Source organism: Herpailurus yagouaroundi, unplaced genomic scaffold (assembly GCF_014898765.1).
Source record: "Herpailurus yagouaroundi ecotype Mexico unplaced genomic scaffold, PumYag 210, whole genome shotgun sequence".
In the NCBI taxonomy this organism is placed as follows: domain Eukaryota; kingdom Metazoa; phylum Chordata; class Mammalia; order Carnivora; family Felidae; genus Herpailurus; species Herpailurus yagouaroundi.
This window is the reverse complement of record NW_024412441.1, coordinates 26,255,712-26,399,890: the sequence shown is the minus strand read 5'-3', so window position 1 is coordinate 26,399,890 and position 144,179 is coordinate 26,255,712.

Genomic DNA, 144,179 nt, shown 5'->3' with positions numbered 1-144,179 from the left:
TTATGATTAAAATGACTTTTTTCTAAAGCACCTTGGCTGTTATACTTTAAAAATATTTCGGGGGCTCCTGGGTGGCTGAGTCAGTTGAGCATATTACTCTTGATTTTGGCTCAGGTCATGATCTCAGTCATGGAATCAAACCCTGCATTGGGCTCTGTGCTGAGCATGGATCCTGCTTAAGATTCTCCCACTCTCTCTTTCTATCTCTCTCCCCCGCCCCCCCCCCCACCAAAAAAAAGTCTGATGACATGACTGGCATTATTCCTTTATTATTCAGATGATTATTCATGAGTATGTTTGAAATGCAGCATGAAGAGTATACAAACAGGAGTGGCTCTGATGAAGCTAAATAGAAATTTTGACCTTCTTTGGAATTCACATACTTTCACATTGCATTTCAGTATGATGTTTCCCGTCTCCAGCAGGATTGTCTTTGCGGAAAAACCAATCTGGAGATAGACTTCTAATGTCAAGACATTTTCTTGCAACTTCTTCTTTATAGCTTATCACCAATTTTTAAATCTCCCACAGCCTGAGAATACCCCATGTATGCGGTTGCATTTCACAATAGGATCTACTAATTACAGATAGTTCTAGTTCCCCACCCCCTCAGGCAGATAATAATAGTCCCAGCATGTTAGAAAGGTTTTATACTTCAGTAAGATTAGTGAGAAAAAGAACATTTTTAAGCATCACAATGAGTTTTTATGTACATAAAAACAAAAAGCTCTTAACCGGGAAAAGCCTCCACAAAATTCAGAATATGATTTAAATTTACCATTAAGACGTGGGGTGCGAATTGTGCTTCCTGGTAGCATTAATTTTTAAAATCATACATCTTTTCCCCCTTGTCTCTGCTCCAGATGCGAAGTGTGTCTGACAGAGATACAGCACATCACAATAAATGCAACAGCAAAAATGCTCAAGATTGTCGCTTAACTCCTGACTCTGAATAGCAGGATGCACAGGCAGCCATTGCAGTAATGTGCAAGAAACTGTGGGCTATCCATTTTGAGTCAGCTGGAGAATTTTAAAAAACGTAATACAAAGTGCTAGATTGCAAGGGGGAAAATGTATAACTGCTACTTATTTTATCCCAGGAAGTAGCCACCATCAGATTTTGAAACCAGAAGATCTTTTAAAGGAATTAGCATATGGAAAGCAAGACAGAGGATCCTTCAGGTTGTTTGCAAGTCCTGAGCACCCTGTAAGTTGTTAAATTGATGGCATTCTGGGAAAAAAGCCATTTAGCATCAGGATGTCACATACACAGTTGTGGGGACAAACACTGGGAGAGACACAAACCAGACTGAGTGTAGTCTGTAGATGGAAATTGTCCTGAGGAAGAACAAGGTGTTGATAAAATAAGAAAAGAGTGAGCACAGTGACAGAGATGAAGAGTGAAATATTTAAAGGACAGCGTGTTGACAAAAGGAATGGTAGGAACGACGAAAACGGTGCCCATAATGATCTCAAATCATTAGGGCAAGGCAGTGGAATGGCCAAGGAGGCCAAAATGAAAGGGTACGACTGAGATCATACAGAACCCAACCATTTTGCAGAAAACAATGCCCAATGGAGGCCAATAACCTGAGCCCCCATTTTTCAATGACTGCCCTCCTCTTGTGAGTTGAGTTAACGGACAGAATTAAGGCTCCGACCTCCTTTATGTTTTCATCAAGGGGAAAAACCTTCAAAACTGTATCGCTAAGAATCCAACTTCCTATGATCAAAGGAAACAAAGAACCAGCTTTGTTGTACCAACCATCAAAGTGATACCTACGAGCTGAAAATGACCAAAGAACAATTACCACAATTTAGTGGGCTCCACTACGGAGTTAAGAATATGTCTTCGCGCCCATTTCGAATCCTCTTATTCAGTGGTTCAGAGTCCAGGCTAACAAGCCAGTCTGAGCTGCTCTGCAGCTCCAAGTAAATTACATTTGGTACATTTTAGCATAAATTGTAAACTCATTTCAAAGTTAATGAAATGTAACAGGGTGGCAATCGCAGGTTTGAAGATATATAGATTTGAATTATGTGGAGTCTGCCCTCTCTGGATTTGTTGTTTCTTAAAGTTACAGTTCCTTTTGACTTTTAAAAAAGCTCTTGCGGGGCGCCTGGGTGGCGCAGTCGGTTAAGCGTCCGACTTCAGCCAGGTCACGATCTCGCGGTCCGTGAGTTCGAGCCCCGCATCAGGCTCTGGGCTGATGGCTCAGAGCCTGGAGCCTGTTTCCGATTCTGTGTCTCCCTCTCTCTCTGCCCCTCGCCCGTTCATGCTCTGTCTCTCTCTGTCCCAAAAATAAATAAACGTTGAAAAAAAAAAAAAACAAAAACAAACTCTTGCAAGCAGCCTAAGGAAATACAGCTACCTCACTGTACTTTGTAGAAATACAATCTTAGTCTGAGGAAGGGCCAGCCCTACCTTATTTCTGACCTCTCCATTTGCTTCCCTTTCTACTTTGTTTTGCAAGAATTGTATAAATATGAAGCACAAAGCTAGTTTGTTAGAGGGTAGGAAAATACCAAAGTGTAATCCTTAATCTGTGAAGACAGCTCAGGGAATTCACTGTAAATATGGTTCATCCAGAATGGCTCTGCATCTTCTCTAAATTAATTGAACAAAGAATCAACACATCACCTATTTATTTATTTATTTATTTATTTATTTACCTTCATGATCAACCTGAATCACAAGATGACTTTCCAATCATTCATTTTGCTAAACCCATGAACTGTATTTCTTGAGACCAACGTCTTCATATGTGATGACAATTTGAGAAGTTTGTACTTAGGGTAATTCATTTTACACCATCTTAGATGTAACCTGTTTTCATTAAAGAAAATCTGTTGCAACTGTTCTCAAAATTTTTGTTGCTAACTTTGGTCAGAAGAGCTCACAGCTCTAAAGCCCTGTGAACTGACCGGACATTCTCCAGGGAGCAAAGGATAGCGGGTGTACTTTGCCATAGGGTGAAGACACATTTACCTCCTTTTCAGTGTCTGAGATCTCCCCCTAACCCTTAGGATTTGGTCTGTTCTCAATGGCTGTCAATGAAGCACTGGAAGACTCAGAGAGATCTAGAAAATATATTAAGCACTTTCAACCTTCGCATCATCTACTTGTTATACTCTAACTGTGGCAAATGCAGCCACTATCTCAATATAACTCACCTCACAAAAATATTATCAATATCCCATTGCTTAATTTTGCTGGCAACACTTCTGTCCTGAAAATTTTTTTTAGAAAATATGTGCATCCTTTTTGTCATTAATTTCAGTTGTTTTAGGATTTTTTCCACCCCTCAAAAAAATCCTGAAAAAGCTATATTGAAATTTTTAAGTAATTTTCTTTCAACGTAGTAGCTATTTCCAAAAAAAGATGCTGTTCCTTATCTAGTCATGTCATGCAATTTCTTTTATGCAGCATTTGCCATATGAAGCATCACACAATTTCCCCAAAACACAGGTGTAAATGAAAGATGATGACTCATCACCTGAGTTGAAAATGGCATCCTCCTCCTATAGATGTGAAAAAGCAACAAAAAAAGCAGAGGTGAAAGAGGGCGAGAGGAATAAGGGAGAGAAAACGCCAATAGAAGAGAGAATTGCAGATTCCTGTAAACACCAGACTCCCGTTCACTTCCTTTACTGTCACCACTGCCATGTTCACTTCTGACACACGGAGCACCCCACCCGCAAGGTGTGTCCCATTGTTCAACTCAGTTCTGATGGCATCTGCCTGGAGAGCGTCAGATCCCACAGGTCAGGGGTTCAGTCCCAGACTGCTCCCCACATATACCTCAGATGTCAAGAGCAAGTCCCAAGTTGTCACCCATACTTCTGACTGACTGGTTAGAAACTGAGGTTCCCATGACCCCCTCATTGGGTTCAATTATTTCTTAGAATGGCTCATAAAACTCGGGGAAACACTTACTTACATTACCAGTTTATTATGAAAGACGTAATAAAGGGTATAAATGAACAGCCACATGAAAATGCACATAGGGTGAGGTCCAGAAAAGTCCCCAATGTAAGAGCTTCTGTCCCAGTGGAATTGGGGTATGTCACCTTCTTGGTATGTTGATGTGTCCACTAACCCGCAAACTCTCTGAACCCCTACTATTGGGATTTTTTACGGAGGCCTCATCACACAGGTATGATAAACTATTAATTCCTCTTCCAGCCCCTCTCCCTCACCTGAAGAATGGGGAGTGAGGCTGAAAACCCAAAGCTTGTAATCTCAGCTTGTTCTTTTTAGTGACCAGCCCTCATCCAAGAGCCCACAAAGAGCCACATCCTTAAAACAAAAGGTGATCCTATTATCCAGGAAATTTAAAGAGATTTAGGATCTCCATGTTAATAACTAGAGGTCAGAGAAGAAATACTGGAACAAAAGATGCTCCTAGTGCTCTTATTATTTAGGAAATTATAAGGGTCTAGAGACTTGGTGCCAGGAACCAAGGCCAGAGACCAAGATATATTTTTGGATTACCTTACAGTACCTTAGAAATGAATTCTAGGATTTGAATTGCTGCAGAAGACAAATATCTCTGTACCTGACTGCTGCCTCTACCTGGAACTTCTACAAGCCCTAACTCTCAGGACCTTCTCTTCTGTTACCCAAACAGAGCAGCTCCAATGCCAGTGCTAAAAGAGGCACTAGCAGAGTTTACAGGAATGGAGGCAATGGGACCCAGCTGGGGGATGACGTGCCCTGCGGCCTCAGCAAGTGAGGTCTTGCGGCAACAAAGCTCCTCGACTACCCTGAATTTACCCCAAATGATTGATGTCTGCAAAGTCTTCTCAAACATTTCTGAGAGGTTCAAGATCATCTCTTGCTAACGAACTAGTTATTCATGGTTGATGAGGCATTATTTTTATGTTGCCCTTCACTAAATTAGATGGTTATCTCACCCAGGAAAAAATGACATCTATTCTCCTGAGATGATTTCATTTTTACTTATTGATCAAAAGTCCTTCTCTCTGATAGCCGATCTCAGATGAGTAGCGACTAGAAAGGTTAGTCTACCCCAAGGGACTGGTAAGGGATAGGATGGGTATGAAATTTGTGAGCAGAGATGAACCAGCCAGGAAGTTAGTATAGACATTGGTTTAGGAGTCATGCATTTATTTTTTTTTCATGTTTCTTTATTTTTGAGAGAGATAGAGACAGAGTGCAAGTCGGGGAGGGGCAGAGAGAGGGAGACACAGAATCTGAAGCAGACTCCAGGCTCTGAGCTGTCAGCACAGAGCCCAATGCAGGGCTTGAACTCACAAGCAGTGAGATCATGACCTGAGCCAAAGTCAGATCCTTAACCGAACCACCCTTAGGAATCATGCATTTAAGTCAAAACAGAGAGATGAGCAGAGCAGAGAGGAGTTTCCCAGTAGAGAATTCTGTCCAAGGCCAGGGAATCAAGAATCTTGGCTATGCCTTTGGAAACTCCAGGATAGTGGTACCAGCATGGGTAAGAGGGATAGGGAATTGGGAATAGGGTCCAGAGATGAACTAACAGGAATCATGGACAGCCTGTATCATTTTCTATGTCTGTGCAAAAACTTACTACAAACATAGAGGCTTAAAGGAACATCCATTTATACCTCAGAGTTCCTATAGATCAGAAATGTCAATTCAGTTTAGTTGGATCCTCTGCCCAGGGTCTCAAGAGGCTGAAACAAACAAAAACCTTATTTGGACAAGCTGCCTTTCTTTTTGGAGGTCTTGATTTTCTTTCAAGATCATGTGGCTGTTGATGAAATCCAGTCCCTTATAGTAGTAGGCCCCTGCTTTCTTGTTGGCCACCAGCAGGGAGCCATGCTCAGGGTCTTAGAGGCCACCCACAGTTTCCTGCCCCATGACTCTCTCCACAAAATAGCAGTTTGTTCCTTCAAGGCCAACAGGACATTATCCGCTGCAGCTTGGAATCTCTCTGACTTTTGTGGTTCCCCTGAAGGCACATGGGTGGCTCAGCTGGTTAAACATCCGACCTTGATTTTGGCTCAGGTCATGATCTCATAGTTCTGGGTTCAAGCTCCGCACTGACAGCACGGAGCCTGCTTGGGATTTTCTGTCTCCCTCTCTCTCTGTCCCTCTCCCCTGCTCATGCTCTCTCTCTCTCTCAAAATAAATAAATAAACTTTTAAAAAATAAAATAAAACTATTCAGGCCCACCCACATGACAGGAGAGAGGATTGCACAAAGCATGCATACCAGGGGTGGAGTCTTAGAGAGAATCTTAGAATCCTGCCCACCACAGAGCTTTAAAGAAATGAGTGAGTGGATGATAAGTCAATGAATGAGCATGCAGGGCAAGGGAGAAAGATTGAGAAGCAGACAGATGATGAGAAGATAGAAAAGAAGGCATCCAAACAAGTAGGAAGGGCTGGGGACCAGAATAGAAAAACCTTGTGAACAGAGCAAGAGATACCTACAGAGCAGACACATTGAGCCACCTCCTGATCTCCAGGAGCAAGGGTTACAACTACTGACCAGGCCTAGAGGGCCCTGTGCTGTGCCTGGGACCTGTGGAAAGAAAGGAAGCCATGGGTACCCATCAGCTGAAAGCAGAAGGGCAAGGTTGATGAACACTCTGTGCCAGGTCCTGTTCAATATGTTCTCACTTATATTGCCTCACTGGGCGCTTCCCACATCACTGTAACATACTTTCCCTATACTACAGATAAGTAAGTTAAGGCTCAGAGAGGCTCAGAGAGAGATGCAAGTTTGAATACACACAGCAGAGCCCATGTTCTGCCCTGCACTCCCATGCCTGTGCCATATTCTCCTTTTCAGGGGAAGAATTCTTGCCAAGCACCAGCATCAACTTTCATGATATGAAATATGTAATCATCAGAACTAGATATAAAAAGTCTAAGGTATCTGTCTTTCATAAAGCAATAAATACAGAACTAATTTGCAAATTCTATATAGTCAACCGATAGAATTAAACTCTCCGTTTAAAAAAAAAAATCTAAGTTTTTTTTTAATGAATCGAAAGTTGATTCCAATAGAAGAAAGACACATTATGTGTTTTCTATTTCATATGTGTCAACTTGATTGCTTTGCTTTGATCACAAAATGGATTGTCATTCAAGTAATTAAAAGTTTTTTTCTCACTTTATAATAAAGTCATTTTTTGATCTCTGATGTTTGACCTTTCAGTCCATGTTATGGAGCTATTTGATTCAATACCAGAATTTTTTAAAACGCAGAAAGCAACAGGGATGCCTGGGTGGCCCAGTCAGTTAAGCGTCTGACTTTGGCTCAGGTCATGATCTCATGGTTGGTGAGTTCAAGCACCACTTGGGGCTTTCTGCTGTCAGCTCAGAGCCTCCTTCAGATCTGGATTCTCTGTCCCACCCCCTTTGCTCTGCCCCTCCCCTGCTTGTATTCTCTCTCTCTCTCTCTCTCTCTCTCTCTCTCTCTCTCTCTCTCAAAAATCAATAAACATTAAAAAAAAGAGGCAACAAAAAGACTATTCATAGAAATATGATTTCATCACTTATTACAAAACTGCTGCTAATGTGCTGTTGTTAGTGGGTGTGGTGAACTAACTCATGCGCTTCATAGAGCTTAGGTCCTTGGAAACACAAAGCAAAATTCACCTTTAGCCAAAATTACTCTTTAAAATGATCTCTTTAGATTTAGTGCACCTAGATGCTCATCCTACAAGAGGCTACTGGGTCCTGAGACCAAATTAAAGGACCCTAGGCCCCCATCTCTGCCTAATGCTCACTAAGAAGCTTATTATATGGAATGGAAGAATGAGTCTCCTCTATTATTTAAATGTTATTTTCCCTCCCTTTTTCCATTTCCTTCCTTCCTCCTTTCCTTCCTCCATCCCCCTTCTCTTCTTCATTCTCTCCCTCCCTTCCTTCCCTCCCTCCTCCCTCCCTCCCTCCCTCCTTCCCTGCCTCCCTCCCTTCCTTCCCTTCTCCCTTCCTTCCTTCCTTCCTTCCTTCCTTCCTTCCTTCCTTCCTTCTCCAGTCCTGCCTCCCTCTCTTCTTTTCTTTTTAAAAGCATTTACATGTGAAAGAATATCTTTAATTATTTTAAGACAATATATAGGAATGAGGGATCATGATCTATGAAAACTTACTCTCAAATGGTCCAGACAAAATAAAAATTGAAATGTGTTTAGACATAGAAAGGAGAGATATAAGGGAAAATGCTAACAGCATGTGAATCTAGGAAATTAATATATGCGAGTTCTTTGTAATATTCTTGCAAGTTTCCTATAAGTTGTAATTTTCCATATAAAATGTTTAATTGAATGTTAAAACTACTAAAATTCTTTTTGGTAAAATGTTGGAGCAATATTATTCAGAAAAACAAGGGCCTTTATCAGAATGTTTCTTGTTTCTTCCATCCTGACCACTTCCCCCTAGTGCTGGTGCAAATCAAAGTATATTATTTCTTTACAACTCAGATAAATTGTAAATAAATTACACTTTTACTTGCAATTTACCGGGGTGGCAAAAAATAACTAAGGGAAAGTTGGTTTTTTTTTGTTGTTGGGTTTTGTTTTTTTTTTTTTTTTTTTGGTTTTTTGTTTTTTTGTACATGGTTCTCTAAGGTCATCCAATTGCCAGCAAGCATGGGGAAAAAAGAAACAAAGAGAAGATGGGTTGTTGGCATGGTACAATGCACTGTTACTACCCCATGTCTTCAAACTTCCATTAACATCTACTATCATGTAATACACAATGCCTCCTTGTAATGTGTTTCCATTAGACCTTGTTGCTTTTCTTGTTTTGCAACATTTGAAGCTCTGAACGTTCTCTTAAACAACGTACAAACTGAGCATACCTATTTTCTCTTCCTGAACACCATCCCCCACCCAATTTCTGTTACTATCATCCCCATTCTCACTGGCTCACCAACTGGAACTTTCCGAGGCATCTGTGATTTATCCTAAAACCAATGTGTGTAGGTTTGGTCCCATTTTTCAGGGCCTCTCCGGTAACCAATAATGCACCACCCTGCAGACAAAGAAAAGGCATCCCTTGCCCAGGGGCAGTTTGGAGAGCAAAAAGCAAGCTGGTTCTAGCCCCCACTGTCCCTCAGCTGAGCACCGTGGTTGCGGGCATGGGGTGGGCAGCCTCAGTCCCAGACAAAGGTCGTCTTGTCGTGTCTCAGTCACCAGGCTGTGAATCTCCCAACTACACTCTTTTCCCACATCACAGCCTGTCAGCCTATCCACTCCTGCTAGGTGTTCCTTGTAAAGCACACCTATGTCAAATAACATAAGCACTGAACCACCTCCAGCTTCCCTTGGCTGCTACCAAGTCCTCACCCTGCCCATTCAACTTATACTCAAGACTTTGACTACAGCAAACATCTCCAGTCTAAGGCTTTCTTTTTTTGTTAATATTTATTTATTTATTTTGAAAGAGAGAGAGAGAGAGAGAGAGCAGGGGAGGGGCAGAGAGAGAGAGGGAGACAGAGAATCCTGCATGGGGCTCGAACTCACAAACCTCAGTGATATCATGACCTGAGCCAAAATTAAGAGTTCTATGCTTAACTGACCAAGCCACCACTCACCTCCAAACAGCTCCAGTTTCAATTACCACCATACATCCACATATTCCCAGTGCTTTATGAACTGCCCCCCTGGCATGAATTGGGTTTCCCTCCTCAACTTCATGGTCAAAATCTTAGCTATGCTTCAAAACCCTTCTGACTTACCACTTTATCCATCATTTGTGTATTTAATTTCCCTGACTTTTTTCTACCATGGCATTGAGGTTGTACTTCTGTTATCATATTACCTCCTGATAACTTAATTGTAGCAATCATTCTGTTTTCCTTCTGGAAGAGTTATCAACTGGCCCCCAATACCAGTGTGATTATACTCTGAGCTCAGGGACTGCTATGATTATTATTTCTTTAATCATTAAAGTTTTTTTTTTAAGTTGTGGTAAAACACATAAGATAATCTTTAGTGTCTTAACCATTTAAAATATAGAGTGTAATAGTGTTAAGTATATTCATATTGTTGTGCTGCAAATCTCTAGAACAATTTCATCTTGTAAAATTGAAATTCTGTACCAATTACACGGTAACTTTCCATTGCCCCTCCGTAGCCCCTACTAACCACCATTTTAACTTCTGTTTCTACAAATCTGACTACTTTGCATAGCTCATATAAGTGGATCGTACATTAATTGTCAATTTCGACTGGCTTATTTCACTTAGCGTAATACTTCCAAGGTTCATCATACTGTAGCATGTGTCAGAATAACCTTTCTAAGGCTAAAAGTCAGTTGTATGTATATATCATATTTTGCTTGTCCATTGATAGACACATGGGTCGCTTCATGTTTTAGCTACTGTGAGTAGCACTGCTATGACCATGGATGCACAATATCTCTTTTTGAAAATCTGCCCTCAATTCCTTTAGGTATAGTGGAATTGAAAGATCATGTGAATCCATTTTTAATTTTTTGAGAAATTGTTTTCCACAGTGGCTATACAGTTTTGCATTCCCACCAACAGTTGTTATTTTCTGGTCTTTTTTTCTTTTTACAGTAGACATACTAATGGATGTGAGGTGATACCATATTTTGGTTCTAATTTGCATTTCTCTAATGATTAGTAATGTTGAGAAATTTTTTTCATATGCTCATCGGCCACTTGTATATCATAATTGGGGTAATGTATATTCAAGCCACTTATCTTTCCCTTTCAGATTAACTGAGATATAGGTGACACATAGTACTGTATATATATATATATATATATATATATATATATATATATATTTTTTTTTTTTTATTTCTTTATTTATGTTTATTTATTTATTTATTTTGAGAAAGAGAGAAAGCTCAATTGGTGAGGGGCATAGAGATAGGGAGAGAAAGAATCTCAAGCAGACTCTGCTCTCAGGCACCCCTAGCACTGTATGCATTTAAAGTGTGTGGTATAATGACTTGACAGACATATATTGTGAAATTAATACCACAATACATTTAATTAACATCCATTATCTCATTGAGGGGGAAAAAAGAAAATAAAAATCGTATTTTTATCCTCATGATAAGGTCTTTTAGGATCTACTCTGTTAGCAACTTTGAAATATACCATACAGCAGTGTTAAGTATAGTTATCATGTTGTAAATTATATTGCCAGTATTTATTTATCTCATAACTGGAAGTTTGTGCCTTTGACCACCTCATCCAATTCCTCCATGCCCCCACCCCCAGCCTCAGGTAATAGTAGGTCTGATCCCTTTTTCTGTGATGTGTTTTTAAAAATGTATTCCACATGAGGGCGACTGGGTAGCTCAGTTGGTTGAGTGTCCAACTCTTGATTTCGGCTCAGGTCATGATCCCAAGGTTGTGGAATTAAGCCCTACTTCGGATCCCGTGCTGAGCATGGAGCCTGCTTAAGATTCAGTCTCTCTCTCTCTCTCTGTCTCTCTCTCTGTCTCTCTCTCTCTCTCTCTCTCTCTTTTCCTCCCCTGTCCCTCTCTCCCACTCTCACTCTCTCTAAAATAAATAATGATAATAAATAATAAATATATTCCACAGGAAAGTGAAATTATACAACATTTATCTTTTTCTGTCTGACTTATTTAGCATAATACCCTAACGTTCCATTCATGTTTTCACCAATAACAGGTTTTCCTTATTTGTATAGGTAAATCGTATTCCATTGTATGTATACACCACAATTTCTTTATCTATTCATCTGTTAATGAACACTTAGGTTGTTTCCATGTTTTGGCTATTGTAAACAATAGAGCAATGAACATGAGGGTTGAGATATCTCTTTTACATAGTGATTTTATTTCCTTTGGACATATACCCAGAGGTGGAATTGCTGAATCATACCTATTTTTTATTTTTGAGGAACCTCCATACTGTTTTCCACAGACATATAGACTATTCTTCAAGGAATTTTATAAGTTTTGGGCCTTATATTTAATTCTTTAATCCATTTTGAGTTAATTTTTGTATATAGAGTAAAATAAGAGTCTAACTTCCCTCTTTGGAATATAGATATCATTTTGTGTATTGAAGAGGCTATCTTTTCCCCATTGAGTGGTTTTGACATTCTTGTCTAAGATCACTTGACTATAGACTCTCTAGTGTATTCCATTGGTCTATATCTGTTTTTATGCCAGAACTATATCATCTTGATGACTATCAATTTGTGATATATTTTGAAAACAAGTGTGAGATCTTTAACTTTGTTCTTTTTTTTCAAGATTGTTCTGGTTATTTGGGGTTCCTTATAATTCCATTTGAATTTTAGGATGGATTTTTCTATTTCTACAAAAACATCATTGGGGTTATAGTAAATGCAGATTGCATTGAATCTGTAGATCACTTCAGGTAGTATTGACATCTTAACAATATTATTTTTTCATATATTAAGGTGTCTTCCTTAATTTCTTTCAGCAGTGTTTTGTAGTTTTCAGTGTACAACTCTTGCACCTCCTTGGCAGTCTTTATTTTTAAGTACTTGATTCTTTCTGATGCTATCATAAATGGAATTGTGTTCTTAGTTTCCTTTTCAGAATGTTTATTGTTAACACATAGAAACGCAAGTGATTTTTCCATGTTGTTTTCGTATCCTACAACTTTGCTGAATTCATTCATTAATTTTTATTGCTTTTTTTGTGGAAATGTCAGGGTTTTCTAAATATAAGGTCATGTCATCTACAAATAGATACTTTTATTTTGTTCTTTATGATTTGGATGAGTTTTATTTATTTTTCCCGCTGTTAGTTTTGGCTAGGACCTCCAGTACTGTGCCGAATAGAAGCGGTGATAGTGACTTTGTTATCCTTATCTGAGAGGAAGTACTTTTAGCCTTTAATCATTCAGTATGAAGTTAGCTGTGGGCTTTTCATAAAGGGTCTTTATATTGTTGAGGTAGTTTCCTTTTGTTCCTAGTTTGTTGGGTGTTTTTATAATTAAAGGGTGTTAAATTGTATCATATACTTTCTCTGCATCTGTTGAAATAAGCATATGGTTCTGTCCTTAATTCTGAATCATCCTCACATTGCAGAAATAAATCCTTCCTGGCCATGGTGAATGATCCTTTTAAGGTGCTGTTGAATTTTCATTGTTAGTTTGTGGCATCAATTGTAAGTCCCCTTTCTGATTTTCCTTTCTGATTTTAGTTGAGTCCTTCTTTTCCTTCATTAATCTAAATAAGGTTTTGTCAATTTTGTTGACCTTTTAAAAAATTGACTCCCTTTCATTGATTTTTCTCTCTTCTCTATTTTGTTTATCTCTGCTGTAATCTTTATTATTTCTTTTCTTTTAGCTTTGGGATTCTTTTGTTCTTTTTTCTAGTTCTCTGAAATGTAAAATTTTGTTGTTGATTTTAAATCTTTTTTTTTCTTTTTAATGAAAGTATTTATCATTATAAAATTCCCTCCTACTACTCCTTTCACTGCATCTCATAAGTTGTTTTATGTTGTGTTTTTATTTTCATTTGTCATAAAGGAATTCATAGTTTCCTTTGTGTTTCTCTGAGTCTTTGGTTGTTTATGAGTGTGGAGTTTAATTTCCATGTATTTGCGGATTTCCCAGTTTTCCTTCTGCTACTGATTTCTAGTTTCATTCCAGTGTGATCAGAAAGACACTTTATATATTTCTAATCTTTTTTAATTAGTTAAGTCTTATTTTGTCATCTTATGTGTAGTGTATCTTGCAGATATGCTTCACATGTGCTTAAGAATGTTTATTCTGGAGGTGCCTGGGTGGTGCAGTCGGTTAAGCGTCCGACTTCAGCCAGGTCACGATCTCGCGGTCCGTGAGTTTGAGCCCCGCATCAGGCTCTGGGCTGATGGCTCAGAGCCTGGAGCCTGTTTCTGATTCTGTGTCTCCCTCTCTCTCTGCCCCTCCCCCGTTCATGCTCTGTCTCTCTCTGTCCCAAAAATAAATAAATGTTGAAAAAAAAAATTAAAAAAGAATGTTTATTCTGTTGTTCTTGGATGGAATGTTCTGTAGATGTCTGCTATGTCCAGTTGGTCTATAGTGTAGTTCAAGTCCTCTATTTTCTTATTGATCTTCTGTCTGATTGTTCTATCCATTATTGAGAGCTGAGTATTAAAGTCTCTATTATTATGCTGTTATATTTCTCTCTCAATCCCATCAATGTTTGCTTAATATATTTAAAATTTCTGATGTTTGGTGCATAAATATTCTACCAAGTGAACTTGTATTTCCAGGCATAATGTATCAGGTTTTTCTTAACTAAACCAGCCATAGATAGAAAAACTAGATTAATTAGACAAAAAAGAAGAAAGAAAATGAAAAAGAAATCTGTAGAACATAAGGAATTTGTATAATGACTGAAATTAACTGAAAAAAAGAAATCTGTAGAACATAAGGAATTTGTATAATGACTGAAAAGACAAGTATTTGTGCTGCTTTTCTCTCTGGATTATTTGCCAATTCTGAAAGGAATCCTTGAGAAGCTGAGCAGCTAAGCAGAGTTTCAAGCTAAAGGTACAAAAAAATGAAAACATAAAGTGCCAAACAGGAAGTACCATTTCAATACTCCAGACTTACAGTTGGAACAATGAAAGGCTATGTTAGGGAGTAAAGTGAACCAGAAATAAATCTTCTGGGGGCCAAAGCCCAACCCATTCACCTCAGGCCTTAATTAGATAAAAATAATTTAGGATTTCTAGATTTATAGCCTAAAAGCCCATTGGGAGCTAAAGTAAAAACTCTCTTAAAGAAACATGATTATTCAGAAGCTCAAATTGCCTCTAGAATTTTTATAAACAAGGTCTGGCATTCAATAAAAAATAAAAAGACTTAGAAATAACAAAAAAACAAGATGACAGAAATTAGGAGAAAAGGCAGACAATAAAAGATTTCACAAAAATTTAGATAATAAGATTTTCAGAGTAGAGCATAAAATGACTATAGTGAATATGTTCAAGGAATTAAAAAAAATAAGAATATTTGGATGCATAATTGAGACTATAAAAAAGGATCAAGTGAAATTCTAGAACTAAAGAAATACAACAATTAAAATCCTTAAATTAAGAATACATTGGATGAGGTTAAATGCAGATGAGACACACCTCAAGGATGAAGTTCTAATACTTAGAGTTGGGATTCCAGAAGGAAAAGAAGGAATGAATGCACCACAGCGATATTTAAACATTTAACAACTGGGAATCTTCCAAAACTGATATCACTGTATCTACAAATAAGTTCAGAATGTTCTACTAAATCCAAAGCAAGATAAATATACGCACAAAAACAATAACAACAAAAAAAAATAACTATACCTGGGCATATCCTAGTTAAACTGCTAAAAAACAAAGGCAAATAGAAAAATGTAAAAGCATCCAATTAGAAACAAAAAAGAATAAGAGTGATAAGCAACTTTTCAACAGAAAGCCAGGAAACCAAAAGACAGTAAAATATCTTCAAACTGCTGGAAAAAAAAAATATCAGCAACCTAGAGTGAAAACATCTCTTGAAATTGAAAATGGAATAAGAACATTTTGCTCAGAAAAACAAAAAAGTAAGATAATTTATCACCAGCAGACCTGCACTAATGGATATATTAATGGTGAAATTCAGACAGAAGGAAAATGTTCCCAGATGGCAGCTCAGAGATGCAATAAAAAGTGACAGAAAGGGTAAATGTATGTAAAAATATCTGTATGCATGCTAGGAAATACAATAATAATGTGTGGCATTTAAATTATAAAAGAATGAAGAACAGAGACTAACAAGTTGGTGGAGAAGGGTAAGTGTGATTAAGTTTATTAAGGTCTTCGTATTATTCAAAATATTCTAAAAATATATGTGGAAATCCTTAGGGTAATCACCAAAAAATAACAAATATGTATATAACTAAAAAAGCAATAGAGCTAGAAGAAAAATACATAATGATGAAATATGCTTAAATAATCCAAAAGAAGGCGAAGGTTGATAGCCATAATATTGAACAGATGGGGCAAATAAAAATTGGGTAGAAAAAAAAGAAGGTCTAAAACCAAATATGTGTCATTTTTTTAAATTTAAACAAAGTAGACAAAAAGATGAGAAATGTACGTTTGCTTATGCTGTTAGGTAAGATGAAAAAGGTCATGGCAGTCTAACAGACCTGGTGAGAACAACTGATTCCAATATAAAATCAGATTACTTTGAAAGTTGTTTGCACAAGAACTAGAGGAACACAGGTTCCAAAGAGCAACTTTCAAAGGTGAGTCAAGGAGCTTTGGCTTCCCTTTGGCTGCACATACTGGTTCTGGGCAGGGCTGGGTCTGTAGACCCAGCATCTTGATTTGGCCTAACAGAGGAAAAGAGGAATTATCTGAAGAGTGGAGATTTCCCAGTGCTGGGGAGACAAAGACCCTCCACGGGCAAGAGTCTGTGAGAAAAACCTAGAGTAGAAAACCCTGGAGGAAAATGGTGAATTGACAGTGACAGGTTGTGGCTTCCTTTGCTTTATGGGGGCCTTGGATGGCAACAGTAATGACTGAAAGGGGCACAGAAGGACTGCCGGAGTGCTGGTTATATTTTATTTCTTCATCCAAGACGTGGTAACACCGATGTGTTCTATCTACGACAATTTAGGAAGCTATATGCTTTTGACTTAATGAATTAATTAATTTTTAATATTTTTATTATTTTTTAATTCCGCTATAGCTAACATACAGTGTTATATTAGCTTTGGGTGTACAATATAGTGATTCGGCACTCAGATACAACACCCAGTTCTTGTCACCACAAATGCACTCCTTAATCCGCCCCCCCCTTCACCCCCTCCGGCTCCACCCCTCCCTAAGCAGCTTGTTCTCCATAGTTAAGAATTTGATTTCTGGTTTGTCTCTCTCTCTTTTTCCTTTACTTGTTTCTTAAATTCCACATATGAGTGAAATAATATGAAATTTATCTTTCTCTGACTTATTTTGTTTAGCATTGTACTCTCTAGGTCCATACATGTTGCAAATGGCAAGATTTCATTCTTTGCAACGACTGAACAATGTTCCATTGTGTGTATATGCCACATCTTCTTTATCCATTCATCTACGGATGAACATGGACTGCTTCCATAATTTGGTTATTGTAAATAACGTTGCAATAAACATAGGGGTGCATGTATCCATTTGAATTTGTCTATTTATATTCTTTGGGTAAATAACCCAGTAGTGCGATTACTGAATCATAGGGTAATTCTATTTTTAACTTTTTGAAAAAGTTTTATTGGGGCACCTGGGTGGCTAAGTCGGTTAAGCATCTGACTTCAGCTCAGGTCATGATCTCCCGGGTTGTGAGTTTAAGCCCCACTTCAAGGCTCCGTGCTGACAGCTCAGAACTTGGAGCCTGTTTCTGATTCTGTGTCTCCCTCTCTCTCTGGCCCTCCCCTGCTCATGATCTGTCTCACTCTCTCTCAAAAACAAATAAACATTAAAAAAAATTTTTTTAAGTTTTATTATTAGGGCGCTTGGGTGGCTCAGTTGGTTAAGCATCTGACGTCGGCTCAGGTCATGATCTCACAGTTTGTGAGTTTGAGCCTCGTTTTGGGCTCCATGCTGACAGCTCAGAGACTGGAGCCTGCTTCAGATTCTGTGTCTCCTCTCTCTGCCTCTCCTCTACTCGCACTCTGTCTCTCTTTCTCTCTCTCAAAATAAACATTAAATTTTTTTAACTCATTTTTTTTAATGTTTATTTACTTGAGGGGGGAGGGCAGAGAGAGAGGGAGACATGGAATCCCAAGCAGTCTCCACACTGTCAGTGCCAAGCCCAACACAGGGTTCAATCTCACCAACCGTGAGATCATAACCTGAGCCAAAATTAAGAATTATTTTTTTAATGTTTATTGATTTTTGAGAGAGAGAAAGAGAGCAGAAGCAGGGGAAGGGCAGAGAGGGGGGGCAGGGGATCCAAAGCAGGCTCTGTGCTGACAGCATAGAGGCAACACAGGGCTTGAAATCACAAACCCATGAGATCATGACCAGAGCTGAAGTTGGACACTTAACCCACTGAACCACCCAGGTGTCCCAAGAGTTGTTTTTAACTTTTTGAGGAACCGCCATACTCTCTTCCACAGTGGCTACACCAGTTTGCATTCCCACCAACAGAGCAAGAGGGTTCCTTTTTCTCCACATCCTTGCCAACACTTATTTTTTTTTTTTTTTGATTTTAGCCATTCTGACAAGTGTGAAGTGATATCTCACTGTAGTTTTGATTTGCATTTCCCTGATGATGAGTGATGTTAAGTATCTTTCATGTGTCAGTTGGCCATCTGGATAGCTTCTTTGGAAAAATGTCTCTTATGTCTTCTGCCCATTTTTAATTGGATTATTTGTTTTTTGGGTGTTGAGTTGTGTAAGTTTTTTACATATTTTAGATACTAAGGCTTTATTGAATATGTTACTTGTAAATATCTTCTCCCACTCAGTAGGGTGTCTTTTAGTTTTGTTGCTTTTTCCTTCATTGTGCAGAAGACTTTTATTCTGATGTAGTCCTAATAGTTTATTTTTATACGAAGCTATACATTTTTGTTGAAAACACCTTTCTTATATGCAAGTTATCCTTAAATAAAAATATTAAGGAAAATACATGGATTGTCAGACTGGCCAGTTTTTAAAATTTAGAAAACACAACCATATGCTACTTAAAAATATTAGGATATGAAAAGGTAAAAAGTGAAATGGAGGAAAAGGAAAGAAAGTTGGTGTGGCTATAATTAACTCAAAACAAAGCAAATTACTAGAGTAACAAGTGTTACCAGAGAAAAACAGAGAAATTTTATAATGATAAAATTATTGAATCACTAGAAAGACAAAAACATTCTAAATGTATAGGTACTTAATTATGTAGCCTCAAGATATAGTTAGCAAATATTTACAGAATTAAAAGAAATAGACAAATACAATTATAATGGGAAATTTTAATACCCACCTCTTAACAGAACAAGCACAGAAAAAAAATCAATAAGTACTTAAAAGATTTGAAGTGTACCATTAACCAACTTGACCTTAACATTCCTATTGTAGTTCACTTACATAAAAGAGTGCACAAAGCTACTGCATGATACACATTGTTTCTCTTGCACACAAAACATTTACTGAAACTGACCACACACTGTGTCATAAAGCAAGCTTCATCAAATTTTGAAAGATTGTATCATACAAAGCACAACATCTGATCATAGTGAAAATAAATATGATTAACAAAGAGAAATTATTACAAACTTGTCAAGAAAATTCCCATGCTTTGCAAAATAAAACAGCAGTTTTAAATAACCCACAGGTAAAACAATCAGAGTGGAAACTGGAAAATATTTTGAAGTGGATTATAATAATAATAACATGTCAAAATTTTATGGATGTAGCTAAAGCTGTATTTTGAGAGAAATATTTGAATGCAAATGCATATATTGGAAAAAGAAAAGCCATCAATGACCTGACTTGCATCCCAAGAAGCTGGCCAAGAAAACAAAAAACAAAAAAAACAAAAAACAAAAAATGAAGATACCATACAAACAAAGGTACCATATATATATTAAAGCCAAAGATATAAGGAAGAAAATGATAAAGATGAGATAATGTAACTGAAGAGAAAAAACAAATGTGTAATCATAAAAGGAAAGGCAAAAATCAATTATTTATGAAGCCAAATAAAATTGAGAAGCTACTGGTAAGACTGATCAAGTATAAATGAAAGAATGCAAAATTACCAATATCAGGAATAAAAAGGGAGATAGTCTATGAGCCTTAAAATATATAATAAAATGAAATTTTGAAACTTTCTTACTCTTAATTTAGTGAAATTTTAAATAAAATAAACAAAGTCCTATATTAGCACAATATATCAAGATGAAAGATGAATAATGTTGTATCTATTAAAGAAACTGAATCTATAATTTAAGGGATTCCTACAAGTGAAACTATAAACCTTGTTGGTTTCATTGATGATTTGTACCAAATGCTTTAGAGAGATATCATACAAGCCTTAACTAATTTCATTAGAAAATAGAACCACAGGCTCATTTATCAACTTATTATGAGTGCAGCATATCCTTGGCACCTATCTCTGAAAAGGACTGTTTTCAGAGTCATGTGGCTGTTAAGAAAGTAATGGGAAAAAAAAAAAAAAAAAAAAAAAAAAACAAGAGTGAGAGAGAAAGGAACAAAGGAACACACTCTGAACTGTAGAGAACAAACTGATGGTTACCAGAGGAGAGGTGGTTGGGGGGAAGGGGATATTGGTGATCGGGCTGACAGAATGCACTTGATGTGATGAGCATTGGGTGATGTATGAAAGTGTTGAATTACTATATTGTACACTTGGAACTGATAAAACACTGCATGTTAACTAGATAGAATTAAAAAAACAATTAAAAAAAAGGAATGTTTAAATCCAGGTGAACTCTTCCAAACCATATAAAAATGTCCTAAGGAAATTTTTTTAATTTTTTTTTAATGTTTATTCATTTTTGAGAGACAGAGAGAACAGAGCGTGAACTGGGGAGGGGCAGAGACAGAGAGGGAGACAGAATCCAAACAAAGCAGACTCCAGGCTCTGAGCTGTCAGCACACAGCCCAGTGCGGGGCTTGAACTCATGAACGGTGAGATCATGACCTGAGCCGAAGTCGGATGCTTAACCGACTGAACCACCCAGGCTCCTCAGGTCCTAAGGAAAATATTAACAAACTGAATATATTATAATATAAAACTATAAATCATCACAACCAATAAAAATGCATTCCTCCATTACAAGGTTAGAAATCAATAAACAAAATTCACCATTCACAAACTATATATATATATACATACATACATATATATATGTATATATATATTCATTGAAATGATGCAGAAAAACTATTTTGATAAAGGGTATTTTCTTAATTTAATAAAAGGTATATACAAAAACCTTGCAGTGAACATTATACTTAGTGGTAACCTACTATAAATATTTCCCCTTAAGCCAAAGAATAAAATAAGATTGTTTGACATCATAGCATCTCTACAACATTGCACTGGTGGCCATAGTCATTGCGATAAGACCCCACCCCCGCCAAAAAAAAAAAAAAAAAAAAAAAAGGAAAGAAAAAAATGACACTCATATGGCAAATATATAACTGTAATTTCTTTACAGAACAAAAGTTTGCCTATGTATAGTAATTCCAAAAGAATTCATAGGTAATCTACCAGAATTAACATATTAATTAAACAAGAGTTCTGGGTACAAGATCGATATACAAATAGTAACTGTATTTTAATAAACTATAAAATATTTTTTTTCTCTACAGAAAAAAACTCTAAAGCATTATTTTTTAAATGTTTATTTAATTTTGAGAGAGAGATCAGGAGCGGGAAAGGTGCAGAGAGAGAGGGGGGACAGAGGATCGGAAGCAGGCTCCACAGAGCCTGCGCAGAGCCCAACACAGGGCTCGAACTCACAACTGAAGTCTGACATTCAACACACTGAACCACCCAGGCACCCCATATTTTTAAAGAACTAAATAAACAGAACAATAAGCTATGTTGAAAAACTAGATATGCTAAAAGTATCGATTCTCCCCAAGTTAACCTATAGACTCATGCCATTTTAATCATAATATCATCAATTATATATATTTTTTACTAGCAAATCCTAAAATTCACATGGAAATAAAAAAGCCAAGAATTATCCCAGTTCGCTTGTGCCATCTTTTTTCTTGCACCAACCTTAACTCATTTACCCTGTTATTCTACAATTAGATTTCTGAATATGAAAACAACAGATATGTATATATTTATACCCAGAAGATAAGTAGAAGAATTTTCATTGGCACATTACTTATAGTACTTAAAAATGGAAAGAGCACAACAGATTTGCTGAGGGTTGGTATATTCCTACAATAGGGTACCACCCAACAATTAAAATGAACAGACGGTTGCCACATGCAATAGTGTGGATGAATCACACAAATATAATGTTAAGTAAATGAGGCGATTTACAAAGAATATATAATGCATGATTCCACTTTTTAAAAAGTTCAAAACCAGGGGTAACTAACCTATGGAGTAAAACATCAAGAGAGTGGTTATTTTTGGAGAAGCTGGGTAAGTAGGAATCAGGACAGTGTATCAGGTATATCAGCCTCTGGCATCCTGGTTATTTTATTTCTTGATGTAGGTGTGGTTATGTGAATGTGTTCACTTACAGATAATCTACCAAGCATGTTTTCCTCTAAAAAAAGTATTTATAACATAAAGTAAATAAAATCCAGTGGGTTTTGTTATTGTTGTTTTAATAGAGTTAGATATTCTGAACTTTAGTTCCTCATGATAAACAGTTTAAACTTAGATTGGTGACTTGGTCCTAAATTGCTATTCTGTAAGATCACTATGAGAGTTTGGCTTATTTTCGGGAGTAGACTCAAGGACTAATTTGAAGTAGTAAGTAATTTGAGTATACAGGGAAATAAATGCAGATGCGAACGTAGAATATATACATAATGGGATGATTCTGGGGGAATGGGGTAGCAAATGAAGATCATGGTCTACTGTCATTAGAAACACTAAAACCAGTTGCTGTTCTAGTCTAAGGAAAGGAAAGATATGGAGAGGCAGCATGGTTCAAAGCGTGGGTTCTAAAGCAGGCATACCTAGATTCAAGTCCAAGTATTGGATAGGTACATTCTGTGTGTTATTATGCATTTAAATAAAATAAATACACGTGCAAGTGTCTAATTTTTTAAAACTGTTGAATTTTTTAAAAATAAGTAAGTAGAAATAAATTAGCTAAAATGATCTCATCTCATTTCTATTTACCCTTAATTAAGATTAGCTGATATAATTAGTTGGATCATGCCCAAATTTCTGTGTTCCATATTTCATGCAACTGAAGTTTTCAACTGAAAGGGAATCTTAAAGCATACTCTCTATTCTAAAAGCCCAGCAGGAGAAATAAAGCTCCTGTAATTAATGTAAGTAAAGTGGTTATTAATAATATGCCCAAAACTCATTATGCAATCAAAAATGAAATTTGCTTCAATTGTCTATCAGCTTTGTCATTTCATGCTTGAACAGTATTAGAAAGGAATCTCTCTAGTTACCTGCCATATCAAGATTAATGGATAATACAACAGAAACTTCCTTCTCATGAAAGTTTTCACAATTTACTCATCATTCTTAACTCTACATCAACAAATTAACCTTTCCTGCCAATCCAGGAAATTAAAGTCAGAGATTTTGGAGGGAAAAAAAAAAAAGGGTGTTTTGTAGTCATTGGCCACTTGTAATACTGCAGTAAGGTAGTTCCAATGAGTAAGCTCATAAGTCTATGTATAAGTTTGCCAGATAAAATACAAGACACCCAGTTAAATTTATTTTTCAAATAAACAATATTTTTCTTGTTTTGGTAAAAGTATGTCCTTAATATTGCATGGATCCAACTTATACTAAAAAAATATTTATTGATTATCTAAAATTCAAATTTAACTGAGTGTTCTACAGTTTTATTTGCTATTTCTGGCGACCTTACCTAGGTAATAATCATAAGCACAACTCAAATTACAGTCACAAAATTCTAGTCTAATGCTGTCCAACCAAAGAAAAAAAAAGAAGTCATGTCATTTGATAGCTTAAGTATTATACAAACTACTTATTGCCTCCAAGCGTAGATTTTACTCACAGGCTGAATTATCTAAGAAGCAAAAATTTTAATTGACTTATTTCAAACAAAAGTGTGTTTTTAATTGACTTATTTCAAACTAAAAGTCTGCCGACCACTGCCAATTCTTCAGTAGTTTGTTACTGCCAGCTGGTTTCATACTGAGATAAGGCCAGTATGTAAATCAAGTGCATCGTTAGGAACCTCTTTACTTATCTGACACTTTTTTGGTAGTGAGGTCTTTTTGATGAAGTAGTGTGTTGATTGCAGTTCTGAGCCAGGACCCTTATCTACACATTAACTGAGATCAAAGACTTTAAGGATGGGATGCTATTGTGGTAGACATGCTTACTTAGAGAAACCCAAAGGTAAATTTTCTTTGTAGACAATTCTTCTTTGGTGTGAGTTGTATATTTTCTATTCTTGGATTCAATACATACTTCATAGGCAAGATACTTCTTTAACAATCGACATTTGAAAACATATTCAACTCTGGTATAGATCATGACAATATTATACTATGGATCATAAGTAACACAAGGTAGAACAGAAGAATGCCAATCGGCAAAGTCATTGTGTAGATTCCTGTACTATTGTTAAAACAACAATATGCATCATTAAATGAAACCCTGTGACAATCTTTTATAATGTAAACATGTCAATAAGGTAAAAAAAAATATTATTCTAAAAACTAGCTTTTATTGAGCACTTATCACATATCAAGGATTGTTCAAAGTGCTTTATTCAGTTAATTCATTAAATATTCTGTCAGAAACGCAGGTTTCCTGTGCTCACATACAGTCAAAAACTCAGGCATACCATTTCTTAGTAAGAAAGCTTAAATATGACATTAAATTTAGGAGAATTCAGTTCAAATAAAACTGATAGTAAGAACGCAAACATGACTTTAGTTAATGAATTTGCTAGTGGTGATTCTCTGTTTTGTTCCCTAACTCTCATTTAGTTCTGACATTGACACAAAGAATAGTCTAAATAGGATAAATGCAAAGGAAGTAAAGGAGTTACCCAGTTACATAAATTTTATTTCATTACCAATGTTTATTTATGAGTAGTGTTATTTGAATTGTGAAAGGGTTATACCATGCTGTTTTTAGGAGATCGAGTGATGGCAGAAATGAAGTACAGCAAAATCCCTCAGAGAAGAGGGATTCATTTGACATTGTAGATAAAGATGATGCATCTGAGTGGCCACAGTTTGGAAAGAAGAGGCAACTGAATTCTCAGGTCACAGTTCTCTGGGTTAGGACTGAGGTTAAGTGTGCACATGGTCAGGGCACAGATGTGGGCTGGAAAAGCAGCCAACATGGGAACAGACTGGCTGGTCCAAGGAAGACAGTTGGAAAACTATGAAGAAAAACTTGCACTAACAGAGAAAGAGGGCTTCAACTCCGCCCAAGAAGGATCTAGAGATAAAGAATAAAATGATAAAAAGGAAAGGTCCTAAATCTTACGGTCCCAAAGATTCACAAAATGAAAGACTATCTGAAATCAACAAACCAATGATTCAAAAATACTTCTTTAAAGATATATTTGGCGGAGGGGAGATGGGTGGTTCAGTCGGTTAAGCATCTGAGTCTTGATTTCAGCTCAGTTCATGATCTCCTTGTGTCATGAGTTTGAGGCTGCATTGGGCTCTGTGTACTCACCATGTGGAGCCTACTTGGGATTCTCCCTTCCTACTTCTCTGTCTGCCCCTCCGCTGCTCATGTTCTCTACATCTCTCTCAAAATAAATTTAAAAACTTGAAAAACAAGTCATATTTGGAACAAAATGAACAAAAATGGAGTTGTCCCATTGTTACAAGCCGTCTGACTGATGTCCAAAGAAAACTTGGATCTTAACTATTTTGTAGCTAGCTTCAATGTTGAGGAAAATGACTTAGAGATCAAAAGGAATGAAACAGTCACTCATAAGGGAGAATAGAAGTATAAGCTACAGGGAAAAGTTACGTGTGCATGGTTGTGTACGTGTATGTGTGCATGTGTCTGATTGTACCCAGTCACACTGAACAGATTGAGGTCTATGCCAAAAATGAATTATATGCCCATCACTGAGGAAATTGTGAGTGAAATCTCCAAGTGTCTACTGATGATCCCTAGTGGAGGGCAAAGAATGGGAAAGACACAGAATAGCTGCTGATGGAGAGATGTGGCTTTGCCTTTGAAGGATGAGAGAGCTGTGGGCATAAACTATAAGTTAACTTTTGTCCAGGACATTTCATGAGTATATAGAAAAGGAAAGAATATCACTTAGATCCAGAGCAAGACATGCTATATTAACTTTATTTCATTTTATCGGTATTTTTAAGCAGGTAGGTTGTACACACACTTTGGGCATTATACATTTCTAGTTCGGCATTTAATATGAAATGATCTCTTATGCCATTTTAAGAAGAAATTGAGATAACACAAGCTGAATGACAGCATAGGGTAAATGACAGTTGGCTTTGCAACCATAAAAATGATTAAGGACTGATATCAATCTGGAAAGAAGCTTCTATAGAAAAAGACTGAAGGGTTTGGATTAAAATTTAGAGAAATTATCATTGCATTCCTGGTCTTTTTTAAAGCTCGACAAGATAGCAAATGCTTTGGCTGATTGGATCAGGGCTCCCAGGATAAAATGAGAGCAAAATTTGACAAGTTGAAATTTAATAGAGAAAAGATGACAGGACTTGCACTTGGGTCCCAAAAATAACTCTAGAAATGGAAGATGGGACAAATATTGCTTTGTGGCAGCACACGAAAACAAAAGTTGTGTTTACTGGTGAGGTGTTGCCAAAAAAGATAATGAGCTCATGGGCTACATTAATTAAAATATAACACCTCATCAACAGATACCATAATCCTGCACATGATTAGATAGCTCTCACAGAAAGTTCAGGGAAGTGGTTGGTGCCCAGCCATAAGAAGAAATCGAGCTGGTGCAGGGACTAATAAACAAGGAGCTAGCATGATTCACAATCTAGCTGCCTGAAGATAAATTAAAGGTGAGAGGATGTTGCTATGACATCACCAGTGCCCTGTTCAGTCCTCTTTATCTGGCTAAGGAATCACAGATGCCTCCAATTCTTCTTCTGAGAATGCACTTGTCCAAATGGGAGACCCTCTCCTGGAGAGTCACTTACTACCACACAGCGCCACCATATCACAACCCAAGGGGCAAGCTTTCTGCCCACCACCAACTGACACAGAGGAGCAAAGTCCAAACCCTTTCCCTCGATGTGGGGCTGGCATTGTGGTATCATTCATTTGTACTCCAAAACTGTCCCGGTATCTAGGTTGACTCATCCTTGAGTCCTAGACATGGTGCATTCTGTCAGTCAGTTGAGGTACACATGTAACACAAATAATATAAAGAAAGCAAAGAAAAGAATAGACTGCTAGGAAAAATGATGGTACCCCAAAATAGCTTGCCATCCAGCAACCTCAGTTAAAGTTAGTCCTTTCCCGTATTGCGAATGTGCAAGGTAGTGAATTCAGGGCCAGTCCAGACACGGGTGATGCTCAACATTCTTTCCTGTACCTAATGTGCAGCTTAGAAAATATGGCCATTGAAGTTTGTAATAACATAGAGAATAATATATATACTTTAAAGTTTACTTATACTGAGAGAGAGAGCAAACGTGTGGGAGGGGAAGAGAGAGAAAATCCCAAGCAGGCTCTGCACTGTCAGCACAGAGCCCTAAATGGAGCTCAAACTCATGAACTCTCATGATATCATGACCTAAGCTGAAATCAAGAGTTGAGTGCCTAACCAACAAAGCCACCAGACTCCCTGAAAATAATATCTTTTTAAATTAAGATTTATTTTTATATATTAGAAATTTATTGTTTCATGGTGTCATCAAATTTTCCCTCTTTCAGCCATATACTGATGTTAATATTTGGCATTTTTCCAACAACAACAAAAAAGGGTTTGCTGAGCTCATATATACATATATATGCACCTATGTACATATATAAACACATGTACATAAAGGAAATAAAATTTCTTTAAACAATATTTACTCTTACCATGTGAGTACTGACATTTCCTATTTTAATCTATTATTTGGTTAAATAACCCATCAAACTCATTTTATAGCTAATAAAAGCCTGAGACCACGACGTGCAACATTCGATTAAAGGGTCCCGATGTTCTCTCAAATCCCAAGCCCACTTATTTTTTTTAGTGTTTATTCATTTTTGACACACACAGAGAGAGAGACAGAGTGTGAACGGGGGAAGGGCAGAGAGAGAGGGAGACACAGATCAGAAGCGGGCTCCAGGCTCTGAGCTGTCAGCACAGAGCCCGATGCGGGACTCAAGCTCACCAGCCATGAGATCATGACCTGAGCCGAAGCAGGATGCTTAACCGACTGAGCCACCCAGGCACCCTTGAGTGGTAGAGTTTTAAATGTGAGTTTCTTTAAGTTATAAGTACACAATAGGGGAGGTGCCTGGGTGGGTCAGTCGGTTAAGCAACCGACTTTGGCTCAGGTCATGATCTCGTGGTTCGCGAGTTCTAGCCCCACATCAGGCTCTGTGCTGACAGCTTAGGGCCTAGAGACTACTTCAGAATCTGTGTCTCCCTCTCTCTGCCCCTCCTCTACTTGTGCTCTGCCTCTCTCTCTCTCACAAATAAATGAGAACAAATAAATTAAAAAATTTAAAACTCTACTGCTCAGTGAAAATTTCTGAAGGTACCAGAGAGCCCAGCTCCTTGAATACTTGGTAAAACAAAACATTTGTGCAGTTTGACTGTCAGCTGAGCCCCCAGATTCCTGGGAAATCTAGACTTCATGAAATTTGATCACTTGTTCACCCCTAAATCACCTGTTCCAAGTCCTAAAAAAATCCTAATCCTCCCGTTCAGGTTTTGGAAATTCCTATCCTGCTTTTGCAAACTGCTGCTTGCTTTCTTAAAAGAGCCTAGGTTTTCTATATATTGTATTGCCCCCAATTATCCATTTCCTCAAAGCATGCCTAAGAATGCAATTAATATTTTTCGAGAGGTTCTGAAAAGGCATTACTCATAGAAATGTAGTGTTGTCATCAAAGGTGACACGATCTGCCCCTATGTCAGGAGTGGCACTGGTTACCACCACTCTCAGCCTCTCTCTGTCTTTCTAGCTTCTTGGCCCTTGGCTTCCCCCTTTCTGGTCCTTGGGCCTCTCTTCCTCCAAATTCTCAAACTCAAGATATCTTTTAAAAACAACATGAGAGGATTCTTATGATAAATCAAATTTTTTACTATAAGAAAGGCAATTGATTTTATACTTGCTAAGCACAAACATCATTTGAAAGTGGAAATGACAGGAGGTATAAGGATTATCAAAGACATAATAAAAAGATGATACTAGGTCATGCGATAAAGCTTAAAAAGAGAAAATTCTATAAAGTGCTTCATCTAGAGCAGTGTTTTTCGAACTTCAGGTCATGAAACCGATGGCAGTGTTAATGGATTAGAATTTATGTTTAAAATGGTCTGATTTATATTTCAGAATGCACTAACAGAATTTCTAATGCCTTCGATATAGGTTTTGAGAGAAATCTAGGAGTAAAAGGTGATTATGAGCATTTTGTCTGAACATTCTTTACAACCAGTAATAACTTAGCATGAACAATTAGCATCTTCACCATCAAAAAAAATGTAGTCAATTATTAATCTGGTTCCTCCTTCACATCAAAAAAGGTGTTTGTATATTTCTCCTGGACAGAGCAGGAGAAAAAGTCTATGAATGCTACTCACTTATGAATTTTTACCTTTTACCATTACCTGTCTCTGTGTTATTACTCCCTTTTCTAGATGCTTCTCTGTAAAAAAATTAACTTGCAAAAATTTCATAAAGCAAAACCATTTTCTGAAAATATGTTGGAGGCCACTCTACCTCTGTCTGGACTCTCAGAAATTCTCAGCCTACTCATTCAGTGGTCTAGTGCTGAGTGATTCATTTGTTCATTGAAAATGGATATTAAACATATATTTACATATGCAACTACAATATACAGACTAATGTTTCTTCAATTATCATTTATCTGAGTGTCCTTTGGAGTGACATAGGTGGCTATAGTCTTAGTCAAATATTACAATTTTTCCTCAAACAGTTTTGGAATTTTCCATGGGAACAGCCTTAAGATAAAGCCTCTGAGTCACATGAGAAAAATGGCATAATTATTTTTAGCCAAGCTTGATTTTGGAGTAAAAGAATATTTTCATTCATATATCCAAAAAACATTTTTGAACACCTACAGTCTGCCAGGCACTACTCTAAGTATTAGGAACTCTGCAGTAAAATAGTTTCTGCTTGAAATGTCTTTGACCTGTGTCCAAATTTTAAATCAAACCTCAAAGAACAGATTTGCCAGCAGAAAGAACTTTCAGAAAAATGTGCTGAAGACTTAAACCCAGGTCTCCCAGAGGTGATTCTAAACTGTGTCGAAGCGTGACACATCCCTGGAATGAGCAGCGAGCCCACTTAGACAACTGGTCTGCACGATTATCTATCTTAGAGCCATGACTACAAACAAGGGCTGTAGGATTTACTAAAAAGTTGAACCTCCTGCATTTGCCTTCCATATTTCCCTCTTTTCTGTCTGACTGCCTCCATGATCTTTCAAAACTCCTATCACGTCCCACCTCATCTGTCCTTGCACTGTCCATATAACAAATATTCACTGCTCTAGTTGTGCTCCCTCTCAGCACAAGGGATGCAAACTGAAAAGAACAATTGTCTCTGGACATTTCTCTCTGTTTATTTTGGGTCAGTGGTGATACACAGACAAACACAGGAAGATAGGTGCTGAGATAGAGGACCTGAAAGGTTCTATGGGAGAGCAAGGGAGGAAAGTTAGCTAGACCAGGATAAGTGTGCATTCAAAGAAAGCTTGGTCCAAGCAGAGAGAACTGGTCAGTATCTAATGGGTTTGCCAAATGACTGATGCTTGGGAGAAGAAAGGTCTTATTAGAGAATCACAGGACAGAGAGAGTATTGGAACACCGAGAAGCTTATGACTGGTTCACATAGGTGTCTCCTTCAAAGAGAGTACGCTCCCCTAGGAAATAGACTGCCTGATTCAGTTTTTCTATCTCTGGGGCATGGTCCAGTGCCTAGCACACTGGGTCTAGTTGGTGCAAACTGAACACTTGTGGGAATGAGGAAGTACTGCTGTGCTTAAAGAGATAAATGAATATATCTGGGCAAATTAAAAAAAAAATAATTGAAGTGCCACTCTTAGATAATGATAAGAAGTCTCCTTTTCCGTGTTGGACCATCTTTGTTGTTTGTTTTGTTTTGATAATCAACCGTGCCAGCCAGCAAATTCTATGTATTGGAGTTAGTACATTTCTGATATACAAATCTCATGTACCACACAGGATTATGTTCTGTGGGCTTGCATCAGGGCAATGTGAAGGAGGCAGAACCCTGGAGACATGAGGATATTGGCTGTTTCAAAGTACGAAATGAAGAGAATTGCCCAATTTGGAATAATGAAGCTAGTTGCTATGTTAGTAACTACAAATGAATGGGTTTCCTTCCTTATTTTTTATTTACTTGTTTATTTATTTTTAAAATGAACTATAATTAACATACAATATTGTATTAGTTTCAGGTGTACAACTTAATGATTCAACAATTCTATACATTACTCACTGCTTATCAGATAAGTGTAGACACCATCTGTCACCAAACAACATTATTACAATCTTATTGGCAATACCCCCTGTGCTGTCCTTTTCATCCCATGCATCATTTGTTGTATTACTGGAAGTTTGTACCTCTTAATCACCTTTATCTATTTCACCCTTCTCCCACCCACCTCCTCTGTGGCAACCTTCAGTTTGGTCTCTGTATTTGAGTCTGTTTGTTTCTTTGTTCATTTGTTTGCTTTTTTAGATCCCACACATAAGTGAAATCATATGGCATTTGCCTTTCTCTGACTTTTTTCACTTAACATTGTACCCTCCAGATCTATTCATGTCATCACAAATGTCAAGATCTCATCCTTGTGTAAGGCTGAGTAATATTTCATTGTGTATATATACCTCCTCTTTTTTACCCATTCATCTATCAATGGACACAAGACATGGGTTGCTCCCATATCTTGGCTACTGTAAATAATGCTGCAACAAATATATGGGTGCATATATCTTTTGGAATTAGTGTTTTTATTTAAGGGGTATAGTAAATACCCAGTAGTGGAATTACTGGATCGTAGGGTATTTCTATTTTTAATTTTTTGAGAAAATTCCCTACTGTCTTCGACAATGGCAGTACCAATGTACATACAGTCAACAGTGCTTGAAGGCTAGTTTCCTTCATTGGAAGGAATGAGTCAGATATAAGTGTGGCATAACATAAACATTTCCCAACCAAGAAAGTGGCTGTTGCAATAATATTTCCAGAGAGGAAGGTTAGTACTGAATATGTGATGAGCTTTTTCAGAAAAAATAAGTAAATAAAAAGTTTTTATCACCAGATAAAAGCTTTTATCACCAGTCTGCAATGCACAGACTGACTCAGATGAGGGATAAATATCAGACAAGCCTGAGATGAGGCATGTTCTAACAAAAACAACATCAGAGGTTCTTCAAAAATGTCAATATTGTAAAGAAAAAAGAAAGGCTGAGGGAGAAGTCCATATTAAAGAGACTAAAGACACATGACAACCGAGATAAGGAAGGGGAGAGAATGTTCTGAAGGTCACTATTGGGTCAATGGGCAAAATTGGAATATGAACAACAGATTAGATGAAAATGGTGTATCAGTGTTTACTGTATGGAATTTACTGAGGTTGTTAACTGTATTATAGTTACACAAGAGAATATTTCTATTTGCAGAAACTACCTGCAGAAATATTTAGATGTGAATGGCCATTATATAACTTGCACTTAGATGGCTCTTACAACGTTCTGTGAGTCTCTGTGCAAGTATTCCTACATAAGTATATGCACACGCATGCAGAGAAAGACAGAATGATAAAGCAACTAGAATAAAATATTAACAAAAGGTAAACCTGAGTAAAATGTGTCATGGTGTTGCTTATATTATTTTATAACTTTTCTGTGAGATTATTTCTTTTTTTAAATTTTTTTAATATTTTGTTTATTTTTGAGAGAGAGAGAGAGAGAGAGACAAAGTACGATTGGGGGAGAGACAGAGAGAGAAAGAGAGAGGGAAACACAGAATCTGAAGCAGGCTCCAGGCTCTGAGCTGTTAGCACAGAGCCTGATGTGGGGCTTGAACACACAGACAGCAAGATCAAGACCTGAGCTGAAGTTGGACGCTTAACCAACTAAGCCACCCAGGCACCCCTCTGTGAAATTCTTTCTTTTTTTTTTTTTAATTAAAAAAATTTTTTTTCAATGTTTTTTACTTATTTTTGGGACAGAGAGAGACAGAGCATGAACGGGGGAGGGGCAGAGAGAGAGGGAGACACAGAATCGGAAACAGGCTCCAGGCTCCGAGCCATCAGCCCAGAGCCTGACGCGGGGCTCGAACTCACGGACCGCGAGATCGTGACCTGGCTGAAGTCGGACGCTTAACCGACTGCGCCACCCAGGCGCCCCAAATTATTTCTAAATAAAATATTAAAAATAAAACAAAATAGTAACAGGTTTAAATGCATGTATTCATTCCTCCCTTTTCTCCCTCACTCCCTTCTTTCTACATGGAGAGAGAAAGCTTGTGGAAAGCTTCCCAGGACCCACAGAATGGCGAGAAGCAGCACTGGCTTGGGAAAGAAAGACAGTGCATCCTCCACATTCTCCCTGCCAGCTCCCCCCAAGCTGGAGTCCCACAATCTTCCTTCCCACTGCCACTGGCACCTGCACTTTCTAGAAGACCCATACTCAAGAAGCCCCATTCTTACCATATGAGCACATTTGGTGCCATAAGTACACTTAGACAGCAACAATGTGTATACTCCAGAAATGCTTCTTCAGTGAGGGATAGGTACCAGGACCCAGGCCTGGCTCTGCCTTTTGTTGACCATGGTCTTGAGCTCAATAGAACCCTGAGTCTCAGATGCTTGGCGGGCAGCATGGGAAAAGGGATAGCACCCATGCAGAGGCTGCTGTGAATGTAAATCACGTATTGTCTGTAAACATACTGCCTGTTTACATCCAGTCATGTGGTTGATTGACTTGTCTGTCTTCTGTTCTAGGCCATGAGTGCAGGAACAAGTGCCTCCAGCCTGGCCAAATTGTTTGGAGTGTGCAAGGAGGTTGCAAACAGTGATGGGTTCTGAAAAGGGAGAAGGAGAAAAATGCTCCCAGAGAAACCAATCCCAGAGACAATATCTTAGGGACCTAGAAAGGGGATTGGATAGAGACATTCTCACTCTCTCCAAGACCATTTTTGTCAGTAGATGGTCTGTCATTATCCCAGCATATGTAGTCAAACTCTGGAACATTTGCAGATTTAACAGCCAAATCTTGGGATTGGCTGGTGTTTGTAAATTTGCCAAATCAAAAATTTCATTCTAGAGGCTGGTGTGCTGGGATGACAGTGAACATCCCAACTTCTTCCCTTGCATTGTTTTTCACCCATTAAGGATGTCTACATAGGGTTTTACAGGAGAAACCAGGAAATTTTGCTTTACCCTGGAAAATTTATTAATATAATTCAGCACATCAATTAGGTATAAAGAAAAACATTGTATAGCCATCTGTGAAGTCTTTGTCAAAAAAGGCTTTGACAAAACTCAGTAGACACTCTTGATTTAAGAGAGTTTATTCAGCAAAACAAATTAAATATAGCTATCTTATCCCCAAAGTCAGCACATTGTTAAAAGGGAAACACTAGGGGCGCCTGGGTGGCGCAGTCGGTTAAGCGCCCGACTTCAGCCAGGTCACGATCTCGCGGCCCGCGAGTTCGAGCCCCGCGTCGGGCTCTGGGCTGATGGCTCGGAGCCTGGAGCCTGTTTCCGATTCTGTGTCTCCCTCTCTCTCTGCCCCTCCCCCGTTCATGCTCTGTCTCTCTCTGTCCCAAAAATAAATAAACGTTGAAAAAAAAAAATTAAAAAAAAAAAAAAAAGGGAAACACTAGAAGCCTTACCACTAAAGTCAGAATGAAGACACAGATGCTGTGTGTGTCACAGGCTAACCTATCCTGGAATGAAATTCATAGACGATAATCTTCCTCCACATAAAAGTTCAAAAGAAAATGTGCATCAGTATTATGTCCACACTGTGATAAAATTTTACATTTAAAAAATTGTTTTTATTTCAGACACAAATGCATATTCACTATTCTATTTGAAGACAAATGAAAGACTCATAGGTATACACCAAATTATAATAAATTGTAATGGTGAGAATACAAATACTGAACTAAATATTGTCAATAATTTTCTTTACATTTGACATTTTGACCAAAGGGATAAATAAGCATACTTGTGTCCACATAGGTATAAGTCTATATGACCATTGCAATTACGACAGGAAAAGGTGGTGAAGGTCAGTGTCATTGGAGATATGATGTTCCAAAATGATAAATAACTCAAGGAAATTCCAAACAACACCAAGTACAACTTGAATTGACAGTTGCTCTCTTTGAAAATCCAAAGTATATTAAAAGTGCAAAAAATTTTTAAGTATGTATCTTAAACAGAGTTAGGTTCAGATCCTTGTAAGTAGGTTTTCATCTATTTGACTGTCTAGGGACAATTGGCATTCATGCTTTGGGGGCTTGGAAGAATGTTTATCATGTAATATTCAGGAAGTTTTGTGTCTCTGGCACTCCACCACACAAAAAATGCCAATCACACTTCAAAATTATTGTGACAGTTCAAAACACCTTGACATAGTTTCCAAAATAGGCTCTGGGGAAGCATTCTATAAACCACTACTCCGTTATGGGCTGGCTTTGTGGACCAGGGACCAGCGAAGACTCCCACACTCAGAAGAGCCTCACACTTGAGTTTAATGCTTTAATGGTCACCATCTTGAAATTTTTTTTTGAGAGAGGTATGAGCAGAGAGACAGGGAGAGACAGAATCTCAAGCAGGCTCCACACCCAGCACAGAGCCTGACACAGGGTTTGGTCTATGACCGTGAGATCATGACCAGAGCCAAAATCAAGAGTCTGACAACTGACTTAGCCACTAGGCACCCCTTGAAATTCTTAATAATGTTATCTTTGAATTTGTGTTTTGTAAGTGAAGTTTGTTGAAACAATGGAGCGTGTGCTAAGAGTTTGGAGCCTTGGGGAAGTTTTATTTACTATAGCCTTGTAGTATAGATTGAAATCAGAGGGCATGATACCTTCAACTTTGTTCTTTCTCAAGATGGTTTTGGCTATTTGGGATCTTTTGTGGCTCCACATAAATTTTATTTTATTTTATTTTATTTTATTTTATTTTTCAACGTTTATTTATTTTTGGGACAGAGAGAGACAGAGCATGAACGGGGGAGGAGCAGAGAGAGAGGGAGACACAGAATTGGAAACAGGCTCCAGGCTCTGAGCCATCAGCCCAGAGCCCGACGCGGGGCTCGAACTCACGGACCGCGAGATCGTGACCTGGCTGAAGTCAGACGCTTAACCGACTGCGCCACCCAGGCGCCCCTCCACATAAATTTTAAAATTATCTGTTATAGTTCTGAGAAAAATGCCATTGGTATTTTGGCAGGGATTACGTTGAATCTGTAGACAGCTTTGGGTAGTATGGACATTTTAACAATGTTAATTCTTCCAGTCCATGAGTGCAAAATATATTTCCATTTATTCGTGTCCAATTTCCATCATGAACATCATACAGTTTTCACTGCTTTTTTAAAATTTTAAAATTTTTTTTTAATATTTATTTATTATTGAGAGACAGAGCATGAGCATGGGAGGGGCAGAGAGAGGGGAGACAGAGAATATGAAGCAGGCTCCAGTCTCTGAACTGTCTGAACAGAGCCGGACGCAGGGCTCAAACCCACAAACCACAAGATCATAACCTGAGCCGAAGTCGGACGCTCAACCGACTGAGCCACCCAGGCGCCCCCAGTTTTCACTGCTTTTAATATCTCATCTATTGAGATAATCATATTATTTTTAAATAAATAGAAATATATTCTTTGTTATTTCATTCTTTTTGATATGATTGTAAGTGGAATTAGTTTCTTCATTTCTTTCTGATCATTAATAGTGTATAGAAACACAACAGATTTCTGCACATTAATTTTATATCCTGCAACTTTACTGAATTTATTTATTTATTAGTTCTAACAGGTTTTTTAGTGGAATCTTTGGGATTTTCTCTCTTTTTTCTTTTTTTTTTTCTTTTTTTCTTTATTTTTTTTCTTTGAGAGAGAAAGAGAGAGAGAGTGAGACAGAGCACGAGCCAGGGAGGGGCAGAGAGAGACGGAGACCACAGAATCCAAAGCAGGCTCCAGACTCTGAGCTGTCAGCACAGAGCCTGATGCAGGGCTCGAACTCACAAACTGTGAGGTCATGACCTGACCTGAAGTTGGACTCAAGCAACTGAACCACCCAGGCACTCCATGTGATTTTCTGTATTTAGTATCATGTCATCTGCAAATAATGGCAGTTTTACTTTTTTTTTCCATTTGGTGACTTTTATTTCTTTTTCTTGCCTGATTGCTGTGACTAAAACTTCCGATACTATATTGAATAAAGGTGGGGACAGTAGGGATCTTTGCCATTCCTGATCTTATAGGAAAAATTTTCAGCTTTTCACCATTGAATAAGATGCTAGCTGTGGTTTTGTCATATGTGCTTTTTATTATATTGAGTTACTTTCCCTCTACACCCACCTTTTCGAGAGTTTTTATCACAAATTCGTGTTGAATTTTGTCAAATGCTTTTTCTGCATCTCTTAAGATGATCATATGGTTTTTATTTTTCATTTTGTTAATGTGGTATATCATGGTGATTGATTTATGAATGTTGAACCATTTTTACATCTCTGGAATAAATCACATTTGATCATGGTGTATTATTCTTTTAATGTATTGTTGAATTCATTTTACTAATATTTTGTTGAGGATTTTATATCTCTATTTATTAGGGATATTGGCCTGTAATTTCCTTTTATGTGATATCCTTGCTCAGTTTTGGTATCAGGATAATGTTGGCCTTGTAAAATGATTTTGAAAGGTTTCCCTCCTCTTCAGTTTATTGGAAGAGTTTGAAAAAAATAACTATTATATTTTCTTTGAATATTTAGTAAAATTCACCAGTGAAACAACATGGTCCCAGACTTCTGTGTGTTATGGAGGTTTTTGATTACCCATTTAATCTCCTTACTAGTAATTGATACATTCAGATGTTCTATTTCTTCATTATTTAGTTGTGGAAGATTTTATATTTCCAGGAATTTATCCAATTCTTCTAGGTTGTAAAATTTGTTGATGTTTAATTGTTTATAGTAGTCTTATAGTCTTTTGTATTTCTGTTGTTATCAGTAGTAACTTCTCTTTCAATTCTGATTTTTATTTCTTTGAGCTCCCTACGTTTCTCCCCCCACTTTTTTTGTGAGTCTAGGTAAAGTTTTTTTTTTTTCAATTTTGTCTGCTTTATTTATTTATTTATTTATTTATTTATTTATTTATTTTGGTAGGCTCCACACCCCGCATGGAGCCCAGTGCAGGGCTTGAACTCATGACCTCGAGATCAAGACCTGAGCAGAGATCATGAGTCAGCTGCTTAACCAACAGAGCCACCCAGGTGCCCCTGTTTATCTTTTCAAAGAATCAGCTCTTAGTTTCACTGACCTTTATTTTTTTTCCCTTTTAATGTTTATTTATTTAGTTTTGAGAAAGAGAGAGAGAGAGTGAGCAGGGGAAGGGCACAGAGAGAGGGAGACAGGAGACAGAGAATCCCAAGCAGGCTCCACATTGTCAGTGCAGATCCCGATGTGTGGCTTAAACTCATGAACTGTGAGATCATGACCTGAGCCAAAATCGAGTCAGACATTTAATCAACTGAACCACCCAGGTGCCCCATCACTGACCTTTCTTTTGTTGTTTTAGTCTTTATTTCATTTAGTTCTTCTCTGAATTTATTTCTTCCTTCTACTCACCATGGGCTTCATATGTTCTTTTTCTAGTTCCTTTAGGTGTAAAGTTAAATTGTGTCTTTGAGATTTCTTTGACTTGAGACAGGCCTGTATTGATATGAACTTCCCTCTTAAGACCATTTTTGCTGCATCCCATAAATTTCGGTAAGTCGTGTTTCTGTTTAAGTATTGTACTTACTTTTTTCTATGATTTATTCTATGACCAAAATAGTAGGTCAATAACATGTATTTAATTTCCATCTATTTGTAATTTTTCCCTATTTTCTTCTTGTAATTAATTTCCAGTTTCATACCATTATACTCAGAAAAGATGCTTCTTGGTACGATTTCTATCTTCTTGAATTTATTGAGACTTGTTTTTGTGTACTAACATTTGATCTATCCCAGAGAGTGTTCCACGTACACTTGAGAAGAATGTATATTTTGCTGCTTTTGGATAGAATGTTCTGGAAAGTTCTATACATATATACTAGGAACATTTGGTCTAATGTGTCATTTAAAGCAAATGTCTCCTTATTTATTTTCTAACTGTATGTAACAATTTGTTTTTCTCTTGCTGCTTTTAAGATTCTCTCTTTTTCTTTAACTTCCAACATTTCAATTACTATGTATCTTGGTGTGGCGTTCTTTGGGTTCTTATTTGGAACTCTCTGGGCTTCCAGGACTGGATGTCTGTTTCCTTCCCCAGATTAGGGATTTTTCAGCCATTATTTCTTCAAATAAGTTTTTCCCCCCTTTTTCTCTCTCTTCTCCTTCTGGAACCCCTATAATGCAAGTGTTATTCCACTTGCTGTTGTCGCATAAGCCTTTTAAGTTATCTTCACTTTTGCAAATTATTTTTTTTTCTTTTTGCTGCTCTGTCTGTGTGAATTCCATTGTTTTATCTTCCAGCTCGCTGATCTGTTTTTCTGCTTCATCCAGTCTGCTATGGAACCCTTCTTGTGTATTTTTTTAGTTCAGTTATAGTATTCTTCAGTTCTATGACTTATGTTTGGTACTTTCTTTCTTTCTTTGCTTCCTTCTTTTTTTTATTTGAGAGGAGGAGGGTTAAGAGAGGAGAGGGACGGGAGGTGGGGAGAAAGAAAGAGAGAAAGGGAGAGAGAATCTGAAGCAGGCTCCACACTCAGTGCAGAGCCCAATTCAGGGCTTGATCCCATGACTCTAGGATCATGAGCTGAGCCAAAATCAAGAGTTGGACACTCAACAGACTGAGCCACCCAGGCGCCTCTGTTTGGTAGTTTCTTATATTTTCTTATATTTTCTACGTCTTTGTTGAAGTTCTCACTGTGTCTATTCATTCTTTTCTCAAGTTCAGTTAACATCTTTATGACCATTACTTTGAATTTTTATCAGATACATTATCTCTGTATCATTAAGGTATTTGTCTGAGTTTTGTTTTGTTTTTCATTTGAAACAGATTATCTATGTTTTTACTTTGCATGACTTTCTATGTTTTTGTGTATTAATTGAAAACAACTACCTCTCTCTGTCTTGAAGGAACAGGCCTGTGTAGATGATGATCCTTCTCATTCAACCTTTCCCTAGCTCTTGGTTGTCTCTTGACCCATTCTGATTGTCTAAACCACCTGATTTATTCTTAATATACCTCCATTGTTTAGGGTGTGGCAAGACCTGTCAATGATCCAAGGAGAGAAATCTCATTTAGCTCCTAGTTTCAGGCTGATTGGAAGTCAGACCCTCAGGCAGCAGCTTTTAATATATGCAAATATATACAGTCCTGTGGGGCTGCAATTATAATCCCTGCTGGCATTCAGACAAGGTGATTTGGAGATTTCTCCTGGGTGACAGTTGCAAAAATCAGTGCTCCAGACAAGTGTATAAGCTTCTTTTGGAGAAGTCTCATCAAGATTTAGTGAGGCCAAGGGAGTGCACAGCTATGGTGTCTCCCTGCTTACATTCCATGGGAGCACCTCTTCAGCCTCTACATGTGTGGGAAACTGAAGGCTGTCCCTCAGGCTGAAGTTCCAGGCTAAGTAAATAGACCTTTTGCAAAGGAAGACAGAAGTTGTGTTTTAGTTTGTTTATGCAGTGCCCTGATGGTAGTGGCCTATCAACAACTGTTTTTCCAATTGTTACAGTCCTGTGGAGCTCTGGAATGCTAGTCCCCTTGGTCACCAGGGTCAGGAGATCAAGGGGCATCCTCTATGTGGGTTGTGCACTATTACTGAATTTAGCAAGGCAGCTGGAGAGTGGGTGGGGTGAGGCACACTTGCCAACTTCAGAGATACAGTGGGGAAAGGCCATGATGGTGCAGCCCACAGGCTTCAGAAATGCAGTGGGAGAATGCCTTGTCTGTGCTCGAGTACCAGCTTTAGGCTGGGAGTGGGAGAATGCTGCTACTACTCATATGCGCTAGCCCTTGCTGGGGCCAGGGAAGTGTCACAACTGTCTGAGCTTGCAGACTTTAGCCAAGGAGTGAGCGAATTCCAGGGCCATGTCCAAGTTTGCCAGCTTGTGCTATCAGGCTATGTGGAACTTGTAACAATGGTATCTGTCCATGCCATCATCTCTGGGGAGCATTTCAACTGCCCCTGTCCCTCCAGCTGATGTCCTCAGATTAACAAATGAATTTCCCTCACTTGCAGCCCAGGAAATTTAAACTGTTGTTTCTTTGCTGGGGCTCAGGGTAATTGAGACCACACATGAGTCCTCCAAGAGGGGAATCTCAGTAACCTCTAGCGCTTTGGGATCCCTGGACAGCAATTCCATTGTTTTTACAAGCCACATGTTCTGGGGGTTTGTCTCTCCAGTGCAGATCCCAGGGACCTAGGTGCCTGATGTGCACCATCAACGCTTCAGCCCCTCTAGGAAAAGTAAGTGCCAAACTGGTGAGAAATCTCCCTATTATGTGTCACTATGCAGACAATGAGGTTATTTTTGTGAGGACATGTTTCTGCCTCACCTGCCCATCTTGACATGCTTCTTTTATTATTTGTTGTGAAAAGGTAGTTCAACTTGTGTTCAGATCTTTATCAGAAAGAAATGATCCATATATAGCTGTAGATTTTGTGTGTCCATGGGAGGAGGTGATGGTAGCTGACATCTTGGACTTTCATTATTATTCCTCTCATGCTTACTTTCAGTTTATATTGCCCCACCCCACCCCAGGTTTCTGCTCCCAGCAAGCTGTGATTCACTGTAATATGTTTCCCCAATTTTTAGGGTGGCAGTTTGCTCTGTAATCTCAACTCTCTGTTTGATCTAATAAAAGTGTTAATTTGGTTTGTTCATATTTCTCAGTTGTTTTTTGTGAAAATATAAGTGATTTCCAAGTTTTTTGTCTATCAAAGCAGAAACCACAAGCCTCAAATCTGTTGATTATGAGTCCATCAAAAGGGAAGATATCCCAGTTGGGTCTGAATTAATCAGACAGAATACTCAAAAGAGAGACTGGGCCCTCCTAAGATTTCCTTGATGGCTTTGTAGTCACAAGATGCCATGACTTGAACTGCCTACAGACAGAATCTTGTGCTGGGGCTTCATACAGCCTCTAGGAGCTAAGGCCTACAGAAGGACAAGGAACTAAATTTTACCAACAACCATGTGCTCAGAGAAGGACCCCAAGCTCCCAACACAGTCTGGCTGATACCTTAACTACAGCCTTGTGAGACCCTAAGTAGAGAACACGGTCAGCCATGTCCAGGTTCCCGACCCACTAACACTGTGAGGGAATACATGTGATTGTTTTAAACCATCAATATAGCAGCAAAAGAAAACTAATTATATGTACTTACACATGCCTATGAGGGTGTGTATGTATATGTGTATGTGAATACCTGGAAAGGCTTGCATGTACATACAATTCCACCAGAAAGATAAACAAGAAACTATGAACAGTAGTTACCTGATGTGGGTGTGGAGACCGAACAGATATGGAACATGCAGAGGGTAGGAAAGGAGCTTTTTATTTTCTTTCTTCTTAGAATTTTTTAAATGTTTATTTATTTTTGAGAGAGAGAGAGAGAGCACAAGTGAGGGAGGGGCAGAGAAAGAGGAGACACAGAATCTGAAGCAGGCTCCAGGCTCTGAGCTGTCAGCACAGAGCTCAACATGGGGCTCAAACTCATGAACCATGAGATCATGACCTAAGCTGAAGTCAGATGCCTAACTGACTGACTGAACCACCCAAGAACCTGCTTCTTCTAATTTTTTGGTGTCTAAATCATGTAAATGCATTACTCATACACAAAAATTAAAAACATGGGAAATTGCTACTGCTTCAAGACCTATTTTTGTGAATGGTATATGTGCTCTCTGGACTCCAGTCTCCGGCTTCCATTGAGGTGATCAATCCTGACAGAGAAGACGGCAGGTTACTGGGAGGTTTGTGCAGCAATGTACCCATGACTGCAGAGAAATCAGTCCCAAAGTTCTTTCATTATGTTTTTTTTCAACAATTCAAGGATCTCTAGGGGAACAAAGAAACAAGGGTGGCATAGAGACAAATCCCCGATCAGGCTGCAAATGCAAATGTATGTGCACTTTATGGCTAAAAGTTTCATTCTAAACATGAAGCTAATTCTGAGAGGTTTGTCCCACTTTATGATTTGAAAGAAAAATTTAACTGTATTATTTTGTCCCAAATTTTGTAAGTGGATTTATGTCAAACTCTGGACAGTATAATCACCATTTTCATCCACCGTATATTTTAAAAAACTATCTATTCTAGTGGAAAACTTGGTTGAGCTAAACATGCAGCATTTAAATGCAAAACAGTTTTTTTGAAGAGCTGCAAAGAAACATTTATCTGTTACTATAAGTGAGATTTGAAACAGAAAATGTATGAGGCATGCTATAAAGTAGCATGACTGATTTTTCTCTCCCCCACCCCACCTCTCTCTCTCTCTTTTTTTAAACAAATGGGTTCCATTTTTCATCACCAAAGAGATGTTGCTCCATTCCTTGGGTCACCTTGAGATGATGTGCATTTCGTTCAATTGGAACTACTGCTATTTTGCATTGCTTATTTGAAAGTTTTCTTTAAAAAAATGAAGCATGTTTCCTTCGATTTCTTTATTGCTCTCCATAGTTTTAAAGTGTATGTGATATTTGTCCATAACCCATATTGGCTTGGGCTGCCATCCTGGGGTGAGCGGATGGTGATAGGGAAGGAGAAAGACAAGTATTGGCACCATGGAAAGGAAGCTGATACTTAGAGAAGGGTAAGTAATTTCCCTAAGCCTCCATAGCTTACTGGCCCAAACAGGATTCAAACCAGGTCTGTTCAAGATCATATCACCATCCTAGGCTGCCTCCCAAAATCTTGACAAAATGTTTATGGTAAACAGACAAACAAAAGAATGGAGGGTGTGAATGAATTATAAAAGACTGGATGGGAGGCAGATGTGAGAACAGTATGGGGAAAACAAGATCTTAACTCCTGTAAAGCCACTGGTCTAAGGCAAGGGTTAAAAGTTTCCGTACACAATGAGACAAATACCTCCTTCTAGGAAAGAGAAGAAATGATAGGTAACAGCCATCAGGGAGTATTGGTTGTCTGGGAAAAATTAGAAGTAACAATTTAAAGCCTGTGTGCACAAGTACTCCTATTTTCCAGGAGCCCTAAAAGAATGTCAACTGTGGAGAAAGGCATCCTGTTACTGTCTTGTGTCCACTAAGAGTAACAACCACAAGATAATGACAGTAGGACTGAAGGATGCTTTTCAACTCCCTGCCCATCACTCCTTGGAAAAGTGTCTTTATAAGCCTTGCATGCTACCCCTTCTGGGAGTGACATTCCTCTTTCTTGCTGGCTCCCTTGTACACAAGCTATCTCTAATAAACTCCACCTGCTTTCTTTCTCTCAAGTTCACTGTTCATTTTTATGACACTGAGACTCAAGAACCTGGTCTTGGGGGCCCCGTAACAGAAGGAAAACTGCCTTCACTGGGTAAATGGCTGTTAGCGGAGGCAGATGAGTATGCCAAAAGGGTGAGGAACCACCCTGCCAATGGTGGGGACAGCCACAAATGGTTTCCTTGAAACACCTGGAGAGAAGAACCATCTACAGGAAAGCATTTGCACCATGTGCGTACATATACCTCTGCCCTCTTCCCTGAGCCAACCCATACTTCGAGATCCTCAAGAAGAAAAGTAAAGAAGCCAACACACTCTAGGTTATTATATTGTAATAGCGGTGAGCACAAGGCATTAGGGAAGCCAGGGAAGGGGACTACACAAACATGGGCTCTCCAGTCTGGTCTATGCAGAAAGATAAGGTCACTTGCCTTCTACAACAGAGACATCTTGTCCTAAAAAGGCCATGCCAACAAAAGTGGCTGTGTCATCTCTATCAATTCCATGCTAGCCTTGAGAATTCCCTACTTAACTAGAAACCAGTCATTTCTAGTTGGGATATCTGATCTTTGGGTTTTGTTTCACTTGTTTTAATTTGTTTGCTATGTTTTATTGTTAATTCTAAGGGCTGACATGCTTCATTCTTAGTGTTTATTTGTTCATGTAGGCCATGGGTATTTTTTATGCCTGGCCTGCTGCTCTCAAGATGTCAGGTTACTAGTGCTGAGTCTTCTTTCTGGTCAGAAAGCTCTACCTCCTGTCTGTTGTTACTGCCTTTGGTTCAGGTAACATATCCAGAATCTACCACTGGCACTGTTTTTTCAGATGCTGCCCACATTAGCAAGCCTGTCCTGGCCTCTCCTGTCCTGCTCTGTCCCACTGAGGTTAAGCCTGGGCCAGCCCACTCATGTTCTCAGATGGCATTGGTCTGCCAGCAGAAACCCTAACGGAAAGAAAAAGATTTTTTGGAGACCACAAATATCCCCCCAAAGGCTCTCACACCATGCCTCTCTTCTGTGCCTGCAATTGATGTTTTGCTGTTCTCACAGAATATCACCTCTTTACAAGTCTTGACCTTGCCCAAACTTGGATCAGCTGATCTCTGATGATGCCACTTCAAGAACCCTGACACTCATCACTTGTCAAGGTGCATCATGATTAAGGGTCTTAACCTGAAATGTCTAGAATCTGTGAGATATCCCAGTGCTCCAGAAAGGGTGTGTTTGAGGGGATCTCAAAGAAAACCTGTATTTTGACAAAGCCCTGATTAACACAGAATGAGCTGTATAAATTTCCTCAAAGCGTTCTTCAACAGTTTCAGACACTAATATCTGAATAAGATAGTTGATAAATAATAATCAGTTGCCTATTATTTTGAGGCATTATTTTAGATGGTAGGAATAGAAGATTCTTCAGAAGGTGACATTCTAGTTGGCAGAAACACAAGAACTAATACAGAAATAAGTGTAATAATGTCAGCTAATGACAAGTGTCATGACAAAGATAAAGAGAGCAATTTGGTAGAGTGACAAAGTCTGGTTCATGCATTAGCTGCCTGTGGACTTGGGTAGTACAAATGAGTCCCCCCAAAAACAGTCACCTCTGTGCCTTGACACTGGTTTCTGCCCACTGAGGAAATCAGCCTTGGGGCCGAATGGATGTCACAAGGGAATGCATAGACCTTCTTTGGTCCTTGTCACCCTTGTATCTTCTTGACCATCTAACTACTAGAGAAATGGGAGCAAGTGGTCTAATCCTGACCCTGATTTTCTCTTCATGGACTCACTGCTGTCCATAAAAAGGAACATAGCTGGGCAGATAGGAGGAAATCATCTACAGATCTATAGAAAGAGTGGATCCCACTTTCACATGACCTAGCTGCTAAAATAAATATGTATGACCATGAGAAATAAGCCCTTCTGGTTAAGTATTACCATTCATCTCCTAAGTGCACAAGAGACTGGACCTCATGCATAGCATGGAGAGCAAAAATGTGGCTGGGGCCAACCTCTCCGTTAGGCACAGGGGCACAGTGCTTTGGGCCATCCATTCATTTTAGGGGCCACAACAATATTTTCATTTTAATTTATCTAAAATCTAAAGACAAAAATTAATATAATAGTAATGGGTATATAATAATGAATCCAGCCTGGATTATGTTTATTTTATACCAATGTAGTTGTAAAATAGAATGTTTAATTTTTTTTTTTTTTTTTTTTTTGTATGGAGGGAATAAAGCTCATGATTGCAAAAGTGACCGAGGGAAGTCTTGTCGCAGCCCTAGTGGTGGTTTCTGATTACCTACTGAGTGAAGGAGTGAATCAATGTCTTTAGAATAATGATCATATTAGGACTGAAATATCCCTTAAAATTTTTTTTTTAATTTTTTTTCAACGTTTATTTATTTTTGGGACAGAGAGAGACAGAGCATGAACGGGGGAGGGGCAGAGAGAGAGGGAGACACAGAATCGGAAACAGGCTCCAGGCTCTGAGCCATCAGCCCAGAGCCTGACGCGGGGCTCGAACTTCAGGACCACGAGATTGTGACCTGGCTGAAGTCAGACGCCCAACCGACTGTGCCACCCAGGCACCCCCCTTAAAAATTTTTTTAATGTTTATTCATTTTTGAGAGACAGAGAGAGACAGAGTGTGACTGGGAGAGGGTCAGAGAGAGAGAGAGAGACACACACACACAGAACCTGAAACAGGCTCCTTGCTCTCAACTGTCAGCACAGAGCCCAATGCAGGGCTTGAACCCACGAAATGTGAGACCGTGACCTGAGCCAAAATCAGATGCTTAACCGACTGAGCCACCCAGGTGACCCCCTACAGATCCCTTTTAAAGAAAAAAAAAATTAAAATCTCTCTGGACACCAGGAATGTGTCCAGCATATCCAGGGACCAGTTTGGTTTTCCCTCTCTGAGCCTCACCACCCTCAGTTGAAGCCCCTGAGCTGCTGTTTGCATGGGTGTAATGCATATAACAGATATTCAAACCACATTTAAATGTATTCATGGCTTTGTCACAGTGCTTCTGAATGAGCCAGTCCATATTGCACAGTTTTCTGGTTTATAAACAATCAAAAAGACACGTAAAAGTTCTTCACTGGGTTGCTCAGTTGGTTGAGCATCTGACTTTGCCTCATGGTCTCACAATCCATGGGTTTGAGCCCTCCCTCGGGCTCTGTCCTGACATTTCGGAGCCTGGAGCCTGCTTCAGATTCTGTGTCTCCCTCTCTCTCTGCCCCTCCCCAGCTTGTGCTCTGTCTGTCTCTCTCTCTCTCTCTCTCTCTCTCTCTCTCTCTCTCTCTCTCTCTCTCTTAAAAATAAACATAAAAAAAATTAAAAACTTAAAGGTCTTCACCAGAATGCAAGATGCTCCGCATTACCCTCCCAAACCCTGAATTTTGAGATCAACCAGGAAATGTTGGTCAATAATCCACATTGATTTTTTTGAACCCCTCCATAAGAACTTGATTGAACAGGTTTCCCTGTTGAACTGCTCACTGTTATTCTGGTTACATCTCAAAGATCACCTATATTATCATGACATTTCCATTTCCATGCACAGCATATACTGACAGACATGATGGGCTCTGTCCATAGCTCTACAATTATCCCAGATGACACACCCTCAGCTTCCAGCAGACAGGTTTACCCACACTGTCCTGGCATGTCATTCAACTTCCCATGAGATCACCTATGTTAACATTAGTCTCTACTGTGAGAAATCCTCTTCCATCTGTCTGTCTCTCAGATGATGCCTAACTTTTGGAACCACTCCAATAACCACCCTCTTTCATAACAGCAAAGGACTGGATACTCTAGGGTATACAAAAGTGAGCAGACTGTGGGCCTTATCATCACAAATCTAATAAGCTTTTTAAATGACTTTCACACACAGCATTATAATTCAAGATAGGATATTTTAAGTAAAATAGTAGAGAAACAATTAAAGAGTGTTCTATAGGACCCCAGAGGGTTTTCTTATTGCAAAATGTAATCACTTGTCAGTTTGCTGAAAATTCTCTGCCTTGCTTACAGATAGAAGCCTAATTTTGTGTGTGTAATAAATAATTGTCCTGATTGTAAATATCAGTAAAATATTGTATAGGTATCAAATGAATGGATTCATTCTAAGTCACTCCTTAGAAAATAAACATTTTAGATTTAAATACACTTGTCAAATGTGCTTACTCTGTCACTTGTTTATGGATGTTATTAATTTTAAGGAAAGTAGACATTTTTCCCTAAGAGAAAGGAGAAAAAAGACCACAACAAGATAAACGCAAATAGCAGATTAGAGACTTTTCTAATTGTGTTTTCCTCATTACTAGCTGTGTAATGTAGTGTGAAGAGCAAGTACTCTGGAGTCAGAACTTCCTGGGTTCTGCCACTTAATAGAATGTGAAATTGAGCAAGTCACTGAAATTCTCTAAGCTTCAGCATTTGAGGACAACATTACTTATCTCTCAGGATTATTATGAGAATAAAAACGATTATGAATATAAAACATATGGTATATAGTATATGGTCAATAAATGGCAGCTAATACTAGTCTGTTTATCTTTTATCCAAGACACATGTGCTCCAGATTGGTTTGATATGTAATCCAGTGTCCAGATGTTGATTTGACATTATGCTTTCAAAATCCCATGGGAAGCATCATTTGATTTCATTCGATACAATCTGAAGATAGCTAATGGTGAAATATATGAGTGTGCATTCTTGGAATCAAGGTGGGCTTACATTCTTTGAATTTATTTTTTGTATTATATTTTAATTTTCCCAGTTTTATTGAGATATAAGTGACATATAACAGTGTGTAGATTTATGGTGTACAACATGTTGATGTAATATATATTGTAAAATGATTACCATCATACCATTAACTAAACCTCCCTCTGCAACATAATTGCCATTTTTTATTGATGAGAATATGTAAGTTCTACCCTCTTAATAACAGTCAACTATATAATACAGTATTATTAGTTATAATGACTATGCTGTACTGTACGTTAGAACACTAGAATTTGGTAATTTTGTAACTGGAAATTTATACCCTTGACCAGTATCTCATCATATTCCCAGCTCCCCAGTCCTTGGTAACCGTCACTATACTCAATTTTCAGAGTTCATCTCTTTTAGAGTCCACTTCCATACCTAAAGTGATATCATAGAGTATATATTATTCTGTCAGGATTATTTCACTTAGCATTATACCCCCAAGATTCATCAAGTTGCTCCAATTGGCAGTATTTCCTTGTTTCTCAGCACTGAATAATATTGAGCTGAATAATATTCCATTCAATTCCTTTAAATATATACTCAGAATTGGGATTGTGGACCACCTATTTTTAATTTTTTGAGGAATCTCCATACTGTTTTCCACAGTGGCTGCACCAGTTTGCATTCCCGCCGACAATGCATGAAGGTTCCCCTTTCTCCATATCCTCATCATTTGTTATTTCTTGTCTTTTTGATAATAGCCATTTTAACAAGTGTGAGGTGAAATCTCATTGTAATTTTTATTTGTATTACCTTAATATCTAGCGATGTTGAGTACCTTTTCATGTACATGTTGGCCACTTGAATGTCTTCTTTGGAAACTAGACAATCCAGTTCCTCTGCCCATTTTCTAATTGGATTATTTGTGGGTTTTGTTTTGTTTGTTCTCTTTTTTCTTTTTTCTTTTTGCCATTAATTTGGATGATGAGTTCTTTATATGTTTTAGATATTAACTCCTTATCAGATATATGATTTACAGATATCCTCTCCCATTCCATACATTGCCTTTTTATTTTGTTGACGGTTTCTTTTCCTGCATAGAAGCCTTTTAGCTTGATGTGGTCTCATTTATGTTTCCATTACTTGCACTTTGGGTGTCGTATCCAGGAAACTGCTGCAAGACCAGTGCCAACAAACTTTTCCCTTATGTTTTCTTCTAGGAGTTTTACAGTTTTTAGCCTTATGTTTAAATCTATAATCCATTTCAAGTTAATTTTTGAGTGGTGTGACAGAGGGATCCAATTTCATTGAGTATTCTTAGCTCCTTTGTCAAATATTAGTTGACCACATATGCAAGACTTCATTACTGGGCTCTCAATTATGTTCTATTGTTCTATGTGTCTATTTTTACACCAGTACCATATTGTTTTATTATAGCTTTGTAGTATAGTTAGAAATCAGGAAGCATGATTCTTCTGGTTTTGTTCTTTCTCAGGATTGCTTTGGCTATTAGGCTCTTTTGTGACTCTATAAAAATTTTAGGATTCTTTTCTATTTCTGAGAGAAACATGTGATTAAAGTATTGAAAGTGACTGTATTCAATCTATGGATTGCTTTGGGTAATATAAACATTTTTAACTGTACTAATTCTTCCAATCCATGAATGCAGGCTATCTTTCCATTTATTTATGTCTTCTTTAATTTCTTCCATCAGAGTTTTATAGTTTTCAGTGTGGAGATCTTTCACTTCTGTGGTTAAATTAATTCCACATTTATTTATTACTAAATAATATTTAGTATTTTTTAAAAAGTTTATGTATTTATTTTGAGAAAAACAGAAAGTGCAAGCAGGGGAGGGGCAAAGAAAGAGGGAGAATCTCAAGCAAGCTCCCCACTGTCATCACAGAGCCCACGCATGACTCAAACTCATGAACCCATGAGACCATGACCTGATCCAAAATCAAGAGTCTGATGCTAAACTGAGCCACACAGGTGTCCCAGTATTTTACTGTTTTTAATGTGACTGTGAATGGGATTATTTTATTTTTTTTAGATATTTTGCCATTAAAGTATAGAAGCATAACCATTTTGTTTGTTGATTTTCAATCATGTAACTTTACAGAAGTTGCTGGTTCATTGGAGCAGCATTTTGTTGCATTCTTTAGGATTTTCTGTATAAAAGATTATATCATCTGCAAACAAAGACAGTTTACTTTCCACTTGAATGCATTTTATTTCTTTTTCTTGCCTGATCACTCTGGCTAGGGCTTCTAGTACTATGTTGTATTAGAGTGATGTGAGTTATCTCATCTTATGTTGTACCAGCTTTTACAAGGAAAGATTTCAACACTTCACCATTGAGGATGATATTAGTTTTGGGCTTGTCATACATGGCCTGTATTGTGTTGATATGTGTTCCCTCTATACCACTTCGATGAGAATTGTTATCTCCAAAGAATGTTGTATTTTGCCAAATACTTTTTCTGTATCTACTGAGATGACCGTATGTATGATTTTTATTTTTCTTTCTATGAATGTGTGTCATGTTCAATGATTTGCATATGTTGAATCATGTTTGCATCCAGGGATAAACTCCACTTGATCATGGTGTATGATCCTTTTGATGTGCTGTTAATTTTGTTTTTTCCATATTTTGTGAGAATTTTTGCATCTATATTTTTTAGGGATATTGGTCTGTAATTTTCTTTACTTGTAGTATCATGGTAATGCTGTCCTTGTAAAATGAGTTTGAGTTGTAAAATGAGTTTGAGAGTGTTCCCTCCTCTACAATTTTTTGGAAGGGTTTGATAGGAATTGTGTAATTCTTTAAATATCTGGTAGAATTCATCAGTGAAACCATCTGGTCCTGGGCTTTTCCTTGTTGGGAGGTTTTTGATCGCTGACTCAATCCTTACTTATAATGATTCTGTTCAGGTTTTCTATTTCTTCCTGATTCAAACTCAAGAGGTTGTATGTTTATAGAAATTTACCCATTTTTCCCCTAGATTATCGAGTTTGTTGACATACAATTATTCAGAGGTATGTCTCAAAATCCTTTATATATCTGTAGTATCAGTTTTAATGTCTCCTATTTCATTTCTAATTTTATTTTATTGAGTCATCTCTCTTTTTTTCTGAGTTAATCTCATTAAAGACTTGTAAATTTTGTTTATTTTTTCAAAACACCATCTCTTAGTTTTATTGATATTTTCAATTGTTTTTCTGATCTCTATTTCATTTATTCTTGCTCTGATCTTAGCTATTTCCTTCCTTCTGCTTTTATTTTAGTTAGTTCTTATATTTGTGTTTGGGTTTTTTTAAAGGTTTTTGAGAGGTAAATTTAGATTGTTTATTTAGGTCTCTCTTCTTTTTTTTTTTTTAATTTTTTTTAACGTTTATTTATTTTTGAGACAGAGAGAGACAGACCATGAACGGGGGAGGGTCGGAGAGAGGCAGACACAGAATCTGAAACAGGCTCCAGGCTCTGAGCTGTCAGCACAGAGCCCGAACCGGGGGCTCGAACTCATGGATGGACCGCGAGATCATGACCTGAGCCGAAGTCGGCTGCTCAACCGACTGAGCCACCCAGGCGCCCCGGTCTCTCTTCTTAATATAGGCACTTATCACTACAAATGTCTCTCTTAGAACTGTTTATACTGCATATATAGGTTATGATGTGTTGTGCTTCCATTTTCATTTGTTTCAAGATATTTCTTGATTTCCTTTTGGATTTCTTCTTTGACCCATTGTTCAAGAACATGTGATTTAGCTACCACCTGTTTGTGCATTTTCTACCTTTCTGTTATTGACTTCTAGCTTCATACCACTGTGGTCAGAAAAAAATATCTAATAGGAAGTTAATATTATTAAATTTGCATAGGCTTATTTTGTGAGCTGTCATCTAATGTATCCTGAAGAATGTTCTGTGTGCACTTGTAAAGAATGTATATTCTGCTGCTTTTGTAGAGAATGTTCTGCATATGTCTGTTAGCTTTAAAGACTGACATTTTCTTGCTGATTTTCTGTCTGGACGATCTATCAATTGCTGTAACTTGGATGTTGAAGTCCCCCTTTATTGTTGTGTATTTGTCCCTTTAGATCTATTAGTATGTGCCTAATATACTTAGGTGCTCTGATGTCAGTTGCATATATATAGTCATATCTTCTTGATGAACTGACAACTTTATTATTATATACTAACCATCTTTGTCTCTTGTCATTATTTTCTTGTAAAGTATATTTTATCTGATACAATTATAGTGGCAATGCCTGCTCTCTTTTGGTCTCCACTTACGTGGAATAGCTTTTGCCATCCTTTGAGCCCATGTGTATCCTTAAAGCTGAAGCGAGTCTCTGGTAGGCAGCATAGAGTTGGGTCTTATGCTTTTGTTTTGTTTTGTTTTTTGTTCACTGTATGCCTTTTGATTAGAAAATTTGATCCATTATCATTTAGATTGATTTTTGATGATAAGGACTTACTAATGCCATCTTACTTATTGTTTTCTGACTGCTTTGTCGCTCCATTTTTATTTTCCTCCTATCTTGAGGCCTTCTTTTGTAAATTGATGATTTTCTGTAGTGGTATGTTCTGATTCCCTTCTTTTTGTCTTTTGTGCATCTATTTTATTTGTGGTTACCAAATGTGTATTTTATATGTAACAGTCTATTTAATGTGGATAAGTATAACTTTGACGCCATACAGAAAACGCTTTCCTTTACTCTGCACCTTTTATGTTTTTGATGTCACCATTTTACACCTTTTTATGTTGTGTATGCATCAACAATTTGTTCATTGTTGAAGCTAGAGCTATTTTTAGTACTTAGTCTTTAACAATTGTATGGAGTTAAGAAGTTAACACATCACAAATTACGGTATTAGGGTATTCTGATTAAGATTATATGCTTACCCTTACCTGCATGTTATATATTTTCATGTTTGCATCTGACTAATTATCATCCTTTTGTTTCAGCTTGAAGAACTCCTTTCATTATTTCTTATAAAATATTTTAGGTTTGTGATAAATTCCCTCATATCTTATTAGGAAAATCTTTATAGCACATTCATATCACATTTCTATCACATTCTGAAGGCCAACTTTGCTGGGTATTCTTCATGGACAGTTTCCTTTTTAATTTATTTATTTATTTATTTATTTATTTATTTATTTATTTATTTTAGAGAAAAGGGGTGTGCAAGTGGGGTATAGGGGCAGAGGAAGAGACAATCTTCAGCAGGCTCCATGCTCTGCATAGAACCTGATGTTGGGCTTGATCCCACGACCCTGGGATCATGACTTGAATCAAAATCGAGAGTCAGATGTTCAACCCACTGATCCAGGTGTCCTTTTCTTACTTTGAATATATTGTTCCATTCTCTCCTGGTCTGCTGAGAAATCTGCCTGTAGTCTTTTGGGTGTTCTCTTAATGAGTTTTTGTTTTCCTCTTGCTGCTTTTAAAATTCTTTCTCTGCCTTTGGTTTTAGACAGCTTTATTATTATGCCTTAGAGAATATCATTTTGGATTGAAATTTTAGCGTGACCTATTAGCTTCATGAACTTTGATGTCCAAATTTCTCCCCATGTCTGGGAAGTTTTTAATTACTATTTCTTTAAATAAGCTTTCTACCAACTTTCCTCCTCTCTTCTCTTTCTGAGGCTCCAATTAGTCTGGTGTTTTATACCCAAGCAGCCACAGAAGCCCAAGCTAGCTGCGAGTGTGGCTCCCTGGTCCTGTTGAGGGTGGAGAGGGACTAGCATCTTACACTTGCACAGCTACAGAGAACTTGGATGGCTCCTGGTGAAGGTCTCGGGCTCCAGCGGAAGTGGAGGGGGCAGGGAGTAGGGAAGGACTCAGGTGGTTAGTGTCAGCAAATGTAACTATGGAGCAAAACTGGTCAGATCTTCAGGGTATCTATGGTGGTGGTGCTGACCACTGGCTCCATCAGTGACAAAATTCTGCTGAGTCTGTCTGCAGAGCAGGTCTCTGTGAACCCCAATTGGTCCCACTGCCTGTCAGCTAATAATAGACTGATTTTCTTCCGTGTTCCTCATCAGCTTTTCAGTCTGAGTGGGGCAAAACTGAAAGGGGGACCTTCACACAGCACTCCAAGAGTCTGGACAAGCTGATCCCTCACCCTGCTCTTCTTGTCCTGGTGAGAGGCACTCTTTCTAACTGGGAAGTTTCTCCCTGGTTCTGAATAATACCAAATTGAGGGATGAGATGAGGCAGGCAAAAAATGAAGTTGTTTTCCTAATTTGTTCTATGGTGTTGCTAAAACCCCAAAGGAAAGACCCAAGAGGTCTCCCAGAACTGCTTTGCTCAGGAGCTGGCTGTTCAATCCTTGATCTTTGTGAGGGGGTGGGGAACCTGGCTCCTCTAACATCACCATTTTCTCCTTAACCTCTATGCACTCGTTTTTAAAATTTAAACAATGAGCAGCATAATTTCAAAATGTATCTTAAATGGTTCTGGTCAAGAGTTTAGCTCAGCTACTCCATAGTATTACTGCCTTGGCATCAATTCTGTGTGGCCAAAGTGGCCTGAAGGGGCATTACACTGACACTAGCCCCTCATGCAAGCTTATGCCCTAGACAGCAGCTGCAGAGTCACAAGTAAATATTGGTCCAAAATAGGACTTCCCTAATGGTCCTTGTGCTCAGTCTCCTCTGCCATCCAGGACCTTCCCATTATGCACCCATTAGATAAGACCCCATGGAGCTTACCAAAACCACATCTTTTGGGTTGAATTGGCCAATCCAGCCTTAACCCAGGAAACCCAAAACACTCTACTCTTGGATACTAATAAAGGCATGCACCCCAGGTCCTGCCTTTCTGTCTGCCTGCACCCTACCTTGGCCTCCCGGTATGGCTCATTGAGGTGTGATGTATACTCCCATTAGTATGTGTGAATAATATACCTCTTCATTTCAATTCGTTTGGAATTTTTGGTTGAAACTTGGCTCATCATCCTTTACCCTGGGGCTGTTACTTACCATGTTCATTGAACAAAACCATAACAGTTGTGCACTTACATTTTTGAGAAAAACAATACACAATGTCAAAAATATACATAGGTCTTATCAAAGGAATCTTATTGATAGTTTCATCATTGCAACTTTTCATTCTTAATCACATTACAGAGATGTTTTAAGATCTTTGCAGCCTAAGGACAGATATGTACACAGGTTACTCCAGGGGTGAGGTCTTTTCATAAGAAAACACAGGAAATAAATACTAAGAGAGGGGTACCTGAGTGGCTCAGTTGGTTAAGCATCTGAATTCAGCTCAGGTCATGATCGCACGGTTCGTGGGTTCAAACCCCGCATCAGGCTCTGTGCTGACAGCTCAGATCCTGGAGCCTGCTTCAGATTCTGTGTCCCTCTCTCGCGCTACCATTTCCGAACTTGTACTATGCCTCTCTCTCTATCTCTCAAAGATAAATAAACATTTAAAAAATGTAAAAAATTAAAAATAAAAAAGGGTATACTCTTTGTTAAAAAAAAAAGAAATACTAAGAGGGCATCTTAGCAAGATTGATGAAAACTGATCCTTTTTCGGTAGGAACAGGAGTCCAGTGAAGAGGCACAAAGTAGTTTTATACCAAATCATTAGATTTTTATAGTTTCCCAAGATGGCAATAAGAGATAATGCCTATTTGGATGCATGAATTGTATTTTAAAAGTATGTAACTTTTATTTTTATATTGCAAAAGTTCTATTTGCTAACTAAAGAAAGAAAGAGAAGAAGAGAGAACAGGGAAGCCAAATGGGGCAAAAGAAACCATGCTTCAGCCTGCCATTGACATGGCGTATACGCTTTCAAACTTTTTAATATTTTTGATATTACAATTTATTTTAAAATAATTTTGCACTGCCAGGATATTTTAGAACTTATTTTTTTTCCAGGAAATTATACAATCAACATCTTTTCATGTCAATAAATAAATTTCTGTAAGTTCATTTTAGGAGCTGTCTATCACCCTGTTATATGGCTTTAGGTACTTTCACTATAACTCTCTGCTGCAAGTGTTTTCACCACCACTATTTTTGTTGCAAATATTTTTGTTGCATGAAAAATTGGCTGTAAGGAAATTTAACTGTAAGAAGATAAAATCATGAACAATAAAAGAGGGCCATTCTTTTATAATGAAACACAAAAAATGAATAATAAAATTAAAAACACGTTATTGCAAAATATAAAATATTTGAATGCATTTATAATGTGAGTAGGTTCATGACAATCAAATAACAGATTTTATTTTGTGGATTGTACCTAAGCACTTGTTTTCAAAGTCCTTCATTATAGTTTTAAACTTGTTCTTTTTCTTTTCTTTCTTTTTTCTTTTTGTTTGTTGATTCTTCTCATTGAGCATCACATTTTTTTCTGTTTTTTTTAATTTTAATTCCTATCTAGTTAATATAGAGTGTTATATCACTTTCAGGTGTACAATATAGTGATTCAACAATTCTATGTGTTACTCAGTGCTCATGTGTTCTCTTTATCAGTAAAATTTCTTCATTAAGGGAGGCATTGGTTTCCAAATACTAGGATGTATATTTGTAACTGAGCTTTGGAGTGTGCTGTAAATGGTTTGTATACTTCTGTTCATTTCTTGGCATATGGTCACATGTCTGTTGATGGATATTCCAAAGTTCCTTGGGATATGTGGTTTCAAAAATCTGTGCACAGTATAGACCATTATAAGGGCTAAGATTTATATCATGTAAAAATTGGAATACTGCATCAATGGAGAAATGAAACCAAACCGTCCAACCAAACTGTCAACCAATTACTATTTTTTCCCCTTTACAGCAAAATTGCCTTACAGCCAGTGGTTTACGTGGTGAAAATATTTGCAGTGAAAATGCTGGGAACAGAGATGTCTAAGCAAAGGTGTTTACTGTGAAGCTACCGGATGAGGTGCTGTTGAATGATTATACTGTCATTTTTCTAATCAATATCCCATCCTTATAGATTTCAGTTCTTTTTATTTTCTCCTCCTCTCCAAAACATTGTGATATAAGGACATTTTACACATATGCACTCTGTGATCTTTTCTAATTGATGGATTGAAGAAACGTTCACTCATTTAGAGCCTTAACTGCAGGCTGAGAAATGGCACTATGGGAGGGCTCTGTGCTCACTCCAGCAGTGTGGAAGCGTGTGTGTTCCCACAGCCTCCCCATGATGGGATCTCAGAAGAAAACAACAGATTCTCATTGTTGAATCAGCCTTTTCCTGGTTTCTAACAAGGCTGACATGTTGTGTGTATTTATTGCCTGTCTGTGTTTAAACTACTTGTTCATGCTTTTCACCCAAACTTTTCTAACTACAATGTGCACTCTTTTCTTAATTCATATAGATGCTTTACATAACAGGGAAGTTAACACATTACTATATGTGTTACCATGCGATGCTCGTTTTTTCATTTGACTTTCATTTTTATATGTTTGAGTTAACTCTAAATTGTTTAATTTTTATTCCATTAAATATTCTTCTGTTCTTTAAAGCAGCATAAATATAGTCACACTGCATGTATCAGCAATTTAAATTCAGGAGGAAATACATTTTGAGAACTCTCAGAGTGAAGGGCCAAGGTGACATCTATTATCAAACAATCCACACCATTACCGAAACACACAAACTCTGCTGTTTTTTTTTTTTTAAATAAAGATTTGCTGTAAGATTCAGTCTTTTGCAGGGAAGCAAATGAATATACATAATAATAACCTCTATAGATCTGTGATAATCCTTTGGGCACATATTGAAATGTCTGCAAAGCAGCTAAATGTGTCTCTAGGATTTAAAAATGTTTAATACATTAATCTGGAAACACAGATGTCTATCTGGCCATACAAAAGAAAGCTTAATAAAGTTTTCAGCAGAAAAATTAAGGTCCAATCTCTTTTATAGACCCTAAAATGCCATAGACCATAAATGGTAAACAGCTGTGCATATGGATCCAGAATTCTAAACATCTAAATTCCAGGAAGTCACTCTGTGTGAGCTATTTTGTTTTAATTGAATGGCCTTGTTATAATAAGAGAAATGTGTTCAATTGGTTTAATGCCTAGCATTCTTTTGGTTTAAAAGGCAAATCATTAACAAGGCTTTGCCTTAATGATCTATCATGATAGATATGTAGTAAGATATAAATGCTCATCCACAATGGTTCATGAGTGACATGTAACTGTACAATCAGAGAGTCACTTTGTGCTGGACATCTAAAATGATACAGCTCACCTGAGCACTACACTTTCCATACTGCAGATGGAAGCTTTAGAAGCTGACTTCTGCGGGTTTGATTCCCCCGACCCAATTAATATTCCAAGAATGGTGAGGGGTAGAGAGAAAACAATGATCTGAACTGTTAACCAAAGTGAATGTCACTTATAAACCCACAAAATGAATACATTATACCCAAAGGAATAATTCTTTTTCCCATTATGCCTACCTGGACAATCTAAGATCATATGCTGGAGCCAATTATTTATAAAGCAGGCATTGATTTCATTTTTTTTCTTCAGTATGAAACAAGGTGGCATAAGAAATGATGGTTCACTACTTTGTTTATATTAATTACATACAGGCACTGAAAGCTGATAGTGTAAGATTGATTGTAATTGAGCCATAATTTTAACGCAGAGAAACATCATCCATTTACCTGGACAGCTCTTTGGTGAAATATATTTCTAGAGCTGAGATAGGATGGAAAGGGTCTAAAGATAACAAATGATAAATGTCTCTTACTTATGGCCAAGTGAAGCAGTTCTTAGTGTGAACCAGTGACTGCTCAGCTAGCAAAGGTATTCTCTGGTGATATGAATCTTGCAAAGTTTGAACATTTAAAGAACTATTTATCACCCAAAGTTCTATATTTGGCAAATATACCTGAGAGATTCTAAATTTTTGGAAATAAAATGGTTTTTACAGCAACCTCTCTGTAGTACCCAGCCACTGGACATCCTCCATCTCTGTCCAACTGGGTCAGGTATTTGCAAAGCCAGTTCAGATGTCCAGAGAGTGTCTGCTCCACAGCAGCATTGAAAAGAAAGGCCCTTGGGCTTCTGTGAGCTACAGTAGCCAGAGAAGAATCTGAAAGGAACCTCAAATGTGATGAAGGGGAATGCCACTAGGCCACTGAGACAAACACCTGCAGCTATGGGACATGGTTGAGTTTGTAACTTTGTATTGGGACAACAGAACAGAACAAACACAGCTTTTTTTTTAACCTTTCTTTCTTTCTTTCTTTCTTTCTTTCTTTCTTTCTTTCTTTCGAGATTGGGGGAGGGGCAGAAAGACAGGAAGAGAGAGAGAACCCAAGCAAGGATCACTTCACTGTCAGTGTGGAGCCTGACACGGGGTTCGATCCCACAGTGAGATGATGATCTAAGCAGAAATCAAAAGTCAGGCACTTAATCGACTGAGCCACTCAGGTGCCCCCATACTCAGCTTTCTATACAAGATGTTGGAAAAAGAGGTAGGAAGAAGGAAGGTGAACATTCATTCTTTCATACTCCCTCCAGCTCCAGGCCAGCAAATATCCACCCAGGCTAGAAATCCTCACCAAGGTGAAAAGAAGGAGACCAAAGGGCAATGTTGACCATGGTATGAACTTGGTCTTGGCAAAGGCATAGAAAGGGTCAAACCAGGGGAATACTGAGGTGCTTTGGGTTCTGAACTGGTCCACAGGGCATGTCCAGGTTGGAATAGAAACTGTGAAATCAACCTCAGTTTGAGTTGTCCAGGTGCTGGGAAAATAGGGAACATTTGGGAGAATGATGTGTTGGTGGACTCTAAGGTAGGCAGCATGCTAAATTTACAAAGCTATGTAAAACCTTGAGATTTCCAGCTGATCTGGATTTGAAGGTTAATTTAAGATCAGCTTTAGTACTGTTTCAAGTACAATTTGTAGTAGGTTTACAGATGGGGTGTGTGCAAGCAATGTAGGAAAGTAGTGAACTGCACCAAGGAGCCTCTCCCAGATCTTGCTTCATGTATCCCAGGGGATCCTTGAAAGGGTGAGGATGGGAAGCATAGTGCTATTCCTAGTGGTAACCCTGGAAAAGTGTCTGTGCCCAGGAGACCCCCCCCCCAGAGACAGAGGTGCCTGGTGACAAAAGGATTGTCATTGTCATTGGTGGGGGTGGGGAATGGGATGTGTCTGCCTTCTCCCACCCCCATCATAGCCCAAAATCTACATTTAAAATTTGAAAATTAATGAACGAAATGACCTTTACTGTATACCCAATTAGTAACCTAACCATAAAGAAAAGAAATATTTTCATGACTCTAAAATACAGTGATTTTACTATACTATGCTCTAAGGACAAAACACACATGGAGAAATTTCAAACACATTTAGTAATTACAGTTATTAATAGTATTGGTGCTATTTTGAAATTCATACATATTTGAGCAAATATTTAATTGTGCAAATAATAACATTATTGAACAAGTAAGCAATTATATTAATAGAGTTAAGAACAAAGATTTTTTTTAATTTATATATGAAATTTATTGTCAAATTGGTTTCCATACAACACCCAGTGCTCATCCCAAAAGGTGCCCTCCTCAATACCCATCACCCACCCTCTCCTCCCTCCCACCCCCCATCAACCCTCAGTTTGCTCTCAGTTCTCAACAGTCTCTTATGCTTTGGCTCTCTCCCACTCTAACCTCTTTTTTTTTTTTTTCCTTCCCCTCCCCCATGGGTTCCTGTTAAGTTTCTCAGGATCCACATAAGAGTGAAACCATATGGTATCTGTCTTTCTCTGTATGGCTTATTTCACTTAGCATCACACTCTCCAGTTCCATCCACGTTGCTACAAAAGGCCATATTTCATTTTTTCTCATTGCCACATAGTATTCCATAGTGTATATAAACCACAATTTCTTTATCCATTCATCAGTTGATGGACATTTAGGCTCTTTCCATAATTTGGCTATTGTTGAGAGTGCTGCTATGAACATTGGGGTACAAGTGCCCCTATGCATCAGTACTCCTGTGTCCCTTGGATAAATTCCTAGCAGTGCTATTGCTGGGTCATAGGGTAGGTCTATTTTTAATTTTCTGAGGAACCTCCACACTGTTTTCCAGAGTGGCTGCACCAATTTGCATTCCCACCAACAGTGCAAGAGGGTTCCCGTTTCTCCACATCCTCTCCAGCATCTATAGTCTCCTGATTTGTTCATTTTGGCCACTCTGACTGGCGTGAGGTGATATCTGAGTGTGGTTTTGATTTGTATTTCCCTGATAAGAAGCGACACTGAACATCTTTTCATGTGCCTGTTGGCCATCCGGATGTCTTCTTTAGAGAAGTGTCTATTCATGTTTTCTGCCCATTTCTTCACTGGGTTATTTGCTTTTCGGGTGTGGAGTTTGGTGAGCTCTTTATAGATTTTGGATACTAGCCCTTTGTCCGATATGTCATTTGCAAATATCTTTTCCCATTCCGTTGGTTGCCTTTTAGTTTTGTTGGTTGTTTCCTTTGCTGTGCAGAAGCTTTTGATCTTCATAAGGTCCCAGTAATTCACTTTTGCTTTTAATTCCCTTGCCTTTGGGGATGTGTCGAGTAAGAGATTGCTACGGCTGAGGTCAGAGAGGTCTTTTCCTGCTTTCTCCTCTAGGGTTTTGATGGTTTCCTGTCTCACATTCAGGTCCTTGATCCATTTTGAGTTTATTTTTGTGAATGGTGTGAGAAAGTGGTCTAGTTTCAACCTTCTGCATGTTGCTGTCCAGTTCTCCCAGCACCATTTGTTAAAGAGACTGTCTTTGGGGCGCCTGGGTGGCACAGTCGGTTAAGCGTCCGACTTCAGCCAGGTCATGATCTCACAGTCCGTGAGTTCGAGCCCCGCGTCGGGCTCTGGGCTGATGGCTCAGAGCCTGGAGCCTGTTTCCGATTCTGTGTCTCCCTCTCTCTCTGCCCCTCCCCCGTTCATGCTCTGTCTCTCTCTGTCCCAAAAATAAATAAAAACGTTGAAAAAAATTAAAAAAAAAAAAGAGACTGTCTTTTTTCCATTGGATGTTCTTTCCTGCTTTGTCAAAGATGAGTTGGCCATACGTTTGTGGGTCTAGTTCTGGGGTTTCTATTCTATTCCATTGGTCTATGTGTCTGTTTTGGTGCCAATACCATGCTGTCTTGATGATGACAGCTTTGTAGTAGAGGCTAAAGTCTGGGATTGTGATGCCTCCTCCTTTGGTCTTCTTCTTCAAAATTACTTTGGCTATTCGGGGCCTTTTGTGGTTCCATAGGAATTTTAGGATTGCTTGTTCTAGTTTCGAGAAGAATGCTGGTGCAATTTTGATTGGGATTGCATAGAACAAAGATTTTTAGTGTAAAAGAGGTGTAATTACAAATCAGTAGCATAAAAACTCTTTCATGTTATGTTTGACTTAGAAATGATTTATTTTTCTTGTTTTCATAAAACAAGGACATATTTTCTAGCTGTATCCACTGTAAAGCCCAAGTAGATTTAGTGACAGTCTAGTAGCATTTAATGAACCTTGCACACGAATGTGGCCACTGGGTACATTTTCCCACTAAAAGGAACTGCACTCCAAGTCTGAGGAAGGACTATTCAAGATAAGTCCAGCACATTTCATGTGGCCAGAAAGCAAGAGGGCTGTAGAGAGCCATGGGGGTTTTGTCAGGGACTCAGCCTGAAGGAAGGAGTTCCCAACAATCAAGGGGAGCTGTTCTGAGCAGTGATGGGGGCAGTGGGGGCGGGGGGGGATGTTGCAATTGATTAAAACATCAAATCCATACAAACTCATGCTTCAGAAAAATCTAGAAACAGAATGATCGCTATTGGACATTTTTGGAAACTGCTAAGGTATTGGCTCATTATTTTGAAAACTGGTACATAAAGGAAAAGGATAAGAATCAAAAATCCTACATTTTTCATACAAACATGTTTCAAGTATCCATAAAGTTTAAAGTGGAAAATTCCTCAAAGAAGAATTCTAACTATTAAATAATGAGTGATGGCCTTAGAAAAGCACCACTTGGCAGTCCCTAATGAGGCAATGGAGCTAGGAAACGGTCACAGGTGGATATGAACACCACTAAGAAGTTGAAGGGCAACATTAGGCTGCTCAATTAGGCCAACAACACTTGAACCCATTGCTCAAACCCATACCTGTGAAGGTAGGACAATGGGGTACCATGTGTCTCCCGTTGTGATGCAATAGGAGGCACACCACAGCACCTGAGATGTATTCTTGCCAAAAACAAGAAAGTGTTTTATTCTATTTTTTTAAGCTTATTTATCATTGAGAGAGAGAAAGAGAGAGAGGAGAGGCAGGGGAGAAGCAGACAGAGGGAGACCCAGGATCCAAAGTGGGCTGTGCACTGCCAGCATAGAGCCCCACGTGGGGCTCAAACTCATGAACAACCATGAGACCATGACCTGAGTCGAAGTCAGATGGTTAACTGACTGAGCCACCCAGGGGCCCCAGAAAGTGTTTTATTCTAATCAAGCCTCTAGATCTAATCACTAAGCACAAGTTACAACATGTTGAAGATACCCTCATGGATGCAACATGCAGTCAATTCTACTTTGTTTAAACCATCTGCTTCTCATCAGTGACTGTGTGGCCTGGGGAATAGAAAAGGAGGGGTGTCTGGGTGGCTCATTCGGTTAAGCATCCAACTTCGGTTCAGGTCACAACCTCACAGTTTGTGAGTTCGAGCCCTGCATGGGGCTCTCTGCTATCAGCACAGATATGCTTAGGATCCTCCGTCCCCTTCTGTCCCCCTCTGTCTCTCTGCCTTTCTCTCATTCATGTGCATGCTCATTCTCTCTCTCTTTCAAAAATAAATAAATAAACTTTTTTAATGCAATAAATATTATTTTAAGAAAGAAAGATAAAAAAACAAAAAAATAAATAAATAAGAAAGATGGAAGAGAAAAAAACGACACAAGAAACATGCCAACCAACTCCATGTTGAAACTTTTGGGGTCCTAATTCGAGTGGGTAAACTCTTAAAAACCATTTTTGAGCTGTAAAAACTGGAGATTTGTACAGAGACTGGATATATAATAATATATAATAATACTAAAGAATTATTTCAAGTTTTGTTGAATGTGAAAATGTCATTATGGTTATTTTTTTAAAATATCGTCTGTTAAACAGACTGCTGTATTTATAAATAAAGTGATATTATGTCTGAGATCTGCTTCCAAATGCTTGAGGGAGAAGGTAAGGAAGGCGGGTGTGTGAGAGGGTTATAAATGAAACAGGGTTGGCGAAATGAATTGTTGAAGTGGGTGATGGGTATATTCATTAAATTATCCTCTACATTTGTGCATGTTTGGAAATTTTATTAATATGAAAGAAAAATAAGAATAAATACAGTCCATTGTCAATTCCAAGCCATGCTGCTCTCCCAGAAGTAGAAAAGGGCCCTGGAGATTCTGAATTGCAACAGTCACACTTTCAGCTCAGCCTGTTTCTGGCTCCATCCAGGGGTCAGGAAATGTATTTGGTCAAAGCTGTGTCTGATAACATCATTCAGAAACCATTATCTTAACCCACTGAGAAAAAATCTGCCTCTGAGAAGACCAGGTTGTCAGCCTCACACCAAATCTTGGGGGAATCTGAATGATATTTTCACCAGTCTCCAAAATGAGTAAGTCATATTCAGATTATGTCATCCATGGTCTTATAGTAGCTCTTAACAATCACTGGCATGATAGAGTGAGTGCATGACAGCTGGTGAATGGAAGGCACCCTCTCCCCCGCCCCCATCCCTAGGAAACTCATTTCAGGGTGAGGGATAAAAAGCAATAAAGTTGTCATTGCAATAACGCTTCACCTTGTCAAGCGTGGATGCTTTCATGCCTCAATATATTTTGTTTATGAAATTATCCCCTTGTCTGCTAAGAATAGAAGCCACAGCTGCTTAGGCATGACAGGAAAGTTGTTCATTTCTTTGAAAAGTGCTATCTTCCTTCACATAAGCATCTAATTCTAGCAAACACTGGCCCAAAGCTATGCGAGGTCCTCCAAAGAATCTGTGGCTAACGGTGCACTAAGGCTACTAAGATGAAACTTATATGCTCATAGTTCGTAAAGAGCATTCTTTTTCCTAATTTTTTTCCCAGTCTTAAGAGAGAGAACAGACTTTGTGCAACCATCTCAAGTATGATAGTTAATTTTATGTGTCAACTTGGAGAGTGTTTATGGATTAGATTAACATTTAAATGGGTGAACTTTGGGTAAGGCAGATTGCCTTCCATAATGTGAGTGGGTCTCATTCAGTCAGTTGAAGACCTGAATAGAACAAAAAACCTGCTTCCCTGAGCAAGAGGGAATTCTCCAGCAGACTGCCTTGGGGTTTCATCTGCACTATTGGCTTTCCTGGGTCTGCGTCCTGACAGTCCACACAGATTTTGGACTTCCTGGACACTATAGGTGCATGAGCCAATTCATTATGCATAATAAGCAAATCTCATGTGTGTGTGTATATATGCATATTCTACTAGTTCTGTTTCTCTGAAGAACACTTACACATCAGAGAAAGGCATTATCTCAGATCCTCACTTGATATAGAAATATTGGGAAGCCCATAGCCTTTCCTGAGATGAATTCTTCCAGCGTTCAGTCATGTGTGGGGCTGAGCTTTAAGACATGAATGACACAAATGGCCCAGGTGGGCTTCGGGTGTGGCTCTCCACCTGCAGCCACAATATCTTTACCTCCAGCCTTCTCTTCATGAACAAGCATGTATTCGGGTTTGCTTTTTAAAAGAAATACTGTGCTTATCTTTTTTTCAGAGAATATTAATCTTCAAATTAGAAAGACAAATCTGACCTGAAATTTAACCTCTAGGCTAATTACTATCTGTGAAACTTTGAGCAGGTTTCTGTGCTCCAATTTCCTCATCTGCAAAATGAGGATAATTAAAATTCCTACTTCAGAGATTTACTGTGAAGATGAAAATGAAATTATAGGGTGCCAGGATGGAATGCAGAATGTGATAAAACAGTCTAACTGAGTTACTAATGTGTGACAACCTTGCCGAAGGGGAGGGGGGAGAGGTGCTGACCTGAGTAACTTTGGAGAGAGGAGCAGAATCTGTAAGACCAAAGGCTAAAGGAACTGTGCATAAGCACTGTCCTCCATATGATAGAGTTTTTTCCACAGATACAGGTTAACAATTCTGATACTGCCATGCATATAAGCTGGAATTGAACAGTTAAATAAATGGATGGCTAATGTTATTTATGGATAGAAAAGAGAAGAGATTAAAATGATCCATGTGGTAAAGGATTGGAACTGGAGACAACTTATTAACTCATGTTTACCTTAATATAGATACAGATGGTTATCTGCAGAAATAGAGGTATGTGTACATACAGAGATTAGTATACACAAGTCTATTCCCTTCCTCTGACAGTTGAGAGGGGTTAGAAGCAATGCTTCTAATGCTTCCAGTAGTGGCAGCATAGATAGAGCCCAAAGTTTACTTTCTAGTACTATTTTCCAATAAAAGAAACCAGGGCTCATTTGGAGCAATGGTAGATTCTAGGACTGAAGCAGAAAATACTCAGGAAATGTCTGGAGTATCTTGTGGTGGCAGAAAGAAAGGACATGCACAAAAGCAAAAGCAGAAAGATAATACTCCTGGGGTACCTCGGTCATTCAGTCAGTTGAGCATACGAATCTTGATTTTGGCTCCAGTCATGATCCCGGGGTCATGGGATTGAGCCCCGTGTCAGGCTCTGTGCTGAGCATGGAGACTGCTTAAGATTCTCTCTCTGTGTGTCCTTCTCCCCTTCTTGCACTCTCTCTCTCTCAATAATAATAATTATTATTATTATTAATAACAATACACCTTAAGTGTAGACTGAACATAGTGACTTTCTGCCAAAGAAGACAGTATGGAAGGTGGGGGATGGCAGTAACTCTACAGTGGAAAAATCTGACAGACACACCTCAGCCAGATGTTCAAGGTCAACATCAACTGTGATAAATCATATTGATAGTAAGTACCTTGACATGATGTAGTGAAAATGGCACTCTACCCCTATGGTAATCCTCCCAAAGACTCATAACCCCAGTCTAATCATGAGAAAAGCATCAAATTCCAATGGAAGGATATTCTGCAAGATACCTGACCAACACTCCTGAAAACACTCCCATCAAGTCATCAACCACAAGGAAAGTCTGAGCAACAGTCACACCGTGGAGGAGCTCAAGGAGATATGATGAATAAATATAGTCCTGGATGGGATCCTGGGAGAGGAGAAGCACATCGAGGAAAAACTAAGAATATTAAAAAAGAGTATTGACTTTAGCTAATAATAATGTATAACTATCAGTTTATTCATTGTAAAAAATGTCCATCACAATGTAGAATTTATTAACAGTGGAACTGGGGTATATGAAAACTTTCTGTGCTATTTTCACAATTTTTCTGTAAATCAAAAACTATTCTAAAAATGTTTTATTTAAAAATGAAGTCATATGTTTTTAGTTCTTGACACGATGAACGGCTACCCAATATTATCGTTTTCCATCACTACGTAGTTGCTGTTGTTGAGTTTTTATTGGGAAAAACTAAAATATTAGTAAGTAGAACAAAATAAAATAAATCTTAAATCCCAGACCACTTTTCATAGTAATGATTAGAGGAGGACCAAGAAGATTCCCCTGTTAATTTTCTCCATTGATTTCAAAGTTAGAGGACCAAATTAAAAGAAACAGAAAAGGGATTACCAACAAAACCCAAGCTAGTTTACAAAGCATGCATAAAATTTTTAAAAATTAGTTTCTTCTGGTTATAAAACTTGAATAGAATTATCTACTCAAAATTCACATTAAAATGAACAAGTGGTTTTCCAATATTTATATGTGGTACCAGAAAAGAGTTAAAAAGACCATGGCAAATGTCTCTTTCTTTTGCTCAGAATTGAGCCATATTTTCTGCAAGATGCTATAGCGTATTAGTTTGCAAGGGCTGCCATAACAACGTACCACAGACTTGGGGGCTCAAATGACAGAAATTTATACCTTTAGCGTAGAAGATCATGGGTTACTATGAAGATTAGGTGATGTCAGTAAAAAGCACTCAGCAGAAAACCTGGCCCAGAGGAAGCATCCAATAGAGTGGCTGGTATTTTTTTCTTCATGACCTCCATACAGGGCTAAGACAATTCTATCCAGGTGCTTTTGCTCCTTTCTGACCTCCACACATCTGGGGTTGGCCCTGGTCTTATAGTAGGGCAAGTGGTGAGTCTGAATGTGTGTGTGTGTGTGTGTGTGTGTGCGTGCCTGTGTATGCATACATGTGCATGTGTGACTGCATGCATGTGTTTGGGGAGGCTGGAATCAAGAAGAGAGGGAAGAGGACCATGGTTGGAAGCAGAAATGATCCTGGCTACTCTGAAATCAGAACAGGTATGTGGCTGCCAAACTACATTAAGACTAAACTCTGGGAACCTCATTTTGCTTTGTACCTCAGCTTGTTTTTCTGAAAAGTCATTTCTTGAGTCAGATGCCCAGGTGTGAGTTTGTCTGAAATTCCTACTCAGGTATTGCCAATCCCTCAAAACTAATGATAACACATAATTATAGATGTATTTAACTTTTCATAGCACGTTTATATATATGACCTAATTTTTTTTTCTCTAAACAGCTGCATGATGAGAGTAATATAAATAATATTGGCCCATTTTACAAATGATAAATGGACCTAGGGAAAATTCTACTCACTTACAGCCAAATAATGAGGTCAGAAATCCAGGTCTTCTGAATTTTATCCCAGAAAACCAGATATTGTTTCCTTTAGAGTAGTATAATGAGCACTGCTTTAAAATTGAATAACTAGACTCTTGTCTCATTTGATTGATAAATTTTAAAGTTGAATTCCAAATAATTATACCCATACCATAATTTTATACTGTTTGAATTTTATTTCTGATGCTAATATAAAAGTATGTGTGCTTGCTATAAAATTATGCTAAGCATGACTATGCTTATGGCCCTGTGATACAACGGATTTAAGTATACAAACTGAGCTTCAGTAGGCTTATTTGCTTGGCTTGTTTCTGTGCCTTCTGGGAAATTTAACATGCTGTGAAATCACAAAAGACTTCCAGATTAATATAAAATATAATACAGCATAAAGAACCACATAGTTGTGACCATTCATCTCGCTTCTTAGCAGTCTCCCGTTACAGATTTATGAAGGGAGAACTTCAGTCTATAAAACCAGGTAGTAGATTCTTTCCAAAGTAACTTACAAAATATAGCACATTCTGATTTGAAATACTATAGTTTTAAAACAACTGATTTCAAATTCCATTTCTGGCCATGATGAAGCAGTTGCAAGAGACCAGCAATGCCACCAAAAAGAACTAAGAAAAACTGGATAAAAGACAAAAAAAAAAAAAAAAGAAGAAGAAGAAGAAGAAAAAAGTTGAAAGTATGGATGACTAGCTGAGATGACCAGGACTAAGTTGCCAAGTCCTGTAAGAATGGATCTCAGAAAGTTCCACAGCTGTCTTTTCTTCTCTGGGGGCATTTCCAATTCTTCGGGGGCTGTGGGAGGCTGAGCATGCAGCAGAGGGCTGGGCACATGGATACTGCCAGGAGGAAAATAAACCAGTGGAACTTCTGGGAAACTCATGACACAGGAGAGACACAAATTTGAGATTTGCAAACTTGAGACTCCCAAGAAAATTTGGGGATCCAAATCCAAGTGATAGGAGAGGTCATGGGAAGTTGCCCTGCTTAGTTCATTCCTCTTGAGACATGTGCCAAGATCTGGAATTGCAAAGGTCAAGAAGATTCAAAAAATAGACAAAAGCTCCTGATAAGCAAAATTAAGTTTTTGCTGTTTTAGTGGACTTAGAGGGATCTCATCAAAGAGAAGAGGTCCTAGTAGACACCTCAGGATCCCAGGTGGAACCTCTGGACAGGACACAGATGAACTAGAGGTACATGTGGCCTCACAAAACTATAACCCAGTTCTAGTCAGATTAGTTCTTGCTTGGAATAAGATCATCTATTCCTTATCTGTCTGCCTTCCAAATGAAAGAAAGGATCCCCTCTGTAATAAAATAACATCATCAGAGCCTCCAGAACTTATAAACTTATACAATGTCCAACATTCAATACAAAATATTTAAGCATGCCAAAAAACATAACCAAGAGAAAGAAAAAAAAAGATTAAAAAAAGGCTGATTTATACATGGTCCTAATAACATTAATAACTTAAAAATGTATTAAAAGGACTTTTAGGAAACAGTGAAAAGAATGCTTACGTCTACTTAGAGAAGTTGAAAAAAAAGCTTCACTGAGGAGGTGACATTTGAGTGGAATCTTGTGGAAAGACTGGCAAAGGCATGAAAGACACCAGAGCATTTGACAACCTCAGTCCAGAGCAATCTCAGGTCAGGGTCCATGGAGCCTGGATGTAGGATTTAGGTTGGTGGAATACACTGGGGCCTTTGTGAGGACTCCTGAAGGTGAGACTAGTAACTAGGACTCTGTCCTTCAGGAAATGTGGAACCCAGAGAGGTCCTTCCAAGTGTCATAGCATGGTCAGATGGCTTTAGGCGGATGGCACATGGAGGCTGGGCAAGGACATGGGGTTTTAAGTGGCAGATGCACCCTTAGGAGCCTGCAGTGGGTCTGCAGGAGATGCAGGATGCCTGAATTAGTCAGTGGCCCTGGAGTTGCAGAGGTGGGGGCAATATTAGAAGGTGACATAATCAGAACTTGGCAACTATTTGGATGAGTGAAAGATTGATAAGGGATAACTAAAGCCTTTATCTTGGAAGCATGGAGAGATATAGTTGGCACAAGTCAAATTAGTGAGTGTAGGATGGGGATAAGCTTAGGGGACAGGATGTAAAGAGACCTGATATAATAAATTTAACAGGAGACAGGATGAGTTGCCATGACTACAGATCATTGAAATAAATATTTCTAGTCCCCTCCTACATATTTAGAAATATAAGTCTATGCTTCAAGGGAGAGATCTGGGGACACAGATTTAGGAGTTCTTAGCATGTAGGAAGAATTGGAAGACAGGACAGTGAGTGTAGTCACACAGGGAGAGTTGATGGTTTGAAAATCAAAAGACTGGGGAACACTGAGATTTAAGGGGCAGAGAAAGCTAGTGAACATTTTATTGTTTATTACCTGCTGTCATCTTTATTATTATGTCAGACCCTTACCTTCCTATGGAGCTGCAGTTGCCTTTCCCCACTTGCTTCCTCATGCGTGTACCACTCCAGCTGTTGACTATTGCTTACCTCCGCCGCGCCCCACTCAGCTTCCTCACCTCAGGTGACCACAGCTGACCTAATCAACATGTTACCAAAAGACAGGACAATACAAAAGGCCCAGGGAATGAGGGCACTACAGAAGCAAAACATGAGGTCACTGTTCCTCTTTTCCAGTTAGCATGAGGAAGCATTGCCTGGTAGTTAAGGACTTGCATCTGCATTTGGACTTAGTTCTAGCACTTACTTGTTGATGGACTTGTTGATGGTTGAAACTGTCTAAGCCTTGCTTTCCTTGGGATGGTTTATTTACTCAGCAAAAATGTATGGGACATCCCACATGAGCTAAGCAGGCAGCTTGGCATTTTCTGTTGGCAAAAAAAAACAACAAAAATCCTTGCTCGATGGAGCTTACATTCATGGTTCCAAGCTCATAGGAGTGTTGCAAGGATAATATGAAATAAGTCATGGAAACTGTTAAATCACAGGTAAACTCTCATTAAATAGTAGCTAGTTGTATTACATGCAAGGCATTAACCAAAGCTAAATGTTGACTCTCTACTTCCTGAGTGTTTCCAGCATCAGAGCAAGAGACCTGGAGTAAGACTTGAAAAGAACAGAAATATTACAATCATCTGCATTGTTTTTACTCATAAACTAACCACACAAACAGCTATGTTATCCATTCTAAACTGCCAATATTAAAAATGAAGCATTGCCATTTCAGTATTTCACTTCAACTTAAACTGATAAAGTAAATTATTAAAATTTTAATATGCAAGTGATTTTTTATGGATTCTTTACCACTGATACATTATATTTTGTCACAGAAAGAGCTGAGATCAGCATGGGGTCCATACATGACCATTAGGCACCAGCCCACTCAGCAAATGTCACCAACACAATGCAGGATGACACCAGCTGTGTGGTGTGACGTCTTTCATCAAAGATTCCAGAAGGCCTCAGAAACAAAATTTTAACTCCCACAGTCCTGCCAGATCTGGGTGTCACAGTAGTAGAAAATGAAGCCACTGCCACCACCTTACCTCCCTCTTACCCCTGCTCCTCCCCAGACTTACAGGCACTGGGACTCATGCTGCTCATTCCCCCAGATGGCCCATCCTCACCCTGAGCATGTTATGCAGAGCAGGGCAGGAGTTTCCTCCCACAAAGATAATTGGGAATTATCTTTCCAGTTTCTAGAAAAGGGGATAAATGTAATAAATATATGATAGGTTGTGACACAGCTTATTGAACTTTTCTTAGACAATTTTGGAAATACAGGTGGAGTACTTTGATCAAAGCCTAGAAACTACAAAGGCAAGTGGTGGGAACTTCTCAGTGTGTGGTCAGAGTTGTTCAGGGCCCCTGACCCAATACCCCGGTATTTTGGCACTCCTGTGGTGTGCCTTGGAGGGCTTGAGGAACGTTGAGAGCAAGAGCACTTTTGTCCAGTTAGCAGTTACTTAGCTAATTATGAAATTTTAATGTAATATTTTATTCATAAATTTCCTATCCCTTTAGTCAAGTGATTTATTTCTCCAAGGCCTGATCACTCATGTTAAGTTGTCCAATTGGATCTGTATTTATGATGAGGATACATCCAGATCACTTGTTCCCAAAAGAATATGAAGAGATAGATGTACCGAATCTTCTTATTACTTGGTAAGTTACAGAAATTCCACATGGTGTTAGGGAAATTCAGGGCCATTTGTGTTACTATGGTAAAGCAGCAATCTGCTGTGTTACATGTTATATCTAACAGCCTATGATAAAGAAAATTTCCTAGCCACTTTTTTCTTGGAAACTTCTAACTAAAAAATAAAATAATAAAAAAAAATTAATAAAATAAAATAAAATAAAATAATAAAATAAAATAAAATAAATATAAATGCCTGCTTTGGTAAGGTTATTCATATTACAATACCAATGGTTATCATAGTACAGAATAAACAGCTTAATCTTATTCCTTTGGCTTATAAATCATCAATTCATCTATCAAATTCTGTCAGATAAAACAGAGATGAATTGTTTCAATCAGAAAAGGTAAATACATATGACCTTCAGGTAGGGGAGAAAATACAAGTGCCATGAGAAAGATGCCTTGTTTCAAGAGTGCTGATAAAGGTATCACTCCTCAGAGCTAAGGGGTCAATGATCTCTGGAAGTAAGAGAACAGAAAGAGAACCTGATATTCATCGTTCCATGGAAGGGCAAATGCTTTGTTTTGGTTAGGCTCTTTTAGGCTGGAAGGAAGACAGAAGTGATTTGAGCTCTTGAAAAGATGCAAGAGGAAGCAAGGGATCCAGGAACATAATCTCAATTATTTCCCAGCCAGGCAACCCCATTCCACCCCAACCCACCATGAGATTGGAATACTGTGCAGACAGGGAAGGTCACTGAGGAGCAAGTTATCCTGACACGCTCTCAGGAGCAGGAGTTACTGTCCTTAAACCAGCGCTTCTCTATCCTGGTGACTCTCTGTTATAAGGAGACCAAATAATGAACTCCCCTTGTCTATGCCTCAAGTTCATATTCCCCCAAGAAATGGGACCTGATGATTCTGCCAGCAACCGTCTAATGTAGAGGTTGACAAAATACAGTCTGCAGGCCAAATCCAGCCACATCTGCTTTTATACCACTGCTGTCATGCTCCAGCTGGCACTCCCTCTATGCTCCTAGCTACCCTGCTACCCAGCTACCCAGCTCCAGATTTCTGCACCTATTTCTGCCTACACACTGGGACTCCACTGTTGGCAACTTCCAGGCACCACAAAGTGGTGTTTCAGGCTGGAGGCAGTGATTTAGGGAGTCACTTGTCTCCAGCCATGTTGCCCATGGTGAGATGGCTGGACATTCTGGGAAGCCCTGCTAGATCTGGGTGTCACAGTGGTAGAAAATAAAATTGACCACTGCTACCACCTCCCTCTTATTCCTGCTCCTCTCCAGACTGCCAGGCACTGGGACCTATGCTGCTCATTCCCCCAGATGGCCCATCCATCTATCAGGCATGCTATGCAGAGCAGGGCAGGAGTTTCCTTTCTTGTTATATAAGTACCTATATAATATACTCAAGTTGAGTATATTATATGGATCTAAAATATTTACTCTCTGGCCCTCTATTTAAACATTTCCTGGCCCCTGCTATATAGAAAGAAGCCCATTGAGCAGAACTAATGAAGCCAAACAATTCTCAGGCCACTGAGAATGTTCTAGGTGGGCCAGGCACCCATTCCTTACCTGATGTGCTGCTGCCCAGGAAAATGGGGTCATTCTACACAGCATGGCCCTCAAGAATAAGCAGCAAGCCTGAGCAGAAGAGAACAGTATTTGTGGCAAGCATTCCAGATCCTCCCAGAAGCCTCAGAAGATCGACAGGCATGCCATTGCTTGGTCTGTAGGTGGGGGCTGTTTCTAACATGCCATGGAACCTACTGCGTGTAATGCAGTTGATGGCACATAGTAATGGCAGAAGAAGCATTTACTGAGTTTCTACTCTATGCCAAGAACTGCTTTAGGTGCCAAGGTACTGTAGTAACTTAAAGTCTCTTTCCTCCTTGTGCTTCTGTTCTGACAAGCTGACATTGGTAAGTCATTTCACTCAATCCTCACCATTCCCAGCATGAAATCACTCAGGTTCTGTCCAAATCCAAACTCTATGCCCTCTCTTCCATGCCTGGCTATTTTGCAGACTGGGAGTTTAATAAATGTTAGCAAAATCGAATTTCAACTAAGCATTTTCATCAGAAAATATTGTCAAGAGTAATATCACCAAGGTCGCAACAGACATTATTCCTGACTTCAGTCCCCTTCACAAAACCAACTGGCAACTATCCATAGACAAGAGAACACTGTGAAAATCTCAGAATAAGGAAATGAGACTGAAGCACTGCCATGGGTCACAGACACTGAAGAGGACCACATTAAGAGAAGCAGCTGCACTGTGCCCTCATTGATCATCCCCCAGATTGGCATAGTACCACACCAAAAGGGTCCTCTGGGGTCTCAAGTTGCTCCAGTAGGAAAAAGAGAGCCCAAGGTGACCATCCAACTCCCCCAGCATTGTGGGTTGCTTCTCAAGAGGCCCATTCCAGGTCTCAACCCACAGGGATTGCTGGAAAATCTGCAGGCCTTAACTACTGAAGATCAGATTAGAATAGAGGAGAATAGACCTTACAGCAACCATCATTAGGATCTTGGCAGATCAAGTTCTTCTTTGTAATCATACCCAAGTAAAAATCCAAGCCTATTGTTTTGCCTAGCTGCAGAGCCAAACTAGTGGTTCCATCTGGCCAGGGACCTCGATATGGATGTCTCTCTGATTTGGGACTCCAAACAATGGCTTTTCTGGCTTAGAGCCTATTTTGCTGCACTTCCTGGGCGGGGAAGCTAATTTGTAACCCTATCTTTACACTATCTATACACTATTATCTATACACTATCCATAAATTATCTATACACTATCTTTGTTGTGTTTCTATATACTAATAGCAAATTAACTAAAAAAGAAAAAAAGAAACTATATCATTATGATAGCATCAAAAACAATAAAATATTTAGGAATAAGTTTAACCTAGGAGGTGAAAGATCTCTATACTGAAAACTGTAAGATGTTGCTGAAAGAAATTGAAGAAGACACAAATAAACGGAAAGATATTACACATTCATGATTGGAAGATTTAATACTGTGAAAATGCCCATACTACCCAACATCATCTATAAATTTAGTGCAATCCTTATCAAAATACCAATGGCAACTTTTATAGAAATAGAAAAAAAAAAACTATTCCAAATTCATTTTAAACCAGAAAAAAAAAAACCAAATAGCTAAAACAATCATCATAAAGAACAACGTGGGATGAATCACACTTCCTGATTTCTCACTATATGAAAAAACTATGGTAACCAAAACGGTGTGATATTGGCATAAAAGCAGATACATAGATCAGTGGAACAAAATCATGTGCCCAAAAGTAAACCCATATGTATATGGTCAGCTAATAGTAGATAAGGGAACCCAGAATACTCAATGGAGAAAAGGAAGTCTCTTCAATAAATGGCACTGGGAAAATTGGACATTCACATGCAAAAGGATGAAACTAGACCCCTGTCTTCCACCGCTTACAAAATTAACTAAAAACAGATTAAAGACTTAAATGTCAGACCTGAAACCATGAAACTCCTAAATGAAAACATAAGGAGAAACGCTGCTTGACACGAGTCTTGGCAATGATTACTTGGATATGACAACCAAAGAACAAGCAACAAAATCCTGAACATGGAGTGGTAAGCTAAGTGCTGGCATATCACAGTAACCACTGTGTAAGGGAGATCATTGAAGAGCAAGAGGAAGCTGTCTCCAGATTAGACCCAGTAGTGATAGCAGGACCTGTGATAACGTTACTATATAGGAATCTCATTTCACCAGGACATTCTGACAGCCTCATCAAACTAAAGAGCCAAACCAAATCTTATCATCATAGAGTGGCTATCTCCAGATTTGGAGCACTCTGGGCTCTGCTTGCCTTGCTGATTACCATTCTTGGAAAAGTACAGAGAGTGCAGCCTTCTGTCAAAAAGACTTTGGACATAAAGCACAACAGAACTGTGGCTATTTGTAAATCTATACCATGACTAGAGAATACTAAAGACTCTTTATTCATAACCTGTAGCAAAAAACGGGTCAACAAACAACTTATTAATTTTTTGGTAAGATTTGACTTATTACATAATAAGTGGGGTTAAGTAAGATTTTTTTTCCTGCAGTCCAATTAAATTGATTTCCAAGTGGAACAAATGGTTTTTGAAACCAGGGATTCAGACTGAGGTGGATGTCCTATACATTTGGCTGAGTCTCTCATGGTGTGAAAGATGAATAAGGACAAATACATGGAGTTGGGAAGATGTTTGTGACAGGCAGATATTACAGTGTCCCAGGACAGGGTAAGATGAACGGGACCAGTGAGTAAACACCTACAAGAGTAGAAAGCAGTGCTTCAGCAAAAATGATTTTATTATCTGGTTCACCTGGAGAAACAGATAAACGCCAAGAAAAAGAGTTCCTGTGAAGAACTCATGTCCGTGAGTTCAATAGTCATTTGGTTTTATGTCCTATACCTTCCGCAGTCACACACTCATGCATAATTACTGCACAGAGAGAAGAGGAGCAGTGGTAAGCCTAGGGCATTACAAGATCCTGAACTACCACAGGATCAATTCCTGGTCACTATATAATACTAACTCTAAGTACACTAATGTTTTTGTTGTTGTTGTTGTTGTTTGTTTTTGTTTTTTTTACAATGATCACCACACAATCATTTTACAATGATGAAAGGAAATGAAAAGATAAAATAGAAATGAAAGAAATTTAAAAAAAAAAGGATTCTGTTTACCAAAGTATTCAATGAGACCAACCCATCTTCTGAGAATTCTACTTCATTATGGTTTTAATGCATGGTAAGTACAGCTCAGGGTGATTTAGAGTTTTGCCCACTAAATAAAAAACCTCATGTGAGGTTTAGATTATGATATAAAGATGTGTGGGTATTCATTCAGTTCTGTCACGTTCCTTCATCCTATAACTATTTCTAAATATTGTGCCATGCCATTAAAGTAACTATTTTTAATTAGCAGTGGAAAAAAAGCTGCCAATTTTTATTTTTTCCCTTTTTAAAAATTGCACTTGTGTGGAAAGAAAAAAAGAGAAATTTTAATAATCTTTACTTTCTTTGTTTGGTTACTCACTGAGTTATTTTCAGTAGCTCATTTTAAAAAGATGCATAATGCATTTGTCTGGCTCTAGGAGTGTGTTCTTTGAATTACAGAGAAGGAAGAAAGAAGCAAATTACCATCACTTTACATTCACCCAGATAATGCTGGAACACAATGGGGACTCATGGTTGCCTGAAGCTGCATAGAGTTCCTCAACCACCAGCATGAGCTTTCCCCCTTCTCTCCTTATAATTTGAGATAAGAAGGGTAGCACATCTGAGGAAATGCATTTTATCCCAAGGTGTTAAGCAAATTTGTTCTGGTCTTAAATGTTAATGGCACACCATGATAAAATGTTATTTGGAGACTCTATGTATTCAGCATCATCAATATAGCAGGATTGAGTGAAGGTGGATGTGGGTCCTAGTGATGGTAGTGAGTGGTAAATCCAAAACCTAACCCCTCAAGTATCACCCTATCTCTGGCTGGCTCCTAGAGCAAATTTCACCTTCCTGGATCCCATGATGGCTCTCTGTAACTGGTAGATTTGCTACTTCATACCTAGGACTGTTTTCCCATCAGAGCTACTAATCTCCATCATGTCAACCACTCTGCATATCCCCAACTTTGAAATATTCTGCTGAGGAGTGAAGAATGGCTCCTCTCCAGCAAATCCCAGAATTATTTTATCAAGCGTACATTTAGAGGACATGTTCTGCTTTTCAGTCTATTCACTTATTTTAATGAAGAATCAAATAAAATGCATAAAATTTGATTAGATCCTGGTGCAAAAACAGATCTGTTATGAAAAGATATTATCTCTATCTCACAGTCCCCCTTGATACCTTGACGTGTGTTTCAGTAAGTAGCGGTATTTCTTCTTTTTGATGCTCTAATTTCTTCAAATTTGGCCAGTGGAACTCTCTTCAACATGGCACCTGTGTTTTTTTGAAACCTTCATGCTAGTCTTGGAGCAATTCTAGCTTTCTGGCATATCAAGATAGTCCAAGTTTATGTTACACTTTTTCTTCTCCAGATCAGGGATCAGCCATTTCTTCAAGGATTTCTTGTTTCTTTAAGTGAAGAAAGGAATTTAGAAACCAGTATATGGATAGCAGTTATGCCCAATGCTGTTGGGGTGTAATTTGAGGTCTTTCAGTACAAAGTTCTGGGGTATCACAGACACACACATCAAGTCATACGGATACATACATGCACACACACGCACACCTTTTCTTGACATTTTCACTGAACTTGATTATCGAGGGGTGCTGACAATCAGCAATACAGAGATACTGATTCAACAAATATTTACTGAACATCCACCATGAATAGGTATCAGTAACAGGGACATAGGAATGAAAATAACAAAGTCCTTGTCCTCATAAAGCTACGTTTTAGTTCAGGAGAGAGGCAATAAACTAACAAACATATAACATAATATCAGATCATTGTAAGTGCTACGAAAAAATAATAAAGCAAGTTAGAGGAATACAAAGCACAGGTTTGCCAAAAGGTGAAACTGTACTTTAGATAAGGTGGCGAGAGTAGTTAAAATTTAAGGAAGAAAGGCTTGAATAAATGTAAGAGGCAGCCATGAAACTATCAAGATAAAGAGATTTTCAGGCAGAAAAAGCAGGGAAGAGAGAAGACCCAGAGTTGGAAATAAACTTGACATTTTCAACTATTGGTGAAAAAACCAATGTGACAGGAGGGGAATAAGGGGGCAGTGACCAAAAATGAGGTAGGAAAGGTAGGCAGGACAAGACCATTGAAAGATACTTTAAAGCATAATAAAGACCTCAGAATTGTCTCCCAGTGTGATAGAAGCTATTGGGTGATTTTGAGCAAAGAAGTGGCATAACCTGGCTGCTAATTGGAGAAGATATTGTAATCAAAACAGGAAATCAGCCATAGGGCTAGTGTGATAATCCAAGCAAGGGACATCAGTAAATGCATCTGGTAGCAGTAGCTTGGAGGGGATGTGACTGGATTCAAGATGTATTTAGAAGGTGAGGCTGTCAGAATTTGTGAATGGATTCAATTAAGGTATGAAGGAAAGGAATTAGGAATGATTCTTTTGATACCTTTTACTGAGAAGGGCAAGACTGAGAAAGGAATGATTAGTGGGATAGATCAACAGTTTGAGTTTGGAACATGCAGAATCTGAGATGCCTATTCAAGTTCCAAGGGGCAAATGAGAAGTGGACAGCTTGATGTGTAAGTCTAGTGCTCAGGGCAGAAGTTGGAGATGGGGATGTCTGTTTGGGAGCACTGAGGTTAAAGATGACTTTTTTTTCAAGTTTTTATTTAAATTCCAGTTAGTTAACATATAGTGTAATATTAGTTTCAGGGGTAGAATTTAGTGATTCATCACCTACATGTAACACCCAGTGCTCATCACAACAAATACCCTCCTTGATACCCATTTCCCATCTAATCTATCCCTCTGCCCACCTCCCTTCTAGCAACTTTCAGTTTGTTCTCTATAGTTCAAAGTCTGTTTTATGGTTTGCCTCTCTCTTTCTTCCCCCTATGTTCATCTGTTTCACTTCTTAAATTCCACACATGAGTGAAATCATATATTTGTCTTTCTCTGACTGACTTGTTTCGCATATATATAGAGTGTATAATACACTCTAGCTCCAACCAAGCCATTGTAAATGGCAAGATTTCATTCCTTTTTATGGCTAAATAATATTCCATTGTATATACTACAACATCTCTATTCCTCATTTGGTGGATATTTGGGTTCTTTCCATAATTTGGCTATTGCTTACAATGCTGCTATAAATTATAAACATCATGGTGCATGTATCCCTTCGAATCAGTATATTTGTATCTTTTGGGTAAATACTTAGTAGCACAATTGATGATTGTAGGGTAGTTTCATTTTTAACTTTCTGAGAAAACTCCATACTATTTTCTAGACTGGCTTCACCAGTTTGCATTCCCACCAACAGTGAAGGAAGAGGGTTCCCCTTTCTCTGCATCTTTGCAAATGCCTGTTGTTTCTGGTGTTGTTAATTTTAGCCATTTTTACAGGTGTCAGATGACTTTTATTTTATTTTATTTTATTAATTATGTTTCATTTTTTTACATTCATTTATTTATTTTGAGAGAGAGTATTTGGGAAGGGCAGAGAGAGAGGAAGAGAGAGAATCCCAAGCAGGCTCCATGCTATCAGCACAGAGCTCGATGTGGGGCTCAATCCCATGAACCATGAATTCATGACCTGAGCTGAACTCAGAAGTCTGACACATAACTGACTGAGCCACCCAAGCACCCTGAGATGACATTTTAAAATACAGGACTGGGTAGTGAGGACAAACTCAAGGACTAACTTGGAGGAATTCAACCATTTTGCATTAAGAGCAAGGAGGAGAATCACTAAAAGTGATCCAGCGGGGGGGGGGGGGGGTGCAGCCAGTGAGGTGGGAAGGAAATTGAGAAGGTATGGTGTTCTGGAGGCCAAGAGAGAAAGGGTTTAAGTTGGGAGTGGTCCCACTTGACAAACGGCTGATAGGTCGAGATGAGAGATGGGAAGTAATCCCTGGATGGGGCAGAATGCAAATTACTGGTGATACTGATAAGGAAAACATTGGTGGGGTGGTGGGTACAAACACTTGAGTAGTTATATCTAAGGAGAAGGTAGAGGAGATGCTGAAGCCATCTCTATAAGCCACCCAGAAGGCTTCTGCTATAAGGGGAAGCAAAAATGATTAGAAATTATCAAATAAGGAGAAAAGAACTTGAGGAGATGAATACGAGTGGGCTATGCCTCCTGCCATCATCAATAACTGGCACAACTCCAAATGGGGTATGCACTAGGGTTGCCAGATGGTTTCAGCAAAAATACCTGGCACATTGTGCAAAGGCTCATTATGTGCCAGCTTTTCTTAATAAGCAAACTGTCATAACAGCAAATGGTGGAAGTCAAAAGAATGAGCAATAACATTAATGTTCAAGTTGTATTAAAATATAACAATAAAAACTTTCTTGATTTGAAAATGTCAAGCGTCAACTGTCAAATATTTTTAAAACTTTCTCCTCAGTAGCAAGCTCAAATACCAGGCGATCCAGTTCCAAACTGGAAAAAATGCAGCCCTCACAGTAACTGCTTTCACCATGACTTTCTGTGTACCTGTATATACAATTTGGAAATGAAAGTTCAGTTGCTTGAGATGGTGTATGTTTCATTTGAAAAAAAATTCCTCTTGCCACTGGAATTTTCTCTCATTTAAAATTCTACTAACAGGGGTGCCTGGGTGACTCAGTTAAACGTCTGACTTCAGCTCAGGTCATGATCTCACAGCTTGTGTGTTCAAGCCCCACATCCAGCTCTGCTCTGACAGCTCAGAGCCTGGAGCTTGCTTTTGATTCTGTGTCTCCTTCTCTCTCTCTGACCCTCCCCCGCTCACATTCTGTCTCTCTGTCTCTGTCTCTGTCTCTGTCTCTGTCTCTCTCTCAAAATAAATAAATAATAAATAAATAAACATTAAAAAACAAAATAAAATAAAAAATAAAATTCTAAGAGTAGACCAGGACAAATGATCCTAAAATTTGTATGAAACTACAAAAGATTCTGAATAGCCAAAGAAATCTTGAGAAAGAACAAAGTGGGAGGTGTCACAATCCCAGATTTCAAGATATATTACAAATAATATCAAAACATTGTGGTCCTGACACAAATATAAACACATAAATTAATAGAACAGAATAGACAGCCCCCAAATAAATCCATGCTTATATGACCAATTAATCCACCTCCATACAAAGGAGGTATGAATATATAATGGAGAAGTCAGTCCCTTCAATAAATGGTGCTGGGAAAACAGGACAGATACTTAAAAGAATAAAACTAGACCACTTTCTTACCATATACACAAAAATAAACTCAAAATGGATTAAAGACCTAAATGTGAGACATGAAACCATAAAACTCCTAGAATAAAATATAAGCAGTAATCTCTTGGACATCAGCCATAGTAACATTTTTTCTAGATATGTCTCATCAGGCAAGGGAAGCAAAAGCAAAAATAAACTATTGAGACTACACCAAAAGACAAAGATTTTGCACAGTGATAGAAACCACCAACAAAACAAAAAAGCATCCTATGGAATGGGAGAAGATATTTCCAAATGATATATATGATAAAAGCGTTAATATCCAAAAAACATTAAAAAATTATACAACAGAACACACACCAAAAACAAATAATCCAATTAAAAAATGGGCAGAGGACCTAAATAGACATTTTTTTCCAAGAAGGCATACAGATGGCCAAGAGATACGTAAAAAGATTCTCAACATCTCTCATCATCAAACCAAATCAAAACCACAATGAAATATCACTCTACACCTGTCAGAATGGCTAGAATAAAAAAATAAGAAATAACAAGTGTTGGCAAGAATGTGGAGAAAAAGGAACCCTGGTACACTACTGGTGGAAATGTAAATTGGTAAAGCCACTATAGAAAACAGTATGGATGGCCCTCAAAAAATTGAAAATGATGTATAATCCAACAATTTCATCACTGGAAATTCAATCCCCCCTCCAAAAAATGAAAACACTAATTTGAAAAGACACATGCACCCTTATATTTATTGAAGCATTATTTATAATCACCAAGATATGGAAGCAACACAAGTATCCACTGATAGATGAATAGGTAAAGAAGGTGTCATACAGATATATATATATACATATTTATATATGTAAGTATGAATATTATACAGCCAAAAAAAGATGAGATCTTGCCATATGTGACAACATGAGTTGACCTAGAAAGTATAATCCTAAGTGAAATAAGTCATATGGCGAAAGACAAATACCATATGATTTCACTTAATAAGTGGAATCTAAAAAAAAAGAAAGAAAGAAAACAAACAAACAAACAAAAAGCAAACAAAGTTGAAACAGGCCCATAAACACAGAAAACACACTGATGGTTGCCAAGGAAAGGGAGGTGGGGAGGATGGGCAGATGGGTGAAGGGGGGTGGGAGGCTTCTAGTTATGGAATGAATAAATCATGGGAATGAAAGGCACAGTACAAGGAACATAGGGAACTGCAATAACGTTGGATGGTGACAGATGGAAGCTACTCTTGTGGTGAGCGTAACATGACACAGAGACTTGTGCATTGATGCTGTGCATTGGAAACTGATATAACATGGTGTGTCAACTATACTTCAACAAAAGTAAATAAATTAACAAATTAACAAATTAAAAAAAAATAAAATTAGGGGCGCCTGGGTGGTTCAGTTGGTTGGGCAACCGACTTCGGCTCGGTCATGATCTCATGTCTCCTGAGTTCGAGCCCCGTGTGCTGACAGCTCAGCACCTGGAGCGTGCTTCGGATTCTGGTCTCCCTCTCTCTGTCCCTCCCCTGCTCACATGCTGTATCTCTCTGTCTTTCTCAAAAATAAACATTGAAATTTTTTTAATAAAATCATAAAATAAAATAAAATTCCACTAAGACTAGGTGCTCATGCTATGTTTGGCAAGATAGTAGTAATAAAAGTAAAACACCGACAGTTTTAATCACAAAAATGGTCCTGATTGATCACTCGTCTTTCATTCTCCCCTCCTGTCCCTCTTTGCCTCCTCACTAGCCTTTTCTGTTTTATGTAAGAGGAGGTGGGAACTGCAAGTCCAGGTTACACGAAGAGGCCATTTCCAGAACCTTCCGAATGTTCCTCACTCCCCAATCACGCCTTCCCTTTTCAATGCTTTTCCCTCACTGCTGTCTTCCTACTGTTCAGTTTCACCTCTTTTCTCTGCTTATGCTCTTCTGCATTAATATCTTTCTTTTCATAAAAGCTTTCCTTCCTGGTATTGCTGGTCTCTGGCTCCACCTTTCACATTCAGTTGACTCTTTCCCTTTCTTTCCAGGTCCCCACTCTCTGTGTCCAAACTGCCAGAGAACCCAAGTGCAGCATGGTAATCTGGACCTTTCCACCTGCCATCTACATAAACTCTTTCAGACTGTTTCTTTACATGTGAGATGGGAATGATAATAGTATATACTGCAAAGGATTTTAGTAAGGTTTAAATGAAACGCAGTGCTTTGCAGAGCGTCTGACATTTTTTTAAATGTTACTTGTTATTTTTCTTATTATTTCCTTGATTTTATTATCTCAGTCACTATACAATAATTGAGATTAAGAAAGCAAACTTTAAAAAATATACAGATTTTCAGGGCCCCTGGGTGGCTTAGTCGGTTGAGCATCCAACTTCCGCTCTGGCCATGATCTAAAGGTTCCTGGGTTCCAGCCCCGCATCAGGCTCCGTGCTGATAGCTCAGAGCCTGGAGCCTGCTTCAGATTCTGTGTCTCCCTCTCTCTCTGCTCCCCCCCCCCTGCTTGTGCTGTCTCTCTCAAAAATAAATAAACATTTTTAAAAATTAAAAATACATAGATTTTCAAAAAGATGAGTTTCAATATTGAGTTTAATGCCCTAATTAATGTCAGTCAGGATCTAGGCAAAAAAACATATGGCTAACTCAAATTGGATAATTTTAAGAGAATTTAATAAAGGATTATTTACAAAAAAAAAATGTCAGAGTATAGTGAAATAAGAGTGCAGTACCCTGGAGCTGGCAAGATCCAAGAGCCATAAGCCAAGACCCGAAAGGAGCAAGGGGAGGTGGAAAAAGTAGCCAGTACTTGGGGAGGGCTGCTACATAGGGGCCATGGCCATAGGTAGAAGGTCACATTATGCAGCAGGAAGGAAGGGCAAAAAGGAATAAGTTCTCCAGACTATCTTCCCTGCCTTTTATCCTTCAACAGTGTTCCTGTGTTTGCCAAACCCAACACAGAGGTCAGCATCCTGGGATACCAGCAGATGAAGAAGAATGGAAGATGGTCTAGAGAGATGGGAGTCCTGATTTGGTGATGATTCTTTTACATGAAGGTAGGGCTGTGAATCAGTTGAAATCTGTCAGTGGTCATGCTATGCAGTCTCGATTATGATTTATGCTGTTTTTACATGCAATGAAATGGATTAATGAAAGTTTAGATAGTCTAGATGTTTTGCCACCTTAGTGATAATCTCCATCCATAAATCTGAACTAGATCCTTAACCATGAATTATTCTAGTCACTATGTACAAATTCATAACCACATTTATGACATGAGATTACAGCTGTAATTGCCATTATATTTACATATTTATTATAATGACTATATGATAAGTATGCCATAATTAGATGATGATATTATAATTGACAAAGCATACCACTTAATTAATAAAGAAGATGAACAACAAAATATATGTATTTACTTTCAAGTTCATACCTGTACATTCTGCCAACTTGTTTTAATTAGCTCCTTCTGAAACATCTTGGGCTTTTGATTATTATTTGCACTTCAGGCAATTGTTGTTTGAGGGATAAATCTGTGGGTTAAATGTATATATTTACACAAATGTATGTATTTGTCAAGATTTAAATTCTCAGTGGCTACATGGAGCCTTTGAGAAAGAGATATTCCTCTATCTCAAGGAAAACTGTTTCTCCCTTTCTGATACTTATGAGTTACATAACTTGTTACATTCCTACTTGCCTTGGTCGAAAGAAAGCTGAAGGCTCAACAGTTTTTGCTCATATAAAGCTACTATTTAATAACTACAATAGAAACACTTTGTTTTCTTCATCATTTTGTTTCTTTCCCCCACATTATGTTCCAATTTTAATGTTCTTACTTGATGTTCTTTTAAACAAACCTGAAGTGTTGAGGGTTTTGGCAAATGTACATGTACAAAATAATTTTTCAACATCTGGAAATGCCACAGCAGTCCTGTTTTTATAAGCTATGTGAATTATTTCCTGATAGACACCAGCCCCCAAACTGCAGAGCTCATTTCTTCACGGAAGATTGATTTGCTTATCAAATTATATCCAAATTGATGCATTTAGTGTCTATCACTTTTCTATTGAACTGAATTCAGCCACAAACTCCTTTTTATGGTTGCACAATAATAATAACAATAAAAAATATATAGGAACAAACACCCAAATAAGAAAGCCTTTAAAGGAATTCTTCCAACGGCTCAGTGCAGAACTTGGCAGTTTCACCCAGATGCTATAATCAAGGAGACCAAAACGTTTATGTTGCCAAGTTCACCAAAAGGGAAAATGAAGCTTTCAGGAGAAGAGAGTTCCTCACTCTCACAACACTAGACACATCGAGAACAAATTTCATTCGTCACAGTTCCTTTGCATTGGCACTGAACAATATGAAACTTATCCATCATATTAATAATCAAAAGAAATGCTGATACATCTAGAGCAATTTAGACTGGAAAGTTATTTGAAGCTGCAAAGTGTTGATGAGTCGGCCAGATGTTCCATGATGAATTATTCCAAACAAAGGCGCCAAAAACATTTCAAGTTAGTACTGTGAAATTAGCTTTCCTTATTGATGGGAAGGGAAAAGATGTTAAGTCTGAGAGTCTCTACAGATACATCCAACTACCTTTTGATACAGAGCTTGCCCATGAGCCTCTCCTAACCCTTTGCTTTAATCTGGAAAGATGAAATGATAGACACTGAAATATTATAAGTGACTACATTAATTCTCTGAAGGGAAAGCTTTTTAAAACAACTGCAGGTGGGCCCTCTAGGAAACGTGAGAACGAATCCCCTACTTAACTGCCCAATAAAATGTAGCTTGCATCCCCAGGATCTCGCACTTACTGAGTGCTTAAGCAACCCAATTCTCTCGCAGTGCAAATAGCTAAATGCTTTGAGAGCATCGACCGCTTTTAGCATTAGGCCATATAATCCTGATTTTGAAAACTTTCCACAAGCACTCCCTAAAAATGAGAGGGAAGATTGAGGATTAAAAGTTTATACCAGTATGTGGACGAAACTAAGATACAAAATATGCATTAGATGGTACTCCACTGATTTTACTCCAAAAGAAGTTGATTATTTTAGGCTTCTCGTGTTAAGATAGATTTTTCAGACTTTTGGGATTGTGGGTTAATGGCTTTGATGCAGAAAATACATCACATGAAGCAAAAACCAGCCATTTCTTGCCTGGTAAAAGTGTAAAATAGAAAAAAAAGACCCATGTTTTTAATTTTTTAAATGTTTAACTGTTTTTTTTTCCACGACACTTGTTAATAGGAATATTGTTTGAAAAGGAATGAGATAATTTCTAGTAGGTGACAGAAGCTTAAGCAGTCAGAGTCTGCTTCTCAGGGTCTGTCTGATGTATGAATGTGCAGCTTTTGACAACAGGAGAGTGATTTGTGACTTGCAGTCATCTTTCTTAGCTAATGATTACTTGTCCAGATAGGTTGTAGTTTCTGACCATTCTACTCAATGCATGATACTGATGCCAGTCTCCGGTTTTTACTTTGCTTCACAGACTTGTGTTCAATGTTTCATGTTTTCTTTTCCTTTTTCTTTTCTTGTGGGATGTACGGTTCTAATTTCCAAACATACACAAATAAACAAAAGTCATCTTCAAACAATCAATATAATCGTGTGAGCATTGCTAACCTAAAAGCTCACATCTTTAAGGTCTCATTCTTGACAGGCAATGTGTTCAGTGCGTTAATAAGAATTAAGTCATATCTAATCTTTAAAAGACTATGATATATATACTCTTTCTATCCTAATTTTATAAATGGGAAAACAGAGGCAAAACGAGATTGTAACTTGCTCAACGTCATGCAGTTAATATGGGATAGAACCAGGATTCGGACCTGAGAAGTCTGACTCTAATTCATGCCTTTAAACACTATTGTATGAGCAATAATGAGATTCTTTTTGGGAGCCAGAGGATTCACTTGACATCTTTTTAAGTGCTAACAATATGCCGGTGCTGTAGCTCAGAGGGTTAAGCAAATTATCCACCCTCAAGAATTTAGCAATCTGCTGATAGCTAAATATTGAACCCGCAGGTAGAAGGTAAGGTTATTATACTTCGGTAAACACAGTGTGCTGTGATTGCACATATGTATATAAATAGGCACACAGTAAAATGCATCTGCATATTTTACGTTTAACTCCTATAATGATGATAGTCATATAAGAACCGGCCATCCCAGCTTTGAATGAGGACTGAGCAGCAAACACTGACAGGTAAATCATTACCAGAATCTTTCAGGTTAACCTGGTAAAGTAGTAAAGTAGCAGCAGAGAATAATTATTGGCATAATAGAGTCACCAGATCCTGAAGGAGTGAAGCAGATTATTCCAAATATGGCATTCACTGGATCTGAGAATACAGATTAATAAATTTCAAGGTTATGGAGGAAATGTTTTTTTAGTGAAAGCTTACCAGCATGGGTATCACATAAGTGGCCTAAGATTTGTTCCCTGCGCATATCTATTGAGTTGAGTAGAATGATCAATACATTCTCGATGTGGACAGCAGCAGCCCAGTATCCCGCTTCAGCACAGTGGGACTCCCAGCCACAGAAAAGGTCCCTGGAGAGGCAGTGGCAGTCAGGGAGGAGACTGGGGCGCACAGTGGAAACAGTCTTGCATAGGCAACATTGAGGCAACACTCCTCTGTGGGGCCCCCTATGTGGGAGATGGGCTCCGCATCACATGTTAGTGGTAAGACAGTGGAATTTGGAAGCCTTCAAAGTGCAGTGAGGCAGCAGGAATGGAAGCAAGCTCTGTGTTACCAGCCCCAGGCACGTACGCATATTAGCTGTGTGAGTTATCTTTCAAGACCAGTGTGATGGGAAAGCTATTACAAAATCCAAAGCTTTAAGTAAGACTACTACATTCATTCGATTTTTTTAAAAGCTAATTTCCTATTAACTTTTGTATTTTGCTGCTATTTTATCATGCAAAAACACTGTGAAAACTTAACGATGAGCATGCAGCTGAAACCAGGAGAAATCATAAAGTCAAGAAAAATAGTTAATATGTAGCCAAAGGGCAGTTATCCAATCAGTCATTGAAAAGTACATTAAGCGGGCACAGAATCTAGATGGTGGAACCAAGAGGGACAAACGTGAGCTCCTGGTTCATTCCTGCCCCGGAGTCCCAAACCCTTCAAGCTTGCAAAGCTCTCTTAAAACTTGCAAATGAGGTACCAACCCTACAGAGAGAAAGAAATCCTTGGCTGTTCCAAGGAGAGAAACGCTTAATTTTTCAAAGGTTCCCTTGGCCTTGGGAGTTGAGTGCTGGCTGAATCTCCAGATTGCTTATAAAAACGAGATATGAAGACATCCCTTTTTATTTCAAATAACAGATTGAGCTAAAACCATTCCCCAATTTGCAACATTTTCAAAATCTTACTCTCGATAGCCATCGTGACCTTTTCTTATTAAGTTATGTACAGCCTATATTCATTAATCATTTTTCTTCATAGGTTGCATTAATTAGGTTTTAAAGTTGATATAGCTTCATAGCTGTTAGTCATAATTAGTTGCTTAAAAGGGTGTGTGTGGGGGGGTGATTAGTGCCTCATTAGCACCTCTGTTTCTTCTAAAATGCTAGTGCGTTATTAATGCAACAAAAAAGAGACTGTTCTGGAGAAACTGACCCATACTAACATATTAGTTTTAAAATTTTATCTTGTCTTTCTGAGCATAAATCATTGAGCTAGAGGTAGAGACAGTGTCTTTTCCTTGCATGTAAAACAAAGGAAAGCAGGGAAGCAAGCTATTTCCTTAACTCCAATCAACAGACATTTGTTGTGTCTGTTGTGTCTGTTTCCTGCCCACCACTGTGCTTATTGAGGATAATAGAGGGGAATGCTAGCACAGAAAAATATATGCAAGGAGCAGAAAATTGTCTTAGAGTATATGGAGATGCTAATGTCCAGTAGGCAGTTAGGAAAAGAGCAGAAGGCTCTCTACCGGATTCATCATTGTTGAGCTGGACAGCTCAGTCGTGTGGGACGGGTGGTGGATGGGCTTCTTAGACCAGCTGGGAAGTCAGCCTTGTACTCCTAGATGTGCAGCCCTACATCACCCCAGACTCTGTTCTTAATTTTCCCAAGTTTCTTTTTTTCACTTATAAAATTCAAACACACGGTAAATGCATGGAAAGTGCTCCATGCACAGTGTCTGACAAAGGAACGCTTTGGCCAGAGAGCAGTACAGACCTGAGTCTTATTAGGAAGGCCAATGAAATCTCAGTTGATGGGAAAAGCCATAAGAGTCCAGCACTCATGGAGTTTGGGCCCCATTCTTTACTGACTCTTTCCTCCTATTCAGTATTATGTCACAGTCAAGCCAGTTGATGAGTCAGTGACACTGATAACAAAAGACATCTGGTGGTTAGATCTTCATATGGGGTATGCTGAGGATTTAACAAGCCTCATATGAAAAGCCATAGCAGATGTCAGGCACACAGGACATATTCAATAAATGTCAGCCATTATCTTTCTTGTTGTTATTTAATAGAGTATCTAGCTCAAAATAGGCATTCAAAATATAAGAGCATATTTAATGAGAAAATTTATGAGAGTCTTCAGCTATTTAAAAAGCTCACCATAGAAAGAGATGGTGAAGTGGATTCATTATTATTAAGGAAGACAGATTTAGGACTTTTTAACCAAGAAAGGGGTGTGTTCTACAAGAGGAAACTCTTTTCTGTGATTACAGCAGACCCATATTTCAATGGACAACCTTGAAGTATAGAGAATCCTCATTTGGCACATCACAAGAGTCTCCAGCACACAAATGAGTGTGTTCTCGATGAGTTCCAATATCCTTTCCACTTGGCAAAGGATAGACGCTCAGCACACACAAAGTTATGTAACGAACAAACGAGGTTGTATTCAGGAACATCTGCACAGACAGTGCAAGGTGATGATTCTGATACCAATGCTGAGTGTGTTCTCCAGCCACAGAGAGGCTGAGGTTCGCTCTCCGCTGTGTCTCCAACCACCTCTGCTGACTTGGGCTCCCCTGAGCCTCAGTTTCCCCATATGCAAGGTGAAGGGAATAAAAGTACTTTCTTGTGAGACATTGATGCAAAACACTTCAAAAGGCCAACAGTTAACAATATCATTCTGCTGATTGAGTATGGAAGAGAACTTTGTAAAGTGGGCAAAGAATAACCTGCATAGCAGTGTGGTACATGGTAAGCACTTAAAGGGTATATTTCAGCTGAGTAAGAGGGAACGATGGGATCAGTGGATTGACTGGGGCTGCAGGATCAGAGAGAGGGAAAGGGTGTCATTATTGAAGGTCTTGGAGACTGCGGTAAGGATTATTGATATGATTTTTATTTTTTAAAAAAGGAGGTGATAGAATGTGTCTAATGAAAAAGTAGCAAGATAAAAGCATGATCATCTGAGGACAATCTTTCTAAAAGAACTCATATTTAAGAAGCATGGTCATATACATATTATCACCTGACCTGTACAATGTCCCTATGAGGTCTGTGTAGCAGCTGTTATGTTATTATTACCAACTTTTGCAAGAAAATGAAAGCTCAGAGGAAAGAGGTGCCTTTATCTAATGGCAAAACTATCAAATAACCCAAACTCATATCTCTTGATGTCCCATCTTTTATAATTCATCACAGTGCATCATAGAACCCATAAAGGATTACAGAGGTGGACCTCAAGGTTCCACAAGTATTTGATGGTTCAATAGTAATATTTTTGTTTCATTGAAATTTTAGAAGTCATCATTGTAGTAATATCATTCTTATTCTATAGCATTGGCTGTTATGCTTTTGGTATTATTTGCTGAGTGAGATAAATGTAATTCTCCCTTTCTTCAATTTCTACAACTTTGAAATTAGCAGAGGTCTTTACAAAGTGCTTCTGTCAATTGATGTAGCTTTTAACTAAATCACTCTTAGTCAGATCTTTCAGGGTTTGTATTTTCAATCCACGTTTCATGACGATGATTATATAATACAAATGGGTTCATTTTAGAACTCTAAGAGAAAGTAGATGTATGTACAATAACAACAGTAGTTAACATTCATTAGAGACTTACTATAAATCAGCTACTGTTCTAAGTTCTGTGTGTATGTGAAAAGCAATTTAAAACTTGTGGCGTGCCTGGGTGACTTGGCTGAGCACCCAGCACTTCATTAGGCTCAGGTCATGATCCCAGGGTTAGGGGATAGAGCTCCCATGCTGAGCGTGGAAGCTGCTTAAGGTTTTCTCTCTCTCTCTTTCTCTCTCTCTCCCTCTGCCCCTCTGTCCCACTTGTGCCCTCTCTCTATCTAAAATAAAATTTAAAAAAATTTAAAACTTGTGACAACCTTATAAGGTAAGTACCATTATTGCCCACACTTCACAGGTAGGAAGACTAAGACCCAGAATGGCTATGAAATTCACCTAAGGCTCTACAGTGAGTAAGTGACAGATCCAGGGCTGAAGCTAAACATGGTTCTCTAGGACATGTGTGCACTGTGGCCCAGAGAGGGAGAAAGAACCTCTGAGAGGAGCAGTGGACATATGTGTCTGCACACGTGTAATGTCTGAGAGCAGAAAAATTGAGAACAACAATGTGATGTCTGCTGGGAGCTTGACCCTTAGGCCAATCCCTACAGACTTCTATCTGAGCTCTCTGAAAAGAAGAACTGCAAAGATAAAGTGAAATCAAATCTCTGTGACACTTTGACACTGTAACAGCCTTCCTTTCGGTTCCTGAAGATGGTAGAGCACAGATGTGTGTTTTCGTGTTACAAGAGAGGCATCTTCCCACAGCCACCAGCCACTGAGTTTTTGGCTTAGTCCAAGGTCAGAGGCTCCCACAGGAAAGGGGGAGTTGGAGGGGGATCAAGCAGCCCCTGCAGGGTTGTAAGGTGGCACCCTGCCAGTTTATAGGACAGCATCACCAAAGGGAAGGGTAAGGAATGGCAAATGTTGCTCGACGACATGTGTTTGTACCCTTCTTGGGAAGTTCCAAGTATATTTGGTAAGATTTGGAGAGTAAAACAAAAAGTCATCCCATAGCCTCTGCCAGATGGAAAAAGACAAAGCAGTTCAATCACCTCTGTTACAGCATCCCCAATCCATGTACCCACTGTGCACCATCCCCTGTGTACCTTTTCAGCAAACCAAGTATTTCACTGCCTTACACTGTCCAACCCAGCATTGAAGACTGGCAAATAGGCAAGTAAATCAGTCACAAGTTTAGAGAGAGCTGATAAAGCTTTGGGGCTGTAAATTAACACTGAAAATAAGAGAGATAATCCAAAAACTTTCTCAATATAAAGAAATCACTTTTTTATTTTTTAGATATTTATTTTATTTATTTTGAGAGAGACAGGGGGAGAGAGAGAGAATCTGAAGCAGGCTCCTTGAACTCGCAAACTGTGAGATCGTGACCTGAGCCGAAGTCAAGAGTTGAATGCTAACTGTCTAAGCCATCCAGGCACCCCAAAATCACTTTTTTTAAAAACCAGGCATTGTTTGTGCAGTTTGACAGGAGAGCATTTTTGTCTGGGAAGACAAAGATTAATCAGTTCCTATAAAGAGTTACTTCCAATATTTGATAAATCTAGATAAACCAGAAGCTTGGTTGATCAGATAGGAATAACGTTATCACCTATCTATTATTTTAGGGACTTGTCCTAGTTGCTTTTATAAAAGCACGAGAAAAGAATAAGGCTTAGAGAATGAGATTCTCAAAGTAAATAATAAACTTAAAAAAAAACATTTCAGCCCTGGACTTGAATAAGATGGTGGAACCAAGAAAGGTCTTGAAGGAGATGGGACAAACAATGAAACATTCCATTAGTATATTAAGGAAAATAAATCTAATCATCTCAGGAAAATTTTGAGGTAGAAGGTTTAGTGAACAACAGATGATAATACATTTAATTTCACATACCCAATTTTATAATTTTCAGCTATGCAAAATGCCAATGCTTAGTTAGCCTCTTCGTGTGGCACCATCACTTTAATGAATATCAAACTATTTTCAAAGGTTTTCATAAGTTATCATAACAAGGATCCCCCAAATGCCATTTTCCCCATGAAAATAAATATGTAAGTTCTTGAACCTTGAATTCTTCTACTAAAGGATTTTCAGGGACATAACACTACACACGCACAGACACACACATGCACACACACATACACACGCACACACACACACATATATACACACATGCATTTATACCTACATGCATACATATATATACATACATACATATACATGGAGAAGGAATATTGTTCCATGACTCCTGCTCATAATGGTGAGAGAGATGTTGGAACATCGTGCACACACACACACACACACACACACACACGTGATTTTATACAGTGTATTTGTGTGGAGGAGGAATTGTTTTGTTAAATTTAAGAAATATGCTCATAAAATTTGACAATAACTTTAGGATCATAGAGAGATCATTGCATATTACATAGGAAATCCATCCAGAATGATAGATTCATGGCCTGTCAGATCACACAGGTTTTACAGATTTGGGGTGCCTGGTCTTATAACTGCCATTTTATTGCATAGGAAACAGAGAGAATCCTACCAGTCTCACACATCGTACTAGATATTTCTATAAATGTTCCCTATTCAATCTTCACAGAAAATATAAGAAAAGGATTTTGAATCCTAGATTTATAGGTTAAACTGAAATTTAGATTAGTAAAAAAACCGAGCCTACCTTACTGGTAGTTCCAGACTTTCCCGATGGGATAGACTTAGGGCAGCAGGCTGGTTGAAGATGAGGCTAAGGACTTGCAGAATGTCATGTTTACACAGCAAACAAGCCCTTTCAGAGATCATCAGTTCATGCAGAAGAGTTTGCTGTAGGACAGGGCTGAGGCAGAAAGGGTGAATCCCTCCAGATGACCCCAGTCCCTGCCACCACTTTTATTTATTTATTTGTTTATTTATTTATTTTTGATGCTTTAAAGCCAATGTATTTCTTTTTTTTTTTTTTTAATTTTTTTTTCAACGTTTATTTATTTTCGGGACAGAGAGAGACATAGCATGAACGGGGGAGGGGCAGAGAGAGAGGGAGACACAGAATCGGAAACAGGCTCCAGGCTCCGAGCCATCAGCCCAGAGCCCCACGCGGGGCTCGAACTCACGGACCACGAGATCGTGACCTGGCTGAAGTCGGACGCTTAACCGACTGCGCCACCCAGGCGCCCCGCCAATGTATTTCTTAATATGAGTATGAGTGGAAAACAAAACAACTTAGCCAATATTCCCCCAAGCTGCCATCATCCCTCACCTCGGGAAGAGATTCCATCCCAAAAATAACAATAAGGAAAATCAAAATAAATATGAAGGAAAACTAACCTTCACCCACAAGTGAGTACTTCAGCGAGTGGCCCGATTTGGATAAAGCAGGAGTTGGCAGCTGGCGATGGGCAGAGGGCCCCGTGGCCGTAGGGACTCGGGGGAAGGTGTGTCCGTCCTGCACCAGCGCCCCCTGGCTCCTGCACGCCAGGACGTGAGGCAAAGCCAGCTCCCGACTGAAGTTTTGGCACCTTGATCCCTCAAGCAAGGGGGGCTTTCTCTCTAGAAAATACACGTACAATAAATACGATCTATTCCTTTAATGAGAGACCGAGGGAAAGAGAGGAGGGACAGCGACAGAGAAAAACAGCATTGATTGCAGAGAACATTTCAGAACGTACTTCAAAATTCTTTAATTGAGTTCTGGATGTACAAATTTCAGTCTGCGTTAGCTTTTTACAGCGGTTACTTTGATGATATTCTTTTTAAAAATTTTTTATTATTTTTTCATGTTTTATTTTATTTTTGAGAGAGAGAGAGAGAGCGAGAGAGAGCATCAGGGAGGGGCAGAGAGGAGACACAGAATGCGACGCAGGCTCCAGGCTCCAAGCTGCCAGCACAGAGCCAACGCAGGGCTCGAACTCACAACTGTGAGATCATGACCTGAGCCGAAGTCGGACGCTCAGCCAACTGAGCCCCCCAGGCGGCCCAACCCTGATGATATTCTTGAGAAGACGCTCATCCTGGTTTGAAGTGTTCTGTTAACAAAATACATCGACTTACAGTTCTAAGTCTTTTGTTATCTCATTAAAACATAGAAATTACACACATCGAGTCTTTGCTGGAGAAGACAATTACTCAAGGTCTCGGAGTCTCCCACCATGCACAGCTCCACAGAGCTGGTTCACGCTCCATGCTTGGATCAGGTTGGGACACTGCGAGAGACATCCCTGCCACCACTTTTAATATACTCAGCCTTGCCAGGACAAAACTCTGATTCTGCCTAATTCCAAAGTCAATCACTTTCTAGAGCAGAAATCTGCAGCTAGAACCAAAGGAAAGGAAAGTCATTTCACATTTTTTATGTAAAATGCACCTGCAGTTTTTTTAATCACTTTAAAAAAAAAAAAAAGATCAGGATAATAAAAGGCACTTACAAAAAAAACATCACTTTTCTAAACGCCATCATGTGAGGACAGTGTGCAGCTGGGATGCTAGGCCAGCATAAGAAGCCTGCAGTATCCTGTACCCTTTCAGCTCAAATAGACATTGTCGAGAAGTGATGCACAGGCTGCTGTTTCTGGAGGCGAGGCGGCACATCTCAGATTTCCATCCCATTTACCCACCACATTTAGGCTATCGCCATCAAGGTCACTGCCTTGATGAATGACTTACGGGTTAAAGTAAAAGTTACAGACAAGAGAGAGAGGAAGGGGTGGGTTGCCCGGAGAGGCAGTGTCCCCGCCAGCCTGGAGAACTTCGCAAAGGATAATACACTCGCCTGATGAAGATCAATGATGCGGGGCTCATGGCCATTAGTATTCCCTGGCAGTTCATCTTGAATGGAGAGATGGATAGCACTGGCTATTTATTTGAGAAGAGTTACACAGCTTGACATATTCTCTGTTTCCCTTTTCCTCCAGAGGATCAGTGACACCACAATTAGGGAAAAGTACGGTGTTAAAAGCGAGCACTACAAAAATCCGGTTTGCTTCCTGCCTTTGGCAATCCCACTTGCTCTTTCCTCATTCATCTTACCTGTATTCTAGAAACAAGGACCTAATTTCCTAACAAAACTCTCTTGACAGTTAATTTAATAGCAAATGGTACATTAAGGCAGTCTTAGTGAATTGATAAGCTGCTGCACTTAATATTTTTTAAAGACTTAAGACAATGCTTGCTCTCAAAACTGCATATAAGTCAACACAAATACAACCAAAGGTTACACATAGTCTTTCAGTTCCACAAAATCTTCTTCGTTTCTTTTGGTAAAGTTTGAAATTTTTTATCATCCATATTGTTATTCTCACATGTTTAAATGTTACCATGGCCGTGTTATCAAGTCAAACTGATTCGATTCACTTTTTTTTTTTTTTTTTACTGATTCGATTACTGTGCTCACACTGATCCCACATACGGTACATCTTTGTCTGAATGTAAAACAAAAAGAAAGTCTAAGGTTAGCAGATAATAAAGAGGAGAGTAGAGACTGAAAAATAGAGGAACTGCAAAGAGCTATAGAGAACAATAAGGCAGAAAATGGAGGCAAGATGGTGAGGAAGCAGGACTGGCCGCATAAGCTGTGGATCCCAGTGGGAAATAAAAATGCAGGGCTCCTTGTTCAAAAGTTATTAAGAATTTCAAGATGGTAGAGCGGTAAGCCAAACACAGGGCTCTTCCCCACTCAGAGTTCTGTAGGGTTGCACAGGTTACTCAATCATAAAGTCATCTCCTGAGGGGTGAGAAATGAGTGCACAGGCCAATCTCCTCAGCTCTACAGAAACGTTTACTTCCTGTGATGGTTAACTTTAATGTGTCAACTTGACTGACTATAGGGTGCTTGGATTAGACATCATTTCTGGGTGTATGTCTGTGTTTCCTGATGATATTAATATTTGAATCAGTGGCATCCATAGGTTGCCTTCCCCAGTGTAGATGGGCATCATCCAATCCATTGAGGGTCTCAATAGAACAAAAGAAGGAAGAAGGAAGAATTTGCTCACTTTTCCCTGCCTTAATGTTTAAGTGGGACATCTCATCTCATCTTATCCAGTCCTTGGACTAAGATTTACACCCTCAGTGCCCCTGGGTTCTCAGGCTTTCAGACTCAAACTGAATTACACGACTGGCTTTCCTAGGTCCCCACCTTGCAGATGGCAGAGTGGGACTTCTGAGCCTCCATAATCACTTAAGCCAATCCTCTATAATAAACCTCCTACTGGTTTTGATTCTTTGGAGAACCTTGGCTAATATGCCTCCTCAGTAGGGCTATTTTCTTTGTTAAGTATGCACAAAATATGTTTTCTTAGATATCAGTGTTGCCTCCCAGGATGAGAAAAAAAAATGTGCTCACAGAACCTTGTCTCCCTTTGGGCCAACCTTTCTGTTGAGTTTCAGCCCACTCCATTTGTACCTCATTAGGAATTCCAAAGAACTCCTAAATTTAGGGGTGGATCGTTTCTTTCCTATGACTTCCTGGGTTTTCATTCACACCTTATAGTCTAAATTGTGACAGAAAAGGATGGGGATAGTGTTTCTTCTAAGGGACTTCTTCAATCTCAGAACGGGCCATGAAAAGGTAACTATATCCTATTTGGTTTATATTATAAATATAAATATCATTCACCTTGCATCCTGGTTGTCTTCCACCTACACATTTAGCTTGATCAAGTTTTTAGAGCAGACTTTACTGAAGAAAAGGAGTATATTCAGATTCCAGTGATGGTAATTCAGAGCAAATGGAGTCAGTTTTGCTGTCATAAACTCAGTATCTATTCTATAGGAGTGATCCCGAAACTCCTTTGCGCTCTCCCACCCCCACCAAACGGGAATGTCCTCTTCCCTTCTGTGCTTCCCCAGTCATTATGCTTGGTTTGAACTTCAGCTTCCAAGTAACAATCTCATCTTCCCAGGGAAACCAATCCTTTCCCATGAACTGCATAACACTTGTCTGCAGCAGATTCTCCACAGTGATCCTTGGAAGCACAGAAAGAAAGTACAACAACTTCCACTTATGTTACTTTTAAATTTAACCCCTAAAAAAAAGTGTTCCATCTTTGTGCCTTGCTTTTATGATGTTTTGTTTTAAGAGGTAGGGTAGAATGTTTATACAAATATTTATATAAAAATAAATACACACAGGTGCTATTTTGTTTTAGGTGGGGCTGCATAGTTAAAATACATTGGAACAACTAAGGTACTGGGTCCTTGCCAAGTCTTGTAGCTCAACCTTTTCCTTTGATGATCCAAGGGTTAGAAGTTCTGCTTCCAATACAATAGACCACCCAGGATCATGGCTTTTAAAAATCCTCTGCTGCTCTGCTCTAATCTTCAGCTATGACCCTCTTGGATGCCAACATATGACAATAGAAACTGAAGTTTCTATATTCTTTTGAAATTTATTCCCCACTCCCAGCTCACAGTATGACAATGATTAGATCTCTTAGTTAACTCTTCTTGTCTTTACATCTGGGATTCTAGGGCCCCAATATTTCTTAACAAGCCCTTATAAATTGTACTATACTTTACAGACAGCTGGATGTGCGTGTGTGTGTGTGTGTGTGTGTGTGTGTGTGTGTGTAGAGGGAGATGGGGAGTGTGAAATGAAGTGAAAAAGAAGTAAGGAGGGGCATTTGGGCATCTCACTTGGTTAAGCATCCGACTCTTGATTTCAGTTCAGGTCATGATCTCATGGTTTGTGGGTTCGAGTCCCGTATTGAGCTCTGAGATGACAAAGAATCCCTGCTTGGGATTCTTTCTCTCCCCCACCCTCTGCCCCTATCCCACTTGCCGTCCCCCTCAAAATAAATAAATAAACTTAAAATTTATTTAAAAAGAAGTTAAGGAAATGGATTTGGGGTGGAGGAAGGGAGTAGCCACCCTTTATCTACTATTTAATACTTTCCAATTTGCTGAGAGACCGCTGTATACCTCCCTGTAGACCCTGTATTTGTGCCATTAAAACTCATCTCTCACATACCCTTCCATTTTGGTGCCCCACCTGACTCACTCTGAATAGGGTCATGGAATGATTGAAGAATCAGAATCTCCACTACTGCAGCTACATGACAGCTGGCCCCAGTCTCATTTCAGTCTCTTAAAGAGAGGAGAAAATTAATCCCACCATCAAACATCTCATAGTAATACCATCTCCTGAAAGTGGTTCAGAAGCATAGTTGACTCACTTTTATATGTCTGCATGTGAAATGTTTGAGGAAGGAACAGTAAATTGCATCAACAAGTATCACATGTATTCCTATTATCTGATACAATAAATCCTGCAGGATTATACAATACTGTGCCATTCATTTCCAAGATAGAAGACCAATAAGAAGTCATAATAAGTAGCAACAAGTTAATCACTCCTGAATCTGCACTAAGATGTGGGCAATTTGGGCATAAATTTTGGCAAATAAATTGAAATATTTTTGCTTCATATCTAATTTTCAGGTTTAATCAGCTACTGGAGCCAGAGTCAGGTGAATGAAAGAATTTCCTGGCCTTAGAGTAAGTCTGGAGAATAAACTGAGAAGGAAGGTGGTGGTGTCCTGGCTGGGATGTGCCACCCTTAAAATCTGACAGGTTTTGTATCTAGGTAGTTCCTGATATTAGACAAGAGAGAAGACACCTCTCTCTGTCATGGACTTTTTTATCCCCCTCTCTGCACTGAGGGGATCCAACATGGCATCAGCTGTGGATTATCCTTGGGAAAATGACTGGGATCATTAAAGTTCCAAATGATTCCAAAAGATCATTTTGAGACTTGTATTTAAACTAACTTAGCATAATTGAAAGTTCAAAACTGATTATGAAATTTCATTTTGCCCCACCTTGATGGGATCTAAAGTTCAGCGCAACAGAGAACAGAACTGAGTGGATGTCAAACAATGGATGGGTTGGGCCATCAATCTGGACTAGGACACCATGTTCACCAGGTTACTCCTGTAATACCCCATTAATCCTACAGTAAAGTATCATTCCTCCAATTCTTATATGAGGATACTGAAGCATAAATATTTAAGTAACTTGCCCAAGGTCAAGTAGTTAGCAATTGTGAGGATTTAAGTCTATCATGAAAACCAAACCCTTTTTGCTACTGGACTAATTCCACTTGTTGAGCAAAACTGGAGCTGGGTAAAGGACCAAAATAATAAGCAGTTGGCACAAGGAGATAACAATGAGCTCAGCTAAGCCATAGAGTATGTTGGGAGGATTCATCTCCTTTTCTTTTTCTTTTCTTTAGGTAGGTAGGTTGCCCAGGGCAGAGCCCAACTCAGAGCCCAACATGGGACTTGAACTCACAACCCTGAGATCAAGATTTGAGCTGAGATCAACAGTCAGATGCTTAACCAATTAGGCCACCCAGGCACTCCCATCTCCTTTTGAAATAAGAAAGGAATAGGGTTAAAGAAGTCCAAAATACCCTCTGATATTACTGGACGCTGGCTAAGATGCCAAGAAACACAGCCAAACCTAAGTAATAGGACATACCCAGGACAAAGAGAAGGCTCCTCAGACTCCATGATGAAAATTCATCCTGGCTGTATTTAGAATTAATTGTTTTACCTCTTAACTAATCAAAACAGAAGTAGGACATTCCTCAAAAGAGAAAAAAGATTCCATATAAAACCATGAAGTTGAAAAAGTGGTCTATTTATAATATCTATACCATACTATGCTCATTTGAAATGCATACATATGCTACTGGAGCATGAAAATGCATCAATGCAAAAATAGTGCTGACTTCTGTGCTGCCGAAACTTGCTACTGTGTTCATGACTGGGATAGAAATACCTGCCATAAACCGTTGGAGGACACTCAAATTACACCATTCCAAGAATGGTGCAGACAATAAATATTCAGTAATGGGCCCTAATGTTTAATAGCTTTAGCTTGAGCTTGCCAAGTGCCCTATGTTTTTTGGCAAGTATGTGCCCTAGATTTAACATCTACTTGTGAATATAACTATTTCCCACTATTTTGTTGGTTTCAAGAAAACTAGGAGGTTTCTGTCTTCTCTACCCTCAGACAGAACAGACTTAGCCAGTTTGTCCCTCAGAATTGTGCTGGCAGTATGAGGCTTCTTTTCAATTACATAAAAACCAAGTCGCAGTGCAGAAAACTGAAGACCACTCCCTTGACAAACTCTGAGCTGAGCCCCAACTTACCTCACCAGCCTTATTTTGCACTCTTGCATCCTTTGCTGCAACAAGTGGGATAATCCTGGATTCCCTGTGAAGTCCATGCATAGTTAACCCCAGGTTTCTGAGACCCCCTGTCCCAAAACATTTTTCATTCTCCCTACACACATGATTCTAAATCTCCTTACCCATTGTTCAAATGGGTTTTGGCTCACATGGAGCCTTTCCACATCCTGATCGTGTCAGTGGGAAGTAATTTCTCTTCTTCGAATTTCTTTCTTCCTCCTTCAAATTGTAATACTTGCATAATATCCAAAATATAAAGAACCCAGAAAAACTTGGTGGTATAAGAACTGTCTCAAAGGATCACTCCATAGCATAATATTTAATGACTACATAATTTCGTACCACCAAGCAATATCATTACTCACATATTCATTTTCCCTTTTGTGGAGCATGCAGATAATTGCCCATTTCTTGTTTTTGTAATTACTTTGTCTGAAGTTCTCTTATGGCAATATGAAGTAGTGTTTGGAATTTGGAATTAGAAGGTCTGCATTCAATTTTTCAGGCTGCCACATAGTGACTATGACCTTTGATAAACCACTCACCTCCCTCAGTTTCTTTATTTGTAACATGAGGATAGTAATTAATATTTTCACTAAGCACATTCAATCATATCTCTCACTGCAGAAACCAATTTGTTAGCCAACACACAACTGCTGAGGAGCTATGATGTTCCTGCTCTATCTTCCAGCATTGTGGGAAGAAAAAAAAGGTAAAACTGCACATTATCAAAGTATAAAAAAATATTCCTGCTTAGAGCTTATATTCCCCTATTTATGACTGTCCCCTAGGTCTACATACCCATCTGTATTATAGCCTCACATGATGGCTGTTTGGTAAACACTCATTGAATAAATTAGTAGAATAAATCACTTGCTAAATAAGATAGTGGCAACAAAATAGATGTTAATAAGGGCACCTAGGTGGCTCTGTTGTTTAAGAATCTGACTTCAGTTCAGGTCATGGTCTCACCGTTCATGAGTTGAAGTCCTACTTTGGGCTCCATGCTGACATTGCTTGGGATTCTCTCTGTCTCTCTCTCTCTCTCTCACTCAAAATAAACTGTGAAAAAGATGTTAATAAATAAATATGTGTATATATGTAAATCTAAAGAGAAAGGGAGAGACAGAGGATGTCTACTATATGCCCCAATTTGTGCTCTGCAAATTTCTGCCTACAAATCTACAGTTCCACGCCTCCCTTAGTCATTTCAGCACTGTGGATTAATGTAGAGAATTAACATCTCCTAACAGGATCCCAACTCACAAGTTCAAGAGGGTGGCAATATTTGAATAACATTTTCTATTACATATTCTTCCATTGAAAAGACTTTGTGGTGACTTTCTCCAGAGTTTCTGCCATTCCATTTTTGAGTTTGGGGAAGGTATGAAGAAAACCTAGGACCTGTCAAAAATGCCCATAAAAGGTCCGTGGTGATTCTTGCCTTACCATGGTAAGTAGACTGCCCCTCCTCTCCCCGGTTTTTCCTGATGACCTAGCAGCCTGTGATACCAATTTTCATGCTCATTTCCCTCAACTCTGTGAGGCCCAGAAATGAACTGCTGTGTTATCTCTATCCAAGGATGGACAAGTCAGGCCTTCACTTTAAAGACACTTCATCCTTTCAAACTCTGATATGTGCGACTGTTACTGTCTGTGACTACCACAGGCTGCTCAGAGCTTCTTGCTGGTGATGGCAAAAATGTGGAGTCACAGATGAAACAGTCTATTTAAAATGGAGTGACTGGAACTGACAGCTGCAGCGGATTAAAATTCATGGAGCTGCAGAAACACAGAGTAGAAATCACATTTAGATAATTCATCATTAAAATTCAGATGACGGCTAATGCTTGCAAGAGGAAACGCAAAAGCTTTGCAGAAACCAAATGCAAATACACTTCAGACAGACACCCCCCTCCTGCTGGGGAATACCTGATCAGCAAGGCAGGTCACATAGGAGAAGCCAAACTGTAGGGTTGCTTCTGACAATTCTCAGTGGTCAGAAAGGCCGGGCCTCCTGGATAACAATGCATAGAATGTTGATTGCCAGGTGGAGGCTGATATAAAACTATTTTAAGACATACACTTCCATCTATGCAATCTTATCCTGACAGCAAAAACAATGAAAAACATGAAATATATCACATATATAGGTTATAAGCTCACGAATTACTCCTATGTTGACCACTTAGAAAATTCATTTGAAACCAGTGAAACAACCCAGTTTTAATTCTGTAGCTGTCTAGCTTCTGAAAGGACAGCTCCCAATAGATCTCTAACCTCGACCATGAACTTCAATACTTTCTTCAGCATCTTTAGTCCTAGAAAATCCAGAAGTTAAGGTGGGATTCTGATGCTGTCTTTACACCCCTAAAAAATATTTGCCGTGTCTAGACCTTTATCATTTACGGCAAACATGCACTCATTTGATATTTGGTTCTTGGATTAGACTCTCATGCTGTAACAATAAATTAAACAATCCAGAATTATCTGATAACCTATTCTACTTGTGATTTTTAAGTAGGTGTTTAGAAAATTTGTAATTAGGTGTTTTGGAAAGACATCACAGGACGTCATGGAGATCCAGGTACACTATGCTTCCCGTAAAATGTGGAACAGTCCCAGAAAGTGAAGGATTATTGTGCACCCTGCACAACTCTAATATAGCCCACAGAAAACTCATGTAAGTAACAACTTATTAGATGAGCACGGACCTAATTTAAATTTCTATGAGCTAGAACCCACTTCTGGTTTTTATAAAGATCATAAAAATTTTGCATGTTTTTATTTTACCCTGAATTTCCCAGGAATGTAACAGAGTATAAATTAAAGAAAATTTGTGTTTGATTTTAGTCAGAATTTTTAAAAAGGTATTTATTGTTTTGGAAAGTCATGTCACCCAGAGTAGCACCGCTTGTGATATTGGGATATTGGTAACTTTCCTACTAGCTTGATTACATATATAGATGTTAGACTCACTACCTTATTATGTCTTCTAGCATAATTATACCTAAGCATTTATATACCACACTGATATTATTACATCATAAATTACTTTCATTCTATTTCCCTAGTATATTATAACTGAAGAATTTTATTGATTTTTTTTGAAATTAAGGATGTAGATTCATTTTGTTATCTATGATTTTCATTTCATCATAGTAAAGGGCTCATTTATAATATAAGCATCTCCCACTTTGTGTCATTAATCCATTTCTGAAAATTAGACACTTCTTTGAAAAACACGAACCAGGAACCTTTCTTCATTATCTTAAATGGGAAAAAATTGCAATGTGTTACATTATCCCAACCTTAACCAATATTCCTAACCAACTTTCTAAAATAAAATGAAAACACAGTAAAACACTTCCTATAAACCACAAACTATAATGTTAGGATGAAATTTCTTACAACATTCCTTCCTGATCACAAAATAATTGATACAATTGTTTAAAAATATAGTTACTTTGCATTCATGTATGCACTTCGCATGAAAACCATAATACTATCGTTATGATACACCAAACCAAATAACAAACAATAATAAAAAATGAGTAAGAAAATGCAGAAAATACCTTACCAAAAATTACAAACAATGAACTACTCTTTAGCAAAGTGGAGGCTTGAAAAATGAGGGAAGCTGAAAGGGAAAGGAGAATTAAAGCAATCACTTTGCCACTTGTTAATAAAGATGAGATGAGTATTGAAAGTGCAATGTCAAGCAAGCTAACAGAATCAACATTGTATTAGCAGTCTCTGCTAATTCATTCTTGGATACTCATTCTTGCAGGGGAAAAAAAAGAACCTATAGGTAAACAATTATCACTGATAAGTAAGTTTATCAGATTTGCTGTATATAAGGTCAACCACCAAAACTCCAAAGAATTTGTATATGTAAGTAACAAACAATTATAAAATGAAATTTTTAAATGATACCGTTCACAAAATCATAGAGAAACATCAAATATCTAGAAATTAATAACTGAAATCTATTCCACAGAAGCCTGTAAGGCCCACTTTTGCTAAAAGTAAATGAATTAAATATATACCATGTTAATAGATTGGAAAACTCAATGTACCAAAGATATTCATTCTAAAAATAAATAAATAAATAAAAGCCAATTATTCCCATCAGTAATTTGTGTCGGAAGATTGACAAGATAATTCTAAATTCCACATGGAGGACTTAGAATGACAGATATCTAGATTTACTAAAGCTGCAGCAATCAAGACAGTGTGGATTGGTGCAAGGACAGACATATGGACACATGGAACAAACTATAAAGTCTAAAATCAGACACACAAGTGATCGCTTTGTTTATGACCAAGGTTCTACTGCAGTGCAGTAAGAAAAGGCTGGTATTTTAAATAGATAATTCTGAATCAATTGGATATTCACATAGGGGAAAAAATGAAGTTTGACCCTTATCTCACACCAAGTAAACTGTATACCAAAACATAAAAAGTAAAAACAATGAAATTTTTAGACTATAATATAGAATAACCACATCTTTATGGTATCTTTATGACATTGAGATAGGCAAAAAAAAATTCTTTTTTTTTCCTTTTTGTATTGAAGTAAAGTTGACATACAATGTTATATTAGTTTCAGGCGTATAGCATAGTGACTCCACAATTCTATACATTATGCCACAGTCCGTGTAGTAACCATGGGTCACCATATAACATTATTGCAATATTATTGGCCATATTCTCTGTGCTATAATTTTCATTCCCATGACTTATTTATTTTATAACTAAGAAACAAAACAAATGAACAAACAAACCGAAACTGGCTCATAAATACAGAGAACAAACTGGTGGTTGCCAAGAGGGAGAGGGGTGGGGGGATAGGTAAAATAGATAAAGGGGATTAAGAGGCAAAGATTTCTTAAATTTTATTAAAAAATTTTTTTTAATGTTTTATTTATTTTTGAGATACAGAGAGACAAAGCATGAACGGGGGAGGGTCAGAGAGAGGGAGACAAAGAATCCGAAACAGGCTCCAGGCTCTGAGCTGTCAGCACAGAGCCCGACGCAGGGCTCGAACTCACGGACTGCGAGATCATGACCTGAGCCGAAGTCGGCCGCTTAACCAACTGAGCCACCCAGGCGCCCCATTTTCTTAAATTTTAAAAGAAGCAGGAACATAATAGAGAAGTTTAACACATTGGACTTTTATAACAATTACAAACTTCTTTTTATCAAAATATACAATCAAGAATATAAGAAGTAAATTAAAGAATGGGGACAGTATTTGCTCTACTTATATCAAAAAGTTTATATTGGAATATATAAAGAAATCTTAAATACCAATAAGAAAAACCCAATCTATCTATTTTTTTAAATGGGTAAAGAACTTGAGCAAACATTTAAAAGGTTTACTACAGTGGTGGCTCAGTCAATTAAGTGTCCAACTCTTGATTTTGGCTCAGGTCATGATTTTGGCTCAACTCACAGTTGTTGAGTTTTAGCCTCACATTGGGCTCTGCGCTGTCAGCCTGGAGCCTGAATGGAATCCTCTCTCTCCCTGTCTTTCTGTCCCTCCCCTGCTCATTCTCTCTCTCTCTCTCTCTCTCTCTCCTCTCTTTCTCTCTCTCTCTCACAACAAATAAATAAACTTAAAAAAACCCCACAATGACATACATACCACTTCATGCCCACACAATTGGTGAATATTAAAAACAAAAGAAGTGATGATACTAAACAGTGGTGAGGATGTGAAACAACTAGAATACTTACTCACTATTGCTGGGAGTGTAAATTGGCACCATCATTTTGCATATTTCTTTGGTAATATCTATTTAAAAATATATGTAAATATGAATCCGTATTTCCATTCCTTGGAATATACCCAGCAAAGACACATACATATGCTCACCAAATGATGTATACTAGAATGTTCACAGCTGCATGATTAAGCAGAAATAATATACATCTCCATTAATTGCAGAAAAAATAAGTAGTGATATATTCATATAAAGAAATAATATTCCACAGTGAAAAAGAACTACCACTACACCCAACATAGATAAATTTCATAAACATAATGTTAGGCAAAAGAGTCTGACAGAAAAGAATACATAATATATTTTTCTGTTTATAAAAACAAGCCAACTTGACCTTTCTGTGAATGAAGGTGGATAGATAATAAATAGGTGTGGAACAAGAACAGCTTCTGGGGTGCTATTCTATTTCTTTTTATTTGAGCAGGTTTAAATGGAGCTTTTCATTTTATAAAAAAATTGTAAAGATGTAGCCTCATGATTTTCTGTATGTATTATACCTCAGTAAAAGTTTACATAAAAATATGTACATATAGATGATTAGTAGATAGATAGATGATGATAGATAGATAGATAGATGATAGATAGATAGATAGATAGATAGATAGATAGATAGGGCAGACATCTTTAGGCTGGGTTGAGACTAGGCTGGCTAGCTTTAGCTTTCCTTAATGTTTTATGAAAAATGCATCTTGCTCACTTTGGTTACTGACATTAGTACTACTGCTGAAAATAAGTAGTCATTCTTAAAAAACATTTTTCTCCTTAAGGAAACCTTTGGACTACTTCTCCAAGTCATCAGTACACTCCAATCTACCAATCTAACTATAAGGATTCTGATGGGCACCTTGCCTACCATGAACTTTTTGGCATGGCTGGCTGAGGAGACATGGTAGTACACCTGGCCGTATGATTAATGGACATGTAGATCAAGAATCTTTCCTAAAGGATCCATTTTATTAATTAGACTGACCTTCCACTTTACACTGAAATGTAATTTTTACATAAACCTTCATAAAAATTAATGCATTTACACATTCACCGGGCATCATTTGGTATTTATATTATAATAGGTTGAGAGACCCATGATACAATGAGTGTGTCTATTATCTCCAGCATCTTGCATCAGGGCCACTGTGTATGTTTATCATTGGTTAACACATGAAGTATCCTAACTGGGTTTCTCAACTTGGGGTCCATAGAAATGGGGACCCAAAAGTTGGTTTTAGAACGGTTATTACTTAATGCAAATTATATGTCAGTTTTTTGTGTACACATATATGTAAGTTTCTGGCAAGAGATTTATGGCTTGTATTTGATTATCAAAATGATCCTTGCTGGAAAAAAAAAGAAGTCTGAAAATCTAGAGAATTTTGAATGCAGAAATTATCAAGAGAGTGGAAAGTAACCAATAGGTTTGGATGATTTTGTTAGTGGAATGGTAAAGTAGCTTAGGGACATTTACCTGCACCTTGAGTCACTTTGAAGTCATATAAAAGCTTCTGTTGCTATATGTTTTTAAGCAACTTAAATTTTTTGTGAGCTTGACCCCTGGAGGATGATTTACATATGTTGGCTCCTTGGTCATCATTGGTAGGATGTCAGTGTTGGTGTCCTGGACCACCTGGAGCCTCCTGTTTGCTCTCTCCCTTCCCTCTATCTTGGTACTCCTTTCTGGATTAGGACTCAGGTGTGTTCCTGGAATGGGATTGGGAGAATCAAGGCACCCATTCTCCAGAGCTGTTTGTATTTTCAGGGCAGCTTTAGCTCCAATTCAAGCATGGGTTCCTGTAGTGGGGGGAGGCGAAAGGAAGGATAGTAAATGTTCTACCCATCCCTGGGCACTGTACCAGGCATCAAGGATAGAGAAATGAATCCAGTATACTTAATGTGTCCTTTCCTGGAATTGATATTTCAGTGAGATATAAGTAGTAATTGAGCAGTTTTATGGTCAACTAAATGTCACATGTCTTAGGGATGATACAGAGGAACAAGATAAGAAGCATAAGGAACATAACTCCTCACCAGAAAGTTAAGGCCCAGATGTGGATCTTCCTGCCACATGAGGACTGCCATGTGTTTAGGGACATTGGCCATTTACCATGCACTGTGCCAGGTGCTTTACACATACTCTCTGGCTTAATCCTCACAATAGCTCTGTGAGATAATAATTACCTCCATTCCACAGACATAAAACAGCTGCTCAGACTAATTATGAAACCTGCCTGAGAATGCTAATAAATGTTGTAAAGGAAAATGTCACTACTGGGAACTTGGCTAAGCTGTGTACCAGGTCACATGTTACTGAGGCTCACGGAGGAGTGAAATCAGTATCTTATGAGATTAGAATGGGATCAATATAGCCTAGATCCTTTGGGAGAATGGTTGATACTTACACTACACGATTGACTATTACTGTGTTAAAGACAGTGAGAGAAGCAGCAGGGCGGGGGGCGGGGGCGGGGGGAAGGACCATTATGAGGGGCTAATATTGTCTAGATAGAGCTACCCTTAAGAAAAAACTCTGAAACAAGAGAAAAAGGATAATTATTATCTCAGATGGTGAGAATCTGTGCCTAATGAAAGATGGAGTGAGCATTTGGCAAAAAATGGGCACAGGAGAGATGAGTATTACATGCAGGTGACAAGAAGTTAGCATTTGATCCCATAGATCCCTGAAATAATCAAATGAAATCTGATATCTTCTAAGTCACCACTCAAAGAGAGTTCAATGATTAAATAAATACATACCATCTACACAAACATCTAAGGCCTTGCTTTGTAGTACAGGAGCTGATTTACTTAATCAGGGACTCTCCAAATGTCCATTGATGGATGAATAGATAAAGAAGATGTGGTATATATACACAATGTAGTATTACTAGGCAATCAAAAAGAATGAAATCTTGCCATTTGCAACTATGTGGATGGAACTAGAGGGTATTACGCTAAGCGAAATTAGTCAGAGAAGACAAACATCATTATGACTTCACTCATATGAGAAATTTAAGATACAATGCAGATGGACATAAGGGAAGGGAAGCAAAAATGATATAAAAATAGGGAGGGGTACAAAACATAAGAGATTCTTAAATATAGAGAACAAATAGAGGGTTGCTGGAGGGGTTGTGGGAGGGTGGATGGGCTAAATGGGTAAGGGGAATTAAGGAATCTACTCCTGAAATCATTGTTGAACTATATGCTAACTAACTTGGATGTATATGGAAAAATAAATTACTTAAAAAAAAACTTAATCAGAGGGCTCTGAAATTCTTTGTACCCCTCCCAATAAATTTCCTTTGACTCTACTTCCCCTTCTTTCTTTCTATGTTTCTTTCCATGTAGATGACTTTGGTCTCCAGAACGGTACTCTCTCCTCCCACCCCTTCCCTCACAATCTGTTCAGGCCTTTCCTTGTTCATTTCCTAGTTCTGCGGCAAAATCTCTAGGAAACAGACTGGCAATAGTAAGACTCTCCTGGGGTTGGTTTGACAGGGGTGTGGGCAGGAGCAGAAGAGGAAACAAAGGTTGTGAGCAAAGAATAATCTAAACGTTGGAGGAGTGAGAAAAAGGAATAGCTAGAAATATTACATGTTAACAACACTATGCAAAGGACTTCAGTGAAAAAGCTGGGGATATCCAAATAAGGTTTGGAGTTTGGCTAATACTAATATATTGAAGTTAACTTCTTAGTTTTTTTTTTTTAATTTTTTTAATTTTTTAATTTTTTTTATTATTTTTGAGAAAGTGAGAGAGAGAGAGAGAAAGCAGGGGAAGGGCAGAGAGAGAGGGAGACACAGAAACTGAAGCAGGCTCCAAGCTGTCAGTAGAGAGCCTGACACGGGGCTCAAACTCATGAACTGTGAGATCATGACCTGAGCCGAAGTCAGACGCTTAACCGACTGAGCCACCCAGGTGCCCCAACTCCTTAGTTTAATAAGAATTCCATAATTATGTAAGACATTATCATTAGGGAAAGTGATGTCACCAAGATGGTGGAGAAGGAAACCTCAGCTTCTATATCTTCACAAGGATCAGCAATTAGACACCTATCAGTAAATAAAAACATCTCTGGGAATGCTCAAGAGTCCACTTAAGAAACTTCAGCAACACAATGGAAGAAAACCCTTGAGAATAAGTGCACAAAAAGGGAAGGAAGAATGGGTTCATTTTTTTTTCCTACATCATCACATCCCTCAGCACTGCTCAGCTCTAGGAGGGAACTGCCCAGTTAGAGTTTCCCATGCCAGGAGAGGGAAAACCAAATAAACAACCAGCTTCCTCAGACTTTGAGGCACCACATGAGGGATATGCTTCATTTTCCCCCATCTGGAGACCAAGATACTGAGACACAGTAAACTGTCTTGAAACAAGGAAGAAAAGCAACAACTATCAATATCAACCATGCAGTGGGAGGGGCCGCAGTTCCTAGTGATTAGCTCTGCGGAGAATCTCAGCAGCTTTCACCACTGAAGAAATCTATGGCCAGCACAGTAGTCACAGACCCTCTGTAGATTTCACTGATTTTTGCCCCACAGGTATTTGCTTTCACAAACAGCAATCACCAGAGTCATTCCCCAAACCCCAGACTAAGTATCAGTTCTTGCAGATTCTGTGGATGCCCCACAGTGCTCACCAAAGTCCACACAGTTGTCAGTTCTGTGGAACCCAGTGGCTTGATCCAATGGATCACCATGCCTCCCCAGACCTGGAGCCACTACACATTCCCACACTCAGTGCCTGCATCACTAGATGGGGTCATAAGATGTTCCAATGTGCCCATTCACAGGTGAAGATCTTTCCCTACCAAAGTCAGTGCATAACATCTGGAAGAGTTGACTGCTTCTTCAAATGAAAAGACATCTACAGAATGCTATAGGGATCCTGAAGAATCAGGAAAAAATAACAACCAAAGGAACACAGTAAGTTTCCAGTAACTGACCCAAAAGGAATGGACATAGAGAATTTCCTGTCAAAGAACTCAAAATAAAAAAATTATTCTAAACATGGTCAGAGAACCACAAGACAACACAGATAAACAATTTAATAAAATCAGGGAAACATTCCAAGAACAAAATGAAAATTTCAACTGAGATTTAAAAAAACATTAAAAGAAACCACTAATAAGGGATAGACCACGGATTCAATCTCAGGTCTTCTGGTGCCATATCCTGTGTAATCTCCAACTCCCTGCCTTGATTTAAATGGCATATCAAGTCTTTGAGCTTCTATTTCATTGAAATCCCTCCTAGGTATGGCATTATACAATTTACTGAGCATCTGCTATGTAAACATAATAGTCTATGTGAATTATATGGATTATAAAGAAATAGGATGTAAAATTCTGCTCTCAAATAATCATGCTGTAATTGGGAGACTAACTATACATGAGGCAAGTAAAACAGAAGTCAAAGCCACATACTTAGAAGTCTAAAGTCATTTAGTATTTCCAGTCATGTCCACAGACCCTATGCAACCTACCAACATATAGTCAGGAGTTTGCCAGTTCTTGATAAGATTTTTAATTAAGTAAATTTATTTTGAGATACTATTTTAAATAATTCATTGCCATAAAATTTTGTCCCAGTGTTTATGTTTGATTTGTATTTACAAATGTATCACAGCCAAATAATCACCTAGGGCAATAATGTTTAATTTTTAACATATTGAAGAGCATATCTGGCTGCCCTGGAGTTGTTATGTTGTAATGTCCAAAGGACACAATCATCCTTAATTTGCCATTGAACTCATTGACTTATTTTACCAGATATAAACATAACAAATATAATGGGAAGAATTCATAATTGAAAGATATTTTCATATAATAAAACTTCATTCCTTTAATTATTTAGTAAATTGAAATGTTGATTTGATACCATGGAAATCATATAGTGTCTCTGAGAAATGTATTACTTTACTAGCTGAAGGCTAATGAGAAAAGGACAGAAGGACTTGATAAGTAAATGATGTATCCTCTCAAAGTGAAAGCCAAATGGCATATCCATTTACTGTAAAAATTGTATGTTCATTTGCATAGAAAATGTGGTGAGACAATTGGTTCCTACTACAACTTATAGTAGTGTAGATACTCTGAGGTATACCTTACTTACATTTCAGAACACTTGAGGATCAGGCTAAGGCTAGGGCTTCTAGTGAACTCACACCTCTTCTTGGCTTGTTTCCTTTCCCTATTTAGTTTCCAACTTTCTATTCTCAGGTTCTTCTGAAAAGACTTCTTAAATAAATGACTTTTATGTGAATCTCAGGGCCTGCCCCCAGGTACCCCAAACTAAGAAAAGATGCATGATGCATGATGCATGATTGGCCTTTAAAAATAAAGAATATTTGTGAGCTTATTTAACAAGCTCCATGTTATAAAGGAAAAATAAAAATAGTAATAATCATGATTTAAAGGAATCATTTTCACAATCAAAAATCAAATCATCAAGTACTGAAATCAGGTAAATAATTTCTCTACTTAAAGCCAGAATCATCAATTTTGTCTCATCAAAAGAACCTCACATTAAATCAAGTTGTTGATTTTAGCTGCATCAACTTTTCAGTTTTTTTCTCTCCTTTTAAGATCTGTTTTTGCTTCATGAATTTATTATTGCTATAAGTATAAAAATTTTATATGCAACTTTGTTTATACATACTTAAGTAACATTAAGTGGAAATCAGTATAATTAAACAGTAAGGGGTCCACTAGTTAGCTTTTACTTTAAAACAGATTCTGTAAACTTTTTCTGTTAAGGTCTAGATAGTAAATACTAGGCTTTGTCAGCCATACATTTTCTGTTAAAATTTCATAACTTTGCCATTGTAGCATGAACAAAGCTATAGCTAATACTTAAGCAAATGAGCATGGCTACTGCAATAAAACCTTATTGATTAAAGCAGGCATCAGGCTGCAGTGTGATGTAAAAGTTGTAGCTGTTGTTCAAGCCCCACTTTAAAAGTAAGCCTGGTGCCTTTTCTTCAAAAAATAAATAAATAAACCACTACTAGAGTGGATGTCAGCAAACTGGAAGAGTAGACAGCTTCAAGTTCCTGCCCCACATCTCTAGACACATTAAAAAATAAGCAGAACCTGTCAGAACCAGCAATGCAGAACTCTGGAAAACAGTCAAAGTTTTAAAGCTACCAAGAGAATAGAGAACCAGAAAAAGAGCAAGTTAAAAATGATAGGAAAGCATTGTGGCTTTTTTCCCTTCCCTTGTCCTCAAATCAGTAACAGTCTTAAAGATGGCAACTTCCATTCCCAGTGTGGGATCTAGTCTCTGGTTCCAGAAGGAACAGAGAACTTATTTAAAAAGTTTTGTGTATGTCTGTTCAAGGCCATTTGAAAGACAGAGTAGTTTTGGTTTGCCTAATGTGGAACCCACTCAGGGCAGAAAAGTAACAGGCAATGGTTGAATACATGTAAGGATAACTAACAATCTGAAATGACTTCAGACAAAATATTATGGTTGAGCTATGTAATAGAATGCCTAAGTTCTCAAAGGAAAAGCTGGAGATAATTTCTTGAGATATTCAGGAATTCAAAAGCACCATGTATGCAGGGGAATTTAAAAAGCCATGTGCATAGGCAGAGAAAGGCACATGCTCCGAAAATACTGGAGGAGACCCTAATTTTTCACCTCTTACTGATGTCTTGGCTCAGTGCAAGACTGGCTAACGTTGGAGGAGTACCACAGCAAGAGACAACCTGGAAAAAGCTGAAAAAAAAATTTTTAACTCCTGGCATTCAAAGAAATCTGTGTCAAAATATTAGCTGAATATAAGCCAAAGAAACAGAGACTTCAGTGACCACAAACAAGATATACAGTCTTTTCAAAATCCCTTGGGAAGGTCACTAACTGAGCTAAATTAGATAACTTTCAACTATTACAAATGAGGAAACCCTGGGGGAAAGGGAATACTGATTTCTAGAATACCTTCATTATAATATTAAAATTACAGGTATCAACAACAACAAAAAATCTCAAGACATAAAAAGAAAGAGGTAACTATAGTTCATTAAAGAGAGAAAATTAAACGGACACAAACCAATGCTGAGGTAGTCTAGTCATTGGATTTACTAAACAAAGATTTTAAAAGAACTGTCTTGGGGTGCCTGGGTGGCTTACTCTGTCAAGCATCCAACTCTTGATTTCAGCTCAGGGTCATGATCTCATGATTCATTAGATCAAGCCCTGCATCAGGCTCTGTGCTAACAATGTGGAACCTGCTTTGGATTCTCTCTCTCCTTCTCTCTGTGCCCTTCCCTCACTTGCACTCTCTCTCTCTAAAAAAAACAAAAACAAAAACAAAAACAAAAACAAAACAAAACAAACAATATATATATATATATATATATATATATATATATATAAACTGTCTTAATCTCAAAAAGCCAAAGAAAACACTGGACAAAGAACTCCAGGAAAAAGGGGAAAACAATGCATAATAATTTCAATAAACAGATTAAAAATAGAGAGAGAAACAAAGGAAAAAATCTAGAGTTAAGATGTACAGTAACTAAAATGAACATCACACTAGAGAGGATCAATAGCAGATGTGAACAGGCAGAAGAAGAAATCCATCAACTAAAAGGTAAGACAACTGAAATTATTGAATCCGAGGGACCGACAAAAAAGAATGAATAAAACTGAATAGATCCTAAGACATCTATGCGATACCATCAAAAAGATCAAAGTTTGCCTTACAGGAATCTCAGAAATAGAAGAAAGAAAGAAATGGATAGAAAGAGTATTGAAAGAATGGTGTCTGAAAATTGTCAAATTTGATGAAAGATATAAATCTATGAATCCAAGAAGCTCAATGAATTCTATGTAATATAAACTAAGACAGATCCACACTGAGACATATTATAATGAAACTGTTGAAAGCCAAAGGGCAAAGTTTAAAACCAGCAAGAAGGAGGTAACTTGTCACACATAAGGCAGTCTCAATAAGATTTTCCATCAATTTCCCATCAGATATCATAAAGGCCAGAGGCAGAGGAATGACATATTTAAAGAGCTGAAAGAAAATTTAGGTAAGGAAAAGAAATAGAAGGCATTTGGAAATTAAGAATTAAAGCTATATTCACAGGCGACATGATTCTACACAGAGAAAATTTCACAAAAATCAACACACAGAAAAAAAAACAGAACTATAAATGAACTCAGCAAAGTTGCAGAGTACAAGATGAACACACAAAACCAGTTCTATTTATATATACTAACAATGAACAATCCAAAAGGGAATTTAAGAAATAAATCTCATTTACAATACCATCAAAATAATGAAAGACCTAGAAATAAATTTCACCAAAGGGGTAAAACACTTGTATAATAAAAACTATAAAACATTGATGAAAGAAATTAAAGAAACTAAAAAAATGGAAAGACTTAGAAGACTTAATGTTGTTAGGATGTCAATACAACCAAAAGCAATCAATAGATCCAATGAAATTCCTATCAAAATTCATCAAATAACCATTTTGCAGAAAATGAAATTTTATCTTCATATTCATATGTAGGACTCACATTTCTTGTTTTCAAAACATACCACATGCTAGAAAAATAAAAAGAAAATCAGTAAAGACAGACTCACAGACCAAAAGAATAGAATAGAAACTCAAGAAATCAATCTATACATCTATAGCCAATGGGTTTTCAACAAGGGTGTCAAAAAGAATAGTGTCTTCAACAATGATACTGGGATAACTAGACTTCATTAAAATTAAAAAGTTTTGTGTGTCAAAGGATATTATCACAAAGGGGGAAAGACAATCCATAGAATGAGAGAAAATTTGCAAATCATGTATCTGGTAAGGGGTTACTATCTAGAATATATAAAGAATTCTACCACTCAACAACAAAAAGCCAAGCAACCCATGTAAAAAGTGACAAAGATTTAAATAGATATTTCATCAAAGAAGATAAATATCTCATAAGCACTTGAAAGTATTCTCAATACAATCAGTCACCATTTGATTTGATGCACATCAAAACCCCAGGGTATGAGATGCCATGTCACATCTACTAGGGTAGTTGTAATAAAAACAAACAAGCAAGCAAACAAACTTGAGGGGCACCTGCATGGTTCAGATGATTAAGTGTCCAACTCTTGATTTCGGCTGAGGTCATGATCTCATGATTCATGAATTGGAGCCCTGTGTCAGGCTCTGCATTAACAGTGCAGAGCCTGCTTGGGAATCTCTCTCTCCTCTCTCTTTGCACCCATCTCCCCACATTATCTCTAACTCTCTAAAAATAAATAAATGAACTTAAAAGTTTTGAAAGTAATACGTGTTGACAAGGATGTGGGGAATTTGGAACCCTCATATGTGGTGGTAGAAATTTAAAACAGTGCAGCTGCTGTGAAAAACAGTTTGACACTTTATCAAAAAGTTAAATATAGAATTACTATATGACTCAAAGACTCCAGTCCTAGGTATATGGCCTAAAGAATTGAAAACAAAGACTCACAAAGACATTTTTACACGAGTGTTCATAGCAACATTATTTACAATAGCTTGAAGATCGAAACAACCCAAGTGTCTGTTGACAAATGAAACAAAATGTGGGTTATACATACAATGGAATATTATTTATCCATAAAAAGAGTAATATTCTCACACACACTACAACATGGATGAACCTTGAAAAGGTTATCTCTAAGTGAAATAAGCCAGACATGAAAGGACTAACAGTGTATGATTCTACTTCTATGAAATATCTAGAATAGGTAAATTCATAGAGGTTACAAATTACCAGGGGATGCTTAGAGGGAGGACCTATTCCTTAATGTTTCTGTTTGGGGTAATGGAAGGTTTTAGAGATAGACAGTGGTGATGGTTGTACAAAGTTGTGAATATAATTAATTCCACTGAATTGTACACTTAAAAGTAGCTCAGGGCACCTGGGTGGCTCAGTCAGTTAAGCCTCCAACTTCAGCTTAGGTCATGGTCTCACAGTTCAAGCCCTGCATTGGGCTCTGTGCTGTCAGCTGTCTGTCTGTCTCTCTCAAAAATAAATAAACATTAAAAAATTAAAAAATAAACATCATTTGTGGATTTTGGAAATGCTATCCCATTTCATGCTGAACATGGCAGTTAATTTCAAAATCTACTTTTCTTTATATTTTTGAGCAGTTCTATAAAAGCATACCAACAAAATCCATGGTGTCTAGTCAACTAAATATTCTTCTACCTTTGATAGTAACATCATTTGTTCCTTTTTGAGAGATAATTACATTTTTTCAAGCCCTGGAAGAAACCATTCAGACTTGAATTGGATCTTGAATCAGATCTAGTTCCGTGTTATACATTAATCTATAGGATAAAATTTTTGAAAAAAAAATTTTTGGTGTTGATTTTTCATGAAGGAGAGTAACTTGGAGTTTCACATTTATGCATAGATCATTTACTATCTATGTGCAACTTTCCCTTATAATTTAACCTGTCCTGCCCAGAAGCCATGGAAAACCAGCCACATATATCAACTGCCTTCCTAGCTCTAGATGATTGACCCTACGGGAGCCACCTAGTCCAATAGACACAACCATTATAATTTAGAATTAAGAGGCTGTACATATTTTATATTGAAGGCTAGAACTAAAAGACTGAGTAGACTCAGAGGTGGAGGGCAGTATCTTGAATCACACATAAATGTTGAAAGAGGACGTTGGCAGCTCTGAGAAATGGAGAGCCACCTCACTCCTGATCTCTCTCCAACACACCACAAAGTACAGCTACACTCTTTTACGATTCTAGGACATGGGTACTCCTACAATAAGCTGCCTTTTTATGCCTACGCTTGTTTAAGTTAGTTTCTTTTCCTTGCACCAAAGAATCTGAATAGAACATATTGAGACTGAGACATATTGGTTTAAATTGTAAAATAGGCATAGCTTTTACAACTTCAAAGACATTTTATGCTTATGGAGGGCCATTTCATATACTTGCCTCTATTACCTTAAGGGTAAATATTTAATCTCCTCACCACTCTGGGATTCTTTGTGAAATCACATAAGAAACATTAAAAGTCTCACTGTTCACATGTGCTAATACCTCATGTACAAAATCCATAGCAAATACTCATACAGCTTCCACATGAATTTTCTCAGCAACACATGGTACCCAGATGCTGAAAAGGGTGATGCACACAGTCCTCCCCAAAGGAAGCGACACCCTCCATCTAGGTGGCAGCAAACTCAGACCAAGTGAAAACAACCCGGGAAGCCTCTCACTGGAGGATCCAGCTCTGTGTCTCCGGGGTGGTTCACTTCTCTAACATACACTCAGTCTGCAGCATGACACATGCCTGACAGCTTGCAACTTCTAAATAGACGAACAGACTCCAGCTCTAAAGCACCTTTTGAAAATTGCAGAGGGTTTAGTGTGGTGTCAACACAATCATGAGAAATTCCCAAAGATGAACTGGACTCGTCGCCTTGTTCATTTTGCTGCCAAGCTGGAAGAGTATTTAGCAAAGCTTAAAAAGTTGAATCCCACCAGACTAAGCAATGAGCTTTATCACTGCTGCTCTGACAGCAGTGGCAGTGTTGTGTATATGTGAGAAGAGCTATATTATACCACTGCTGGCAACAGCCGTAAAGGGATTAAACTCAGACAAGGAATAATGTGCAATTAGCCTGGAGTTCTCACCTTCTATTGAAGAGGAAATTCAATCATATGTTTCTAAACATCAAGGATGTGCCACCAGACTCATGCTAGTGGAGATGGCTTTTTAATTTTTCCCCACACTTTGTAGTTATAACATTTCAAAAGGGAGGAATGTCGGGGAGCCTGGGTGGCGCAGTCGGTTAAGCGTCCGACTTCAGTCAGGTCACGATCTCGCGGTCCGTGAGTTCGAGCCCCGCGTCGGGCTCTGGGCTGATGGCTCAGAGCCTGGAGCCTGCTTCCCATTCTGTGTCTCCCTCTCTCTCTGCCCCTTCCCCGTTCATGCTCTGTCTCTCTCTGTCCCCAAAATAAATAAAAGTTGAAAAAAAAATTTTTTTAAAAGGGAGGAATGTCATGTACAGCCATGTTTGTGGATTCTTCATGGTAATCTTCATGGCAAAGTGAGCCAAAACCCCATAGTGGATGAGAATGGCTAAGAACGGCTATGCCGTGGTCCCCCACTTAGCCCCACACACCTGGGTCTGCTGATGATCCAGATCAGTAAATCTGTCCTCCTCTGGTGGGCAAGCTTGATGCTGGTTTATTAATTTCTCCTAAAAGCAAAGCAGATTCTGCTGAGACAGTAGTTTGCCTTCTAATGAGGCATCGCATGAACTTTCATGGAGACATTTCCCTAAGTCATGACATTTCTCCATGTTCTTCTCATGAAATAACGTTAAAGAAAGAAAAACAACTGCAGAATTTGTGAAGAAGAATGAACATTTATTTTACCTCATGGGAAACCTAAAATTCTTGCTTTATTTCTTCCAAGTTGATCCTGAGACAGAGGGACCTGATGGTGACCAGTGGCATAAAGATTGGCATCTCCTTGTGATGTTTAGGGTGACAGAAAAGGAGAGGTTCCCCGGAGGAGTTCTCTGTGGCACCAATGCCATCTGACTTTTGCTACTGAATGTGTGTGTGTGTGTGTGTGTCTTTGTGTGTGTGTTTCCCATTCTCCATTTCCTTTTGCAAGTTCTACTGATTGAACAGATGTGCCAACCTGGAAATTTTAAATTTTCTTGTATTTTCAGTAGTAGTCAGGAAGTAGAAATGACACTTTAGTTTCCTGCCATAAATTTAAAGGGAAATTAAACTACCTAAAATCATCTACATGGAATTTTTTCTTTAGTCAGGATGGGGGTCAAAGGCAGCAAGCAGTGGTTGGCAGTGGTAAGAGGGGAGAAAAAGATGAGAAAGACATTAAATGAGGGGAAAAAACCCATGGAGGTTAAACAAAAGAATAATATCTCTAAGCGCACACTTCACTCAACCATACTCCCTTGGAATGTAGACTTCACATTCATGAGTCCTGTATCCTTATTCTCAACAACCTAGCACAGAAATAATTATAATCCCTCACACAAATCAGGCACATATTCAAGAATATAGCATATAGAATTCCAGACAGAAAAGAAAGTCATGAATAAACTGCTCTTTTAAAATCATCTCTAAATCATAAATGGAGGGCTTATTTGTCACTAGAAGGTTAACCACTTTAAAATACAAACCGTGCATCAGTTTTGTATAGTCCATGGGAAGAATTGTTCTAATTCTCCTAAGAGGAAACACAGAGTCTGTGCCTTGGGTGAAATGTATAGAATCTCAGCTCATCATTCAGCTACACGAAGGCACCCGAATGGGTCACATCACTCAGGTAAATGTTTGCATGCCTGCCTCCACCCAGGTCTCTTGCTGCTGTGTAGACCCAGCTTTAACAATTTTACAGGCTTCAACCTGTCTGCTTTTCAGAGAAAGTACTGAAATTCTTTAACAGCAATAATAGCAATTGCTGCTATTTGTTAAGTGCTTACTCTTTGCCTGGAGTTTAAAGCTTATTTCTTCAAAGTCTCCACATGCATCCCAGAGACATCTGATCTTATTCTATAGAAGAGTCAGAGAGATGAAGGAATGGCCCCACGTTACACATCTGGGGATAGCAGAACTCAGACTGTGAGGCCCTCACTCAGCTTTCACAATCACAGAATTTGCTCAGACAAAAAACATTTATGAAGAAACTATTCAATTTGGAGGAGTGGGAAGTAATTTTACCTCAGAGACACACACTGCTTTTTGTTAAGGTTCCCTAAGAAGTAATCATTTAGAAGTTCCTACGATTCTGGTGTTTAAAATGAACTGTGGTCTTGTGGGTCTGGGTACAAGGTTTGGAGACAGACCTATTTTGTTGGGGTCCAACTTCAGCACTTACACACTGTTCAATACTGACTAGTAACTCAAACTTTATCATCTTCAGTTTTCTCCTGAGTGAAGTGAGTATACCAACCAAAGCACCTCCCTGAGGTATTGGGATTATTGGACAAATTAATGCATATTAAATTGGCTTCTGAGTCATAACCACTTATGAATTATTATTATTGTTTTAATTTGATTCTCGGAGTGGTTGTTTTTGTTTGTTGCTGTCAGATATGTATGAAAGCTTGATGAGATTGTGTTCTTCTTTTCCAATATTGATAAAGATTGGTTAAGTCTTTCCATGAAAACATGCTCTACAAAACTTTTGATCTGATCATCATGCCACCAAAGCATATGCATTTTCCTGCTGATAATCTACATTTACACATATTCACCTATTTATGTATCCCCACTGTGTTGGTGTCCTGTTGGATTATGAATGCATAGGTACCTTATTCATTCTGCCGTTATTGGGAATGTATTTGGCTTGACCTAACAACACTGTACTTGCCTTCCCTGACAGCACTTGATTCTAGGAGCATTTGTCCCAGCCCCAGGCCCTGCTACCTAAATGACCACATTATAGATAAACTATAGGATTTCTGGCCAAAGAAGACTAAACCAAGGGATGCCCCTTAATAAAAGGCAAGCACCCAGTTTATGACTAGTCACCTAACTAGGGCCATCCTGAAGAAATGTCTGTCCAGTTATAAGTTTTGAATAATGTGCCAAGCAACAGGACAAAAATGGCATAAACATATTCATGCCCCCCAGGCTCTTCCCCTTATCCACTTTTACATATCTCTATTAGCCTCTTAATTCCTTCCCCTCTATTGAGAATTCTTCCTGTGTTAGAAAGTTCCTTTACCCTTTTGTGATGAAGAATTGAAAAAAAAAATATCAAGTAATAAAATTAAAAAGAATTTTTATGGATGGATTTTTGAAAAACAGCAGTAGGAACAGAAGATCTAAAGAGTAGCAAGTGGTCAGGGGAATTGACCTTTTGTGAGATAGGTGGGGAGCAAGAGAGAAAATAAAGGGGATGTTCTTTTTGGAGGAAAGTGAGAGGCTTTTGAGAGGTACAGAAGGTTAGTAATAAGAGACTAAATCTTTTAATAATCATTGCTGAAAACTCTGTGAGGTCCATTTGGGCAGAGACTCTTACTGAATTTGGGACTGAAATACTTGGATCACAGGGCCAGCAGAGGATGTAATTTCAAGAAGTGTGTGAGACCACAGAATGTCTCAAATAGTAATGCAAGCTGATGTAAAATAAACCAGAGGAAAGCCATGGGTGGCCATAATAGGTCACATGCAATCTGAGAACATAACAGACAGGTTCGAGTTACCAACCAAGGAAGGGGATTGGCAGAGAGAAGGAATGAAGTAGATGGCCAAAGAAAGAGTTTTACTGGTCCTGCTGGGCTAAGAATTCCTTAAAATCCCTAAAATAAACTCCCTTTTTGTGGAGGTGATATTGAAAGTCTTTGTATTTTGATACTCCAAGAGACTAAAAGGAGAGTTCCAAGGACTTCAAGATGACATGGGGCTAACTCCCTGCCCTTAAAGAACTTCTCTTTAGAGTACCTAATGTTGCAGTAGTTCACAGCTACCCCATGGAAGGTCCATGTGTCAAGGAACTGATGGCCCTGCCCACAGTCAGGGATGACCCAGGCAGGCCAACCAACATATGTTGAGTCTGAGAATGGAGAATCTCCCCATCAAGAGTTGATAGGACTGTAGCCTCAGAAGACACTTGAATGGCACCTTTGTGAGGCACCCTGAGATAAGTTGCAGCTGGATTTTTGACCTGTAGAAACTGAAATAACAAGTGTTTATTGTTTAAGCCACTAAATTGTGGGGATAATTTCATACAGCAGGAGATACCTCATAAACAGAGTTCATCTTCTAAAAAGTAGGAATCTGATGGAGAAAGAAAAGACAGGTGAAGAGAAGAGCTTGTTGGCTTTTCTGAGAACAAGATTTGGCCTTAAATTCAAGGCTGGTTGAGTTTGCTGAATCGACAAGGCAGAGCTATCACATGGGTCATGGTGATGTGGGTGATGTCTCTACCACAATCTCCAGGACCCTATATCATCCTCCAAATTCTCAGTGGTCTGTCAAAGGGTGTACTTTCAGCTTTATGTAAATCCTTCCAAGGAAAATAGTGAAGAGAATGTGGACAAAAAAAAGGGCCCACCAGGCAGGAAAGACTACCAATCCTTATTTCCTGCCCTGGAAAGAGATGAAATAGGGTCCTTCATAGACATCCATTTTAGTGTCCTTCCAACCTTCAGTCACTTGCTTCCTCTCTCCCACTTGCCAATTTCCACTTTAATTTCCTCTGATGAATGACGAATACTCTATACTGATGCAGACTGATATTTGAAATCTGTTTTAAGTCTTAACCTGGTTAATCAAGCCTTTACTAGAACATCTTTCCTTAAGAAGTAGGGATCCCTATTTGTGTGCTGAGAAACAAAAGACAGAAAGAAATGAGGACCAAGAAACAGAGACAGAGAGAGAAATTAACAAAAAATTCATAGGCTGGAAACATGTAGATAATCCAGAACACAGAACTTATAGACCTTAGGGTAGTTGTGTAACCTGTGAAAACCAATCAACCTCCTGGACATTTGGGCCTTTGTCAGTTTTTTTTCTATCAGCCCCAATGCAAGTTTTATTTAGTAAAATAAATCAATGCGTTCTACTTCAGTATCAGTCAGCCTGAGAAACAGTGGAATTGACTCTTAAAGAAAGCCAACAATAATCAACTTTGACATGATTTCTATTTATTCTTCCTCCACCCCCTCCTTTTGATTAAGTACTTTTTGAATTTTGAAAAGAGCTTCATGAATCATTCTGTGGACGCTTAATATTAATAGTAATGGGATTTATTCTGTTGAAATGGGTTCATTATCATGCCAGCTGCCAAGCTTGTGTCTCCAAATAGGCTTCTGGAAATAGAATCTTCTAAATACCTTTCTTGCAGGAAAACTGCAGACTAAACATGGGAAAATATACAAATATTTCTGAGGTTCACACTAAGATCAACATAAACTGACAACTCAAGCTTATCAAACACTCATAGCTTATCCCTTATGCTCCAGCTATGGATGTCTTCAGCCTCCTCGTCTCCACCAAACTTTCTGTAAACTTGGGACATTCCCCTTCCTTAAATGATTTTTTAACCTATCTAAACCATGCCTCTTCCACTAAAACTTTGCTCACTCTCTTCAATCAAAAATAATGTCTTCCCATTTTGTGTGCATTTGCTATGTCCCCGTCTGTCCTCTCTAGAACACTGTAAGCTCCTAGAACATCAAGTCTGTGTCTGTGCTGTAGCACCCAGCACCTGAAGTAGAACAATCATCCAACACACCTATGTTGAGTTCCACAGAGTTCAACTCAACTGAGTTCCACAGTTCAACAATCCACAGAGTTCCACAGCCCTTTTATGGGCATACAAAAAAGGCAAGTCACAGCAAGCAACACAGAAACTAGAATGTGCCTTTCTAGGTGCATTCTCTCAAACTAAGTGAATTAAAATTAAATTTTACAAACCAAAAACTATGTTTCACAGGCATTATTGAGCCCATCAAGTGGGTTTAAGAAAACCTTCTAAAAAGGAAGGTCACAAGAGGAAGAATGAGCTAATTTGCACATTAGCACACAAGGTAGAGAGATTTCCCCAGCCTTGAATACTGTAGGATTTACTGCTTGATTACATGTGTGCCTAACTCTGTTCCAAGTTTCCCAAGGTAGGGACCATGCTTCATCTTTTATTTCATTCAAATAGCACCTTGTATAGTGTTGAATACATAAGAGATTCCCAATAATTATGTTTTTCATAAATTAGTGATGGAAAAAGCAAGAAAAAGGAGAAAAAGCAGACATGAAATACACAGGCCCTGACAAATTCAGGTTAAACATAATCATCTTTTCTTAGGTATTTTTTGAGCAAATACCTTGACAAGTGACAAACTGACTTGTCTGTGTGCTTATGCATATATGAGTATATGAGTGCACACGGGAATTCAGTCACGTTTAAAGTGTGCAAGAAGAGCTGAATATGTAGAGGAATGCTTTATCCTTTGTGCAAATCTGAATTTTCCCTCAGTAGTCTGGCTTCCTGTGTGAAATTCCCAAATCAATTCCTGTTTTTACTTGCCTTTCCAGGGAGTGGAGAAACTGTGGGTTCCTTGGGGAGAAGCATTTGCCTCACTTACCCTGATCCTTGCTTAGAGGGACTATGCAACAGACAGAGTGCCAGATGGCAGCCATGAGGAGAAACCTAAATTTCCAAAGGAAAATGTGAGGAAAATGCCAAAATTCTGCCTCAAAAACAAATGGAACAGAACCCAGCAGCTGGCCTGGCCCCAGGCAATGTCAAGTGGGCCAGTTTGATATCTGGTATCCTCTCTCTCTAAGGAAACAAAACCCTGTTGTATTGCTGTCAGAATTTTTTTCTTGCTTTTCTATTTTTCTGATTTTCTGGGGAGAAAAGTCTTCTCTCAAAACATGTTTTGTTTTGGTTAAAAAAAAAAAAAAAACAACCCTCATGTGTAAACTTCTCTCAACACGGATACATGGTAGGGGCACCTGGCAAAGGACCACATCTGTTCTTTTTCCTCCCAAGTGCCTCTGCCTCCCTTCCACCCTTATTTCTTTCTACTGGGGAGATAGAGAAATCAATCTTCTTCCAATCCCATTCCATTTCTTTGATCCTCTCCCTTTTTCTCCTCCATTTCTTTTTGTTCAGAGAACTGGAAAAGAGATTTTTTTTTAATTTAAAAAAAAAAAGGAAGAAAAAGAAAGGGAGAAAGGTCTTCCTGCTAGAGGAAGTAGGAATATAGGAAGAGAAAGAGGAAGAAATTGGTGGAAAACCTTCACAATGTTGCCTGGAACTGGTTTTGTGTCATTAATCCTACAACACTCCTTTCACTGGGTGTAGAAGTTCTCAGATTAAAAAAAAAAAAAAAAACAATTCTTATTAAGTAAACCTTTGTGGAACTAAGGTGACTGACTACTTGTACTGAATTCTCTGTTTGGAATTTAATATTATCCATTCACTGTCCACAGGAATCCATCTTGAATAGCTGCATAAAACATAATGTATATATGATATGGTGCGCTAAGCCAAGGAGGAAATAAAATAAATATTTATTGAACACTTACTCTGTTCTCATCTATCATCTGGTCAACCAGTGTGACCCTGTGAGACCACATTACCTGTTGTTAGCATGTTCACGAGAGAGAAACAGGAGCTCAGGGGACATGTGGGTATTGAGGATATTGCTTAAGTGAACCCTGTTGGGTAGTCGCAGAGTAATATTTCTTATTTGCCTCTATTTGGCATTTTTTCATTTATGTTATGTTTGTTTGCTTGTTCCCTCAACAAACATCTACTGGCATATTTGGCACCTACCAAATATGTGCCAGGTATTTTGGGGAACACAATGGAATCAAGACAGGCAAGATCCATGAAGGAGTTGACATTTACTTGTACCTGGCCTCAAATCAGTGGCTTATAAAAATGAAATGGTTTTATTTCTCCCTGTCACTGCCTTCATCTACACACATCCCTTTTCTGCACATCAGATCTTCAGCACTCCCTCTTTTTTTTCTTTTACGTCTACTAGATTTAAATCCCCATCCTATATCCAGTTGAAAAACCTACCTCATCCCCTCCCTGCTGCACGAGCCAGGCTTGAGGTCTGGGGGATTTGAGGACAGAAGTTCCATTTCTCGATTTCCCCTCTTCCTCCCTAAGGAGGTGCTAATGCTGATATTGATATTCGTCTTCTGAAACTCCTAGAGGAGTTTTCCCAAACTCTTCTGAAAAGTTGGGAAACCCTGCCAAAAGCCAGCCAAGCACTTCCTGTGGGCAGATGTCTACTCTGCCCAAGCCTAAGCCAGTTGTAAACACGAAAGCTACATTGTTCTGGAAGAACCGTCTGCCCAAATCAAAGCATCAGGCTTAATGGGACATTAGGATGACTGATTTCAATCATTTGGCTCAATCTGATGTGAGAAAAAGAATAAAGAGAGAAACAACAGACCAAGAGCAACAATAAAGAATTAGAAATACAATGAAAACTTTATAAGCAACTGCTTTTTGTGCTCATTTTAAATGCTCCAAATATATTCCATTTATTTCTGTAAATTCTAAAATGAATTTTCAATTTAGGATTATTATGTACTAGATGGTTACATGTTCAGATCAGTTGACTTTTAAGCAATCGAGTATTTTTATAGCTGGTGAGAGAATAGAAGCAGAGGCGTAAAATTTCTCAAAGGAATTTAATGAGGTGCTAACTTAAAAAATTAATGATAATGATGTGAATTTCAGTAGCAATGAGTAAGTTCCTACAAAGTCCTGAGAATAATCACACTCAAAATGCTCAGTGGGGACTCTGAATTCTGACACATGGGAATAAACAGGGCCCCATCTCAGGTGGGAAGACAAGGCTGAGTTGGAGTCACAGGTCAGAGGACAGCAGCCTGACAGAAGGATCTCTAAAGATACAAATAAGCACAAGAATTATGCTCACCCAAGGGGAGCAGATTCTCAGGATTTTCAAGAAGCAAAGGAAGAGGCTTTTGACTTTTTAAGGAATTTTTTAGTGGTGGTAAAATAAACATTACAAATTTCCTTAGAAGGTGTAGTAGCACTGAGACCTATGGTGTGTTGACATGGCAGCTTGACTGGATCTCACCAGGAGAGAGCAGGAGGAAGAATGTGCAGCCCCCCTCCTCCTCCCTCTCTCCAATGTCTGCCCATGTTCCCCATAGGCCGAACACAGCAGAAGTCACAAGGCAGAATGATGTGGTCCATACTCCATGAGCCTGCCAGAATGCACAGCATGCTACAGGTGGGTGAGGGATAAATCAGAGGGGCATATGCAATATATTGCAACACTGACTGTCACAGCGGCCCTACCTGGGGTCCTTGGTCAGTATACCTAGTGAAGAGTTGGGTTACATGATTGAAATACCTCTCTGAGACTCCCAGAAATAGCAGGTAGTTGGTGAAGGGGTGATGGAGCACCATAAGGCCCAGACTTTCTGTGTAAGCAAACTAAGCCTCAGAGATGACTTGGAGTTAGCAAGGTCCAGCAATTACTGTCAACCCGACTGCATTTACAGCCACAAGTTTCTATTGCCAGGATGCTTGTGTTACAAGAATGTATTAATTGGCTACAGAGGTCTAGTTCCTTTTATGTGCAAAAGTGTAACCTTACAGCTAAAGTTTTATGTTTCCTCGTAAGAAGGGTCTCCTCCTCCCAGCTCCTCTGCCAGAGCTGTAGGCTTTGAATGGCTTCCTTAACCCAATATCTGAAGAAATCCTATCACCCTCACTCTGACACTTGTTACAGGGAAGCCAGTTCCTTCATGGTGAAATACAGTGATCCCTGTCTCACGGGCTGGTTAAGAGGACCCAAGAAGCCAGTGTACATCAAAGTACTTTGTGACCTGTAGGGTATGATAGACATTGTGACCCACAGACACAACAGCAGAGACAACTTGGTGCCCTGAGTTCTGTTCATCAATACCCAATCTTTTCATCCAAAGGTTTCTTAGTGATATTTGGGACATAGTACCTTAGCCAGGGACATTTGGGAAAAGTGAATACATTTTATACTTTAACACTAAGCAAGAAAAATGGATCATACAGGAAATGCAAGTCTGACTGCCGACGCACAGGTTTCTGGCCTGCCACAGCTGATTCCTCATCTCAAGGCTCACCTTCTTTCCTGCAGTTCCCAGGGGCTGGGAGGTTTGACTGAGCCCTTCACCACATACCTGCTGGTCAGAAACAGCAACACCAGTGCTCTGCCTCTGTCATCACCCTGAGGAACACTGAGACTCATGGGAAAGAGTTGGTGCTCCCTTTATTTCTGTCTGTCTGCACAGCCCAGCAGCACTATGTGCCATGATGGAAACTGTCAAGAAGCCAGAACTTCTGGATGGTCTGTGAGAGGCTCAGTGTGTGACCTGGATGGTGGGTGAGTGTGCTGAGGGCCAGGGACAGGCTAGACTTGTGACTTTACTTGGCTCACTGGTTTAGGTGGTGCCAGTGCTGTGAATTTAATCCAGGTAAATCTGTAAGAAGCACACACAAAGACTGGTGCATTTTTGGAGACTTTCCAGGCTCCTTAATTTGCAATCCTTCCCTATTTCATGTCATGTCTCCCTGTGTGTTCCCTGATGCATGAAGGTCACCACTTGTTATCTGCTTACCCAAGACAGAAAGTTGGAAGTCATTTTCATTCTTCTCCAACCTTACCTTTGCCCCATACAATCACTCATCAGTTCCTGCTGGCTCTCCCTTCTTAATATGATACTTCCAAAAAGCCTCCTGCTTCTCCCTCTTCCCAATGTCCCTTCCTAACTCTGAGAAATAATCCCAAGTGGTCTCTCTGCTTAGACTCTCCACTGTCCCATTCATTCAGGCCTCAGCTAGAAGGTAGCTTCCACTAGCCTCCCATTATGGTCAGAACGAAGCTCCAGCCTCTTAACTCAGAAGATGAAGGTCTGCAGGCTCAGACTGCGAGTTGGCTCCAGCCTCATATTTCTCTTTAACCAACCACCTCACACTCTTCTCCAGAGCTGGAGCTACTTTCTGTCCTTTGACTGATTTTGCCTTGTGGTCCTTTCTACCTATAATGCCTGTTCCATTTTACTAGCTAATACCTTCTCACCTTCCACGCCTCAGCATCTGTATCAGATCCTTCTTCTGAACATGTTCCTGATCTCCCAAGAGAAGGCTGAAAACCTTTTTGGTGATCCTACAGTACTTTTCTTGCCTTTGCCATTCTGACTTGCAATTCCTTGTTACTTTTCTGCCTCTCCCACTGAATTGTTCACATCTTGATGAGGGAATTTATGACTTGTTCACTATTTGATCCTCAACATCTAGTATAGTAGCTTGTACACAATGGACCATCTATTTGAATGAGTGATTGAATGGGTAATATAATGTTTAGGAACATAGACTCCAGAGCCAGAATGTCTGGATTCAAGTCTTTCTTCTGACATTTAGCAACTTTATGAACTCCATCAAGTTACTTGTCTTGTCTGTGCCTCAGTTTCCCCGTTTATAAAAGATTTCAGTAGGAAAGAGAAGTTGCATTTAAAGAAACTCCATACTAGATAAAGTTCTCATATGATGAGTCATTTAGTAAGATAGCTATCCATTCACTAACATACCTGAAGCTCCTGTCTTCTCTCTGCATATCTAAATCCTATCCATCATGATTCCACTATTAATCTATTTCACTATCAAACCTTCCCTCTGCACCCCAATATAAAGGACTTTCTTCTTCTACACACTGACACAACTCTCATATCCTCTTCACCTTGTGTGTTCCCCTATGCACATGGCCTTGTATTTTAGTATGATAGGCATGTGCATATTTTTTTTTATGATCCTTGTGCATAAGAGTGATATCTTGCATTTTTCTGTGCCTTCACAGTGCCTAGCAATGTGGATTGTAAACAAGGCACCTCATGTAGGCCTGTAGGTAGAATTCAGATTTTCACTAATGAGATTTACTTCCCATGAGGTATAAGTAAACTCAAACTGGTTGCTTAGAAGGAAGTATGGACCCCCAACTCCAGCTTCAAGAAATGACACTTTCATTTGTATCCATTTTCAAATGCTAAAAAAGAGACTCCTTGATAAGGAGAAATGGAGCTGAAACATCATCTTCTTAGCAAGCAAGAAAAGGCTCTTTTCTGAGTGCTTTGGACTTTCAACACATAGAGAATCAAAAAAGACATGAAGAAAGAGAAGAGGGTGTATGTACATGTGTAAGTGTGTGACTTTAGGGGCATCTGGGTGGCTCAGTCACTTAAACATCCAACTTCAGCTCAGGTCATGATCTCATGTTTCGGTTCGTGAGTTCGAGCCCCATGTCAGGCTCTGTGCTGACAGCTCAGAACCTGGGGCCTGCTTCAGATTCTGTGTCTCCCCTCTCTCTGTCCTTCTCCTGCTCACACTGTCTCTCTCTGTCTCTCAAAAAATGAGTAAATGTTAAAAGAAATTTTTTTAAGTGTGTGACTTTAAGTCACCTTCCATGTAAATGTTCTCATGCGAAAACTGATCAGCCTTAATCATCAGGTCCTATGACAATAAATAAATAAATAAATAAATAAATAAATAAATAAAAAATAAAACAAGAGTCACTGTCTCAGCCAGGACTGCAAAGCAAATAACCTACTGGGGATTCCAGTCTCATGGTTCTACAAGTTCTTAGCTTTTAAGTGGATCTAATGTAAAACCAGACCATAGCTATAGGTTCAGGGAACATCTTGGTTGTTATTAACTCATCTCCATCCACTCATAAGTAAATCCACTACTTTGCAACACCTATAACCAAGTGATTTTCGAAAAACATGCCAGGAAAGTGTTCTTTTCTCACCAAGTATATTTTAAGCTTGCTTTATATTTCTACCTTATGAAATAGGTACACTAAGTATTTAATACCTTAGAGACCTCGAAAGCTCTAACTATTGCTTACTCTAAGGTTTCACAATGAATAACACTGACTGATTCTTTTAATACAATATGATACCAGTTCAAGAATATTAGCACATTGATAACAAAATAGTCATGCAGATAAGAAATATCTGCATGCATGCGGTGGGCAAATTAGGGTGAATTGACCCTATCGATATGCAGTGGCTTCTGTGGAAATCAAAACTCCTGACAGGAAATGAGCTGTGTGTCAGGGTTCCGGCTGTGAAAGCACAGGTCTGAGAATTTAGTGGAATGTGTCCTTCCAACCGGCCCCGTAAGAGAGTAATAAAATACATTGCCCTAGATTAAGTCCCCCAAACAGAAGTGTCTCCTGACAAAGGCCACACGTTAGCTTGAGTAACTTCCTACAGCACCCTTCCACCTACACTGTAAAATGTTAAAAATGTGTGTGACCATATGTTTCTTGTTAGCCATTTAACTGGATGCTGCCCCTGGGGCTCCACAGCTCCTTCAGTCCATGTGGTTGCCATTCGTCTGGCCCCGGCTCTGAAGGAAGGCACTGAAATTTTACTCACACACACGTCACATCCATATTATGAAGACTCAAAGTTTCTTCTAGATTTTTCATTTCTGGAAAGTCATGGTCTTTCTCCATCAAGAACGAGTTCAGGTCAAGGGCACCTGGGTGGCTCAGTAGGTTAAGTGCCTGACTCTTGATTTCAGCTCAGCTCATGATCTCAGGGTTCGTGAGATCAAGCCCCATGTTGGGTTCTGTGCTGTCAGCTCAGAGCCTGCTTGGTATTCTCTCTCTCTCTCTCTCTCTCTCTCTCTAAACAAATAAAAATTTAAAAAATAAATAAATAAAGAGTTCAGGTCAAAGGTGCCTTAGCCTTTCCTCGGTGCCTTCAACATTGCCCAGAATTGGGATTTTTATTCCCAAACATACTGACATGTCTCTGTCAGTATGTCTAAAACTGTCTCTGACATGGTATATACGATCCTTCTGCATCTCAGCTCACTTGGAACACTGTTCACTTTTATTATTTTTTTTTAATTTTTATTTTTTGATTTATTTTTTATTCTTAATTTAAGAATAGTTGACATATAATATTAAATTAGCTTCAAGTATATGACATAGTGATTCAACAATTATACACATTACAAAAAGCTCACCACAATAAGTGTATTAAAATATTATTGACTATATTCCCCGTACTATACATTTTGTCCTCATGACCTATTTTTGGGGTCACCTTTATTGAATCCTTGAGTTCTCTAAAGACCCCAAGTACTTCTAGGGGTTTACATTTTTAAAGCCTGAGCCTTAAATCTTTCAGAATCATTACCCTTTATTTCCTGTCCACTATTCTCACTTGGAATGTAAACCCTTGCCTTCCAGGTTTCTCTTATAAAAGCAGTTGCAGGGGCGCCTGGGTGGCTCAGTCGGTTAAGTGGCCGACTTCGGCTCAGGTCACGATCTCACACTCCGTGAGTTCGAGCCCCGCGTCGGGCTCTGTGCTCACAGCTCAGAGCCTGGAGCCTGTTTCAGATTCTGTGTCTCCCTCTCTCTGACCCTCCCCCATTCATGCTCTGTCTCTCTCTGTCTCAAAAATAAATAAACGTTAAAAAAAAAATTTTAAAAGCAGTTGCATAGGAATTATATGGGGTGCAACACTTTTTTAAAAACTTCTCAATCTCAAGGTGGCTTTAAATCAGAATGCATTTGTTTCTTTGGCAATTTTCTGGAGATAGTGGTAGGGAAATGGTAAGAAGCCAAGAGATAAGGTACTACAACACGCATCTCAAAATTCCAATTCATTCTCGTTACCCGTGAGAAACCTAGCCTAAATTATTAAGACGTAAAAAGCCGTGGTGCCTTAGACTTCAAACAACAAATTGCATGTGTGGCATTATACAATCCATTTTAAATAAGCATTTTATTGAAGTACAACATATATATAGGAAAGTCGACAAATCGTGTGTATGCAGCTCAATGAAACACCACAAAGTGAATAAACATATACAACCACCACACTGGTCAACAAATGGAACATTATTAGCATCCAAATATATCTCTTCACACACTACCCTTCCGTCCAGTGACTAATCCATCCCCCACTTCAAAAAGATAAAGACTATAGTTTAGTTGTAACTGTGAGAGCTTTTGCTAGCTATATAAAAAGATAGTTAAAAGATAAAAAGATACAGATGGTTCATTTGTCTCCGACTTCTTTTGTTCTGAAGATCATTCATGTTAGTTGGTACAGCAACAATGTACTTATTTTCATTGTAGTATAGTGTTCTCCTGTATGGCAATAACACAATGTATTAACCCATCAGGTTATTCTCAACTTTGGGCTATTTTGAATAACATGATGTGGTCCGTCGACTCTGATATAGGCCTCTAATGATCTCTGCCTCCTGATTTTCATATTTTTGTACACTTCCTTCCCAAAGAACTGTGACATTTGTCTTGATCACTCTTGCTGGTCTGCTTGTTGGGGAAAGCCAGCAGCTATGGTGTGAGCTTCCCTCTGGATGGGCCCATGGTGCAAGGAAATGAGGGTGGCCTTTGGCCAGTAGCCCAGGAGAATGAATTCTGCCAAAAACCCCTACAGTGAGTTTGGAAGCAGAGTCTCCCCCAGTACAGCCTCCAGTAAGACCACAACACGGAACCCCCATTAGAGACCTTGAAGTAGAGACAACCAGATACACCACACACGGATTCCTAAACCACAGAAACTGTGACATAACACATGTTATTACTGTCAAGTGCTAAATTTCAGGTATAATTTGTTACACAGAAACAGAACTAACACAAGAACATAAACTTTTTGTGTGTGTGCATATTTCTGTTGGGTTACATGTCAAGTGTACGTTCAGCTTTAATTGATCCTACCTGCTTCCAAAGCAGTTGTCATAATTTATTTTCCCAAAAGCAAAGTATGAGAGTTTTGCTTCCTCTGCACTCTGACCAACATTGATGTTGTCCATTCTAAGTTTAGTAATTGGGCCAGGTGAGTAGGGGCATCTTATTGTGGTTCCCTACAAACAGTAATATTGAGCAACTTTTCAGATGTCTGTGGGCCATTTATGCGTCCCACTTTACAAAGTGCCTACTTTCCTACTGGGTTGCCTTTTTCATATTGATACGATCGTATTTTTTTTCTATTTTTGCATATAAGGTATGTGTTTAGTTATATATATTATAAATGCTGTCTCCCAAAGTGAGATGGTCTTTCCACTTTCTTAAGGGTTTTTTTTTTTTTTTCAACGTTTATTTATTTTTGGGACAGAGAGAGACAGAGCATGAACGGGGGAGGGGCAGAGAGAGAGGGAGACACAGAATCGGAAACAGGCTCCGAGCCATCAGCCCAGAGCCTAACGCGGTGCTCGAACTCACGGACCGCGAGATCGTGACCTGGCTGAAGTCGGACGCTTAACCGACTGCGCCACCCAGGCGCCCCTACTTAAGGGTTTTTTTTTTTATAGATATCAGTTCTTAATTTTAGTGGAGTCCAACTTATTACTTATAATTAGTATTATTGTGTGTCCTGTTTAACAACTCTTCCCCTACCTGAAGAGCTTGAAGCTATTTGCTTATGTTCTCTCCTAAAAGTTATATTGCTTCACCATTTTCATTTAGACCTATGATCTACTTGAAATTGATTTTTTATGCATGCTGAAAGTCGGGGGTCAAGATTCATTTTCTTCTGTATGGACAGCCAATTAACTTACCACCATTTTATGGGAAAAACTTTTATTACCCACCACACTACAGTGTTTCCATTGCCATAAATCAAGTTCATATATACAAATATATACATCCGTTTCTAGGTTTTATTTTTTTCTGTTGGTCTACGTTTCTATCCTTGAACCAAAAGCCTGTTGAACTAATTGTTGTGGCTGTATAATCTGTCTTTATATCTGGAAAAATAAGCCTTCCCATTTCTTCAAGATCATCATGCCTATTTCTGACCCTACCATTTCAGTATAAATTTTAGAATGGCCTGATTTTCAGACATGCACACAAAAATCAATCCTCAAATTTTTATTAGAATTGCATTTAGTCTAAGGATCAATATGAAGAGTCATTATTGTCCTTTTGATATTGGGTCATCCAGTTCATGAACATGTTATGTAACTTCATTTATTTAGGTGTCCTTTAATTTTTTTTTTCAATAACATATACTGTTCTGTGTAGAAGCCTAACTTTTCTCTTTATATTCATTCTTAGGTATTTGAAGTTGCTTGATGCTTTAGTAAAGCTATGTTTCTATCAAGTTTTTTTTCTATTTTTTTACCCATATAAAAATTAAATCATTTGTTGTAAGGTGGCCAAGTGCACAGAAGATTGCCAAATTAATATATTAAGTCTAAGAATATATCAAGTACATTTCTTTTGATTTTATATATACACAGTACTGTCATTAGTGATTTTTTCTCTTTTCTTTCTTTCTTTCTTTCTTTCTTTCTTTCCTTTTAAATTTTTTAACTTTTATTTATTATTGAGGAAGAGACACAGCATGAGTGGGGGAGGGGCAGAGAGAGAGGGAGACAGAATGCAAAGCAGACTCCAGGCTCTGAGCTGTGAGCACAGAGCCCAATGCGGGGCTCGAACACACAAACTGTGAGATCATGACCTGAGCCCAAGTCGGAAGCTTAACCAATTGAGCCACCCAAGCGCCCCTTTCTTTCTTTCTTTCTTTTTTTCTTTCTTTCTTTCTTCCTTGCTAATCCTTACACTTTATTTCTTTTTCTTACCATGTTGAACTACCTATGACCTTTTTACAATGTTGAATAGATACAGAGGTAGAGGACATCTGTATCACATCCCTGATCTGAGAAGAAAAGTTTTCAACATCTCACTATTAAATATAATGTTTGCTATAAATTGCACGTAGATCATCAGTATAAAATCAAGAAAGTTACCTTTTATCTTTAGTTTGCCATGTTTTTTTACTGTAAATGGATGTTCCATTTTGTCCAATGTTTGTCTAAATTTACTGAAATTATAATTTTTTCTCTTATATCCCATCAATATGGAATTCTATTGATTAATTTTTGAACACTAAATCTACACCGTGACTAGGATAGACACAACTTAATCACGGTGTATTATCTTTTGTATATTGCTCAATTTTGTTTACTGCTATTTTGGGATTTTTGCATAGATTTTCCTGAGAGAGATTGACCTGCGATTTTCTTTTAATTGTATATTCTTGTTAGATTTTGATGTCTAAGTTTACTTTTTCTCATAAAATAAGTTGAAAACTATCTGTGGATAGATATTCTAGTCTATGGAAGATTTTTGTGAAAGATTAGGGCTATTTTTTCCTTTACTATTTGTACATTTCATGAATGAAGCCAATTAGGTCTACGATATCCTTCATGGGAAGATTTTCCAATATGAATTTGATTTTACTACATCTAGGACTATTCACTTTCTTTCTTTCTTTCTTTCTTTCTTTCTTTCTTCTTCTTTTTTGGTGCCTTCTCAGTTTTCAATTTTATCAGCATAAACTTATGCATTAATATCTTCTTGCCTGTACATTCTGTGATGTTGTCCTGTTTTGCTATTATTGTATTCATTTTTTGTGTCTTTTTCTTACAGTCTTAATCAGTTTTGCCAGGTGTTATCAATTTAATCACTGTCTTCAAAAACCTAACTTTTAGATTTGTTGATACTCTTTATTGTCTATTTTTCATTTCAGTAATATCTGTTCTTACCTTTATCACTTCCTTCCCTATGCATTGGATATAATCTGTTGCTCTTCTTCTTCTTCTAGAAGTGGATATTTAGACCATTATTTTCTGCCTTTCTGTTGAATATATGCATTTAAAGCTACAAATTTTCTTCTAATGTGTGCTTTAACTGCATCCCACAAGTGTTAGTATATAGTTTCTTTTTCTTTTCACTTTTCATTTCTCCAGTAATCTGGGTGTTTACAAGAGCTATTCCTCCTTAATGGACCTTGGACATCAATCTCTATTAGCCATGCTTTATCAGGATGTTCAGATAACTGACAAACATTTCAGCCTCTCATACTGAAAGGAAAGAGGGGCCAAGTAAGCTCATCTTGTTCTTTTCTCCTCTAAAACTGTTAGAAGTACAGCTTACACCCCTCCCTCTTTTTTTAATGTAAACTCTATGCCCAACCCGGGGCTCGAACTCATGACCCAGAGATCAAGAGTCTCATGCTCTACCGACTGAGCCAGCCAGGTGCCCCCTGCTTATATCCACTTTTGGTCTACTGCTGAATAATAACAAGAGTCTGCACTTATTTTGCTTAAGGTGATAGAAAAGTTAGTCATTTCTGAAAGTAAAGTGGCCATATGTATATATACACTGTCATTGAAAAATTCACAAGATTTATGAAAATTGATCTCAGGGAATATAAAGTTCAACTTGAGATCTTTAAAAAGTTAATAAACCATTCCAAACATCACTCATAAATGGAGAAAAATACTACCTTCTTTACAGTCTTGTTGAGAGGATTATAAGTCTTATATAAATAATAATTATTTTTGGTTATAGAAATATAAGGTGATTCATAAAACTTACAAACCCATGCCAAAAATAAAAAAAAAATACTATTCTTCTTCAATACATAAAATTTCAAACAGTTCTGTTTGGAATTCAATAAAATCTCATATTATTTGGCCTGCCTTCAGAATATGTTGTCCTAAGTCTCATATCCTTGTTAAATGTAACCTCTCTGGTTCTAATGAGATAAACTCTAAGGAACTGAACTAAGCCATTACAATTTTTCAAAGGATAGCATGTCCAAACTCATCATCTCCAGCCTAAGTCATCAGGAGTAAGTAGTATAAAGCCATAATTGGCCTTCTGAAATTTTGAAGTTAAATTATTCATTGCTTTACCTTAAAATGATTAAAATGCAGTTGTCCGTAAAATAATTCATCCCACTGCCAAGAAGATTCTACATTCAAAAAAAAAAAAATATATATATATATATATATATATATATATAATAATCCTGGCTTATTTAAACAGGTTGACTAGCAATGAGAAAATTTTCCAAAAATAAGATAAAGATTATGGACAACAATTAATTACTCTAATATCTTGAAAGTTATGAAATGAACTCTAGGTAATTCATAAGTATGTCTCATTAAGTATCATTAAGCAATTTACCTTTTTTATTGCTTTGCCACCAGCCACAATAGTTTGATTAAGCAGTAATTCAATCTAAGTTACTGCTATATAAATATATTTAGCATTCATACATTTTAATGTGTGTGATATATTACCTTTGTTTGATACATTTTCTTCCATCTCTTTTCCAATTAAAAAAAAAAACTATACTTTCAAATGGCATTTTAGTTGTTGGAAAGACATTTTCATTTGTGATATATTCCTTATATACATAGGAATCTATATTTTACACTTTGAGAGCTGTTCTATCACAGAGCCTGTTTACATCTCAAACATCCTGCAAATCAAGTGATTAGGCCATTCATCTCAGCATTTCTGAGTACTGTTTGTTTGCTCCTGAAGTTCATTGTTAGCCAAATCATTCCTTTTTGTTTATGAAACATTTGGCAACTAAAAAGACTTCAGGAAGGATTTATAAAATCCTGCCATTTTCTCTTTTCTGAATGGCTCCACAGTGATTCAAAACTCAAGAGCATCCGGGCACCTGGCTGGCTCAGTCAGTTGAGCAGCAGACCCCTGATTTTGAGCATCAGGCTATTGATTTTGGCTCCAGTCATGATCCCAGTGTCATGGATCCCAGCCCTGCATTGGGCTCCAGGCTGAGCATGGAGCCTGCTCAAGATTCTCCCTCTCTTTGCCCCTCTCCCTTGCTCTCTCTCTCTCTCTCTCAAATAAAAAATAATCAAGAGAATGATCATATATATATATATATATATACCAAAAAAAATGTTCTTAAATCCACACCTTCCTGCTCCACACCCCCAAGTCTCTGACATGCCCTTCATCATTTAGGGTCAGATCTGGACTCCACACTTAGATTTCACAGCCTCTGCTACACGATTTCAAGCAGGAGAGAAGTTTTAAGGAGAAGTATAAACAGAATCACAGCCCAGAGCAGTATTTGGAACATAAACTAAGTCTGTCTTATTACTAGCTATGGTGACAAATTATACTTTACTTGGATTTTTGCTTTTGTACCAATTACTTTTGCCTCTCCTGCTTCCCCATGTCATCAGATCTCTTTGACAATTCTGGTCTGAGCCTACTGAATTGTGAGGTCAGCACAAAAAGATGGAGCTTGCATACTAGCGGTCCTTGAGTTCAAATATACTCCCCCTTCTATCTTCCTTTTCTATAAAATTGAGTGTGATTATGTGTTCTTGTGCATGCTGTGTGATGAAGGATAAATAAATAGAAAGCAGAAGAAAAAAACATAATTATTTGCAAACCAGGATTTTTACCTCTAGATGTGTGCATGTCACTAATAATTCTGTCTTAAAGGCTGTTTCCCCATGTTCACTTGCTATCTTTGCTTTAAAGTTGTTATTTATTTTGAGAGAGAGAGCAAGGGAGGGGCAGAGAGAGGAAATGACCGAATCCCAAGCAGGCTCCGCACCATCAGCACAGACCCTGATGCAAAGCTCGAACTCATGAACTGTAAGATCAAGACCTGAGCTGAAACCAAGAGTCAGATGCTTAACCAACTGAGCCACCCAGGCACCCCTGCTCATTTGCTATATTTAAAGCTCATTTTAAATCCTTTTCTGCACCTAAATATTCAGGGAGTCTTCAGATAGGCTCTCCCCAGCCCTTTGCACTTGCCAGGCACTGTAACTCTCCTTCGCCCCTTCTCACTGGCCACCT